Source organism: Sus scrofa, chromosome 7 (assembly GCF_000003025.6).
Source record: "Sus scrofa isolate TJ Tabasco breed Duroc chromosome 7, Sscrofa11.1, whole genome shotgun sequence".
NCBI classification, from domain to species: Eukaryota; Metazoa; Chordata; class Mammalia; order Artiodactyla; family Suidae; genus Sus; species Sus scrofa.
In genome coordinates, this window is record NC_010449.5 from 68,854,069 (window position 1) to 68,998,247 (window position 144,179).

The 144,179-nt window shown below is 36.2% G+C and overlaps 1 protein-coding gene and 1 pseudogene across 2 annotated transcripts; both read right to left on the bottom strand.

Annotated features, from left to right (window-relative positions):
- On the bottom strand, positions 342–63,002 carry G2E3 (G2/M-phase specific E3 ubiquitin protein ligase). 2 transcript variants are annotated; one of them, XM_013989056.2, is made up of 16 exons: positions 62,852–63,001; positions 52,325–52,431; positions 49,643–49,683; positions 44,379–44,476; positions 41,243–41,344; positions 36,418–36,542; positions 35,243–35,408; positions 24,174–24,280; positions 22,977–23,093; positions 20,119–20,243; positions 19,884–20,013; positions 18,687–18,994; positions 16,286–16,467; positions 11,535–11,707; positions 3,781–3,971; positions 346–2,882 (listed from the first exon to the last, which is right to left on the bottom strand). In XM_013989056.2, exons 3-16 carry the CDS (start codon positions 49,677–49,679, stop codon positions 2,626–2,628), a joined length of 2,118 nt encoding a protein of 705 aa, XP_013844510.1. In that variant the 5' UTR covers positions 49,680–49,683; positions 52,325–52,431; positions 62,852–63,001; the 3' UTR covers positions 346–2,625. The 2 variants fall into 2 exon arrangements, with proteins under 2 accessions (XP_001927828.4, XP_013844510.1); XM_001927793.6 differs by lacking the exon at positions 52,325–52,431 and having other exon boundaries at positions 342–2,882; positions 62,852–63,002.
- On the bottom strand, positions 5,989–9,637 carry LOC106507716 (annotated as a pseudogene).

Below are 144,179 nucleotides of genomic sequence, written 5' to 3' on the forward strand. Positions count from 1 at the left end.
GTCTTATTTATAATATGGAAATTAAATATTATAAAGTATAAAATCATGAGCTAGCTTATGTCTTAAAGAATCTTTACCTTAAATACTAAAATAGTAGAACAAGAATAGTAAGTACTTGTACTAAGCTCAAGAATAGAGAATTGTATAAAATGCCTTAAGATGAAGTTCACAAACCAAAAAATGTAAAACTGTTTAAAAACAATGAATATAAAACTAACCTAAGACCATTATCAATAGATGCCTAAGAGGTGAATTTATAGTTTTTCTTGATATTGAGGGCAAAAGAAATCAAGCCTGAAATATGACATTTAGATGATTGAAATATTTAAGAAATACATACACACATTTTAAAACTTTATAATTCCTTTTTTAAAATCAATGTCAGTAAGAACCGTGCATTGGCTATAACAATGAATAGAAAAAGAACAATTGTAATACCAACCATTTGACACAGCAATGCAGCAGAAAATAAATTAACCTACAGGTTTCTGATATATCTTGACTATAAAAATTAATCTAAAAATCACCCTTCTGGAACATCCTTAAAACCAGAAAATATTTTATAATATGAATATTTATACTTCATTTTAACATATGAATATCCTAAATTATTACTTATACCACCTATCCCTAAGTCTCTATTTACACATAGAAGAGGAAATGAAATACTGTTAATTGTAGCTAACCCAAGCACAATGGATCCCTAACAGCCCTCCCCACTCAAAAAGCATGTAAGTATTTAACAGCTTTAATGCTACTGCAGGAAAAATTAATTCAAAGTACAAATAACCAGAATATAGCTTTAATTAGGTTTTCTGGTTTGTACTGGTTTAAGGGCTTTTTAAACTTTAGAAAAACTAGGTAGGTTAAGAAATAAAATGTCCAATTTATCAACACATTTGGAATAAAAGCTATACAGTGAGGCTGAGGTTTATATTATATATTAAACCTCTTTTTTGATAACTGATGCTTTAATTACTTTTGATAATGTAACAGAATTCAACACGAGACAAAGAAATCTTTAATGTTTTAAAACCTTCAACTTAAAGTGTTACTTTAATTGCTGCGTCTGTTAATAAATGTAACAAAATTATAACAGGATTGTTTTAGCTTCCCTTTGGTATTAAGAGAAATATTACCAGTAATAAACCAATCCTGTCATTTGCCTTAAAAAAATACCAGTAATTTGGGAGTTCTCTGGTGGCTCAAGGGGTTAAGAATACAGTATTGCCACTGCTGTGGCATGAGTTTGATCACTGGCTTGCAGAACTTCCACATACTAGGATGTGGCAAAAAAAAAAAAAAAAAATCAGTAATTTGTGGATGTTTCTTGAGGATTAGAATATGATGGCTGATACCTGCACCTTATACAGCAAGAAAAATGTGTTTAAAACCAAGCAATTTACCTCTTATTTATTTTGGTGAAAAACCCATTTATAACATAACAGATTAGGGATATTAGACTTTTCCAATCTCTTCTTTTGCAAGAGTACAAATATGGAGAAATAAGTATGGCATTATGTATCTTCAAATTGTTATTACATAATTTCTTGTTACTTCTAGATGTTCTTTGACTTTTAGTAGCATTAGTAAGGTTAAAAAAGAAAGGAAACAAAGTGTTTATGGACCGCTACACAGGGACACAATAGTTAATTCTGCATGGTGAGATTACAATGGGTTTTTTCATTCCACTTCTTACATATTTCTACATTGTTTATATAACAACTAGATTTCAAAAGCAAAGATAACTATAATGCAATGGTGCCAGCTTACCTATCATACAACCATCTTGATAATAAATAACTGTCAAATAGCAAAGCCTACCAAATGGCAATCCAGAGATCATTCTATTCAAATACCTAAGTGATTGTGGATCAGACATAATGGGATAAAGAAACAACAACAAAATGCCATGATTTTAAAGCCAAGGCTTTAAAGACACTTACTTAGGAATTTTCAACTATATTCTAATCTACCTCACAAGTGTTTCAAAACTAAGGAAGGTCCATAGATTGTAGAATATTTGTGCAATTCTGCTTTTTATATAATACTTCCCATTAGGTATAATCAATTGCAGTGTGGATCTATTTTAATATAACTCAGTAATCTAAAAACATGTTTAACAACTAATTTAGTGCCATCCCAGAAAAGGATACATATAACATATACCCCAAAATATATGCCTTTGATTAACATAACAAGATTTATCATTTAGCTTTCCTTATTTAATGCTTTAAAATAAAATAAGTAGCAATTTGAAAATTGCATAAAATTAGAAAAGTCATTGTGGCATCCTATAGCCACAAGTTATCATCCTAATTTACAAAAACAGTGAGTCAGGTTTTTTTCTTATATATACCACGCTACTTGGAGAAAATCTGTACAGCCATTTTAAAAGTATTTATATTGAGGATTATGAAGCATGTATACTAAGAAAATAGAAAAATATTAACTTTGACTGGTACATCTTAACAAAAAATTTTTTTAGTTTAAGCGGCCAAAACATTCCTTTATATTCGTATGGTAATTTTTATTGGGCCAAGCTGGTTTAAAAGTGATGATGGACAGATCACTGAAACAAAGTGTCAATAGCAGCTTTTAAAGAAGCATCTTTGTTCAAAACATTTAATGTCCACTGAAGTGAGAATTTTCTTCCTTTTCTAATCTTAGAGTGTTTTTTATGGCAAAGTCCATATTTTCTTGAAATTCTTTGTATGTACTGGTGATTGGAAGAGCTAAACAGTTATTACACTTGTTTCCGACAGGAAAATCCATATGAAGGCACTCAATTGAAGGAGTAGGTTTAAATCCAGCAGGTGGAATGGAATTGCAACCAGTTGCAAAAATAAGAATATCTTCCATTGTTACTGTAGACTTACCATCTGAAAAGAACACCAAAAAAAAAAAAAAAAAAGAGAGAGAAAAAGAAAACAAAAATCCATGTTATATATTGCTACCATCACAGACATTTCCCCAACTAAACTAGAAATGTTAAAATGGCAGACTCCCACATTATGCATCTCCACAGAGTAGATGCATAAGAGACAAAATCACCAAGTACAATGACATAACAGGAAAACAGACTATTGAATACATGTAAATTTGAATTTCCAAGTAGGACTCATAGACATAATTTGGTTGACCCACTCATCGTATATCTGAATGCCTTCCTTAATATAAAATTATCATATAGTCCAGAGGTTCAGGGAGTTTTAAAACTCTATCTTTAGGGGATATGATACTACAATTTAAAGCCATTTCTAGATCATTACTATTTGATCAACTATTTCAACAAATGCAGAGAGGAAAAACTAAGTTGTATGAAACATCCAAACAACCTAGCTAAAATATTTTCAACTGAAAGTTAAAATTTTTGACTCCCTATTACAAGGAATGAATTTACATTGCTAACATTCAATGATTAATATTATCGTTCTCTGACCAATGGATGAGAAATTCAATTAACTTAAAATTTAAAAAGATGAAATAGATGACTAGCTTTGAGACTATGCTGTGGGAATCACCCATACTTAGTCTTCTAGGAGGAATGCTTTTCATCTCAAATTATCTAGAAGAAAACACGTGAAAAACAGTACTTTAACTTTTTTTCATCCTCACCACTTTCAAGTCAGTCATATAAACTTGTTTTGAAGAAAGTTTTATAAATAAGTACAAATAAGTAATAGATCAAAGTCTTACCATAAATACAAATCTCAAATAAGCTAATATCCCAAAACAAAATTTCTAACCCAGTTAAATAAAAATAAAAAATCCACATACCCTCAATAGCCTGTAAGTAACTGTTCCAAAACCCCAAAGCCTGTACATCAGATAATGTATGTACTGTAAATAGATCACTAAGAATTTTTGCAGAAAGACTCTCAGGTTTATGACAGAAGATGTTACAAAATGCTTCTGGATAAGTCTGAATTTTCTCCAAAACACCAAGAGTCTTCAGACCCTGTTTAAAACTTAAGAAAAATAATGAGTCAACATTCATACACATGTGTTTAGAATGAACATTTCCAGCAATTTACTACCACATAATTGGGTGTGAGGAAAAAGAAAAATATGGATACATTATACATATTTTCAAATCAGTAATAGAGAAATGTATTAATATTTTGCATGCCTACAATGCTTGGCTTTATAGAAGTTTCTGAATTAAGCTAATAATATTCTCTATTAAGAGGAATAAAGCAGACATCTACAATTTTACACTTCAAAACTAGTTAGTATAAAAATGAAGTTTTCAAGAGATTGCAAAGAAAAAGAATGATAAATTTTAGCCACATAAAAAATTTTAAATTTATGTATTGCTAAAAATAAATTAACAGACAAAACAAAGTGGGAAATATTTTTAATATACATGACAGAAAACTAAATTTCCTAACATACGAAAAACACAAATCACTTTTCTAAAACAATCCAACATGAAATACATAAAATATTAATGCACTGTTAACAAAATACTAGTAAGATAAGAATTTTTTTAAAATTCACATTTTCACTAATAAGCAGGGAATGGAATACCACTTTTGCTTACCAGACCAAGCCCTTAACTGCGGCTCTGGATTCCCTACACACCTCCTTTGGTACTCTGCTACACTGACTCATCTTCCTTCTATTACCTCTTCTTCAAGTACACAAAAATCTACTTCTCTTTCCCATTTTTGAATAAGGAAAAAAAATTCACTAAATCCCGTTTTCCTTTGAGACAACCTATGTGAAAGACCCTCCTACATTTGCTGTTTCCTTATTTTCCTATTCACTTTTCCTCCACTTCCTTCTACATCTCAGGAATAACTGCCCTAAGTTCATGAATGATGGCATATTTGAAATTTAAAGCCAATCAGGTATTTACTCTCTTCCTGGACAATACAAAGACCTCAAAACACCTGCAACTCTAGTAGCTTCCACTCTATCTTTGCTATGAAACATTCTTTTATCCCACCTTTTACCATAAATCCCCAAATCAAATTATGAATTTTTGCACAGTTTATTCTAATATTAACCGTTTTTTTAACCATTCCTCTCATCTACAAACTTCCCTGCTACAATCTTTTAGCTCTTGTATACAGTAGCTTTGCTACATTCTTTATAGAAGAATTCCTAAGGCTATTTTTAGTTAGACAATTATGTAGACTACTAATGATAATTTTAGTTCTTTCAACCCTTAGTAACATTAACTTATTCATTTAGTCTTGTTGCTTCGCTAGGACTTCCAGTATATTGTAGAAGGGAAGAGGGTGATTACATGTATCCCTCAGGCTTGTCATGGCCTTAAGATGAATGCCTAATCACACTTCACAACTAAGGATAATGTTTTGGACATTTAGAAGATAATCTTTATAAGGATGTTTCAAATTGTGAGCTTAAAATCATGTATAATATTTAAATGTTATCAACTGATTTTCTTGCATCTACATCTGTATGGTGACTGTTTTTTTTCCTTTAATTTATTAGTGGAGTGCACTAAAGCAAGATTTTTTTTTTTTTTTTTTTTTTTTTTTGTCTTTTTGTCTTTTGTTGTTGTTGTTGTTGTTGCTATTTCTTGGGCCGCTCCCGAGGCATATGGAGGTTCCCAGGCTAGGGGTTGAATCGGAGCTGTAGCCCCCGGCCTATACCAGAGGCACAGCAACGCAGGATCCGAGCCGCGTCTGCAACCTACACCACAGCTCACGGCAACACCGGATCGTTAACCCACTGAGCAAAGGCAGAGACCGAACCCGCAACCTCATGGTTCCTAGTCGGATTCGTTAACCACTGCACCATGACGGGAACTCCTTTTTTTCTTGCTTTTTTTTTAGGGCTGCGCCCGTGGCATGTGGAGGTTCTAGGCTAGGGGTCCAATAGGAGCTGTAGCTGCAGGCCTACGCCAGAGCCATAGCAATGACAGATCTGAGCCGTGTCTGCAACCTACACCACAGCTCAAGGCAACCCCTAACCCACAAGCCAGAGATTGAACCTGCAACCTCATGGTTCGTAGTCGGATTTGTTTCCACTTAGCCACGATGGGAACTCTTTTTTTAAATGTTTTTAAAGGTTTTTAAATGTTTTTAAAGGTTTTAAAGGTTTAAATGTTTTTTAAAGGTTTTTTTAAATGTTCTACTTGCCTTGTTTCCTTTTAAATACTCCTAAAAAATGGTAGTAAATTTTGAGGCCATGTTATTAGGCACAAACAGATTCAAAACTGTTTAATCTTCCTAGAGAATTTGTTCTTTTTAACACTATTAGGGTCATTTAAGGACAAAGCTTTTAAAAAAAATTATTAGAATTTTTTTTTTTTTTTGCTTTGAAGTCATTTATTTGCGATGCAATTTAATCCTGTCTTTTAATACAAGAATTTAAGCTATTTACATGTATTATAATTATCTATATGTTTAGATTATTTTTCTACCTTTGAACACGTTTTTCTTTGAACATTTTTTTCCTTGCTTCATTTTACTCCTCTTTTTCTGTTCACTGTATGATTAAATATATTTTCCTGATTTCTGTCCCCACTCCCATCAAACTGTTTTGGAAGTTAACATACCCTGTTCTTGTTATTTTAAAAATTTCCCTTAAAAGATACATACTTGGTTTAACACTCTAAAAGCTAATTAATGCTTTCCCACTACTACCTCAAGAATACAAGCCCCTTAAAACAATGAATGCAGTGATGTCCCTTCTTTTCTTATAGATTGACTAATCGCTAGTATTTTAACTATTTTTTACCAAAACTTGGTTTTTAAAGGTCAGTACTTGTTTTTATTTATTCAGATTTTTTTCACTTCTTTGCTGACTGGTGCTGCTTGTGTCTTATTTTTTCCTCTGGGTTCAATTTCTTTCTTCCTTATTTTATTAATCTCTTTAGAAAAGAAGTAAATCTGTCTCAAAATGTTTTTACTTCCCCCCTCAAAGTTATTATCTTGGCTATTTTCAATGTTGTTGTGACTGAAAAAGGTTTTCAGTATAATTGATGATATATATATTTTTAAATAATGCCTTTTTGCTCAGAATGCAGTTTCATCACAAAGTACACTAAACTTTAGCACGTTAAGCCCTGTGAACCTGAGAATTTCTCAGGCAGCATTTTCTATAATATTGTCCTGCCTCCATCCTTTCAAAGCTAAATACATGTGTGGGTTCTCTTACTCTGAAGTTCAGGACAACTTGTTTTCAAACCCTTTCTTTCTTTTATGAGAAAAATCCTCTTATTTCTCCTCTAGATCTTTAGTTTTCTTTCTTCCTTTTCTCTTTAAATGGCCATAATCAGAGCACATGGAAGTTCCAGACTAGGGACTGAGTCTAAGCTGCAGCTGTGTTAACGCCAGATCCTTTAACCCACTGTGCCTCTGCAGAGACCCATAGCCACTGCAGTTGGATTCTTAACCCAGTGCACCAGAGCAGGAACTCTTAGATCATTGGTTTTCACTTCAATTGCCTCGCATTTAACAAGCATCAAGTGTTCATTTCCATGATCATTTTTGTTTCTTTCCTTTTCCTTATTTTCCTGTGGGTTACTTGAATACTTTTTCTTCTTTGGACTCCATATTTATCTGTAGTGTTTCAAGTGTGTCTCTTTGTATAGATTTTTTTTTTCAAGTCAATAGAACTTTATCTTTAAAAATCACAAATAAATCTGAAGAATCATCTGGCATCTTGCTGTTTCTGTAGCCATACAACTCATATCTTCTTACTCATCAGCCTGCTTAACTGCTTCCTTTTCCAGAAACAGAGATAATGCCCAAAACTTTTCTGATATCCTTGTTCTTAACTGTTGTAGCTTACTGAAATCAAAGCAGCTGAATTTGATAATGCTGTTTCCTTCAAGAATCAATTCATCTTTCTGAGCTTCAGACACTAAGCAAGCAATGTTTGGCCTCATCTGCATCCTGCAAATGCATTTTTCACACCTCCCCCCCCCCCAACTTCTATTTCAATAAGAGACCCAGTCTCCTGAATAATGGCACTGATGGTGAAGTGAACATACACAGACCTCATCTTGTAATGGAAACCCAGTGTAATACCCTTGATCATGTTCTGTACATAACTACAGATAGTGCAATCAGCATCCAGTTTCTATTTGCCCACTACTTGTCAACGCTGAGCCTCTTCTTTTTATTTCCAAGAAAGCCAATTTCTACGTTGATGTGGTTGAAGTCCCTCTTCAGAGTGCCTCTGGGGGCCTTTCACAATAACTGTACATCCTCTTAGAGTGCTGTCAACTTTTTTTGGAATGTCATTCTGACAGTAAGGTGGCAAAGAGCCAAGATTTTATCAGTTCAAGAATAGAAACATTACTTCCGTTTAGGTCCCATTGCCTTTTGCTGTTTATAATTTCCTAAATATTTCTTTTATATACACTGTGAACCACATTAGAGAATATTAAATTTTCGCCTCAACCATCAAATAAATTTAGCAAACCCAAGAGGAGAAGGAAACGTGCTTTTTATTCTTTTCATTATTCTATCTTCCTTCCTGATTTTCCAAGATTCCATCTTTAATAATTTGCTGCTTCAAAAAATTCCCACAATCACTCTTAGGACAGGTCTGATGAGGACAAAAACTCTTAGCTTTCCTTCAAATAAGAATATCTAGACTTCTTCTGCTATGTCCTTGCTGAGATTCCTAGCTGGTCTGTTTTCACCCCACTACCTTTCAAATTTTGAAACTAAGATAGTTTCAAAATTTTTCTTAAGTTTGTTTTATATACAATCCAAAGTATTTAACTATACTTATCAGGAAAAACAGAGGGAGGAGTGTTGTTAGCACATTATCCAGAAGTGGATGTCTATGATCATTTTTCTTTTTTTTGTCTTTTTTTTTGCTATTTCTTAAGCCGCTCCCGCGGCATATGGAGATTCCCAGGCTAGGGGTCTAATTGGAGCCGTAGCCACCGGCCTACGCCAGAGCCACAGCAACGCGGGATCCGAGCCGCGTCTGCAACCTACACCACAGCTCACGGCAACGCCGGGTCCTTAACCCACTGAGCAAGGGCAGGGACCGAACCCGCAATCTCATGGTTCCTAGTCGGAGTCGTTAACCACTGCGCCACGACGGGAACTCCTATGATCATTTTTCAACTTAGAAGCACTATTTGATGCATTTCACATTTTACGTTTTGTGTGTTTTTTTTGATTGTTTTGTTTTCAATTTTTTTTTCTTTTTTAAATCACTATAAGAGCACTTCTTTGCCTCATTCAGTTTGTCCTATTATTTAAATCCTTGATTTGCTATTCCCAGTACTTGCTGTTTTGAATGGTTGTGTTGTTTTGTCTTTTACTGGGAACTCCTCTTCTGTACTAATGTTTCTTTAGCATTCGTATTAAGCTCTGGCCATAGACATTTCCCTAAATATTATGTATTTGCTTTTTTACCTCGCACTAAGTACTATATCCTATGACCAATACTTTGTTAATGTCTTTGCTTTAGATTAGGGTCCATTCAGGATGCCAAACCCACATTTGGGGCAAACTGAGGGTTCTGATTTCATATGACATCTAGGGTACTATGGCTTTCCATTTCCATGTTATTTCTGATATATATAGAACTCTTATGAGCTCAGAGTTGTTAAATATTGTTCTTTGCTCTCTGATTTATCTTTCACATAAAAGGAGGTATCAGTGCTCAGCTTTTCTCTTGCTCTCTTCATCTTCTTCTGTCTAACTCCTATTTAAAATTCATGTTTTATTTAAACACCACTTATATAGGGAAGCTTTTCCTGACATTTATACTACTCCTACCTATTAAAACAAAACAAAACTAAAAAATCAAAGTAAGTAAATACAAAAATTAACAAAGAGAATGAATTCGGATACAGCAATGAAAAAAAATACATCTGTAGATATATGAACTACTCGGGGAGTAGGAGAGAAGTACTATGTACATCTATGTCATTAAGAAATACATTTCAAATAAGTTTTAAAATAACTATCAGGGAGTTCCTATTGTGGTGCAGCGATAACAAATCCAACTAGGAACCATGAGGTTGTGGGTTTGATTCCTGGCCTCGCTCAGTGGGTTATAGATCTGGCGTTGCTGTGAGCTGTGGTGTAGGTTGCAGATGCGGCTCAGATCTGGTGTTGCTGTGACTGTGGTGTCGGCCAGCAGCTGTAGCTCCAATTCGAACCCTAGCCTGGGAACCTCCATGTGCCACAGATGCAGCCCTAAAAAGCAAAAATAATAATAATAATAATACAAAAAATAAAATAACTAAAAACTTATACATTTGGATTATTTTGTCTATTAATCATAATTATGAATGGTAATTCTAACTGTAAGAAAAGGTTGCTATCTGAGAGTCTTATAGTCAGAAGACATTTGGATACATTTTAAAGAGCTATGTAACAGTGTTATTTTAAATTGCAATATTCAGGGAACTATATCCTCCTAGTCACTTGCGATGGAACATAATGCGAGAAAAAGAATGTACACACACACACATATATATATACACGTATGTGTGTGTGTATATATATGACTGGGTCACTTTGCTGTACAGCAGAAATTGACAATGTTGTAAATCAAGTATAACAGAAAAAATAAAAATCTTACCGAAAAATTACAGTATTAAAAATACACTGGAAATTATATCCTTTATAATTGCTTAAGCTTATGATGTCATATTATATTTTAATTTGGAAGAGTGCTGAAGTTCTGTAGAGCGCTTTAAAAAAGAATGAAGACTATGTCTACTTACTATTATGGAGTGATCTCCAGAATATATAACATCATCAAGTAAAAAATGAGTAGAAAAAAGGGTGGATGGTATATTACTATTTATCTAATAAAAGAAATAAATACATACACATACTATTATATATATATATTTATCTGCAGCAGCTCAGGTTGCTGGAGAGGTGCAGGTTCAATCCCCAGACCAGCAGAGCAGGTTAAATAATCTGGTGTTGCTACAGCTGTGGTGTAGGTCATAACTGCAGCTCAGATTCAATTCCTGGCCCAGGAACTTCCACATGCCACAGGTGTGGTCATAAAAAGAATAAGTAATGGAAAAATAAACTATAAGCCATTAAAATGGTTACTTCATAAAGGGATAGAAGGTAGATGTGATAAGGATGAAAGCTATACTTATCTGAATACAATTTGTATAATAACACAGTGATCTGATTACACAGTTTGAGAACAAAGAGAAACAGAAACATAACTTTGTTTTTCAATAAAATTGTCATTGATGATAATGTTAGTACTGCTATTCTGTGACTACTATTTAAGAAATGTGGAATAAATCCAGGAATTATTTCATACTCTAATTCACCATTGTCTCTGAGAACCCGGATTTTCTAAAAAATTTTCTAAAAAATTTAAAAAAAAGTCTTTTAAAAAAAATTGAGATGATTACTTTTCCTACCTAAATAACACACTTTTAAGTAATTCTGTAGAGTATCGCCTGAATAGTATTTATGTTTAAGAGGTTAGTTTTAAAGCATTACTTTAAAACAGCATTTCAATGTTATCAAATATATCTCACATTATAAGATAACCACTTAAATGTGTAATTTGAGAGAACCTTTCACATTTAAACAACTTACCTTTCAAAAGGTGCTTGGACTCTCTTAATTACATGATAAACAAGTATGTCCTTTGCCAACATATATTTATCACTTATTGATGTTATAAGTCTTAGACAACCAATAAGTTCTAGGTAGTTATAACAATCATTTATTAAAGAATTTAAGTCAGCTACACTTGTTGCAGTATTTATCTGTAATGAAGAAGAAAACACACTGGGTTTACTCATTTACTTGTGAAAGATATTTACATTTTAAAGAGACCTTTCACTTTCTACTCAACTCCTGAATACACCAGGGTAAAGTAAAAGTATACTAAGAACTATTTTCCTAAAATAAATGCCTGACAATCCAGTTTAATAAAAATTACAATCAAAAGGACAGCTGAAACCTTAAAAAATGGATAGATTCAAACAGAGGATTTGAGGGAACAGCATAAACAAAGAAATATTTGACCATATATGTGCCAGACATTTTTATGTAGGTTAGCTCCTGAACAAAGTTACAGAAGATACAAATAGGAGGCAGACAATAGTCCATGTGAATGGAAAATCTATTTCTTATTTCGAAAAATCTCTTCCCCTAGGTATTTACATGATTCCATAATATCACATCACTACTGTGATCTTAGAAGCTTTTCTTGACTCCAAGCTCAAATAGTTGACCATAAGTTGTCTCATCTTCCCTAACCCACCACTCCAAGTTTTATCTGGGCACAAAGCCAAAGATTCCTCACAGCTAGATGTGGCCTTATGTGATTAAGAGCTGTCCAATGGGATACAAGTAAAAAATGTGTTAAATTTTCTTGCACTCTACTTCCACTTTCTTCCTTGAGAGCAAACTTCAGCTACGAAGACAATATCCTAAATGACTTTACAAGGAGAGGAAGGAATTCAATTCCCTAGATGACTTTGTCTATCACAATTGTACCTCTGAAACAGGAGCCATTTCTGTAAAGGCCAGATAGCATTTTACGCTTTGTGGGCCATATCACAACTTATTGCAACTACTCAACTCCACCAGTGTACCATAAAAGCAGTCATAGACACCTAACAAATGGGTGTGGTCATATTCCAATAAAACTTTAAAAAGGCAAGACTTGGCATATGGCTATAATTAGCCAAATCCTAACTAAAATTTAGATTTCAGAGAAAAATAACTATCTGCCTTTTTTGAGCCATTGTTTTTGGGGTTCCTTTCTTACAGAAGCTTAGCCTACGCTCTAACTTATTATGGCCAAGCATTATCTTGGAAGAGATATCCTGCTTCATATTCTGCACTACTATTTTTATAATACATTTTACTATATAACAGTATATTACACATTGTTCATCTTGTCTTTCCACTAATATGTAAATTTTCAAGGAGGCAGGGCTTTGTTTGGTTCATTACTCTATTTCAGCGATAGAACAAAAGGGGGTAGAAAGTATATTTGGACTAAATTAATGAGGAAATACTGGCTAGGAGTATAGAAACTCCTCTATAGATAAAGCCATGAAGAGGGAGTTCCCATTGTGGTTCAGCAGTAACGAACCTTACTAGTACCCATGAAGATGTGGGTTTGATCCCTGGACCCTCTCAGTGGGTTAAGGATCCACTGTTGCTGTGAGCTGTGGTGTAGGTCATAGACGCGTCTAGGATCCCACATTGCTGTAGCTGTGTAGCACAGGCTGGCAGCTCTAGCTCTGATAAGACCCCCAACCTAGAAACTTCCATACGCCATACCTGCAGCCTTAAAAAGCCATGAGGTGTGTTGGAAGTCTTACACAATGAGAATCCATTAGGATTCCTGAGGAAGAAAGCAATGTGGTCAAATCTGTACTCATGAAAGAATCATCCTGAATTAAGATTAAAATAATGTCTTAATAGTTTAAATTTAGAAATAATCTTAGTTTGGTATAGTAGCATACTATAAATAAGCAGGCCAGGCCACTCTCAGAGACAATGACTTGACATAAATTAATGAATGAAGTATAGAAGAGTAAAATGACCTTGTCTCTAACATAACTTGGAAATATGTCTCTTGAAAAGAAAAGGAAAATCAGGCGGGGGGGGGGGCAAAAATAGTTCTGTCAAATGTGTTGGGCTCAATTCTGTAGGAAGACCCAGATCTTATCTGGATATAAAACTCTATAGAGGCTCAAAAATATAGGTCTGTAAATCATCAGAAAGATTAAGGATCAGAAGATGCCTTCCAAATGGTATAGAGGAGGGAGTTCCCATTGTGGTTCAGCGGTAATGAACCTGACTAGCATCCATGAGGATCTGGGTTGGATCCCTCACCTTGCTCAGTGGGTTAAGGATCCAGCCTTGCCATGAGCTGTGGTGTAGGTTGCAGATGTGGCTCGGATCTTGTGTTGCTGTGGCTGTGGTGTAGGCCAGCAGCTGCAGCTCCAATTTGACCATAGCCTGTCTGGGAACTTCCATATGCCACATGTGTAGCCCTAAAAAAAACAGAAACAACCCCCCCCAAAGCCAAGACAAACAAAAAAATCAAATAGTATACAGAAGGACTGTTAAGACAACAGTGAAAAATACCTAAGTTTCAGGGACAGAAAGAAGTATTAAAAAAGACAGTAGCAGAGTTCCTGTCATGGCTCAGGAGAAACAAATTCGACTAGCATCCATGAGGATGTGGGTTCGATCCCTGACCCTGTTCAGTGGCTTAAGGATCAGGCGTTGCCATGAGCTGTGGTGTGGATCACAGACTCAGATCAGATCCCGCACTGCGGCGGCTGTAGTTCTGACTGGACCCCTAGCCTGGGCACTTTCATATGCCATGGGTGTGGCCCTAAAAAGCAAAAATAAATAAATAAAACAGAAGTAGTCAAAAGTAGAAGGGGACAGAATACTAAAGAAAACAGTAGGGGGGAATTCAAATACAGTAGTTACTGCAGAAGTCAGGGGAGGTGAGGAATTAGGAAAGAAAGGCCTTTCTTTGCACGTGGAGATTTAGATCCATGGGTATCAGTCATGAAGTAGCTAACTCAGAAGAGTGGTAACGCGAACAGGAGTCTGACCATAGGTTAAAAAATTAGTAGGAAAGAGGAAGTGGAGACAACAAAGTTGAAATACATTTTGGTAAAGAGGTAAAAAGAAAAAATAAATTGAAGAGCTAAAGGGTTAATTGAAAATATCATTTTAGGAGTTCTCTTGTGGTACACAGGGTTAAGAATCTAGCATTGTCACTTCAGTGGCTCAGGCTGCCACTGTGGCTTGGGTTCAATCCACAGCCCAGGAACTTCCACATGCCAAGGACACGGCTAAAAACAAACAAACAATGAAATATCATTTTAGAATGAGGAGTATTGGACAAAATAAATAGAATTATTAAAACAACACACTTCCATGTTTCTTTGTGGTTTTGGTTTTTGTCTATTTCTGGATTTTTTTTTTTTTTTTTTTTTGGCTGCACCTGCCTCACACAGAAATTTCCGCATCAGGGATCAAACCTGAGCCACAGCAGTTAACAATGCCAGATCTTTACCCCACTGAGCCACCAGGGAACTCCCCTTACTTTGCATTTTAGAAACTAGGGCTTAACAGAATTAACCAACATTTCCAAGGTCATATAGCTTATACCACTTACTGCAAACTAAAATGTAGCTTCTGAGCATTTATTTTTAACCATTAAACTATAATGCCTATTAACTGAGAAAATGGATAGAGTGGGCTTGAGTAGGTAGGAGGTTAAGGGAAGAAAATTTAGATGGATTTCATTATCTTAGTTTCTAAATCAGTAACATGATAAATCAGGGCAATGATACTTATAGGGTATTATGACAAATAAATTGAGTTAATACATGTAAAATGTATTTGTACATCTAACAGTCTTAATAAATGATAACTATTTTTAGTAAGGAACACTAGTCTCCCCAGTTGTTTCCATAAAGAGGAGATTCTGTCTAATCTTGCTCTCCACCTATCACTCATATCTCCCAGGAAGAGGAAGGATAAATTCTCTATTGGTAACCTCCTTCTCGATAGATTTATCTGCCTACAGGAAAGTGTACTTTCATCTTCTCTCTCATATGCAACAAGGAACTTGCCTTATATCGATTCTGGCAAGGCGAATACATCCGTTTCAGTCTGAGGAGTGTTAGCAAGCCATTTCGACCACAGATCTAAATCACATTATCCAACTGGTTTTACTAACATTAAACCTGGCACTTTGATCTCTAGCTGTCTGGCCTTTACATCTATTTTTGTTTTATTTTATTTTATATTTCTAAAAATAGAACAAGAACCTTTTACTCCTAGTAAGCACTTCCTGGGGCTTTGAGTTAAGTCATACATAATTTGAAAAATATCAGGAGTATTCTTAATCTCACTGACCATCTTTAACACCATCTCTACAGGGACCTTGATGCCAGGGGTTGCAGGTACACCATTCACAAAATCACTAGGAATAAAGGGTCAAATAACCTCAGATCTCTGGCACTAAGGCTGCATCTGAAATGGGTCCCAATTAAAATGTAACAGTATCAAAATCCACCAGCACCTGGTTGATTTTTCCAGCATACCCAAACTCTGAGAATGTTATAGGCCTCAAAATCAGCCTGGTGTAAAGTACTGAGCACTCCTGCTATCAAGAAAGTGGGAGTGACACCTGTAGTAAGTTTAAGTGGTTGTTAACCTGCTGATAAACAAAAACATTGACACCCCTTAACTACTTCACAAGAGTATTATTCTATTGCATATCAATCATTTATATTTAAATATACCTAGAAAGTAGGTATATTTACATCTGAACAAACAGGTATATTTCTTACCCTGATTATAATCTGTGCCACATCAAAGTCTGAAACATCATCTAAAATTGGCTGAGTATTTTCTGGTCCATAAACAAGACAGTTAAACAAGGTTTTAGAAAAGAAACCAGGGGAAGGACCACCATGAACCAAAGAAATGGCAAGCATTTTGCCAGCTTCATAGTAAAGATTCTCTTTCAGAGCTGTAAATACAGATAAAAACATATCAAATATACTTTTATTATTATATGATAACCATCATATATATGAATACATATATAACAGTTATAAAAATCTAAGCATTAGATAAATATTAAAATAACCTAATTAATAGAAACTATAATGTATGAAATACAGATTTCAACTGAAATGTACAATTTGACAAAATTTTTTTCTGAATACAAAGTAACAACCTACTACAGAAAAAAATGTAACTACAGAAAATCTTTTTATAAAATGACCTATAATCCAAGAGTTCCTATTGTGGGTCAGCAGAAATGAATCTGACTGGTATCCATGAGGATGCCGGTCAGATTCCTGGCCTCGCTCAGGGGTCTAAGGATCTGGTGTTGTCATAAGCTATGGTGTAGGTCACAGATGCTGCTTGGATCTCATGTTGTGTAAGTTGGCAGCTGAAGCTCCGATTTGACCCCTAGCCTGGGAAACTCCACATGCTGTGGGTGCAGCCCTAAAAAGAAAAAAAAATAAAATGAAATAAACATAAAACGACCTATAATCCTACCATCATAATAACCAGTGTACACACTATGGTGTATTTGTGTCTCGTGTCTATATAAATATAAATATAGTTTGACTTTTTTTGTCCCACTTACTGTATTACAAACTTTTAAAATATTATTTGAAATTATTCAAATCTACAGTTAATGAATGAATTAAGACTAATGTACCGATATGCTGAAATGTAAACCATGCCATTATTACTCTGGCTACCCTGGCTGTTAACATTTTCAACTATATGTGACACAATGTTACAATCAACATCTATTTATATGTTGTTATTTATATATACTTGATTATTAGGATAGATTCCTATATATGGTATTAGTAGTTTAAAGGATATGAACAATTTTAATGTTGTTGATACACAAAATGGCACAGATTTAGTCTCAACAGTATATGCTACCTTATCACATCATCACAGCTTTTAATTTTTTTTTCTTCTTGGCTGTGCCTGCATCATTTGGAAGTTCCTGGGCCAGGGATAGAACACCACAGCAGTGACCCAAGCCACAGCAGTGACAACACTGGGTCCCTAACCTGCTAAGCCACTGAGGAATTCCCAAATACTTTTTAATATGTCATGTAACATGTTTCAGTTACTTTGACAAGTCACAAAGATATATATTATTTTTTTTCTAAAAATTGTTCAAAGCAGTTTAATAAGTAACATTGCTAATACCTGAAATAGTATCTCCTCAATAACAATCTCATATGTTAACATATTAGTAGTCATATCTTACAGATGAAGAAACAGATCCAGAGAGGCTATGCAATTAATCTAAGGACATAAAGCTACTTTAGTAGATGTGTACAAACTGAATTCAGATTTTGTGACTTAAATTCATATACTATCCACTGCATCAAAACTGTCTTGAATTAACACACTGATTATCTGGAGGAGTTTTTTTTTTTTTTTTTTTTTTTTTAATGAGAGTATAAAATTGAATTGTGTTTACTGTAGATAGTACAAATGATCCTTTGCAGTTTTTCAATTATTTCAGTGATTCTTTAGGCAATGGTGGGGAAGTTCTAAAGAAAATATAGAAGGAAATCAGATGGAATGAAATGTCTTCCCACTTTCTCTCTAAAATTTCCTATTACAGCAGAAGTAGTATAAAAGCTGCTAAAAAAAGAATGCTAGAATTTAGAATTAACCAGTATTTTGAGATGTTTATTTTAATCATATTAATTCCCCACCATAAGTAAAGACATGAAAGTATCATATACGTAAATCTGTGGGAAAAAAAAAAATTCTTGAAAGCAAAACTACATTAAAAATCTGTTACATATGGACCAAAAAACTACATTATAAAAATCCTAGGTTGTGAAGAAACATGCCAACTGCAAATTCCAAATATATGAACATGAAGAGCTTAAAAAATTACCCATCTCATTTGGCCACTCTGTTCAAATGAATTAAAAATAAACGTACATTTTCAAGAAGTTATACTTAATTATGGAATCACATCGAGGAGGATACTGTTATGAAGAAATTAAGGACATTCATAAATAAAAAAAGGTTTCACTACAAAATTTAAATTTTAAAAATATCACTTCCCCTCTTTTTTGTGATTCTGTCATTATTTTATTAACCACAGGTATTAAGTATCAATTCTAACCTACTATCTCTTTCTTAATACATGGAACATTTAGTATGTACAATAATAAAAAAAATAATTACCTTGAGAATTTAGAGACAAGTTCTTTGACAAGGACCCTTCAAACAATGGTGAGTTCTCAAGTTGCTGCATTAAGAGACTTAGGAATTCTTGCTTTGATCCAGGCTGTTCTCTTCCAAAACGATCATTTTCATTAATATATACTACTTCAATTGTGTATGAAGGATTAAAGCTTTGATTTCTGAATCCGTCTAAGGCACTATTCCATATATTGGCTTTGTTGATAAATAATCTTTTAGGTTTTTTTTTAATTTGAAATCCTAGCTCTATTATTAGAGTCGAAATATCTCGTCTAAATTTGCTGCCTTGCCTATAAAACATGAATTTAAACACAGAGGTAAATACTCTGAAGTACTTTATGTGACCCAGAAGTTATACAGCCATTAAAAAAATAGGAAAAAAGATTAGAAGGAAGTTCTTCCTCAACTCCCACCCAAACATAGACAATGGCTGCCAATGGAACCCAAAACAGTTATTTGATAACCTTCATTCCAAATTCTTGAGTCCCTCTAACCCAATCTTCTATCAAATTCAAATCACCTAATGTCATAAATGATATATAAAAATGGTGATAGACGATTATTCAAAATTTGATCTGTTAGGTGGATTCAGGTATAAGGGTCAAAAGCTCAAACCTTCCTGGCCATACTTGCTTAACTGTATCTCATTGCACGTTCACCAGATCCTTTAAAAATAGAGCAAACGTAATCTCCACTTACTATATAAGAAAACTATAGTTGCATATTTTAAACAGAATTTAAATCTTTTAAAGAGTATTTTTTAGTCTATATTAGTAATTCTCAAAGTGTGGTCCCAGATATCAGCCACAGCACTAGCATCTAGAAACTTGTTAGAAATGCAAATTCTTGAGTCCCACAGCAGAAAACAGAATCAGAACCCCTGAGCATGAGGCTGAGCAATCAGTGTCTTAAGAAGACCTCCAGACATTTAAATGGACTAACTTAATTGTTCTGTGCCTCAGTTTCTCCATCTGTAACTGGAAATAACACACTCAAAATAATTTTGTTAGAGGCCATTTCCATGGATCATCTTCTTGTATGAAATTGAGGACTGCAGTTTGAAAAACACTCTTCCAAACTATTGTAAGATTAGCTAATACTATAAATCTATATAGCTACTAACTGTTGTAATTTTCTCAAAATAGACTTTTATATTTTTTAGTAATTCAAAATACACACCTCAGCAAATCTTTACGCTGTGCTCCAGGTGACTGTCTGGATAATTTCGGTGAGGACTCTTCCAACAAACAATCAGTTATTCCCACATTAGTGTTGGGTAATGCATGTTTTTTGGCTTTTTGGAAATCGCCTACAGATTTAAAACCCAATGTTAGCATAACAGAAATACAGGTAGAAACTTTTTAATAATATACATTTAAATAAAAGCATCTATTTAAAATTACAAAGTTATTACCTGAATTGTAGAGAATACCTCTACATTCCAAACACTCCCAATTTTGTTCCCATGACTGTAGCGAAGAACAGGCTAAATGTGTACCGCTAGAACCACAACACTGACAGCGCTTTATTTCCCATTTGCTGAGGACATAAAGAGAAGTAGGTATTTACATTTGATATTAAAACTTAGTTTAATCCCAACCATCAGCACTACCACAAGACAGCACTGTCTTACCTCACATATATATAACCAATCTTTTTACCAAAGTTAAATAATCTACTTTTCCCTAAAGTAGTATTTTCTCTATTTCATTATGTTTGTAACCTCCTCCTTTAAATATTCTGTCTTAAAATACCTAAACTAAATATCAACACGTATATGCACATATACCCAATTACTATAAGTATTACAAAGAATATGATTAAAAAGGAAAAATTTTTTTCTTTTATACTTGGAGATGACTATGCTCACAGAGAGACTGCCATGTCAGTATGTCTGCTGTGGAAGAAGCATTCAGTAAACACATTATCTTACCTAAAATACTATCTTTCCTGTTAATGGTGAGGAATTATTTCCTATAATAAGCTTGCTCAGACACCTCAGGTACTGTGCAGCTCAACAGGATCCAGACTTAATACCTGACCCACAATCATATTCTCTCTCATTTGCTCTCCTCAAATTCCCACTCCCAATGTTTCCCCACTGCATTGTGTGACATGTGCCCATCCACATTCACATTTTCTGTATGGGTGTGGGTTATAGTCTGCAGGTTCTGCTTTGGTTATGAGTACATGCTCTCTGTGTAGAAATGGATATACTCGCTGGGTGTTTGCATATGTGGGTGATAAGACAGATAGCTAAATAACTTCCCCTCTGGTAAGTAGGCAAACCTCCCTCTCTGTGGATATGGATATGTAGGTGTGTCCTCTCTGTGTCTCCCTCTCTTCCCCAGGTAGTTCTGCCAAACGATGATAAGGAAAAAGAAGAAAGATAACAGTTAACATTAGCGCTTATACACCAGGCCCAGTTCTCACTCATTATACATGAAGTTTAAACTTCACAACTTAATGAAGCTAGATAAATCACGACACCATGCTGCCTTTCAGCAAAATAGCCTTCCTATCACTAGAATGAGAGGAAGTGAGATTAAAAGAAATAATTCAGACAGCAGGTACCCCTGTCCCAGGAGAAAAGGTGAAGTAGCTGCCAGAAAGAAAATGCGGTTTAGTAGCAAATGATTAGGTGACTAGTCGTATAAAAAAAATATATTTATCAGTTAATCAAAATAGCCTAGAATGAATTTAGAAAATCCCAATATTAAAGAATGTATTGCTTCTTAGAATTCTAAAGTGCTTTACTATTTATAAAGCACACTTATATACATTATCTTCATCTATGCCTCAGCATAACTCTTGAGTAGGGTATTTTTAGGGTATTCGCAAATGAATAATCAGGGTCACCAGATCTGGTAACTTAGGCAAGAATACACATTACTTGACACGTTCAATGAGATCTCTGCCCTTAAAGAATCTTTAGTCTAATGGCAAAGACAAATTTAAATAATGTCAATTGTATTATAATAAGCATAATGAAGTGTAAACAACCCAGAATGGGGAATCAGGAATAATAAGAGCTTCTTAGGGGAAACTTTCCAAAACAGGCAAGCTGAGTCTTCAAAAAATAAGCAGTAGCTCACCTAGCCAAATCACTTTCCATAAGAAATCAGGCTCCCAATATTCTGCTATACACTTTAAGTTTTAAACTGTCATGTTAATTAAGACTACATAAGAGGGATAAAAATTTATCAAAAATTCCTATATAAATTTCAACAAAATTAGATGTTACTTTTCATTCTGCATCTTAAAAAAATGAAGATATTCTTGATTTCTAATATCCCACACAGTATAGCGTACCCAAAAATCACAAAATGATTAAGATTATTATAGCTAATGTCTACTTCTACTGATACTACAAAAAGGTAATCAATAAATAACAAATGCCGAACCCTTTTCATTGTGATCCAAAACAAACACTGATATATTAATTTGATTTCCTAACCTCTTAAAACACTGTCCTTCAATAGAAATATAATACAAACCATACATAAATTTAAACTTTGACATATAATCAATATAAAAAATTATTAACAAGACATCTTAAGGTCTTTTTCCTTACTGTTAGGGGTTGAATTATGTCAGCTCCAAAATTCATGTGTTGAAGGCCTAACACCCAGTACTTCACAATGTGACTGTACTTGGAGATAGGGCCTTTAAAGAGATAATTAAGATAAAATGAAGTCATATGAGTGGGCCCTAATCCAATATGACTGGTGCCCTAATAAGGAAAAGAGATTAAGACACAGATAGAGGGGCTGTCAAGCGAGGACACAGCTAGAAGGGAGTCATGTGCAAGCCAAGGAGTGGCTTCAATAGAAATTAAACCTACCGATACAATATTAGAGGCTAGAAGCCAAAGATAAAGGTAAGAAGACAAATTTCTGTTGTTTAAGCCACCCAGTTGTTGGTATTTTGTTATAGCAGTCCTAACAAACTAAAACACAAGATAAATCTTCAGTATATATTTTACACATACAACACCTCTCAATTGGGAATAGCCACATGTCAAGTGCTAGTAGCTGCCATATAGAACAGCAGAACTCTAGAAAACAGAGCCTCATGAAAATACACCACAAAAATAGGCCAACTGCAATAATTTCTCTGTAAACAGATGTAAATAAAAACTTAATAAACATACCTCAAGTTAAAACTTCAAATATCCTAAGAGCAAAATTACATTTCACTAACTAGAACATCTACTTTCTCAGCTAAAGGTTTAAAAAAAGACACTGTATACAACCGAACTTTCCCATATACCTATCAGGCACATTATAGTCTCTCCCTTCTTTGCAACGACATCTTCGGACATCACAATGCTCATAGTGCTGCAGAAGCTCTTGAAAAGCATTTTCCTCTAATTCCCAAGATGCATCTCTGTAAATGAAGCAAGATATAAAATACACTTTGTCCTAAAATGTCACATGATTGATAATGAATTTAAAAACCCTTCACAAAATCAGAAGAAGGATAATACTATTCTTTTTAGAAATAATCATTTATTTCAATATATAAATCCATCACTGTCATTTCATCTTACAGTTAATTATCTCACAGTGAGCTTCAAATGCTAAAAGAAAAATTAAGTAGAAATTTTTCAAAATTTACATTTTTCCAACATTTCACATTCAATTTTTAAAATTTAGTAATAATTCTGGAATTCTCACCTTTATGTATTAAGATTTTTTTTTTTTTTTTTTTTTTTTTTTTTGCTTTTGAGGGCTGTACCCACGACATATGGAGGGTCCTAGGCTAGGGGTTGAATCAGAACTACAGCTGCTGGCCTATGCCTCAGCCACAGCAATGTGGGATCTGAGCTGTGTTTGCAACCTACACCACAGCTCATGGCAACGCCGGATTCTTAACCCACTGAGCAAGGCCAGGGATCAAACCCACAACCTCATGGTTCCTAGTCAGATTCATTTCCGCTGAGCCATGATGGGAACTCTGTAAGTATTAAGAATATTCTTCAAATACAATTTAAACCACACCTTGATTCTCTTAATTTATACATACCATTTTGAAGCCTATTACACTTATGTATAATCAAGTAATATTATACACAAGTGAGGTGTACAATTAAGAGACTATATAAACAACTAATGAGATATTTTAAGTCACAGTACCTGGTCTTAAGAACTATGAATCTTGGGAAGAGGAGGAAAAGGTGGCAATGGCAGCTTTACATTTCCTTATTTGAAACAGCTGCTTGTCAGAATTCCCTGGAAGCTGAGTGGGTTAAGGATTTGGTGTTGTCACTGCTGCAGCAGCTCAGGATTACTGCTATGCTATGGGTATGATCCCTGGCCTGGAACTTCCACATACTGCAGACATGGCCAACAGAAATAAAAAGAATAGCTGCTCATCCATGAGTACTTACTTAGACATGATTAATTCCAGCATTATTAAATCCTACATTTAAAATGTCTTTTTGTCAATAGGCTAAATGTTACTCACTTTTCAGGAATATGAATTCCCATTCTCAACATCTCTTTCTGAAATATATCACTATTATTGCATATTGTGCACCTAAAGAAATACACTCCTGCATTTATTGCTTGAACCTATAGTGGGAAATAGAAAATCTATGGTTAATAATTTAATAGGTTATCCGGTTATGAATTATATAGCTAATAGAACATGCTATTTTTTACATATAATTATGAAAACATTTTTTATGTTAGTGGCTCTCAAAGCTTGATAAACTAAGTTATCCCACTGCTACACTTTGGACATATTTTTCCCAATGGGTAAAAAAATCAGGCTAATGAACTATTATTTATATCTATCGACCATATGTTTCTCAACCTTTTGAATCTAAGTCATTTCTGTCTGTCCCCAAATGTGTTATCCATTACTCTCTGTCAATAAACAGTAAAAATCTTGAGTTAGTTTGCCTAGGAAGGATGTTTAAATCAATATTACATATAAAGCACCCTTGGTTCTGTTTATAACTCAATGTTCAAGTTAGTTTTCTTCCTAAGAGGGGAGAAGCATAAAATCTATTCTCACTGCTTCAGCAAATACAAATACAGAAGCAGCAGGCAGAGGGTACCCAGGAGAGAAAAAGAATAGCCAATCTCTAATTTAAAAAACGTGTAGCACACAAACATACAATGACTATTTAATCCCTACTATATAGGTCCAAACACAATGCCAGTACCAAAAATTGAAACATTAAGTGACTTATATCCCATTTTAATGAATTCTTGGTGAGTAGGCATACAGTGTAAAAGTACTTTTTAAAAAGTAGATATATGGGAGGAGCGTCCAAGATGGTGGAGTAGTAGGACATAAGACTCACCTACTCTCAGAAATACATTGAAAATACAATCACATGTGGAACTATTGGCACAGAAAATTTGCAAAAAACTCACAAAAGATTATGCTAGAACAAGAAAAACATTACAAATAGGACAAAAGAAAGAAGAAACAACAAGAGAAAAAGAAGTAGAAGGAAAAGAGATGGGACCTGCTCTCCCAGGAGGGAACTGGAGAGAGGAGTAGCTCCTGCACCCTGGGAAGTTCCCCTGTCAGTGAAGAGATCAGTCAAAAACAGAGGAGGAACTCTAGACAAACCATGTGAAGCAGTTAAAAAGGAGACAGTCCTCCACAAATGGTCAGTGCTACTGGCAACAAGAAACCATAGGTGGGTGCCAGCAGGTGATGGGAACTAAAACTTTGGCCTTAAGAGATCAGACGTAAAGAGGGAGTTGGGGCTGATTATGTCGGAGGAAAAGACTGGGACTAGCTGTGTCTAAAGAACCTGGAAGGACTAGAGTATAGAGCAGTCACAATGGAGAGCATCTAAGCAGAAGCAACCCAGTCAGGCTTAGAAAGTAGACACCACTGTTTGCGGGTCTTAGAAGGAAGAAGCAGGATCCACCCCTACATCCTTGTTCCTGTGCCGTCTTTCTCAAGCTGCAGGACACTGTCTTCTTCAGCTTGGGGAACTACTTGGGGGCAGTGGCTGTCTAGCAGTGGCTGGGCAGCAGCCCTGCCCGTAGGGCTACAGGCGGAGTAACCACCTGGGGGAATAATACAAGTTCCTGCCAGTGGCCCCCACGATAGTGGAGCCCAACCTGCTCCAGAAGAACTGCCAGCAGCAGCACCTATCCCCTGAGAGATCAGGGCAAACACAGGTGCCTTGGCTCTGCCTAGAGAATCTGCAGAGGCTCATGCCAGTGGCACCCAATCGGCACCAGAAGAGCTGCTGGCAGCAGCGCCCATTCACTGTGAGAGTACTAATCTGTTTGAACAGGGAAAACACAGGCATCTTGGCTCTGCCCAGAGAATCTGCAGAGGCTCACACCAACGGCACCCAGCCAGGACCAGAAGAGCTGCCAGTGGCAGCGCCCATTCCTGTAGGAAGGCCACCAGTGCTCCCTCCCTGATAGGAGCTGTGGGTTGGCCAACTGGAGAAAAGCACAAGATGCAGGGCCCCTGCCAGTGGCCCTGCAAAGGCCCAAGTCAGTGGCACTTGTTCCAAACCAAGGGAGCTGAAGGAGTCCCATTAACCCACATTCTGATCTGCAGCAGCTACAGAGAGTATTCCTACCAGCAGGAAGGCAAGGGAAGGGACCACCAGAAACACATCCTGAAGCTACAGAGAGAGCCTTTTAGCAACAATTAGGGTGAAGCTCCCCTGCCCCTGGATCTTTAGAGAGAGAGATCCCTAGAGTGGCCAAGCAAGGAGAGTGCTGGCAGAAGAGCGGCACCTGCTCCTATACCTACAGGGAACAGTCCCTAGAGTCTTCCCAGGAAAGGGAGGGGTGGCAGGAGAAACTGCTGACATTGCAAGTTAAGAAAAATAGCTCTGGAAACTGCCTGCTAGCAGGAGGAGCTGCAAAAGACACTGCTGCCCCTACAGGCTACAAAAGCAATCCTATGAATAGAGAATCACTGTCACCTTCCTCACAGACCCTATCCCTAGCAGCCACCCAGCTACAGGAGAAGTGTGAGACCACTGCTGACAACACATGCTCTGGGTACACACGAACCACTACCATCCTGAGACCTCCAGGGCTGGACACCTGCTTTGACATCTACATACCAACTGCCAAGGGGATGATAAAAAGAACGGCAGACACTATAAGATGACAAAGCGGCAGTTTTCAGACAAAGGAACAAGACAAAAGCACACCAAAACCACTAAATGATAAGGACACAGGCAATTTACCTGAAATGAATTCCGAGTGATGATAGTAAAGATGAACCAAGATCTTGGAAAAAGAATGGAGACACCTATGGAGAACTTAAAAAAAAAAGTTTAACAAAGAGCTAGAGAATTTAAAGAGCAAGATGCATAGCACAATAGCTGAGATGAAAAATAATCTAGAAGGAACCAAAAGCAAGTTAAAGGAGGCAGAAGAATGAATAAGGGAGGTGGAATACAGAGTGGTGGAACACTGCTACAGAAGAGAATAAAGAAAAAATGAAATAAACTGAGGAGAGTCTAAGAGAGTTCTGGGATAACATTAAATGTACCAACATTCACATCATAGAGGTTCCAGAGGGAGAGAGAGAGCGGCACAGAATATATCTGAAGAGATTATAACCAAAAATTTCCCAAATATGGGGAAAGGAAATACTCACTCAAGTGGAAGAAGCACAGAGAATTCCACAGAAAATAAATCCAAGAAGAAACAGCAAGACACATGCTAATCAAACTGACAAAAATTAAGTTCAAAGAAAAAAATATTAAAAGGCACAAGGGAAAAGCAACAAAATCACATATAGGGAAATCTCCATAACGATAACAGCTGATCTTTCAGCAGAAACTCTACAACCCAGAAGGGAGTAGTGAAATATACTTGAGGTAATGAAGAGGAGGAACCTAGAACCAAGAATACTCTACCCAGCAAAGCTCTAATTCAGATTCGATGGACAGACCAAAAGCTTTACAGACAAGCAAAAGATAAGAGAATTCAGCACCTCCAAACCACATCAACTACTAAAGGAATGTCTCCCAGAAGAAAAGGAAAAGCCACAATTAGAAACAATATTACAGGAGTTCCCGTCGTGGCGCAGTGGTTAACGAATCCGACTAGGAACCATGAGGTTGCGGGTTCGGTCCCTGCCCTTGCTCAGTGGGTTAACGATCCGGCGTTGCCGTGAGCTGTGGTGTAGGTTGCAGACGCGGCTCGGATCCCGCGTTGCTGTGGCTCTGGCGTAGGCCGGTGGCTACAGCTCCGATTCAGCCCCTAGCCTGGGAACCTCCATATGCCGCAGGAGCGGCCCAAGAAATAGCAACAACAACAACAACAAAAGACAAAAAGACCAAAAAAAAAAAAAAAAAAAAAAAAAGAAACAATATTACAAATGACAAAGCTCACTGGTAAAGGCAAAGATAATATAAAAGCAGGAAATCACCCAATGACAAATATATCTAAACTAGCAAGCATAAGGAGAGGACAAATGCAGAACACTGAAAACGCATTTGAAATTAAGAGACCAGTAAGCAGAAACAATTCTGCACACATATAGATGGATATATCAAAATATAATAAGAACCACAAATAAAATAACCATAATGGTCGCACACATAAAAAAGAAAATGCAAGCCAGACATAACAATCAAGATGGTCAGCAAATCACAAGAGAAGACAACAAAAAGAGGAAGGGAAGAAAAAAGACCCAAAATAGCAATCCAAAAAAAAATTAAGTAAATGACAGCAAGGAATACTTATCCATAATTACACTGAAGATAAATGGATTAAGTACTCCAACAAAAAGACAAAGCCTGGCTAAATGGATTAAAAAACAAGACCCATATATATGCTGTCTATAGCAGTCTCACTTCAGATATAAGGACATATACAAACTTAAAGTGGGAATGGAAGAAAATATCACATGCAAATGGAAATTACAGAAAAGCAGGGGTAGCAATACTTATACCAGACAAAACAGATTATAAAAGAAAGGTCACAAAAGACAATGAAGGACATTACACAATGATTAAAGGATCAATACAAGAAGAAATAACAACTGTATATGAAGAAATAACAGTTGTATATGCACCAACACAAGAGCAGCTCAACATATAAGGCAACTACTAACAGACATAATAGGGAAAATTATCAGCAGTACAATAATAGTGGGGGACCTTAACACCCCACTTACAGCAATGGATAAATTATCCAGACAGAAAGTCAAAAGGAAACAGAGGCCTTGAATGATACACTAGACCAAACAGAGTTAACTGATATCTATAGAACTTTTCACCCCAAAGGCAGCAGAATATACTTCTCAAGTGCACACGGAACATTCTCCAGTATAAATCATGTCTTGGGCCATATACAGATTAAGCCTTGGTAATTTTTTTTTTTTTTTTTTGTCTTTTTGCTATTTCTTGGGCCGCTCCCGCGGCATATGGAGGTTCCCAGGCTAGGGGTCTAATCGAAGTTGTAGCCACCAGCCTACGCCAGAGCCACAGCAACGCGGGATCCGAGCCGCGTCTGCAACCTACACCACAGCTCACGGCAATGCTGGATCATTAACCCACTGAGCAAGGGCAGGGACCAAACCCGCAACCTCATGGTTCCTAGTCGGATTCGTTAACCACTGCGCCATGACGGGAACTCCAAGCCTTGGTAAATTTTAAAACATTGAAATTACTTCAAGCATTTTCTCTGATCACAATGCTATGACACTAGAAATCAACTACATGAAAAAAAACAGCAAAAAACCCACAAACTCCTGGAAGCTAAACAATATGCTACTAAACAACCAATGGATCACTGAAGAAATCAAAGAGAAAATTAAAAGATACATAGAGACAAATGACAGTGAAGATACAACCCAAAACCTATGGGACAGAGCAAAAACAGTTCTGAGAGGGAAGTTTATAGCAACAGAATCTCATCTCAGGAAAGAAGAAAAAAAAAAAAAATGAAATAAATAACCAAGCCTTACACCTTAAACATCTAGTGAAGGAAGAAGAGACAAAGCCCAAAATTAGTAGAAAGAAAGAAATTATAAAAGATTAGAGCAGAAATCAATAACATAGAGACAAAACAATTGAGAAGATCAATGAAACCAAAAGTTGGTTCTCTGAAAAGATCAATGAAATGGATAAACCTTTAGCCAGACTCATCAAGAAAAAAAGGGTTCAAATCAATAAAATTAGAAATGAAAAAGGAGAAGTTACACCTGACATTGAAAAAAACACAAAGGATCATGAGAGACCACTATGAGCAACTGTATGCCAATCAAATGGACAACCTAGAAGAAATGGACAGATGCTTACAACCTAACCAAGACTGAACCAGAAGAAATACAAAATATGAATAGACCAATCACAAGTACTGAAATTGAAAATATGATTAAAAAACTTCCAAAATACAAAAGTCTAGGACCTGAAGGCTTCTCAGCTGAGTTCCACCAATCATTCAGAGAAGAGGTAACACCTCTTCTGAAACTTTTCCAAAAAACTGCAGAGGAATGAACACTCCCAAACTCACTATGAAGCCACCATTATCCTGACACCAAAACCAGACAAAGATACCACAAAAAATTACAGGCCAATATCACTGATGAAAATAGATGCAAAAATCCTCAAACAAAATATTAGCAAATGGCATACAAATATACATTAAAAAGATCATACACCATTATCAAGTAGGATTAATCCCAGGGATGCAAGGATTCTTCAAAATCCACAAAGTTATCAATATGATACATCACATCAACAAACTGAAAAATAAAAACCATATTGTCAATGGATGCAGAAAAAGTGTTTGACAAAGCTCAACAGCTATTCCCAGTAAAAACTCTCCAGAGAGTGAGTATAGAGGGGAACTACCTCAATATAATAACTGCTGTTTATGACAAACCCACAGCTCACATCATTCTCAACAGTGAAAAACTGAAAGCATTTCCACTAAAATTAGGAACAAGACAAAGTTGTCCTCTTTCACCAATGTTATTCAACATAGTTTTGGAAGTCCTAGCTATGGCAATCAGAGAAGAAAAAGAAATAAAAGGAATCCAAATTGGAAAAGAAGAAGTAAAACTATCACTGCTGTGGATGACATGATACTATACCTAGAAAATCCTAAAGACACTATCAGAAAACTATTATAGCTCACCAATGAATTTGGTAAAGTCGTAGGATACAAAATTAATACACAGAAACCAACTGCATTTCTATATTCTAACAATGAAAGATCAGAAAGAGAAATTAGGGAAACCATCCCATTTACCACTGCATCAAAAATAACATAATACCTAGGAATAAACCTACCTAAAGAGACAAAAGACCTATACTCTGAAAACTGTAAGACACTGATGAAAGAAATCAAAGACACAAACAGATGGAAAAATACAACATGTTCCTGGATTGGAAGAATCAATATAGTCAAAATGATAACACCACCTAAGGCAATCTACAGATTCAATGCAATCCCTGCCAAACTATGATTGACATTCTTTACAGAACTAGAAAAAAATATTTTAAAATTTGTATGGAAACACAAAAGACCTCAAATAGCCAAAGAAATAGTGAAAAGAAGAAACAGAACTGGAGGAATCAGGCTTCCTGAATTCAGACCCTACTACAAAGCTACAGTTGTCAGAACAGTATGGTACTGGCACAAAAACAGAAATATAGATTAGTGGAACAGGATACAAAGCCCAGAAATAAACCCAAGCACCTATGGTCAACTAATCTAAGACAAAGGAGGCAAGAACACACAGTGGAAGAAAGATATCTCTTCAATAAATGGTGCTGGGAAAACTGGACAACAGCATGTAAGAGAATGAAATTTGAACATTTTCTAACACCATATACAAAAACAAACTCAAAATGGATTAAAGACCTAAAAGTATGGCCAGATACTATAAAACTCCTAGAGGAAAACATAGGCAGAACACTCTTTAACATAAGAGTTAAGAGTTAACATAAGAGCAACATCTCGTTTGACCCATCTCCTAGAACAAAGACAATAAAGACACAAATAAACCAATGGGACCTAATTTAACTCAAAAGCTTCTGCACAGCAAAGGAAACCATTTAAAAAAAAACAAAGAAAACCCACAGAAGAGAGAAAATGTTTGCAAATGACTCAACCAACAAAGGTTCAATCTCCAAAATATACAAAAATTCACATCACTAAACAGCAAAAAAAAAAAAAAAAAAAAAAAAACAAAACCCAATCAAAAAATGGGCAGACAATGTAAATAGACATTTCTCCAAAGAAGACATACAGATGGCCACTAGGCACATGAAAAAATGCTCAACATCACTAATCATTAGAGAAAAATAAACCAAAACCACAAGATTCCACCTTACACTTAATAGAGTGGCCATCATTAACAAATCAAAAAACAACAAATGCTGGAGAAGATGTGAAGAAAAGGGAATCCTCCTTCACTGTTAGTGGGAATGTAAATTGGTACAACTACCACGGAAAACAGTATGGAGGTACCTCAGAAAACTAAATACAGAACTACCATATGACCCAGCAATCCCACTCCTAGGCATCTATCTGGACAAAACTTTCACTGAAAAAGATACATGCACCCCTGTGTTCAGAGCATTACTTTTTATTCTGCGTATGTGGAGAATTCTTATGCAGGATGAATTTCCCCATCATTGCTATTGTCTTGTTGGTATCTTTCATATGTCCTATGCTGTTTTTTTTTTTCCTACATACTAGACATTTCCTTATATCATATCCTATACTTAATAAGATCTTGGTATCTGTGTACAGTTGTTCAAAGATCCTTTAGGTTCAGAGATTTCAGTACCTTGTTGCTGCTTTCCGCTCACCTGTTGTGTGTGCCACCTACTAGTTGTTTGAACCTGGATTCCTCTTTATTCAGATCTTTCTTCACCGTCCACAAATCATTCCCTAAGTCATCATGTCTACTTAATATTTTTTGTTTATCCCTTTTTGTTGCTGCCCTCTGCCTTATATCCTATGTAATTTCACTTCAGACACTTTTTTTTTTTTAAATCACGGCAATGCCGGAATTTCAATCAAAAGTAGTTTTCTTTTGGTGTTCACTAAAAGTCCTATGAATACTAGGTCAAAGTCTGAGAAACTTTCTCTGTTTATTAATGCATAATGAGGCAAATCTTATTTGTCTTGAAAAATAACATAGTGCTACAAAGTTTACAATGTGATACATTTGGCAGCAATTACATTTATTCAAATACAAGCCCTTAATTAAGATAAATTACTTTTTAAAGATTCTCATATAATGTGAACTTCTTCCTCAATAGGTAAAGATAGCACTTCATGATCTTTATGAACTGCACTCTCCAGATCCTTTTACAAACACTTGTTTGTGAAAATTAACAGAATTTCTAATAGTTACCCAAGAAATTAGGCTCTATCCTGCCCCTTTTAACTAAATATTCCTAAAAATAACAATATAAGGCTCATATAAAAAAATAGAAAGTATTCAATAAAGCTTTAGTAATTTTTGACTACTATACTACTCTTAAGATTTTATTGAATTATGAGACTTTTTAATAAAACCTTTTTATTTAATTAAATAATTTAATTTTGCTTTTGCAGGGCTGCAGTCATGGCATATGGAAGTTTCTAGGCTAGGGGTTGAATCAGAGCTACAGCTATTAGCCAACACCACAGCTATAGCAATGTAGGATCTGAACTCCATTTGAGACCTATACAGCAGCTCATAGCAACGCTAGATCCCTAACCCACTGAGCGAGGCCAGGTTATCAAACCCACGTCCTCATGGCTACTAGTCAGGTTCATTACCACTGAGCCAAAACAGGAACTGCGAAATATGAAAGACTTTATATCTCTTAATTTAAAAACTTTTGTAGATAATTTGTAATCACTAGCATTTCATTTTATTAAACAATAATAAAACCCAAGCTTTAAATAACAGCATAAATTTAAGTTAATCCTTTCATATTTGGCATTCTATTAACTATAACTGTCTATCAATTGGCACTTTCACACATTATATAATACTACATACTGGATGTTATTAATAACTGGGATCTTCTTAAATTTTAAATTATCTTCTGCATCAAAGATACAGTAAATTGGTTAATGCTGTGTTTTATGATAGTTCATTTACTTAAAAACTTGCCATCAGTTTTCACATACAATGTGGCTCTCAAGGGACTTTTTTTTTTGGCTGTGCCCATAACATTCAAGTTCCCAGGCCAAGGATCAAACCCATGCCACAGCAGCAAGCCCAGCCACAGTAGTAACAACACCAGATCCTTAACCCACTCAGCTACCAGGGAACTCCCTCAAATAACTAATATTAATTTCAGTAATCCATCCACTGACAAAAAGTTAGGAAAAAGTATTTAGCATATTTTTAAAAAGAGGCTCTTAAAAAAAAATAAAATTCGGAGTTCCCGTTGTGGCGCAGTGGTTAACGAATCCAACTAGGAACCGTGAGGTTGTGGGTTCAGCCCCTGCCCTTGCTCAGTGGGTTAACGATCTGGCATTGCCGTGAGCTGTGGTGTAGGTTGCAGACGCAGCTCGGATCCCGCGTTGCTGTGGCTCTGGCATAGGCCGGTGGCTACAGCTCCAATTAGAATTAGTATGGTGAATTTTGCATGCAAAATTTGATTCAATAAAGCTGCTTTAAAAAGTTATAAAGAGTAAAAGCTAAATAACACATGCCAATTTTTTCTGAATCAAAATTCAAATCAGGAGTTCCTGTTGTTGTTCAGTGGGTTAAGAACCCAACATAGGGGAGTTCTTGTTGTAGCTCAATGGTAATGAACCCAACTAGTGCCCATGGGATTGTGGGTTTTGATCAATGGCCTCGATCAGTGGGTTAAGGATCCACTGTTGCCATGACCTGTGGTGTAAGTTAAGAACAGACCTCAGAAGTTCCTGTCGTGGTGCAGTGGTTAACGAATTAGACTAGGAACCATGAGGTTGCGGGTTCGGTCCCTGGCCGTCTTGCTCAGTGGGTTAATGATCCAGTGTTGCCGTGAGCTGTGGTGTAGGTTGCAGACGCGGCTCGGATCCTGCGTTGCTGTGACTCTGGGGTAGGCTGGTGGCTACAGCTCCGATTAGACCCCTAGCCTGGGAACCTCCATATGCCGCAGGAGCGGCCCAAGAAATAGCAAAAAAAAAGACAAAAAAAAAAAAAAGAACAGAGCTCAGATCTCCTGTTGCTGTGGCTGTGGTGTACGCCGGCAGCTGCAGCTCTGGTTTGAGACCCCTAGCCCAGAACTTCCATATGCCACAGGTAAGGCCCTGAAAAGCAAAAGAAAGAAAAGAAAAGAAAAAAAAAAAAGAACCCAACATAGTGTCCCTGAGGATGGTAGGTTCAATCCCTGGCCTAGTTGAGTGGGTTAAGGATTCAGTGTTGCCACAAGCTGTGGTGTAGGCTGCAGATATGGCTTGTATCCAGCATTGCTGGACGTAGGCCAGCAGTTGCAGCTCCAATTCGACCCCTAGGCTGGGAACTTCCATGTGCCACAGGTGCAGCCAGAAAAAGGAAAAAGAAAAAAAGAAAATTCAAATTAGCAAGCCCTACAAACTTTGTGTAAGAAAAAAGCTTACAAAACATCTTACCTGTAAACAGTCTCTATGAAACCAAGCATTCTTACAACAAGGACTTCGTAATATGCTATAAGTTGGAATAGGATCAATAAACTCTAAGCAAATGGTACATGGTAAGGAGTCTCCATAATTATTAGATGTAATCATTTGAACAGGTCGATGGTTCCAACAAAATGACCTAAAAAGATAAATTATTTAAAAACATCTAATAAATTATAAAGCACAATACAATTAATATTTATAAGAGAAAATCCATTCATCTGTCTCTTTCATAATTAACCTACAATAGACCAGAATAATGATACCATAAAGTCTCATAATCATAACCAAGGAGAGGTGGATTTTGAAGATGAATCTTTTGGTGTTGAGACTTACCTCACAGAATTTCAGTAACTAATATTATGCTGAGAATCCTATGTAATACTTTAAGCAACAGAGTAGACCATTTTATTCAACCTTGCACAAAAATCAAAGGAAGAAACTTAAAAATAATGTTTTAAACATATGACAAATAAAAAGCAAATAATAACTTATTTCTAACCAACTAAGTTTATGTCCATTTGATTTTCCTAAACTGCAGTTTTCATATATGATAACAATCCATTAAAAACGTCAAGAGCACAGACACTAAAATAAATAGAACACTCATGATACCAAAACCCAATACCCATAAAATCTTGATGTTTAGACTCAAAAAGCAAATATTTTTAGTGGCATCCCAGGGCATAATACTTATTTTTTCGACTCCATCAAATTCACATGCTTTCAATTTATTCAATGAGAAACATATATGGCCCTATGAAAGAAAAATGGACTATTAAATCTAAAGAGTAACATAAAGTCTAGAATTATGTAAGGTGGAAATCTTCACTGAATATGTATAAATTAACAGTTCCATCTTATATTCTAGAGCTGAAAGCTAGAGGTGAATGTTAATCATCAAGCCCACTACAGATAGTGCAATTCTCAAGACTTTGCAGATAGAAATAATCATAAAGGAAGTGTGGAGAAATTATTCTAATATACACATACACACACACATATATATAGTGTATACATATCTTCAATGTATAAACTCAGTGCAGCTTTGAAAAGAAATTTCACAAAGGAATTATATAATTTGGAGGTTCATATCCATTTTCTTCTTTAACATTTATCTTTCACATTCAACAGTTTAATTTACTCACGCAAAATTGCCAGTGAACTGGAAAATACATTCTCTCTGAAGTCCACATGGGAAATGATAACTTCGTTTACATCGGGGTGCAACACATCCAATTGAAGCACCAGTTTTCTTGCAAATACAACATTTCTAGAAGAAAATACAAAAACAGGGGTTATAACATAAAATTTGAGTACTATATATTACAAAATCAAGGGATAAATGACTATTCCTTATTCATCAAGGTGGGGAGTCTGAAAACTATTTTTGTTATACAAGAGCTATTGATGATGGTATGTTAAAGAAATTTCTCGAAAAAAAATTTTTCTACCCAGAAACAATCTAAAGAGACTAAAGATTCACTCCTATAAAAACTTCTAATAAATGAAATATCTCTAACCTAACATGTGGATGAGGCAAAAAAGCTTTACCTCTTTCCTCCCTGCTGAAATACTTTAAACTGAAGGATTTATAAACATAACGGTTATACATGAAAGTCTCATTCAAATCTCAATAGAATATTTAGGAAATATTTACTAAGGAGAACAGCAAAACAATACTAAAAACCAATCCATAAAAAACTGGCTAGGATCACTCTACCCTAATCAAATGAAAAGGTATTAGATACCCACAATAGGTTAAGCAGAGATCTCCTAAAAGATATGTTCGAGTCCGAATTCCTATTACCTTTGAATGTGATCTTATTTGAAAATAGGGTCTTTGTAGATCTAAGTAAAAGCTCTCAAGATGAATTCATCTTGAATTTAAGGTGGTCATTAAATTAAAAGACTGGAGTCCTTATAGGTAAAAAGGAGGAGATTTAAGACACACACAGGGGAAGGCCACCTGAAGACCGGAACAGAGATAGTAGTTGCACTGCCACAAACCAAATGCCATCGGAAATTCTAAGAGAGACATGAAAGAGATTGTCCCTTAAAGTTTCCGGGAGGAATCAGTCCTTCTGAAGCTTGACTTAGAACTTCTCATCTCCAGAATTGTTAAGAGAATATACTTCTGTTTTAAGCAACCCAGTCTGTAGTAGTCTATTACAGCAATTTAGGAAACAAATACAATAATACTGCCACTAACTTAAATGCAACAGTAGTATATAAACAGGAAGACTAGTACATGAATCAATCATTACTAAAATACAGAACAGTACCTAAAGTACCCTGGAACCCCTGAGATGACCATTATAATGGCCAATGATTAAGAGATTATACAGTCTTACTGCTGACCTACTGAGCACCACCAGGTTTGTTGGATACGTTGCCATCCTGAAGCTCTCCCAGTAAACTGACATATGGAATTCTAGCTTAAGGTCGCAAATAGAGACATCTCTTCAGGATCTTAAAAGTTTACAATATACTCAGAGAGGATACAAACGTTTTAAGAAAATTTTCAAAACTGCAAGGGGACTTTTAGAAGTCATCTTTCATGACAAGTTCACTACCATCAAGAGATTAAGAAATTCTAATACTAATTCTCTCACATGGCCCTCAAGTAAATGCCTCTGCTAACCTTCTCCACACAGTCTCTCCTTGTTGCCTTACAGCCTCTATTTTACCATTAACTCCTTGGCATCTTTAACATCTTTAAAAATAACTGCCTCCATTTCTTTGCCTCAATTAAAATAAAGGTTTCCTTATAAAATTCTTGAATGAATCTGCTTATTTTCCCATCCTCCTTAATTTCCAGACTTTGCAAGGGGTGGGAGTGGAATATGGATAGAGGCAGGAAGGGGACAAACAGAACACTATTTCAATTCTGCATTGCGCACTGTAGGCCACTACTCTACTCTATCTTCATACTTTAAAAGATCTGGTCTTTTGGGCCTAATGACATCTACTCTCCATCACCTACTAACTTCCTGGTCAGTCTGCCAGCTGTAAACACTGACACCTTTCTCTGTATCTTAATTCTTGCTGTCATTTGAAATGACTTATGTATTGATGAGGCAACCTTTCTTTTGACTTTCTAAACTAAAATATGTCAATGTACTTCACCTCCACTCCAGTGTAATGAAGAATCTTCTCATTACCAAAAACTGTTCCACCATGGAAATCATCAATTCCATTATCACCTTCTCTGGACATATCCCCTGTTCTTCCAATCTTCTCATTCTTTAACTCTCATTTATTTCCTTTTATTTTCATTTTTTTAAATTATAGTTGATTTACAATGTTGTGCCAATTTCTGCTGTACAGCAAAGTGACCCAGTCATACATACATATACATTCCCTTTCTTATCTTTCATCATGGTCTATCCTCCAAGAGACTGGATATAGTTCCCTGTGCTATACAATAGGATCTCACTGCTTATCCTTTCTAAATGTAATAGTTTGCACATCTATCAACCCTAAACTCCCAATCCATCTCAATCCCTCTGCACTTCCCTTGGGAACCACAAGTCTGTTCTCTATGTCTGTGAGTCTGTTTCTGTTTTGTAGATAAGTTCATTGTGCCATGTTTTAGATTCACATATAAGTGCTATCATATACTACTTGTCTTTCTACCTCACTTAGTATGAAAATCTCTAGTTCTATCCATGTTGCTGCAAATGGCATATTTCGTTCTTTTTTATGGCTAGGTAGTATTCCACTGTGTATATGTACCACATCTTCTTAATCCATTTATCTGTTGTTGGACATTTAGGTTGTTTCCATGTCTTGGCCATTGTGAATAGTGCTGCAATGATCATAGGGGTGCATGTATCTTTTTGAATTATAGTTTTGTCCAGATATATGTCCGGGAATGGGATTGCTGGATCATGTGGTAGTTTCTATACTTAGTTTGTTGAGGAAACTCCATACTGGTTTCTAAAGCAGTTGTACCAATTTATATTCCCACCAACAGTGTAGGAGAGTTCCCTTTTCTCCACACCCTCTTCAGCATTTATTATTTGTAGACTTATTTAATGCTGGCCATTCTAACCAGTATGAGATGAAACCTAACTGTAGTTTTGATTTGCATTTCTCTAATAATTAGTAATGCTGAGTATCTTTTCATGTGCCTACTGGCCATTTATGTGTCTTCTTTGGAGAAATGTCTATTTAGGTCGTCTTCCTATTTTTCAATTGTTTGGTGTTTTTTTCGTTTTTTTTGGAATCGTATGAGTAGTTTGTATAGTTTGAAGATTTAAGCCCTTGTTGGCTACATCATTTACAACTATTTTCTCCCATTCCATAGACTGTTTTTTTTTGTTTTTTTTTTATGGTTTCCCTTAAGGTACAAAAGCTTAGAAGTTTGATTACAAGCTTTTATTTTTCAATTTTTGTTTTTATTTCTATTGCCTTGGGAAACTGACCTAAGAAAACATTTGTACAGTTTATGTTAGAGAATGTTTTACCTATGTTCTCTTCTAGGAGTTTTATGGTGTCTTGTCTCATGGTGAAGTCTTTAAGCCATTTTAAGTTTATTTTTGAGCATGGTGTGAGAAATGTGTTCAAGTTTCATTGATTTACATGCAGCTATCCAGTTTTGCCAGCATACTTGCTGAAGAGACTGTCTTTTTCCCATTTTATATTCTTGCTTCTTATGTTGAAGATTAATTGACCGTGTCTCGGTTTATTTCTGGGTGCCCTATTCTGTTCTGTTTGAACTATTTGCAGTTTTTTAGAAATAGCGTTAGTGTTTACACAGCAGATATTTCTTGAAATCTGTCCTTTACAGAGCAGACATTTATTTCTGCAGCCCAAACTTTGAATTCTTTGGGGTGTCTTAAGCTGCATTTTTATTATTTTTTGTTGTTAAACTGAGTGTTGACTCTCTAGATGTGGGTGTTCAGAAATTGAAGACTTTCTATCGAAGGTGTTCCATTGATCTGTATGTCTGTTTTTGTACCAGTACCACCTCAATGCCTTGATTACTGCAGATCTGTAATATTGTCTGAAGTATGGGAGGGTTATGATTTGTGCTTTGTTTTTATTCCTCAGGATTGCTTTGGCAATTCTGGGTCTTTTATGGTTCCATACAAATTTTTGGATTGTTTGTTCTAATACTGTGAAAAATATCATAGGTAATTTGATAGGGATCTCATTAAATCTGTAGATTTCTTTGGGTAGTATGGCCATTTTAACAATATTAATTCTTCCAATCCAGGAGCATGGGATATCTTCCATTTTTTTTTGAATCCTCTTTAATTTCCTTGATTAATGTTTTATAGTTCTCAGCACATATCTTTCATTTCCTTGGTCAGGTTTATTCTTAGGTATTTAATTTTTGGGGGAGTGCAATTTACTCTCATTTCTACTCAGACTGCATGGAGACCCACAGTCTGTTCCCTGTATGTAATATAACAGCTACCATACAGAAGATCCATTAATTATAACTGGATGAATAACAAGTTAAGTTTAGAACACTAATCTTGGAGAACAGGAAGAAACACTGAACATAAACATACTATGTCACAGAAGAGCCACAAGAGATGCAGAGATCATAAATTACTGGTCTGTACAACTGCGTAATTTCCATTTCAATCTACCATTTCAACCCAACAACTGAGGTGTAAGAATGAAAAGTGAATAGTTGGGTTGACCTGGAACTAAAGGTTTGAAGAATAGCAAAGTGGAAATATGGTCATAATTCTGATGGTAAGAGTGGGTGAAATGATGATTAGGTTGGAAGATAAGGAAATCAGTACTGTCACATATCTCACCCAAGGTCAGTTTAACTCTTTGATTTGCAAATATGTAAAACGTTCTTCTAAAAGTTACTGTATGTGACAAAAACAAGCAATGAAACATAAAATCAATGTCATAAATTCAAGCAGAGAAATTGATGGAAAAGACTTTCTTAGTATTTTACAATATTTATGGAATATAGTGTAATACATAAAATAATTTACTTACCAATTTAGAAGCTCTAGTTACTTCTTTCTTGATGTCTTCTATTAGAAAACCATAAACTCCTTCCTCTTCTTTACCTCTCTGCCAAATTCCACTTGACATTAACTATGAACATATTATCAATTAGAAAATAAACTCTAAGAAACTAGATTGGAATAAATATACACACACGCACACACTCACACAAACCCACACACACAATATTCCAATTAAAAAGTGGACATAAAACAACTCAAATTTCAAGTATCTCTTACCTATAATAGCTTATTTTTTCATGGTCAAAGTAAGAGGCTACTCATATTCTTCGATTTGGAAGACAATGTGTATTAACAGTTCATAAAACCAAACTGGTTTCTATGAGTATTCCAGAAAATAACAGAAAAAGGAAGAATAAAAACACTTATAATCAAACTTTAGGAGGAAAAGTTTTTAATAGGAAGAAAAAAACAGTAAATACTGAAAGATGTAAATAAATAATATGGAGATAATTTAGATTATCAGTGATATTACAGGCAGACTTTAAATCTGGAGTTCCCATCATGGTTCAGCAGAAATGAATCTGACTGATATCCATGAAGATGCAGGTTCGATCCGTGGCCTTGCTCAGTGGGTTAAGGATCTGGCAAATTGCCATGAGCTGTGGTGTAGGTCATAGATGCGGCTCGGATCTGAAGTTGTTGTGGTATAGGTCAGCAGCTACACCTCCGATGCAGCCCCTAGCCTGGGAAACTCCATATGCTGCAGGGGTGGCCCTAAAAAGCAAAAAACAAAACAAAAAAAACCTACCTAGATTCTGAATCATAAAAGGTATATTTATAGGGAAATCTACTGATTTATAGGAACACGAATAAAGCAAAAGCATGAAACTAAATAAAAAACCTAGCCTCTGGAGTCCCCACTGTGGGGCAACAAGATGAGCAGCCGCTTCGGAGCACTGGGACACAGGTTCGATCCCCAGCCTGGCACAGTGGGTTAAGGATCCTATGTTGCTGCAGCTGTGCAGCTGGGGCTTAGGTCATGACTGTGGCTCGGATCTGATCCTTGGCCCAGGAACTCTCTAAGCCATTGAGCAGCACAAAAAGAAAAACAAATTCAGGTTCTACATGTCCAACTTTCTGGAACCCTAAGCAAGTAATTTAATGTTTCTAACATTAAACACAAAAATAAAACACTACTAGATTGTCTCCAAGTCTCTTTCAGCTCTAATATTCCATTACCATTTATAACATCACTATACTCGTCACAATGAAATAGAATCTTTTAAGTGTTGAGCCTAGGAACAATATGTTTTGAGATTATTATACTCACTAATAAAATAAGGCAGATTATAAGGAAGATTTTGATATATCCATCTTAAATATATTAAATAATTTAAAATACTTCAAGATTGTTATTAGAGATTTATCTTATTTAAAAAAAATTTTTTTTAGGGCCGATCCATGGAATATGAAAGTTCCCAGGCGAGGGGTCGAATCAGAGCTGGAGCTGCCAGCTTACACCAGAGCCATAGCAACACCAGATCTGAGTGTCTGCAACCTACACTGCAGTTCACGGCAACATTGGATCCTTACTTAACCCAATGAGCATGGCCAGGGATCGAACCCAAATCCTCACAGATACTAGTTGGGTTTGTTTCCACTGAGCCACAATGGGAACTCCTAGAGATTTATTTTAATCAGTATAATATAGTCTATAAAAAAATAAAAAATGATATATATTAACTAAGAATTATGGAAAAATAACTCACTGATTAATAGCTCTCCTAACTCTACTGCAGAGAAAGTAAACTCCTAAGAAAAATGAAAAGGCTTTCTTTTGTGATGCAAACTATAAGATTCCAACTTACAAATAAATTTGGAATGCAACTTCATGTTCCCTTAAGTCCTGGTCCTAGACCAGTCTACAAATCTTAAAGGTCCACCAAGAATTTACATTAGATGATTTCTCAAGAAAGCATCTAAAAGAGTTTTAACATGGATGCTGTAGAGGGTATAAAAATATATCCACATATTTGTTGATACTCATTCCTTAAAGAGGTAGAACATAATTCCCTTCCCCTTAAGTGTAGACTAGATTTAATGACTCACTTTGAACAAACAGAATAAAGTAGAAGTGACAGTAGTTATGTGACTGTGAAAACGACGGTTCCAACTCAGTATACATCTATCTGCCTCTTTCTCTTTTAGCACTTGCTTCAGAAGCAGCTAGTTGTTACGCAATGAGCAGCCCTACAGAGACACTCAGGAAGTAAGGAACTGAGGCGTCCTGCCAACAAGGAGAAACTGAGGCCAAAAGCCATGTGAGTGAACCAATGGAGGTGGATATTCCAGCCCAACATGCCTTTAGATGACCTAACCATGGGTGACACATTGATTTCATCCTCATGAAAGACCCCGAGCTAGAATCACCCAGCTCAGCCAATACCAGATCCCTGTCCCTCTGAAACCATATGAGATAATGAACGTGGTTTAAGCTGCTAAATTTCAGGATAATTAATTAAGCAGCAATATATAACTAATACAAGTGCCAAAAAATATCACATGTACTCACGCAACCTTGGCATGCTAAGGCAGTGGTGATACCACTAATAGCTTAAGGCAGATTCAGTAAGGTGAGAAGTTGGTGGAAGGAATGAGGAATAAATGAGACTAATTCTCAATATGATATTTTTTTCTTTCTTCTGAGTGACCTATACATTAATCTATTTCCTTTTCCATAAATATTTATTATCTTTAGTCAGAACTTTTCTTTCCAGGTTCTCTGTGAAATAAAACATTTTTCTTTTACTTCCTGAACTGTCAAATGAATCTTTTCTGAGTTATCACTAGCAACCATGTAAACAACAAAGTGGTAAAATGAACAACTCCCTGAGAAACCTAACCATTTTCTCCTTTTCCTACTTAGGCCCTAAAGAGTTAGATAAAAACAAGCAGATAATGATGACAGGTATTTCTACATATCAAATAATTTTAGAATCTCAGAATTGGATAAGTGAAAAACCTTATTTGTACATACAAGCAAAATGAGACCCAGAAAAGTTAAATGACTATACCATTTCTCAGAAACTAGCCATCAGTATTGAATTCATTTCTTTAGAAAAATATCACATTTCTAGGATTTAATTAAAAACTGTACTCACCAAACAATAGTAATGCACGGTGAGATTCCATTTCTCATTAGTTTTCTTTTCTCCATATTTAACAGGACAGTCATCATTTTTTCGACAGAAAACACAAGCTAACAGTGAAAAAAGTAAAGGTATGAAAAATATTTTAAAAAAAAAACCCATGGAATTGGAGGAATGTGTTCAATTCTTTCTAGGAAAGTAAATCACATTATATTACTATCAGTAAATTAAAATTTCTAATACTTCTAAAACAAAATTGTGACTTTACATCTTTTAATTCATCTTTTTTTTTTGGACTGCCTGTGCAGCATGTGGAAGTTCCCAGGCCAAGGATCAAACCCATGCCACAGCAGTGAACCAAGCCACTGCAGTGACAATGTCGGATCCTTAATCCGCTGCAACACAAGAGAACTCCTTTTCATCAATCTCTTCCTTCCTTCCTTTCTGTGGCACACCTGTGGCATATGGAAGTTCCCAGGCGAGGAGGTGAATCAGAGCTGCAGCTGGAGGCCTATGCCACAATCACAGCAACACCAGATCAGAGCTGTATCTGCACCTACACCACCACAGCTCACAGCAACACTGGATCTTTTTTTTTTTTTTTTTTTGCTTTTTAGGGCCACACCCACGGCATATGGAGATTCCCAGGCTACAGGGTCAAAACGCAGCTGTAACTTCTGCCCTTCACCACAGCCACAGCAATATCAGATCCGAGCCGCCATCTGTGACCTACACCACAGCTCACGCTAACGCCAGATCCTTAACCCACTGAGCAAGGCCAGGGATCAAACCCACAATCTCATCGTTACCAGTCAGATTCGTCTCCACTAAGCCACGACGGGAACTCCTGGTTCTTTAACCCAGTGAGGACAGGGATCAAACCTGAATCATCAAAGAGACAATGTCTGGTCCTTAACCTGCTGAGCCACAATAGGAAATCCCTTTTTACTGATCTTTCATGATTCATCCCAGTGTATAGTTAAAATGGCAACTTGTAGGGTGACATAATTGAAAATAATAAATTTGGAAACTAAAACTCCATTTCTCCACTAAAGCAAATTATTAAGCCACCAAAACCATCAGAACCAACTTTTCAGAAACTCTTAAATCTTATTTAAAAACTTAAAACAATCAGAAGAATGCTTAATAAAGAAACAAGCTGCCAAATTTTGATGTGGCATTTTAACTTACCTGCCTACCACTCCCCACCCTCTAGCTAGGCAATGGCCTTTGGCCCACATTCAATGTGTGTTGCTTTCTTAGTCCCGTGTTCCTAGTGCAGCTTGTCTAGGAGTAGATAATATGCACCTTGTTGCCAAAGAAATATGATTGTGTATTTTTACCTGTGTGGTGGCTCCCTGAGGGATGGGATTAGACACCTGCCCTTGTTTCACCTGCCTCAGAACTTTCTCTGGGCTGGAGTCTGATTGTTAAAAGCACTTAAGACAAATATATTAGAGGCAGCAGCTTGGAGCAAAGGATAACAGACATAGTAAGCAGGTGACAGAACAAAAAGGTTAGGAAAGAAGAGGCTGGGAAAGGGGAACAGATGGGAAAAATAAGAGTTTTAAAAAGCCCGACAGGAGTTCCTGTCGTGGCTCAGTGGTTAGTGAATCTGACTAGTATCCAGGAAGACAAGGGTTCGATCCCTGGCCTTGCTCAGTGGGCTAAGGATCCGGCATTGCCATGAGCTATGATGGAGGTAACAGATGTGGCTTGGATCCTGCACTGCTGTGGCTATAGTGTAGGCTGGCAGATGTAGCTCTGATTCAACTTCTAGCCTGGGAACTTCCATGCGCCATCAATGCAGCCCTAAAAAGCAAGAAGATTAAAGCAGAGATATGCATAGAGAATAGGAAAACAATACAGAATAGATAAAAGCAAAATTTCTTCTTTGAAAAGGTAAACAAAACTGACAAACCATTAGCCAGAGAAGACTCAAAACTTACAACAAAGTTACAGAGATCAAAACAGTGTGGTACTGGCATAAGGATAGACAAATAAATCAGTGGAAAGAATCCAAAAATAAAACTCATATAGTCCTGGTCAGTTAATTCTGAACAAGGATGCTAAGATCATTCAATGAGGAAAGAATAATCTCTAACAAATGGGGCTGAGACAAGTGGGTAGCCACATGTAAGATAATAGAACCAAATCCCTATCTTATACCCTACACAAAAATTAGCTCAAAACAGATCAAAGACTTAACAGAAGTCTATATACAACTCTTAGAAGAACACATGGGGTAAATCTTCATAACCTTGGTTTGGCTATGGTTTTTTAGATATCACATGACACTTAAAGCAAAATTAATAAAAGAAAAAAATAAACTGAACTTCATTAAAGTTTAAAATTGTTGTGCACTAAAGGACACTATCAAAGTGAAAAGATAATCTACAAAATGAGCAAATATATTTAGAAATCATATACCTTTTAAGGATCTAAATGTCCAGAATGTATTAAGTCTTAAAACTCAACAATAAAACAACTCAATTTTAAAAAGGGACAAAGGACCTGAACAGACATTTCTGCAAAGATATATGAATAGCTGATAAGCATGCTAAAAATGTGTAGTATTATTAGTCATTAGGGAAATACAAATCCCATGGTGAAGATACTACTTCATACCCACTAAGATGACTATCATCAAAATGTCAGATAATAACAAATGTGGGCAAGGATCTGGTGAAATTAAAACCCTCACACACTGCTGGTTGAAATGTAAAATAGTACAGCCATTCTGGAAAACAGTCAGCAGTTCCTCAAAAAGTTAAACACAGTTACCATATGATACAACACTTTTCACTCCTGGTATATATACCAAAGAAACAGAAACAGATGTTCAAACAAATACTTATACACTAATGCTCAAAGCAGCACTGTTCATAATATCCAAAAAGAGAAAACAAATGTCCAACATTTGATGGATGATTGGATAAATAAAATGTATATCCTTACAATGGAATATCATTCGGCTACAAAAAGGAATGAAATATTAAGGTCCAACATGCTACAAACACAGATGAGCCGAGAAACTTTATGCTAATCAAAGAGTCCAATTACAAAAGGTCACATATTATATGATTCCATTTATATAAGAGATTATATTATCTGAAGTAATCCAGAGATAGACAAAAAGCACACTGGTGATTTCCAGAGGCTGAGGACAGGGGAAATGAGAAATGACTATGTAATGGATACAGAGTTTCTTTCGGGGATAATGAAAATGTTTTGAAACCTGATAGTGGTAATGGCTGCACAACACTGTGAATGTACTGCCACCAAATTGTAAACTTCAAAACTGTTAAAATGATGAATTTTATGTTATATGTATTTTACCACAATAATAATAAAATTTTAAAAAGGTGAACTGTAGAGTCAGAGAGATCAGAGTTAAGACTCAGTTCCACACTCTTGCTGTGTAACCTTGGACAGGTCACATAAACATTTTATGGATCTGGTTCCTCATCTTAAAAACTTATTTATAACAGTAACAACAGTACCTACCTCAAACTCTGCCTTAATAAGGATTCAGTGGGATAGCATATAGCAATATATTAAATGGTATGACACTTAGAACTGAATGTTAGTTCTATAATTACCCTGTCTGGCAAATCTTTACTTATATAGCAAATCCTTTACTTCTACAGCAAATCCTTTATTTATACAGCAAATCTTTACTTGTTATAGCAAATATTATAATGCAAATCTTTTACTTGTATAGCAAATCTCTAATAACATACTAATAAAAACAGAAAATCACTAGCTAAAAAGACCCTGGGCATCTTAAGAGGGCAGATCAATACAAGATGGAATGAACTTGAATCTCTAAATGACTGCATGGAGCAGAAACTCTCTGTTCAATCTCCTCTAACCAATCCACACTGGACTGTAACATGAGCAAGTGATAAACTCTTATTGTGTTAAACCGTTAAGAGTTCAGAGTTTACCTATTACAGTAGCTAGTCTTATTTACCTTAACTAATACATGTAATAAACACTGGACATTATGGAGTTCCTATAGTGGCTCAGTGGTTAACAAACTCAACTAATATCCATAGGGATATGGGTTCAACCCCTGGCCTCACTCAGTGGATCAAGGATCTGGCATTGCCACGAGCTATGCTGTAGGTCCCAGACATGGCTCGGGTCCTGCACTGCTGTGGCTGTGGTGTGGGTCAGCAGCTGCAGCTCCAGTTTGACCCCTACCTAGCCTGGGAACCTCCATATGCTGTGGGTGCAGCTCTAAAAAGACAAACAAACGAACAAAGGACATTATGTGCTGAAGGCTTACTTTGTTAAGAGGCAACTCACAGAACAGATTTCAGGACTGGAAAGAAACAGCATGAGCTAATACAATACTTAGTATTGTGAAATATACCCCTACATTTGCCCTCCCTCACTCCAGTTTAATAAGCAGTAACTGAAAACCCCTTTCCCCAATCTTTTAAAAGGTTTCAGTTTCCCTCCCTTCCCCAAAGTAAATGACCACATTAATTTTAGCAAATTCACATTTGTTTGCTGGACATCTCACATTAGCAGCTCCCACCATAACTTCTTCATCCCCAATGACTACACCTTCAGCTGTAAATGTGAATGTAGCTATCAATAAGAAGAGGAATACAAGGAATTAGCTGAGACCACAAAAGAGGAGTCCTTAGCATGAATGCTGTATGGAGCTGCATCTACTATGTGTTGTGGACCTGTGCTTTCCATCTGATTCCCTCCTCCCTTTGCCCAGTATAGAGACCCTGGACACAGAAAGGACTAGGTTTCAGCATGCATGCATTTTTCTAAGTAGGTTACTTTTGTACTTCTTATTTGTACTTGTTTTTAAAATTGTACTGTTTAAAATTCAGTAAAATTGTTCTGATTTCTTTATATTGATTTATTTATTTTATTTTTTTGTCTTTTTAGGGCCACACCTACAGCACATGGAGGTTCCCATGCTAGGGGTTGAATCAGTACTCAAAAAGGTGAAAAAATGTATTTACTAAAATAAATAATACTGTTTTATTCAGATACAAACTATTCCTGATAAATACACATAGAATACAAATACAATCTGGCAAATTATCCTCTTCTAGCTGATTTTTGTTGAAATGTATACACCCAACATTATACTTTAGTACATGGAAACATGAACTAAGCATGGATCAGGAAACTCCTATTGTTTGAGAAGCAGTCTAAAATGATTTATTGTAATAAAAAAGCAAGAATAAAATATCTTAATGTTTTTAATTATATTTGAAAATATTTTAAATATGATTACTTACCGAGGTTCTGTGAGCCCCCAGGTTTATTTTCATTCATTTTACTAGGAAAAATAAGAATATAGCCATCTTAATTTTAAAATTCTCAAATTATCCATTTTAATTAAATTTAGTCAACACATGATTAAAAACAAGTTGTATAATCATTTTTTACTCTAGTACTTAATTTCCTCGCCTTTCCACTTCTAAGACCAGTAGTTTTCAACAAGTGTGGGAGAACCTGGTGAGACTAAGGTGACTACTGGCATTTAGCGGAAAGTAGGAAAGGAGCCAGGACCTTCAAGACATATTAGGAACAGACCTAGACTTTCAAATTTCTAGCAGTTTCACAAATCTATTGCAGAAAATCCCATTAGCACATAACAGCACCTTACCTAAACAAATATTTTAATTTGCGAACGATGTTTAGCAGTATCCCAACACAGATTTATATTTGATTTCTAATCTCTCCAACTTATAATTCCTTACCCTCTCTCCTCTGTAGGTGAGCTACAGCTATTGCTTACTTTTTTGATAAGTATTTGATTTATTGTAATTCAGAATAATGACTGAGGTCCACAGTATAGGTAACTTGCAAGGTTCTAGACTAATTTATAAAGAAATCACAATTTTATTTTGTCTTTTGTCTTTTTAGGGTCATACGGAGGTTCCCAGGCTAGGGGCTGAATCAGAGCTGTAGCCGCTGGCCCACACCACAGCCACAACACCACCACATCCAAGCCACATCTGCGACTTACACTACAGCTCACAACAACGCCAGACCCCTTAACCCAATGATTGAGGCCAGGGATTGAACCTGTGTCCTCACTGATGCTAGTCAGATTTGCTTCTGCTAAGCCACTATGGGAATTCCAGAAATCGCAATTTATATATGGCTACTTCTTGTCTTCTGCTTTTCCTTCCCACTACAAGGACCCAAGGCATTTCTTAGTTGGACAGTACAATTAAGTTCAGTCTAAATCTTTATTTTATTTTTAATAAATACTGTACTTAATATGTTTTATTTTGCCTTTTTTTTTTTTTTTTTTTTTCTGCACCTAGGACATGTGGAAGTTCCTGGGGCCAGGGATCAAACCTACACCACAGCAGTGATCAAGCCAGATCCTCAACCATTAGGCCACCAGGGAACTTCTGTCTAGATCTTTATAATATATGTACAGACAACTATGCTACATCAAGAAAGGTACCTGAGGTTTCTTAACTACCAGCCTTAGAACTCTGTACTAAACAAGTGCTTCCTCATCTTTAGAAATAAACAGAAAAGAATAAAAGTGAACATCAATCTCCATGTCACAAAAAAAGGAGCGGAGGAATATGCAGAGGACCATGCTGAAAAGCCTCCAAATATCACTGGCTACCAGATGACCATAGGAGAACTCTCTATTGCTATCAAAACATACACAGGAAAGATTTTTCCTATTTGTACCAATCTGACATACTTTATATTTCAAATTGTACTAATATACAGTACTCCAGAGACTAACGGAACAAAAATAAAGATCCCAGAAAGAGATCCACACTTTTCTAGTCATTTGATTTTCAATGAAGGTACCAAAGCAATTCAATTAGAAAAAGAAGTCTTTAAAAACAAAAACCAAAGAACAACCAAAGAAGAAATCAAAGTTTCCAAAAGAGGTACAGAGCTACAGATCAGAGCTTTCTGAATATAATATTCCTCCTCTTAATTTTGTAGTTTGCAAGGAAACACCACCCTAGGCCCACTTCATAGTTCAGACCTGATGTCGAATCATTTACACACAGTCTTGGCTTTGTTTTGACACTATCAAAATACTAGTTCATTTAAATTTCACCTCAATGCCATTTTTTCAGAAATGTTATAAGAACTCTATTTTACGCTTTACCTGTGAGACGCCCTGTGGTTTTCCTGGTAAGCAATCTTTCTCATTGCAATGACCTAACTTTATCACACTAAGGTTTATCCCTGGTGGTTTTAGGGTGACTGAGCTAAAACAGGTGAAAAAATGATGAGCCAAATGTCATGAACATAATTGGTGAATCTAAAGAAAGGGTATGTGAGTTCCTTTTTTATTCTTATAACTCTTCTCTAAGCTTAAAATTCCTGCTGTGGCACAGTGGGTTAAAAATCAGCATTGTCTCTGAGGTGGTGCAGGTTCAATCCCAACCCAGTGCAATGGGTTAAGGACCTGGCATTGCCACAGTTGTGAGGCCATGGCTGTGGCTCAGATTTGATCCCTGGCCTGGGAACTTCTATATGCTACAGGTGAGGCCAGAAAAAAACTGTATTAAAATTAAAATTGCTCCCAAATGGAATAATGTTCTAAAGATATTACAAAACTCATACTTTACACCAGTTTACATAAACTTTCTTCCTAACCCACAGCATTTGAAAGAGAACTTTTGTTTCTAAATCTTGACTGGTGTTTGATTTCAAACAACCATCTTGTTTCTTCAGAAAACAAAAACTGATATATTTTTAGTTGGATTTTATCATTTTTTTTCCTAGTAAATGAATTTTAAGACTTCCTAAGTAGAAAAAGGAAAACAAGTCTAAATCTCAACAACAGCCTAAGTCTTAACAACAATCTTGGTCTTAGAAATAATACTAAGAGCATTCTCCCTTTTCTTGAGAAATCATTAACAATTTAATGAAGAGCTCCAGGAAGCCAATGTCAAGAGGTATTCTGAGTCTCCAGCACTGCTTACCTCAGCTGGCTCAGTCAGTGGTACCCACAGTTGACACTCCTCCCTTCAAAAGATGGAGTCTGATTTCCTTCTATTGTAGTTGTGCTTAGTAACTTCCACCAAAAAGCCTGGCAGAAATGACATGTGTTAACTAGGTCATAAAATGCATTATGACTTTCTCCTTGCTCTCTGTCACGGATCATCTGCACTGGAGGAAGCTGGTTGTCATAAGGACTTTCAAGATGCTCCTTGGAGAGATCCACTTGGCAAAGAACTGAGGCATTTACCCACAGTGAGCCATTTTAGAAATAAATCATCTGACCCCAGTCAGGCCATCAAATGACTGCAGCCTGGCTGAGAGCAACTTTAAGGGAGACCCTAAGCCAGAACCACCCAGCTTAGGTGTTTCTGAATTTCTCAACTACAAATACTGTCAGATAATAAATATTTGTTGTTTTAGGGCACAAGTTTGGGGGTGATTAATTACACAGAAATAGACAACTAATACAATAAAGTAAGCCAAATTCCCCACTCGTTCTACTTGGGTGGCTGTTCTAATAGTTTTTTGAAGGGATCCTTAGGAATGTTCCCATATATAACATCAAGTCTTCTGCAGTTTCACTTCCTCCTTTCTAATATGGGTGCCTTTTACTTCTTTTTCTTGCTTGACTATTCTGGCTAGGACTACACTGAATCGGAGTGTTGAGAGAGAGTACCCTTGTCTTGTTCCTGATCTGAAGTCTTCAACCTTTCACCACTGAATATGATGCTAGCTATGGGCTTTGTCGTGCATGGCCTTTATAATGCTGAGATACATTGCCTCTATGCCCAATGTGTTGAGAATTTTTATCATGAAAGGATGTTGAATCTTCTTACATGCTTTTCCTGTACCTTTTAAGATAACTAATTTTTATTTCTATTAGGGCAATGTGTTATATTTATTGATTTGCATATATTGATCCATTCTTGCATGCAGGAAAGAATCCTACTTGATCGTGGTGATCCTTTTTATGTGCTATTGAATTTAGTTTGCTAATATTTTGTGAGAATTTTTTTTTTCTTTTTTCTTTTTAAAGCTGCACCTGTGGCATATGGAAGTTCCTGGGCTAAAGGTCAAACTGGAACTGCAGCTGCTAGCCTATATGCTACAGCCACAGCAAAGTGGGATCCAGATTGCATCTGTGACCGACACCACAAGGATGGATCCTTAACCCACTGAGTGATGGCAGTGATCAAACCTACATCCTCATGGACACTATGTTGGATTTTCAGCCACAATGGGAACTCCTGAGAATTTGCGTATCTATACTCATCAGGGATATTGGTCTATAGTTCTCGTTTCTTATAATGTTCTTATCTAGCTTTGGTATTAGGGTAAAACTGGCCTCAAAAACACAAGCTTGGGAGTTAAACACAGACTTTAGAAAAGAAGTACAACATGGCCAACAAGCAAATGAAGGAAAGAATACTGAAAAGTTCACCAAAAATGTAGATATTAAACAAAACAATTTGAAGCAAGCAAAGAGTGAAGAAGAAACCACAAGGGAAATTAGAAAATACTTAGAGATGAAAAAAAATGAAAACATAACATACTAACACCTGTGGTAGACAGCAAGTGATCAGAGGCAAATTTATAGCTATAACATGCAGACATTAAAAAAGATTCCAGGGGAGTTTCCATCGTGGCACAGTGGTTAACGAATACGACTAGGAACCATGAGGTTGCCGGTTTGATCCCTGGCCTTGCTCAGTGGGTTAAGGATCCAGCGTTGCTGTGAGCTGTGGTATAGGTCACAGACACGGCTCAGATCCCACGTTGCTGTGGCTCTGGTGTAGGCCAGCGGCTACAGCTCCGATTAGACCACTAGCCTGGGAACCTCCATATGCCACGAGAGCAGCCCAAGAAATGGCAAAAAGACAAAAAAATTAAAAAAAATAAAATAAAAAAGATTCCAGGAATTCCTGCTATGGTGTAAGTAGACTAAGAATCCAACTGCTATGGCTTGAGTCACTGTGGAGGTGTGGGGTCAATCCCTGGCCCAGCACACTGGGTTAAATGATCTGGCATTGTTGCAGCTGTGGTACAGGTCACAGCTGCAGTTCAGATTCAATCCCTGTCCTGGGAATTTTCATATGCCAAGGGTGTGGCCATTAAAAAAAAAAAATGACCACAAAACAATAATTTAACTTTGTAATTGAAGGAACTAGGAAAAGCACAAAGCGAAACCAAACCTAGTAGAAGAAAGGAATTCAGAAAATTGGAACGGAGTTAAATGTAAAGAACAGGAAAACAAGAGAGAATAAAATCAAAAGTTGATTCTTTAGCTAGACTAGCCACCTAAGCAAATCCGATGCTCTTTCATGATAAAAACACTCGTGGATCTAGAAATAGGAGGAAATTTCCTCAGCATGATAAAGAGCACCTAGGAAAATTCCACAGGTAGCATCAAACTCAATGGCAAAAAATTGAAAACTTTACCTACATAAGATTCAGAGCAAAGCAATAATGCCCACTCTTATCACATCTATTCAACATTGTACTAGAAGTTCTAGCCAGAGTAAGGCAAGAAAAGAAATAAAGCCATCAAAATTGAAAGCAAGAAGTACCTCTATTTGCAGAAGACACGATCTTACAGGTAGAAAATCTTAATAAATTCATAAAACACTGTTGGATCTAATAAATTCAGCAAAGTGGCAGGATGCATGTCAAACAAAAAAATCAGCTAAATTTCTATACAATAGCAAAGAACAATCTATAAAGGAAATTAAGAAATCTATTACATTTGTAATACCATCAAAAAGAATGAATTTAGGAATAGACGTAACAAAGAGGCACAAGATTTGTACACTGAAAACCACAAGGTATAACAAAAAGAAAATAAAGAACCCAAAGAAATGGAAAGAACTCTGTTCATGATTGAAATACTAATATTGTTTAGATGGCAATTCTCCCCAAAGCAATTTACGGATTCCATGCCATCCCTATCAAAATCCAATGGTTGTTTTTACAGACATGGAAAATCTGATTCTAAAACTCACACAAATTACAAGGGACTTTGAATTGACAAAACAATGTGAAAAAGAAAAAGGTAAGTAATTCTTACTTTCCAACTTGAAAACTTACTACCAAACTAAAGTGATACCGGCATAAGGATAAACATAGAAACAGGAAAGGAGCAGAGTCAAGAAATAAACTCATACATCTATGATTAGCTTTCAACAAGGTTATCAAGGAGTTCCTGTTGTGGCTCAGTGGTTAACGTATCCGACTAGGGACCATGAGGTTGCAGGTTCCATCCCTGGCCTTGCTCAGTGGGTTAAGGATCTGGCGTTGCCATGAGCTGTGGTGTAGGTTGCAGACGCAGCTCGGATCCCATGTTGCTGTGGCTCTGGCAAAGGCTGGCGGCTACAGCTCCAATTCGACCCCTAGCCTGGGAACCTCCATATGCCGTGGGAGCGGCCCAAGAAATAGCAAAAAGACAAAAAAAAAAAAAAAAAAAAAAAAAAAAGAACCATCTACGGAACTGTACATTGCAGGTAATCAATATGTATACAGGAAAGAAAGCAAAAATGGCACTATTAGAAGGAGTCAGGTGAAAGAACGCAAAATTCTTTAAGGCATTTCATTAGGTGAGACATTCTTGCTTCACCTGATAAAATGAACTGGACTGAAACTGAGTAACAATGATAAATGGCATGGTAAAAAGGTAGCAAGACAAGATACAAAACATTCCAGATCTGAGTTTCAACTCTGACATTAATTAGGGAGCATTTTAACATTTTTTGGAGATAAGAGAAAGGTATCTTAGTAACTTCACTGATTAACTGAAGAACATTTCACAAAATATGTTCTGTAGAATGCTATTTCTCAGATTGGTTATAATAAATAATCCCTAAAAGTGTTCCAAAGTCAAAGAGTTTGAGAAATACTATTTAAATAAGTTTTTAAAATGAACACATTACACTGCATTATGAACCTCCAAGAGGAGCATACAGTAAATTTACTTCTAGCCTTATTTGACCAAGGAAGAAACCTTGGTTTCTTTTTTTTTTTTGTCTTTTGTCCTTTTAGGGCTGTACCCACAGCAAATGGAAGTTCCCAGGCTAGGGGTCGAATTGGAGCTACAGCTGCCGGCCTATGCCACAGCCACAGCAATGCCAGATCTGAGCCGCGTCTGTGACCTACACCACAGCTCATGGCAACGCCAGATCCTTAACCCACTGAGCAAGGCCAGGGATGGAACCTGCAACCTCATGGTCCCTAGTCGGATACGTTAACCACTGAGCCACAACAGGAACTCCTTGATAACCTTGTTGAAAGTTAATCATAGATGTATGAGTTTATTTCTTGACTCTGCTCCTTTCCTGTTTCTATGTTTATCCTTATGCCGGTATCACTTTAGTTTGGTAGTAAGTTTTCAAGTTGGAAAGTAAGAATTACTTACCTTTTTCTTTTTCACATTGTTTTGTCAATTCAAAGTCCCTTGTAATTTGTGTGAGTTTTAGAATCAGATTTTCCACGTCTGTGACCTACACCACAGCTCACAGCAACACCACATCCTCCTTAATCCCACGGCTTGGATCCCACGTTGCTGTGGCTGTGGCGTGGGCCAGCGCTACAGCTCCAATTAGACCCCTAGCCTGGGAACCTCCATATCTCATGGGTTAAGCCCTAGAAAGGATAAAACAAAACAAAACAAAAAACAAGGTTATCAAAAACTGTTCAATGGTGAAAGAACAGTCTCCTTGACAAATGGTGCTGGGACAACCGGGTAGCCAACTACAAAGGAATGAAGTTGATCTCTACCTTACACTATTTTTAAAAATTAGCTCAAAATGGATTCAAGACTTAGTATGTAAGACCAAAACTATAAAATCTTAGAAAAAAATTAAGATTATGTAAACCTTCATTCATGTCCTTGGATTTGGCAATGGTTTCTTATACATGACACCAAAGTCGAAGGCAGGCAGGAAGGAAGGTGGGGGGGAAGGGAGAAGAAGAAGAGAAAGGAAGAAAGAAAGAGAAAGAAACAAAGAAAAAAAAAATAGATTGGACTACAATCTAGAGCGTGAAACCACATCCCCCAAATGGAAAAAAATATTTGGAATTCATACACCTGATAAGGATTTAACATCCAGAATATATAAGAAACTCTTACGACTTAACAAAAGGACAAATAGCCTGACTTAAAAACAGGGAAAGATCTGAATAGATATTTCTCAAAGAAAAATTTAAATGATCAACAAGCACGTAAAAAAACACTCAACAGCATTACTTATTAGAGACAAGCAAATGAAAACTACATAGATACCACTTAATGCCCACTAAAGTGACCATAATAAAAAAAATAAAAAATAAAAAGGAAAACAAGTAATGGCAAGGATATGGGGAAACTGGAACCCTCTTACATTTCTAACGGGATTGTTAAATGGTACAGCTACTGTGGACCAACAGTTTGGCAGTTGCTTAATACATCACAGAACTACCATATCACCCAGCAATCACACTAGGAATAGACATCTCCTGCTTTTCAAAAGTTCCGTTTACGCCACTTCACTTTTACAAAAGACCTACATGAATACCTGTTTGAAAGCCAATCTGAAAAGGCTACACACTGTATAATTCCAATTATATTGTATTCTGGAAAAGGCAAAACTACACAGACAGTAAAAAGATCAGTGATTACGAAGAGCAGAAGAGGAATGAATAGGTAGAACACAAAAGGACTTTTAGTACAGTGAAAATACTGTGTATAATACCATAATAATATATACAAGTCCAAACCCATAGAATGTACAACACCAAGAGTGAATTATAATTTTTTTTTTTTATCTTTTTAGGATATATGGAAGTTTCCAGGCTAGAGGTCAAACTGGAGCTCTAGCCGCCAGCCTAAGCCACAGTGACAGCAACGCCAGATCCCAGCTACAGGGCAATGCCGGATCCTTAAACCACTAAGCAAGGCAAGTGATCGAACGTGCATCCTCATGGATACTAGTCAGATTCATTTCCACTGTGCCACAACAGGAACTCCGAATTATAATTTAAACTATATATTTGAGTGATTAACATGTGTCAATGTAAATTCATCATTATAACAAATGTACCACTCTAGTGGTGCGGGGAAGGTGGGAGAAGATGATAATGGACGAGGCTATGTTGTGGAGGTGGGGGTACAAGGGATATCCTATTATCTGCTCTAAAAATATATAAAGTCTTGTTTAAAAAGAAAAAGCAGTAGTTATAAGTTTATATTGACTTTATAACTAATTCTCTAAAAAAAGGTTTTCCCTCCTTCCCTCTAAATACATCCGCTCCCTGTTCATGTTTCTTCATCATTGCATTGTCATCTCAGCACATAGAGACATTTCCAGCTTGGTTCCCAATAGTCTCTTGTATTCCAACTCCAAAATTCAAGAAGAAATAATGTGAATGGTTAGTCAGCATCAGATCTTCAGCTCTGACTCAAATATGTGGTACAACTTTGTCTGGAGAAGGTTTGTGTAATGAGAGCATATTAGGATCATACACTCCTTAGCCCAGGCCCTTACCCCACTGGTCCTTAGAATGATGATGCCTACAACGGTGACAGGTTGTAGGCAAGGAAGTCAGGTAAGTCTTAACTGATCAAACTCAAAAGGAAAGGCATAAAAAACTATTGATTACATCTTCAAACATTCCACAGCCTGTTCAAGTAGTCACACCAGAATTACACTCATGGGGAGTTCCCTTCATGGACGAGAGGGTTACAAGCCTGATGAGTATCCATGAGGACGCAGGTCTGATCCCTGGCCTCACTCAGAGGGTTAAGGATCCCATGTTGCTGTGAGCTGTGGTGCAGGTTGCAGATGCAGCTTGGATCCCACCCTGCTGTGGCTGTGGTGCAGGCCAACAGCTGCAGCTTGAATTCAATCCCTAGCCTGGGAATTTCCATATGCCACAAACGTGGCCCTAAAAAAAAACCACACACACGCACAAAAAAAGAATTACCCATATGACCCCTGACTTTCTAAAACTATGGCAGGAATTAATGGATACTACTTCAGTTTCCTAACTGTAGAAGTATTCTCATGGTCTAGATAAACCTGTTGTGTGACCATACATCTTATATGATCTGAGTAATGGGCAAAAATTGACATCAAACTTCTCTGTTACAGTAAGAGTAGTGAGCAAAAATATGGTGATAAATAAGATGCTTATATAATCTCAAATTATCTCCCACAAGGTATTCATTAATTGCAAAGCAAAACAAAAGAAAAAAAGAACTTTACTGTAGAGACACTTGGCAGACAACACCATACTCAAGTGATCAAATGAACTATTGACGAAATAGAACAAATGTAAGTCATGCCCACCCCATACAATGCATAAAGGACACAACATCACTGCTCTAGTATTCCTGCTCCTCCCACATTCCTGCTCCTCCCACCCCCAAGCACTGCCTGAATATAGTCCTGAGCAAATACAAGACAAACCCAAATTGAGACACATTGTATACAATAACTGGCCTGTACTCTTCAAAACTGTCAAGACCATTAAAAACAAACCCAAAAAAAGGCAAGAAAACACTTCCAAAGTACAACATGTGAACCAGACTGTTTTTCTTTAATTACAAAGTGCATTTTACCACAAAGTATATTTCTGGAAACAAAAAAAGTAGGGCAAGGCTGGCCTGGGGAAGGAGAAGGCAAGTATGATAAAACTGTAACACCTGGAGAAAATGACTGAAGGATATATGGGAAATTGTTAGCATTGTTTTTGTACCTTTTCTGTAAGTTTGAATTTATTTCAAAATAAAAAGTTTAAAAAAAAAAGGAAAGGCAAACTTTTCTGTTTTTAATTTCCCAATATTTTGTTAATTTAAAATTGAATCCATGTAGAAGTGTAAATCTTTTGGTGCCTCAGTTTCTTCACCTTAATATAAGGTAATAGTAATAAAATGTCTGCAAAGATTAAAGGAGAAATATGTATAAAGCATTTGTGAGTTCTGTGAATACTAGCAATAGTGCTCTTGATTATTTTCCCATGTGAAGGTCTTCTGATCCTACAATTTCAATACATATTTTTCCATGTTTGTGAAATTTGCAAACTATATTGATATCACTAAACTCTCTCTAAGCTACACAGAATTATATTCCATCATCTTAATTTTTAACATTTTCAGTGTATTAAAATTTGTTAAAATAACAATTTTAATAAATTTTAAATAAATTTAAATGTAAATAAAATTTAAAGTATTAAAACTGTTAAAATAACAAGCACTCGAACATACACTTTCAGAGTAAGGATACTTACTCCTCTCCATCTAGAATTGCAGATAAAAAGACAAAGAAGACAAGAGCTCTTAGTTTAGTGCCATTTGTTAACAACTGAAAAGCACTGAGGAAGCAGCACTCTGCTTGAGGAAGTCTGGAAAGGTTTCTGAAACCCACTGGGTAAAATTTTAAGAGGAAATACAAAAGGTCAATGGCTAGGTACACATAAATACAACAGAGAATAGATTTGGAGAATTATAGCAGTACGACACAACATCAGTAAAAGAATGCTGGAATACCATGAAGATGATTACTGAAAACAGTTTGGAACCAGATTGAGAAGAGCTTTGTGGAGAAAAAAGAAAAAGCTAAGAAATTTGAATTATATATGGTAGACAAAGGAAAGTCATCAGAGATTTTTATGGGGCAACACTTGGAAGAAGAAACTGCAGACAGAAGCAGAAGGCAATACAATCAGTATAAGGTATAAACTTTCTAATTAAATCTAATTTCTGACCCCAGTAAGAACATTTTAATTGTTGTTTGAGAACAAATTAGTGAACCCCCTTGGATTCAGTTTTCTTATCTGAAAATACCAGTACATATCACAGTGTCACTTGTGCAGATTAATGAAATAATGTATATAATACAGTTTGTACAATGCTTAATAACATAACAAGAGATACATGTTTCATCTACTAAGTGTCACACAGTATTCTAAGATTTTTAAATGTTTGATTCTCACAGCAATCCTACAAGATAGGCACTGTTATTATCCCCGCTATACTTAAGGGAATCACAGCACTAAAAGAAAGGTTAAAAAATGCTTGCTTAGGGTCACACAGCTACCAAGTGGTGAAGATGGAATTCAAACACAAGCAATACGAATCAGCACCTAACAAACCTTTCAAGGTAATAAGTACACAATAAAAATTGTAACTCACTGATTTAGGTAGAGCAAAAATGCAGGTAAGGAAAAGGAACAGATTAAAATGTAGACGCTAGTACTTTCAAATTATCATTTGCTTGTAGTTTACATGAAATAAGCAGAACAGCTATCTGCAAACCTCAGGAAAGTATAGGTAATGTCTTTGGTGCACTCTTAAACAAAATGTTTAAATTTCAACAATCATAAACAGTGAATATTGAAATCTATTTTTCCTGGCTAATAATGAAAAAGTTCATAGCAGATATGAGAGAGCAGGATTCTTACGTCCTACTTTTTAAGAGAAAGTTATACATTTATATGATAGGTTACCCTGCTGTTAATAATTTTAAACATAAAATATCTTATACTATAAAGCAACACAAAACTTCTGACAGTTCAGTTTTCAATAAGGCAAGATATAAAATTTCTATACATTTAAATGCTCACTACAGATATAGGGTAAACATTAAACTTTTTCAGAAGGCGCAACTTTGTTAGGAGGTTAGATAGAATTTGGTAATTGAGGTAGTTATCAAAAAAAATAAATAAAACAAAAACACTAAAAAACCAAAACAAAGAAAACCCGATGCTGGAAACAATAGTACTTTCGAAATGAATCCACAATAACCCAGTTGCCCAATGAATGAATGAGGTGAAAAGGCAGGTCTTATCCCTATTGTCAGCAAACTAAGATCCTTGTGAATCACCGCTGTTACTATAACCAATTTAAATGAGCAAGAGTCTCGGATTTTGCGGTACATGAAAAATGTCAACGGTGAAAGAAAAATATCCGAGTTTTGAATACAAAGGATACTCAGATTTCAGTTTAAATCCCCACCAGGCATTTCAAAGACTGTCAATTTCCTGCGGTCCAGAGTAATAAAGACTACTCTCAAGTATCCCTCTGGGGAGGAACTCGGAGCCACGAAGAGCATCCCTTCATTCTAAACCTGCCTCAACCTCCCATCTTTAATAAAGGAAGATTCTTTTGCTTAAGGTAACAGTTTCTCAATAACTGCTCTTGAAGCTTCAGCATTCTAGTCGAACTGAAGGAAATACTTAACTGCGATTACCACAGAGTCAGAGATTTAAAAAGGTTTAATCTCAGGGGCGGTCGGGCCTCGGTATCCCCAACAGTTAGAGTTGGCCTGTGCGCGCCACCACCGGGAGCGGGGGCCCAGAAGAGGGTCCCCGCGCCCTGACTTCCAAAACTTCCTACCTCCGGCCCCACCACCCGACACCCACCCCGTAAAGGCACTCCGAGGCCCCCACTAACTGTCCTGTCTCCCGACGCCCTGTTCCAGCCGACAGTTCGGTTTCTCTCCCTTGAATACTCCGTTTCTTCCCGTTACCCATCCACTCACCGAGGCGCGCTGGGCAGAAGTTCCAGAGCGGCCGTGTCACCTTTCTCTTCTCGCGCTGCGCCACAGGCCATCCGAGAACACCCCATCCAACGGCCCGCACAATTCAAATTCGTCCACTTCCGCCCGCAACCCGGAAGGAGAGTTCAGCCACGCCCCCCAAAAGGCGGGGCCCGCGGCGACCCGGAGGTTGGGGTGGGTCCTGGTGTGGCCACGCTCTTATTCCGCGCGGTTTCTTCTTGGTTCTGTAGTAGTCGCTACAGTCTTTTTTTTTTTTTTTTTTTTTTTTTGTCGCTTTCCCTACATAGGTCACAGAGAAGTGCGGGCGGGTATGGTGTTTGTGTCGGGTGGATCAGGAGAGGCTCCTCTTCTGAAATGAATTGAGACGTGCTGAATTTTCATCCTTTCAAGGCGAGGAAAAAATAAAAGCGCTAACCGAGCCAGGACGTTTTTATCCCTCCTCTCGCGTAACACCAGCTACAGCCAGAAGGAAAAAAAAAACCTTCTACGTACTTAGTCCAAGGTTTTCCTGGGTCTCCTCAGACCTTTCACTGCACAGTAGGGACTTTTAACCTGATTCCCTCCCTGTTTGAGGAAGGCAAAAAGCCAAGTGCACCAGTCACCTTTATTCTAACAACAATTAAAAATGAGTGGTGGGAAAAGTTCCTGATCCCAAATAATGTTTTTATAATTATTTTTATTTTTTCCATTATAACTGGTATACAATGTCCTGTCAATTTTCTACCGTCCAGCAAGGTGACTCAGTTACACGTGCATGTATACATTCTTTTTTCTCACATTATCATGCTCCATCATAAGTGACTAGATAATAGTTTCCAGTGCCATACAGCAGGATCTCATTGCTTATCCATTCCAAAGGCAATAGTTTGCATCTATTAACCCCAAATTCCCAGTCCATCCCACTCCCTCGCCCTCCCCCTTGGCAACCACAAGTCTCTTCTCCATTTGCATGATTTTCTTTTCTGCAGAAAGTTTCATTTGTGCCATATATTAGATTCCAGATATAAGTGGTATCATATGGTACCAAATAATACTTTTGAGGATAAGTGTTAGCAACGTTCCCCCCCACCTCATAGACCATTTTATAAGATCGCTATGTAGCTGTCCTGTCAGATTCTTGGGACAAGTGTTGGACCACATATAATATGTCCTTGATCCAAAAAGTCTCAAGAAAGAAAAGGAAGAACTGAACTTGTTCTTAGGGGGGAAAAAAAGAAGGAAACTAAACATCTCTGAACTTGGTTGTTGCTACCAGATCATCTTCACATTACTAATAGCATTGCTTTACCTAAACTGATCAGTTCAAACTGAACCAAGTTGTGACAGAACACCTTCAGCCTTCATCAAAATTGTGATTTGAAAGATTTACTAATTTCTAGAAATTTATTTTATAGATAATCTGACATAAGAGAGTGTAAAACTATTAAGTGATGTACTGTTTTAACAGTGGGAAATAGGAAATAACCTAAGTATCTACCAATAAGGAAGTGATTTAAAAAGTTATGATACTTTAGTATCTGATACACTGACACCTATTAGGCACTAAGAACAGTGATGTACATCAGCAGGTACTCAAATGAAATAAAGAAAAATATCTTCTTCAGAACTATATACAGCATCCTTTTAAAGTATGTATGGCATACAAAGTTTCTGTATGGATACATACATAAACTGTAAAAAGTTAACCTGTGGAATTCACATTGGTGAATGGGAATGGGAAGAAACTTTTTAACCTTTTGCTTTACAACCAGTTGAATTTTTAAAATAATAAGCATGTTTAGAGTTCCCTTGTGGGGCAATGTGTTAAGGATCCAGCACTGTCACTGCAGTGGCTTGGGTTGCTTCTGTGGTGAGTATTTAATCCCTGGCCAGGAAACTTCCACTTGCCCTGGGTGCAGCCCAAAACAAACGAAAAAGCATATTTTACTTGTGTAATTGCAATTGTTTTTAAAAGAAAATTGTTATAAATTGAGTGTATTCTAGATATGGGCTCAGGTTTAATAAATGTATAATGTTTGAACAGTCTGTGTCCATTCATTCACTCTCCAATCCATTTAGCAGTTATATAGTAATGATCTGACCACACATTTTGTCACTCATAATATGCTGTATTTTTAATGTTTGATGTTTCTAATATTGCCCCATTAAATAGACTGCTCCTTAAAGTTCCTTGAAGGTAGAAATGTTGTCATATATTATGTCTTTCATAATTCTTGGCACAATCCCACCATTATGTTTCATCCTTCATAGGAATTAAATTTCTCAAATTAATCTGCAAGCAAAAGTTAAAGTTACCCAAGTTGCCCTTGAAAAACTCCCAAAACAATCATAAATTGTATTTACTTTTATATATAAAACCTTTATTTATATAAAATATATATGACTATATATTCAAGTTGTTCGTTCGCTGTTGATGTTTTAATGTTTGTCCTCCGAGGGCTTTTTTAGTCAGTCCTTCTTTAGGCTCCTTAATGAATTCTTCAATTTTTTCCACCAAAATGTTGACAAAGTTATCATCACCTAGCAGCCCTACCATCAATCAGTCCAATGAGATTAATTTTTCAGCAGTGGAGAGCCCTTTAAAGTCACTGATGTATTTTTCTCATAGGATAGTCAGGCTTCATGTATAAATTGCCTACAGCTAGTGCTTATTGAATCTACTATCAAGTTATTTCCATATTTTTTTTAATTTGCTTTTTAAGGCTACACCCATGGCATATGGAAGTTCCCAGGCTAGGGATGGAATTGGAGCTGTAGCTGCTGGCCTATATCACAGCCACAGCAACTCGGGATCTGAGCTGCATCTGCTACCTACACTACAGCTCTGGACAGGCCAGATCCTTAATCCACTGAGCGAGGCCAGGGATCAAACCCAAGTACTCATGGATCCTGATTGGGTTTGTTACCACGGAGCCATGACTAGAACTCCTATTTAACTCCTATTTGCATATTTAAATTGTTATTCCTCCCCGCCCCCTCAGTGAGAATAGGTGAATTTGAATACAATTGGTATTCAAATAATGCTATAGCATTTCATGAACAAAGAAGATCTGCAATAAATACTCACTCACCGACTATATTAAAAAGCCTGAGTAGATCCGGATTTAAGAACTTTATTTAAAGAAAATCTTCATTATAGGACATATTAAAATCTAACAAATCCAGCCATTAGGTTGGATATTCTGATAGCTTAATAATTTTTTAACTGACTGAAATATATTGATGCAAATATTCCACTTAATAAAACCTGCAAAAACAGAAAAAAAAGGACAAAGACTTTTATTTTGTTTCTGATAACCCCTCAGTAACCTGAACTACACGAGAACTGAATTCATAGAAAATTTGAATCATAGCTATTTTAACTTTCTCTAGTCTCTGCCTTCCTCCTCCTATTCACCCCTTAGGCAGAAGAAAATGAAACAAAAACACTCTTGGAACAATGGTCATTGGTTCACACACAAGAGCCAATACAAAATGCTTTGGCAGAACGGCTCCTAGATCCTACTTGAAAAGTCCTTATCACAAACAACGTGAGTTACGATAACAATAAAATGCCTAAAAATAAATTTTAAAGGCAAGTATGGGACCTGATATTATAAAAATTATAATTGGAGAACATAAGTAATTTGAATACTTGTAAATGGAAAATGAATATTTAAGAATCGTTAAGACATTTTTAAAAAGATTGGCAAAGGCTGAGAATAGATAATTTGCATTACTAGATAGAAAAACCTAGCTACAAAACTACTATGATCAAAGAATGATAGTGAAAAAATTTTGAAATATAGAGAAAATCCAGAAAAATTCAGTTATGCATTAAATATTGATTTAAAGGTGGCATTTCAGGTTAGTGGGAAAAGAATGTTTTCATTCATAAATCAACAGCAAATGTCAATAACTGGCCATGTGTATGGAACATACAGGCTACCATGGGATTCAGTTCCCCAAATTCAATTTCACCAACTTCTAACAAACATTTGAAACCGTGAAATAGAAGTAATTATCTTTTGGCCAACTAACTATATCTTAACTATTCCTATTCTCTCCACAATCTTGTCACTGCTTCCATATTCACCTCAGACTTTTTTTGCACTCCCTCCTTTAATGATTTTTTTTTACCCTCTCTAGTCTCATTCATTTTGCCTATTCCTTAAGCTTTCTTCTATAATTTTGAGCAATATTTGAATACTTTGAAATGTATTTAATATCTATAATTATGGCATTAATGCTTCAGAGGTTTCATCCCATGCTTACAAAACAAAGTAGTCCAATTAATTGATCACCCCTTGTGTATAATCATAATGAGAAAAATGTACAAACTGAAAACTGACCACTATTAGTGTATGGCTCCATGGTCAAGATGTATTTGTGAAGCATCTACTATGCAACAAGCAGTGCTAATAAATAAACTCTAAATGGGGAGGTCCCCTCATGGCTCAGTGGTTAACGAATATGACTAGGAACCATGAGGTTGCAGGTTCGATCCCTGGCCTGGCTCAGTTGGTTAAGGATCCAGTGTTGCCACGAGCTGTGGTGTAGGTCGCAGATGTGGCCTGGATCCTGTGTTGCTGTGGCTATGGCATAGGCCAGCAGCTGTAGCTCCAATTTGACCCCTAGCCTGGGAACCTAAGCCATAGGTGCGGCCCCAAAAAGACCAAAAAAAAAAAAAAAAAAGATTTAAGAAAACTAGGTTGTTGTTTGCTGCCAAACAAAATTCTTTTTCTTAATGTTTCAGTCACATGAATGTTTTGATCTAAATTTTTAATCTTACTCTGGTTCAGTGACTTTTAAGTCAAACATACCACCTCCTGGTTGTTCTGATAATAAGTATATTTATTAACAGCAGTTATTTGGAATGATACCATTCTTGCTGGATAACTGCATGATTTTTAACAAGAAGGGCTCAAAGATTGCTTGTAGCTAATACGAAACACAGTGTTTCAATATAAGTCTACAGTATAATGTTTATATTATCTTTCCTCCTCTCCAGGTTGGTGTTTCAAATAAATGATTTCCTGGATTTCTTTTCTTAATTGCTGTCCTTTGGCCTGAAGTGTTTTCATGGAAATCAGAGCCTCTTTCCAGTTAAGAGTAACTCTGAGTGCAAGCGTTCACATTGGTAATGCCTCTCAGAATAAATCAAGTCATGAACAATATGTTTGAACTGAATCTTAAAAAGTTCTTGGATACAATTGCTGGCAATCAAAACTGTTTTCAGTTTATTTTGTGGACTTTGATTTTTTTTAATCCCTCCCAGAATACTCCAGGAAAATGACTTCTCAAGTTGATAAAGCAATTCAGTTGTAATGACACTGATTCTTACCTGCATGTCTTGAGGAGGTGGAAGAAAACAAAATTCTCACAAAGGTCCAGGGCACAGAATTACCATTTAGGAGCAGACACTTGCTTAAAGCTTTATGGCTGTTCTTCAGAGAAAATTTTTCAAGGGTACCAAGTAGTACAACGTTAAGAGCCTGGACTTTAGATGCAGACAGGCTAGGATTTAAATATTAGCACTATTAGGAGTTCTTTTGTGGTGCAGTGGGTTATGGATCCAGCATGTCATTGCAGTGGGTTGGGTCACTTCTGTGGCATAGATTCAATACATAGGGGGAAACTTCCACATGCCATGGGTGCAGGCAAAATATATATGTTAGCACTATTACCTACAAGCTAAGTATGAAGACGTCAATCCTCTGAGCACCACTAATGGTTTAAAAAAATGTAAATTGTAATAACTACCTCACAGGTTTATCGTGAACTTTAAATGAGAGGATGTTTTTAATGGTAATTGTGTCTTAGCCAAACCTACAGTCAACATCCCTTTCTTCTCCTCTTGGTGGCATGTGGCATTCCTTGTCCAGTCATTCTCAGCTAGTGGGCACTTTAGAGTCACCCAGGACTCTCCTCCAGAGTGGATCTTAGCCTCTCGTTCCTTTCTTCTTTCCTTCAGTGCCTACAATAAATTCGTCAGTGACTCAGTCTCTACCTTCCACCCTAGCAGCTAAGTTGAAAAAGTTAACCAGGTTAATATACAGAGCTAATAATAGATTAGCTTTAACAAGCTATATGTGCAGCTCAAATAGATATTGTGAATTTGGGGGAGTAGAGGTTATGTTTGCTATCTAACTCTTCTTTTTTTCACTAATTTCAGTTTGAAACTCTGGAATCTCAGAAGTAGCTTATTTTCATTGTACAGTAATAGATATTAAATTTCAATATGTGGACAGTGATTATAAATGGCAATCAAATTTCCTGTAAATGAATTAACTAATGAAAGGAAATTGGAAAAGAGAACTAAAATTCATTCAATATTTTTTGTATTCCAAACACTGTGCTAAAACTATCCAAAAGCTGATTTAGATTTACTTAAACCTGCCTAATATAATAGGTGATAAAACTGGGATTTAATTTGATTAATTTGCCCAAAGCCATAGTAAGCAGAATTGATGTTTTAACTCAAGCTCATCTGCATATAAAGCCTGTTTTTATTCATCACAATATTTTAATTCACACACCCCATGAGAAATATGAGGAGCTGTAAGAAACTTATCATTAATCTAAAACAATAATCTAATAGCACAGTTTGGGTTTTATGGAAAAATCTATAAAATTGTAGAATGTTGATTTGGTAAAGAACCTTAAATATAATCTACTTTTTAATTAATTACTTAATTTTTTCTTGAGGTTGATTTACAATGTTATATTAGTTTCAGGTATACAACATAGTGATTCAAAATTTTTATGGATTATACTCTATACATTACTATAAAATATTGGCTCTATTCCATGTGCCGTAAAATATACACTTCAGCTTGTTTATTTTATACATGGTATATATGGCTCTTAATCCTCTTTCCTTTCCTCAGTGGTAACCACTAGTTTGTTCTCTATATCTGTGAGTTTGTTTCTGTTTTTTTATAGTCATGTGTTTGTTTTATTGTCTAAATCCTAAGTGATAACTTAGAGTATTTGTTTTTCTTTGGCTGACTATTTTATTAAGCACAGTATCATCCAGATTCATCCATGATGTTGCAAATGACAAAACTTCATTCTTTTTAATAGCTGAGTAATATTCCATTATCTATATATAGTATATTATATACATATAATATAAAATAACATAATATGGAGTTCCTGTTGTGGCTCAGTGGTAACAAACCCAACTAGTATCCATGAAGATTCAGGTTCCATCCCTGGCCTTGCTCATTGGGTTAAAGATCTGGCATTGCTGTGGCTGTGGCTGTGGCTGGCAGCTGCAGTTCCAATTCAACTCCTAGTCTGGGAATCTTCATATGCCATGGGTGTGACCCTAAAAAGAAAAAAAACAAAAACAAAAAAACATAATGTTATCTATGTGAGACTTCAAGGACTCTTCAATGAGAGAACTCAAAGCCTCTAGCCAAGAATCACCAGACCCTTATCATCACCTCACCTGTCTCATTGTAATGCCACATCCCCACCTTCGAGCAACTTGGACTACTCCTCCCGCCCCCTTTTCTAGGTCCTTATAGGGACCTTGTATGTCCTCAACCAACCAGAAACCAACCAGGGTATCATAAGATCCCTCCTTCCCCAACCAATCAGCTGGTCAGCAGGTATATCATAAAACCTCTCCTCTCCCTATTTTTATAAAAACAGACATGACCATGTGTTCAATGTTGGCTCTCTCTGGTCATCAGGAAGTTGTTCTGCTGTGGTAGCAGTGTCTCTTACCTCAATAAACTCTTCTTTCTTTTCACCCCTCTGTGTCTGGAAAATTCTTTTTCTGACCTGTGTGCATGGACCATGACTATCTATGCATATATAGATACATATATATCTATTTATATACCACACCTTCTTTATCCATTCATCTGTTGATAGACACTTAGATTGCTTCTATATCCTACTATTGTAAATAACTCCTCTATGAACATTGGTGTGTATGTATCTTTTCAAATTAATGTTTTCATTTTTGCCAGATATATACCCGGGAATGGAATTGTAGGGTTTTTTTTTTTCTTTTTTTCTTTTTAAGGCCACACTTATGGCCCATGGAAGTTCTCAGGCTAGGGGTTGAATCAGAGCTGCTGCTGCTGGCCTACACCACAGCAACAGCCACACCAGATCCAAGCTGCATCTGTGACCTACACTGAAGCTGTACAGTAGGACCTCATTGCTTATCCACTCCAAATGCAATAGTCTATGTCTTTTGATTGGAATAGTTAGTCCATTTACAATTAATTGTTGATAGGTATGAACTTACTGCAATTTTAAAATTGTTTTGCAGTTCTTTTTGTTCCTTTATTCTTTTTTTCTCTTCCCTTGTGAATTTCTTTTGGGATACAGAAATATGTAATTTTATTTTTTTCATTTTTTAAAGTTGTTTGAAGTATAGTTGATTTACAATGTTGTGATAATTTCTGCAGTATAAAAAGTGATTCAGTTAAACATGTACACATATGCATTCTCTTTTAGATTATTTCCCTATATAGATTATCACAGAATACTGGGTAGGGTTTTCTGGGGCTACACAGCAGGTCCCCATTGGCCAATAATTCCATATATCTCAGTATGCAAATGCCAATCCCAAACCCTCAGTCTACTCCCTCCATTCCACTTTGGTAACATAAGTTTGTTTTCAAAGTGTGAGTCTGTTTCTGTTCTGCAAATAAGTTCATTTGTATCTTTTTTTAGATTCCATATATAAATGATATCATATGATGTTTGTCTTTCTCCCCTTGTGATTTGATGACCATCTTTAGTATTTTGTTTGGAATTCTTTCTCCTTTTTGTATTTGTATCTACTGTAGATGTTTTGTTTATGGGTACCATGAGGTTTATATATAGCAATCTATGTATAGATAGACGCTTTATTAATATTAGTACAGAGAAGATTTCAGTACTAGGTTAGAGTTTGAATTATATCAGCAATTCTTAAAATGTGGTCCACGAGGTCAAACCATTTACATAATAATACTAAGATTGCTTTTTTTCATGTGAATTCTTTCATAAGTGTACAGTGGAGTTTTCTGGAGGATACATGAGGTGTAATATTGTGACAGATTGAATACAGTAACTGCTATGAGGATCTAATTGTTTTAATTAATTCCTATATTAATGCATAAATATAAAATAATGTTATGCTTCTCACTAAATTATTTTTGTTTTGGAAAACAAAAATATTTACATTAACATGTAATGGGTTTATTATTATGATTAAATGAATTCAATACCCATTTAAAAATTTCTTGGATTTAATTTTTGATATGGTAAATACCATTAGATGTAAACCTCATGAACAAAAATTTTGTGTGCCCTAATTTTTAAAAGCATTAAGAAATTCAGAAAGTTTGAGAGCTACAGAGTTAGACAATATCTAAAGCATATTTTCTAGGCTTCTGATTTTGGGGGCCAACAAACATGCAGAAAAAGGTACAGCAAGTCTTTCCTAAATTTTGAGGGCCAACACTATTTTTCCAAGTGTTATTAGTTTCCTAGGGCTTCAGTTCACAAAGTACCATACACTGAGTGGCTTAGACAAGAGAAATTTAGTCTTGTCATCCTGGTAACTAGAAGTCTGAGATCAAGGTGTTAGCAGAGTTTGTTTCTTCTGAGGGGTGTGAGGAAGAATCTGTTCTATGACTCTATCCCTTTTTCTGGTGACTTGCTGGAAATCTTTGGTATTCCTTGGTTTGTGGAAGCATCTCTGCCTTCATCTTCAAATGGCATTCTCCCTTGTGCTTGTTTGTGCCCCAATTTCCCCTTTTTATAAGGACACTTGGTATATTGAATTTGGCCCCACTCAATGATCTCATTTTAATTTGATTACCTCTGTAAAGATTCTAGTTCCAAATGAAATCACATTCTGAGGTATGATGAGTTAGAATTCCAACACGTTTTTTGGGGGCGTACAATTCAACCTATAATACCAAGTAAGAACATTAAAAAGAAAATAAACTTTTTCCATCATTATCAGGAGCACATATTTTCCATAAAATACAGGGTATTTTACTACCAAAATATTGAAAAGAATTGATTAAGAAGACCATACTTTGTTATATTTATCTCTCAAGCAAAATTCAATAAGATGAAATCATATCATATAAGAGAATTAGGTTCTAAATTAAGCACAAAAAGATAAGATTAAACATAGTAAATGTTACTCTAAAAAATTTCCATTAATTCCAATGTACAGTAATATGAGTGTATAAATGACTAAGGTACATGTAATGAACTCCCTATTTGTTGGGTCTATTCTACACATCTACGCTAGTTCAGTGATGAACAAGCAAGGCAAGGCCTCTATTCTCACAGGGCATACATAATAGTGAAAAAGAAAGACTATAATCAAGCTTTTTAAAGGCTCATTCAAAATATTGCCAAACAGCTTGTTTTTAGGAGAAAAATTGAATTTACTCTTACCATGGTAAGGGAGAGCACAACCTTACTTGAGTCTTCATTCTATCTTCACATGGATAGAGCAAGAAGTTTTAGAGTTTGTGTTAAAGGAGGTTGTTCAATGAAAGTAAGAAGACTTGGTTACGATATGATAAGGATCATAATGTAACTACTTAATGTTAGTGGATAAAGCAAGGTGATGATTTTGAAGCAAGAGTTTCAAAGAGTTTCAAAATTTGGTGGGTTAACGGTTATTTGATATTATCTATTGAAAATTTAAAGAGTTTGATCTCATTTAGATGGATTTTTCTGGCAAGTTTCTGAAATAAAAATAAAGTCATTTGCAACATTTATCTTCTGGGCAAGAGATTTCCTGAAATTGTAAAATCAGGTTGAAGAAGATAGTGGAAAATTAAGTTATATTAGTGAAGACACATTAATGTAGATAATAAGCTGGATGCATGTAGATGGTTCCTCTTTTCATTATTTCCTAATGATCAGCTTTGATCATTTTCTGTCAAAGCTGAAGGAGACACTGTTCACATTTGGGGACATATTAATCCATACCTTCCACTCTATTTGAGGCATCATGCTTACAAATCAGGTTTCTATTGTGGTTTTGGTTTTTCAATCTCCATAAATATCTAAGTCCTCTGTTGTTTTTGTAACATTTTAGTATGATTATTTATTGAATCATTTGATGACACACTGGCTATGCAGCATCACTTAACACACTGGATACAAAACATGTGAACTCTACATCACAGATAAATGCGTGATCAGTGATCGAGGTCTACTTTTCACCAAAAATCAAAGGTGCCACAATTAAACCAAGACAATAGATTTCAACCCCAATGTGAAGATACTACAGATTTGCTTCCTTGATCATTTTAGTAATATAGAGCATGTAAGCACAACATTCTTCCCTTAAAACAGCACGCATTTCCCCTTGAGAGGCTGATATCCCATGTGTCTCTACTATAAAGCATGCCTGTCCAATTTTATGAATCTCTAGTTCAATAGCCCAGATGGCACTGTCTAACACTTATGCTATTCTCCAGCTCATAGCATGTAAAATCCTCCCAATTTTCTGGGCCTATTATAAGCATGTATTCAAGAGAATTGAGGAGAAAAGAAAGCAGTTTATAATTCCTCTTGAGTAGATAGGGTTTGGATCTCAAATTAAGCTCTAGTTTTTCTGCTCATTTAATTATGTTATCTAAAGGTTTATTTTTCTAAGAGGAGATATCAATGTCTAAAATGAACCCCAAGATGTCTGGCGTTATTTTACCAAGGTAAAATCTTTGCCCACTTTTTAGGTAAAAGCCAGTGAACTTTTGTACCACAAACTCTATACCAGTCATTGCGGGCCACTTGATGATCTGTTTTCTGCTAAAATAGCCACAGGAGTTGTCAAATAGTATGGTGACATTTTGGCATCACTCAGTGGTCTAGTGTTAGGCAATGCTAGTGGTAATACTGAGATGCTGAGATAGATCTAAAGCAAAAGGGCTGTAATGTCTTATTATTTGTAAAATCTGTACCTGTGAAACTGACTTAAAATATACACTATCTGCTCCCTAGTGCTCTTTGAAGCTCTTTTTCTGTAAATAATTGATTACAAAAGCTGACTTCTATGAAAGTACCCCACTTACTGTTTTCAGCAAAGATACAAAACTCCATTCCTATCAAAGGGATGATATGATGGGGAATTTTAAATTTATGTCTGTTTGGTCTATTATGCTATTTAGCATGTAAATAATGACTGAGTCCAGTTGCCCAGGAAACCAACTGATTCATTACAATAAACTCATGTCAAGGAAAGCCAAGCATTTCCTTGTATGCAATGTATACAAACCCAAGAGTCAGGAATACGATATGCTTTAGTCAATTCACAAGTAAATTGCAGCCAGGTGTTAGATTCACACCAAGCGACTAAAAACACAAAAACTAATATCAAGAAGAAAGGCTTTAAAGAAAAATAAAAGGCATTTAGATAGGAAAGAAAGAAGTAAAACTTTACTTACAGATGACATGATTGTCTTTGTAAAATTCTGAAGGTATCTACAACTAGAGCTAATACACAAATTAACAAGATCTTTGCGTATAAGAGCAGTGCACAAAAATGAGTTGTATTTTTATATGCCAGAAATGAATAATTAGAAATAGAAATTTATAAAATTACCTAGGTTAGGCAATAATTTCTTATATTCAACACCAAAACACAAGCAATAAAAGAAAAAATTGATAAAATGAACTTCATCATTGCTAAAGACACTTGCACTTCAAATAACACCACAAGAAAGGTAAAAGACAAACCCACAAACTAGAAGAAAATATTTATCAATCTTATAATTTAATAAGGAACCTATATCCACCATATATTAAAAACTTACAACTCAACAATAAGAAGACAAATAACCCAAGTAAAAAATAGACAAAAGATCTGAATGAACAGTTCTCCAAAGAAGATCCACAAATGGTCAATAGGCATGTGAAAGAATGATCAATATCATTAGGCAGTAGGGAAATACTGATTAAAACCACACAAGATACCACAGGAAATACAGGCACTAGAATAGTGATAATCAGGAGTTCCTGTTGTGGTGCAGTGGAAATAAATCCAACTAGGAACCATGAGGTTGCCAGTTTGATCCCTGGCCTCGCTCAGTGGTTTAAGGATCTGCCATGAGCTGTGGTGTAGGTTGCAGACGTGGCTCAGATCTGGCGTTACTGTGACTGTGGCAGAGGCAGGCAGCTGTAGCTCCCATTTGATCCCTAGCCTGGGAACCTCCTTATGCTGTGGGTGCGGCCCTAAAAAGTCAAAAAGACAAAAAAATTTAAAAAAAAAACAAAACCCTATACAAGACACTACAGGAAATATAGGCAAACAGCAAATAATAAGTGTTGGCAAAGATGCAGAGAAATCAGAACCCTCATACATTGCTGGTGGGAATGTGAAATGATGCAGCCTTTTGGGAAAAGAGTTTGGCAGTTCCCTGTGGTGTTAAACACAGAGTTACCGACAATTCTACTCCTAGGAACTTCCATAAGATAAATGAGATTATATGATCATATAAAAACTTGTATGCAAATAATCATGGCAATATTATTCATAATAGCTAAAAAGTAAAAACAATCCAAATGTTCAATTGGTGAATGGATAAACAAAATTTAGTATACCCACGCAAAGATTTCTATTTAGCAATTAAAAGGAATGAAGCATTAGAGTTCTCTTGTGGTGTACCTGGTTAAGGATCTGGCATTGTCACTGCAGTGGCTTGGGTACTGCTATGATACAGGTTCCATCCCTGGCCCGGGGAATCTCCATAAGTTGAATGTGGCCAAAAAAACAAACAAACAAAGGGAATGAAGCGCATATATATGCTACAACATGGATGAAGCTCAAAAACATTATCTTTAATGAAGGAAAGAAGATACAAAAATGGAGTTCCCACTGTGGCACAATGGGATCACCAGCATCTTTGCAGTGCCAGGACTCAGGTTCCATCCCTGGCCTGGCACAGTGGGTTAAATGATCTGGCATTGCCACAGTTGACATAGGTTGCAACTGTGGCTGGGATCTGATTCCTGGTGCAGGAACTCCATATACCACAAAGATCATATACTATATGAATTCATTTACATGAAATGTCCAGAATGGGCCAATCTATATAAATGGAAAGTGATTAGTGGTTGACTAAGGATGTCAGCAAAAGATGAGGATTGACTGCTGATGGGCACAAGGTTTCTATCTGGAGTGATCAAAACAACCTATAATTAGATTGTAGTGATTTTTGTGCAAGTCTATAAATACAAATGCCACTGCATTATAGATCTAGTATTGGTGAAATTTATGGTATGTAAGGCATATCTCAATGCAGTCACTTTACAAATATTGTTTATAACTTCTATCTTTTTGGATAAGAGTTTCCTGAAAAAATAAACCATGTCAATAAAGATGGAAGAATAAAGTTTTTTTTTCAGTGAAGACAGCAGAAAAGTAGTCATGTTTATGTAGACAGTAACTTATGGGTGTATATTGTTTCGATTTTTAAAACCAATAAAAATCTCAAACACACCAGATAGTTAAAACAGCAGTGCAAGAGTTAAAATATAGTATGTGACAAAAAATGAATAAGTAGCTAGTTTGGAATAAGCACTCACAGAAGACTTTGATGAAAAGGTGATATGAAACTGGAGCTATAAATGATAGAGAGGAGCCAGTCTTGTGAATTTGGTGGTGGGGTGGGTGGAGGAACGGGAAGAGTATTCCAGCAAAGGAAATAGCCAGTGCTAGTGGAGGGCTCTTTGTTAGTCAATATGTCTTCAAAACTCTAAGTTAACTCTTCAATATCCACCCATCTCTCCAGACAGGAGAGCAATGCATCTCTACGTTGTCAGTGCTCAGTACACTCTTGAATTAATGTCTTTGTTTCTTTTTATTTTAACTCTAAAAAAAAAAATCTTTATTGAGCTGTAATTCACATACTGTTAAATTTACTCATGTTAGGTAAACAATATAATGATAGAATGTTTACATATTTGCTCAAAAATCACCACAATCCAAATTTTAGGACATTCTGATTACTTCAAAAAGAAAAGTTGCAATAATGTGACTCCTCTTTTTACTCTCTGACTTCTATTTCTTTCCCCTACTCTCATTTAATCACAGGTTGGTGAAAATTTTCTCTCTTCTGCATTGGCCCACTGACCAGTAGCTAGGCACCACTAATTTACAGCATCTACCAACACTAAGATTTTATGATTCTCTGACCTATTCATTCCTCCCTTCTGTTTTTCTTTCTTTCTTGAACTTCTAACTTGTTCTCTGGTTGGTGGTGTTATCTTTATTATCTTGAGGGGGGGGAATTAAAACTGTTACAGCAGTAACCAATGGAAGTTTTATTATTTTTAAGACTTTAGCTAAGTCCCTTAAGAATAAAATATTAAGGAGTTCCCGTCATGGGTCAGCAGAAACAAATCTGACCAGCATCCATGAGGACACAGGTTCAACTCAGTGGGTTAAGGATCTGGAGTTGCCATGAGCTATGTTGTAGGTCACAGATGCGACTTTGATCTGGGCATTGCTGTGGCTGAGGCATAAGGTTCTGAAAGGATAGAAGTACATAATTACTGCCAAAACAAAAGATAAGAGACTAAAGTAGATACGGATATACTTGATACCCTCCAAAGCCCCTTGCCACCTCCTCAAGACAACTATTTCTGCCCTGAGACTTTGTTGAGGATTGAATTTAATGCGTTTGTATGAACACTTTCCTCTTATTAATGAAACACCAGCAAGCTCCTTACTCTGTTGGAAGATAAGGTCCTTTATCTTACTCTACTGGAAGATAAGGTCCACGTGTGATGGTTTAGAAGGGGAAGCCCTAGTAGAATCAGAGGAAGTCAGGATAGTTGGGAAACCTCCCTGATTCTAATTCATTTAGTAAATATTTATACCAGGCATTCCAGACTCTGACTGTGTTATGACTTTGACAGTGAAATTTTAGGAGAACAATATAAATAATTATAATTTGGTAGGTTTTCAATAAATATTCATGAAATTTATTGTTTATAACATTCTGGAATAAAAGTTTCACTGTTTCCATCTATTCAAGTAAATTAATGTCAGTAGCCCTTGTCAATGTTTTTACACTAAAAGTAAGCTATGTAAAAACTATTAAACATTCTACTAAGTAAATTCCATACTTCCTCATTTCCCTTTAATAAACAGTAAAATCAGCAGGAGGGAAGTCATTGCCAGCATTTATTCAGGTTCCCTCCTGCTCTCCTTCTCTTGCCTCCAATCAACCCTTGCTAACTCTTGCTAGCATTTTGTTTATAGAAAGAGGATGTAAATAAAAATTTTCACTGTAGAAGAAATAATAGACATTCTAATAAAGATTCTGATTAGAAGCCAAATACTACACATGGTGTTTTTCAAGGCTCCTAATTTTAAACAAACATTTTAAAATTATTAGTAATGTATTAGTAGTCTGATTTTTCTAGACTACTAATACATTAGTACATTTAGTCAAATATATGCCAGAAAAAATTCTTTATTTTTCCCCTACTGTACTATGTGTATTCATTTTTTTCAACACACTGTTATTAACCAGCCACACTCAGATGAAAATGAGAGGGATATAAAGATGCATAGCCTAGAGAGAATACCAGACTCCTCTTCTCTTCCTTATCTTCAATTCTTACTCCACTTAAGTTTTTCCTGAGCTTTAGTTTCACTGAGATGTTTCTCTCTCCACCATGTGACAGGTGAGGTAAGAACTGTGGACAATGTGCCTTGGAATTACTGCTGGAGGAGTTCCCGTCGTGGCTCAGTGATTAAAAATCTGACTAGGAACCATGAAGTTGTAGGTTCGATCCCTGACCTTGCTCAGGGGGTTAAGGATCCGGTGTTGCCGTGAGCTGTGGTGTAGGTTGCAGACGCGGCTCGGATCCCCTGTTTCTGTGGCTCTGGTGAAGGCCGGCAGCTACAGCTCCTATAAGACCCCTAGCCTGGGAACCTCCATATGCCTAAGAAATGGCAAAAAGACAAAAAAAAAAAAAAAAAAAAAAAAAAGAATCCCTGCTGTAGAGACAGAAGAAGAGGGTATTTATTCTCAAACTCTGTCCTCCCATTTATCAAGGGTTCTTTTAGGTGCTCTAGAATGGCTGAGAGGGCTCCCAAAGGCATTCCATGTTATTCCATGGAATTCCAGAAGAAAAGTCTGGCAGAAAGTAAGAAAGCCTTGCTGTAGCCCAGATAAGGTGCTACCAGGCTACACATTCCTACAGTTTGTTGCATTAACAGTTCTGGAACCAAAAAGTGAGCCAAGAGGATATCAAGATGAGACATAAAAGATGTCCAAAGCTGTCTAAAAGTTCTGGACCCAATTCCAATGTGTGTGTATATGGTGGTGGTGGTGGTGGTTTCCCATACCACCAAGCAACTCAGACCCTGCTGGGTGTCCTTCAAATCAACTCAATTCTGACACTATCTATGTGGAGAGAGCATCAGGTTCCACAGGCTAATGGCTCAGTTCCATGAGACTGTCCCCTCCACCAACTTCAGACCCCAGTTACAAGCCCATGTTATCACTTGTGCTTCTGACCAACTGGCTATTAATCAGAGATTCCTATGGCTCACAGACACCTGTTCACTCACTAACTTATTAGTTTATTATATAAGGTTATAACTCAAGAACAGCCAGATCAAAGAGATGCATAGGGCGAGGTATAGGGAAAGGACTCAGCACTTCCATGCCTCTCCAGGCACCACTCTCTAGGCGCCTGTATGTGTTCACCTCCTGGCAGGCTTTCCAAACCTCAATGTTTGGGGGTTTTTACGGAGGCTTTATTTCATAGCTTTCAATCTATTCAACCTCCAGCTTCTCTTCCCTACCCTCTAATTACATGATTGGATGTCCTGGCAACCAGTCCTCATCCTTAGGTTGAGGTTCAAAAGTCACTTCATTAAGATAACAAAAGATAGGAGTTCCCATCGTGGCGCAGTGGTTAACAAATCCGACTAGGAACCATAAGGTTGCAGGTTTGATCTCTGGCCTTGCTCAGTGGGTTAAGGATCTGGCATTGCTGTGAGCTGTGGTGTAGGTCACAGAGGCAGCTCGGATCCCACGTTGCTGTGGCTCCGGTGTAGGCCAGCAGCTACAGCTTGGATTTGACCCCTAGCCTGGGAACCTCCATATGCCGTAGGTGTGGCCCCAGAAAAAAGGCAAAAAGACCAAAAAAAAAAAAAAAAAAAAGATATATTTTAGCTCTCATCACTTAGAAAACTCCAAGGATTTTAGGAACTCTGTGCAAGAAATAGGACAAAGAATATGGATTTCTTTTTATAAATCACAATATCACACAACTGCTTCTAGCCTAGGCAAAAGAAGACATCAGTGGGTCATGACCACCTCATCTGAAGACTTTTGAGTTTGGAGCAAAAGCCTCATGGAAGCAAAGAGTGTAGGTTTGTCTGGTATCATCCTTTCAGCATATTCATCCCTGGGGAGTCTGGCAAAGAACTGTAGCTGTGACACAAAGGGAGTATGGTGTTTGGGGGCATGGACTCTTGTCATTTCTCAGTCTCATTCAACCTAACAGATGTGACTGAAATAGGCCATGGCCCCTGACCTCACACAGCACAAGTGTTTCTGTCATATTGTCAAATGAAGTGTTTTATGATTGAGGAATAACTGTTAAAGAAAATATATTATAATCTCCTTGAAAAATATGCTCCATACCACAAACATTTTTAAATGTGTAAAATTATTTTTTTGGTATGACTGAAAAGAAAATTTCAAAGACAATTTTTTTTTTTTTTGTCTTTTTAGGTCTGTACCCACAGCATATGGAGGTTCCCAGGCTAGGGGTTGAATCTGAGCTACAGCTACGTCATAGCTACAGCAAAGCCAGATCCTTAACCCACTGAGCGAGGCCAGGGATGGAACCTTAACCTACTGAGCGAGGCCAGGGATGGAACCTGTGTCCTCATGGGTGTTATTCAGATTCCTTTCTGCTGAGCCACAATGGGAACTACAAAGATAAAAAATTAATTATTGAAATTCCCACTGTGGTGCATTGGGTTAAGGATTCTACTGCAGCAGCTCAGGTCACTGCAGAGACACAAGTGGGTAAAGGATCTGGTGTTGCTGCAGCTGCCACACAGGTTGCAGCTTTGGCTGGGATTCAATCCCCAGCCCTGGAACATCCATATACTACAGGTGTTTATACAAAAAAACAAATTTTTTTTGTCTTTTTTTTTTAAGGCCACACCTGCAGCATATGGAGGTTCCCAGGCTAGGGCTCTAATTGGAGCTGTTGCTGCCGGCCTATGCCACAGCCATACCAGATCCGAACCTCATCTGCGACTGACACCACAGCTCACGGCAATGCTGGATCTTTAACCCACTGAGGAAGGCCAGGGATTGAACCCACAACCTCATGGTTCCTAGTTAGATTCGTTTCTGCTGTGCCACAAGGGGAACTCCCTAAAAAACAACTTACTATTAGTGTTCATGATTTTCTGTTGATGGGCTGGCAATACAACAAAAAAAAATCATATATCTTATAATAAATAAAAATAGTAAAGATTTATGTATGTGTCTATATAAACATTATATTTGTATAAATATATACATTTATATAATAAAAATATTTTATATCTATTGTTCTAGAGTATTTTTTCAAACACATTTTAATTGCTTTTAATTACTTAATTTCAGAAATTCCATCTTCACTCACTTTAAAATCCTTTAAAAGAATGTTTCTTTCAATGACATCCAAGCATTATATGACAATTATGTTTCAATAAAGCTGGAAAAAATTTTTTAAAATATACAAGCTATTATTTGTCCTATTAGATCCATTTTATCAGTTTTATTGAGGTAAAATTACATACAATAAACTGTACATATTATGTATACACTTGTGAAACCATCACTACATTCAAGATATTAACATACAGAGTTAGTGAACCCAACTAGCATCCATGAGGATGCAGGTTTGATCCCTGGCCTCGCTCAGTGGGTGTAGGGACCTGAAGTTGACGTGAGCTGTGCTGTAGGTCGCAGATGCGGCTTAGATCCCCTTGTGCAGTGGCTCTGGCGTAGGCTGGCGGCTACATTTCCGACTGGATCCCTAGCCTGAGAACCTCTATGTGCCTCGGGTGTAGCCCTAAAATAGAAAAAAAAAAAAAAAGATATTAACATAGTATGAACATATCCACTGTGCCCCAAATTTTCCTTTTATACCCTTTTGTAATCCCTCGCCTCTGTTCCTCCCTGTTCTACTGCCCTACCCTGTCGTAAAGCACCAATGATTTGCTTCCTGTCACTATAGATTTATTTATATTTTCCAGAGTTTTATAAGAATAGAGTTAAAGAGTATGTATTCTTTTTGTATAGTTTTTCACTCAGCATAATTATTTGGAGATGCATCCATGTGTTTGTTTTGTTTTGCTTTTGCATATTCCTCTGTATGGATATACCATTTATACTACTGATAGGCATTTATATTTTTCCAGTTTTTGGTTATTACAAATAAAGCTGCTATAACATTTACATGCAAGTCACAAGTTTGGATATAAGATTTCAACTCTCTAGGATAAATACCTAGGATATTGTAGGTGTATGCTTAACTTTTTAAGTTTTCCAAAACAGTTTATACTTTTTAACATTCTATCAGCAATGCATGACAGTTCCTATTTTCCTATATTCTTGTCAACACTTGGTATGATAAGGCTTTTAGATATTACCTATTTTAATAGGTGTGTAGAAATGAAAGTTGTAGTTATTCCAGTTAAAAATTTTTCATCATTCTAATAGATGTGTAGTGACATCTCATTGTGGTTTTAAATTTCACTTCCGATAACAAATGATGTTGAGCATCTTTCCATGTATGTACTTCCTTTGATTAAGTATATGTTCAAGGAGTTCCCGCCTTGGTGCAGTGGGTTAAGGATCCAGTATTATCTCTCCGGTGGCTCAGGTTTGATCCCAAGCCTGGTGCAGGGTGTTGAGGATCTGGCATTGCTGCAGCTGGGTCACAGCTGGGGCTCGGATTTGATCTCTGGCTTGGAAAATTCCATATGCCACAGGTGTGGTTGAAAAAGAAAAAAAAATTTATGTTCAAATCTCTCATCCATTTTGGTTTATTTTTTTATTGCTGAGTCTTGAAAGTTCTTTATATATTCTGAACTTAAGATATTTATCAAATGTATAATTTTAAAATATTTTCTCCCAGGCTATGGCTTGCTTTTTAATTCTTTTAGCAGTATCTTTTGAAAAGCAGAATTGAAAATTTTGATATGTCCACTTCATCAGTTTTTTTTGTATGTGTCCTTTTGGTGTTATATCAAAGTAATCTTTGTCTAACCCAAGGCCATTAACATTTTCTCTATATTTTCTTCTAGAAATGTTATAATTTTAAGTTTCACATTTTTTTCTATAATCCATTTTTAGCTAGTTTTTACATATGATGAGAAGTATGGACTGAATTTCATTTTTTTTTCCATGTGGATATCCAATTGTTCCATTTATTTATTTATTTATTTTTTTCTTTTTAGGGCCACACCTGTGTCATATGGAAGCTGCCATGCTAGGGGTTGAATTGGAGCTAGAGCCGCTGGCTATGGCCACAGCCACTGCCACAGCAAACCAGATTCGAGCCACTTCTGCGACCTACACTGCAGTTCACTGCAATGCCAGATCCTTTAATCCACTGAGCGAGGCCAGGGATTAAACCTGCAACCTCATGGATACTATTCAGATACTTAACCCAGATTCTTAATCCCCTGTTTGTTGCAAAGACGATCCTTTCTTCACAGAATTGCCTTTGCTCCTTCATCAAAAATCAGTGTTCAATACATATATGGAGAGTTCCTGTTGTGGCTCAGTGGGAACGAATCCAACTAGTATCCATGAGTAGGTGGGTTCTATCCCTGGCCTCGCTCAGTGGGTTAACAATATGGCATTGCCATGAGTTATGGTATAGGTTGCAGTTGTGGCTTGGATCCCACGTTGCTTGGCTGTGGCATAGGCCGGCAGCTACAGCTCCAACTCAACCCCTAGCCTGGGAACCTCCATATGCCACAGGTGGGGCCATAGCAGGCAAAAAAGAAACAAAGTTACATATACGGTATGGTTCTATTTCTGGACTCTGTATTCTGTTCCACTGGTCTATTTATCTATCTTGATGTCAGTACCATACTCTCATGATAACTGCAGGTTTATAACAACTCTTAAAATCAGATAATTTTTATCCTCCAATTTTTTTTTTTTTTCTTTTTTAGGGCCGCACCCACAGTATATAGAAGATCCAAGGCTAGGGGTTGAATCAGAGCTGCAGCTGCCGGCCTATGCCACAGCCACAGCAATGCGGGATCTGAGCCACGTCTGCAATCTACACTACAGCTCATGGCAATGACAGGTCCTTAACCCACTGAGAGAAGCCAGGGATCAAACCTACATTCTTATGTGTACTAGTTGGGTTTGTTACTGCTGAGCCACAACGAGAATTCCCAGATTTTGTTCTTTATTCTAACAAAGTTGTTTTGGCTATTCTTTTTTTTTTTTTTTTTTTTTTTTTTTTTGTCTTTTGTACGGCTGCACCCACGGCACATGGAGGTTCCAAGGCTAGGGGTCAAATTGGAGCTGTAGCCACTGGTCTATGCCACAGCCACATCTACAGCAACACCAGATCCAAGCCGTATCTACAGCTCTCCACAACACCAGATCCAAGCCGTATACCACAGCTCTCCGCAACACCGGATCCTCAGCCAACTGAGTGAGGCCAGGGATCAAACCTGAAACCTCATGGTTCCTAGTTGGATTCCTTTTCATTGCGCCACCATGGGTACTCCTATTTTGGCTATTCTTGCTTGATCTTTTCATTTCCATATGAATTTTAGGATAAGTTTGCCTATAGCTACAAAAAAGCCTGTTGGAATTTTGGTTGAGATTACATTGATCTGTAGATCGAATTCGGAAGAGTAGGCACATTAACAATACTGAATCTTCTGACTCTGAATGCAGAACACAGTATATAACTTTACATATTTGGTTTTTAGTTACTATATCTCAGAATGTTTTACAGTTTTCAGTGTACAAGTTTTACACCTTTTTTTAGATTTTCCTCTTAGTGTTTAATATTTTTTGGTACTATAAATGGTGTTGTATTCATTTTAATTTCTAATCGTTATTCCTAGTGTCTAGAGATAGAAATATTTTTTGTGGATCAATTTTGTATCCTGAAAAAAATCATTCAGTCTTTCACCATTTAAACGTGTGATATTTTTCATTTATATTAAATATATGTAATTCATAGTCAGTGTTTCCTTTTAAAATCACTTTACAAGTCCCTGTGTTTTTGTAAACAGAAATATAAGTCCTATGACTAACATTATTAACTAATGACCTGGGGACAATCAGAATGAATATAAATAGAATCTTGACTGAACAAAATACAATAATTCATGGTTTTAAACCATTTGTCTTGGATTTCTTCTTCAAAAGTATTCATTCACACATACAATGAGCAATGATTGTTAAGGGCCAGATATTCCAAGTCCTCAGGACTGAGTAGTAAACAAAGTCCTCATGAATCTCACATTCTACTGTGAGGAGACAAAAAATAAACAAGTAAATAAATACATAGGTAATATGTCAGAAGATGGTAGGTGCAGTGAATAAAAACATAACTGTAAATTAATAGAGATGAGGGGGTTTTATTTTGTTTTTCTTTTTAAAAAATCGTTTTATTTTTCTTTCACATTTTGGCTGCACCTGCAGCATGCAGAAGTTCCCAGGCTAGGGATGGAAGCTGCACCATAGCAATAACCCATGTCACAGCAGTAACAATTCCAGATCATTAATTGCTTGGCCACTAGGGAACTCCAAGAGAACTTTATTTTATTTATTTATTAAAGTATAGCTGATTTACAATGTTGTGCCAATTTCTGCTGTAGAGCAAAGTGACACTATATTCGGTGATATCACAGATTAAAATAAAATTCCCTCAGAGTTTCCACTCTTGTGCAGTGGGTTAATCATCCAGCTTGTCTCTGTGGCAGTGCCAGTTCAATCCTCAGTCTGGTACATTCTTTTTTTCTTTCCTTTTAAGGGCCCTACCTGTGGCATATGGAAGTTCACAGGCAAGAGGTCAAATTAGAGCTGCAGCTGCTGGCCAACACCACAGCTACACCAATGCAAGATCTGAGCCACATCTTTGACCTATGCTGCAGCTTGCAGCATTGCCATATCCTTAACCCACCGAGTGAGACTAGGGATTGAACTCCAGTCCTCACAAATACTATGTCAGGTTCTTAACCATCTAAGCAACAATGGGAACTCCACCAATGATATTCTTCACAGAATAGAACAAAATATTTTAAACTTTATATGGAAACACCAAAGACCCCAAATAGCCAAAGCAATATTGAAAAAGAAACAGAACTAGAGGAATCAGCATTTTTGACTTCAGACTATACTACAAAGCTAAAGTCATCAAAACAGTATAGTACTGGCACAAAAAGAAACATAGATCAATGGAATATATATATTATACATTATATATATAATCCCAGAAATAAACCCAAGGACCTATAGTTAACTAATCTATGACAAAGGAGGCAAGTACATGCAATAGAGGAAAGACAGTCTCTTCAATAAGTGGTACTGGGAAAACTGGGCAGCTATATGTAAAAGAATGAAATTAGAACATAGCGTCTGGGAGGATGTGGGTTTGACCCCTGGCCTCGCTCAGTGGGCTAAGGATCTGGTAGTGCCACAAGCTGCAGTGTAGGTCACAGATGTGGCTCAGATCTCACATTGCTGTGGCTGTGGCATAGGCCAGCAGCCGCAGCTCCAATTCAGCCTCTGGCCTGGGAATTTCCATATGTTTGAGGTACAGCCTTAAAAAGAAAATCTAAATAGACCTTTCTCCAAAGAAGACAGACAGGTGGTCAAAAACGCACAAAAAGATGCTTAACATCACTATTTATTAGAGAAATGCAAGTCAAAACTACAATGAAATATCACCTCACTCCACTAAGAAAGGCCATCATCAAAAAGTCTACAAACAATAAATGCTGGAGAGGATGTGGAGAAAAGGCAACCTTCCTACACTGTTGGTGGGAACATAAATTGGTGCAACCACTACGGAGGTCCCTTAAAAAACTAAATATAGAACTGCTATATGATCCAACAATCCCATTTCTGGGCATCTATTCAGAGAAAACCATAATTCAAAGAGATATGTGCACTCCAACGTTCATAGCAGCACAATATACAATAGCCAAGACATGGAAGCAACCTAAATATCCATCAACAGAGGAAAGGATAAAGAACATATGGCATGTATATACACAATGGAATATTATTCAGGCATAAAAAAGAGGCATAACCTGAAGATTATCATACTGAGTGAAGTAAGTCAGACAGAGAAAGACAAACACAGGATATCAGTTATATGTGGAATCTAATAGAAAATGTTACAAAAGGACCTATTTATAAAACAGAAACAAACACAGATTTCAAAAACAATTTATGATTACTATCTTATTGTTATAGAAACCGTTGCATGGAGGAAAGAATTAGGAGGGTGGGAATAACATATACACACTACTGTATAAAATAGTTAATTAATGAGAACCTACTGTATAGGACAGGAAAATCTACTAAACAGCTTGTGGTCACCTATATGGGAAAAAAGAATGGATATATTTATATGTGTGATTTATTCCGGTGTACACCTGAAGCTAATACAATTATAATCCAATCAAATTAAATTAAAGATAAGACAAAAATAAAATAAAATTAGTACTTGAAATTGAAAAAAATAAACAGAGATATGAATAAAGTAAGGAAAATAAACAGACATATGAATAAAATGAGGGAATGAAACCCTGAGACAGAAACGTGCTTGGTGTGTTGTAGGGATAGGAAGGGTGTCATCTGGCTGAAACAGAGCAAATGAGACAGAGTTGGAGGAGATTAAGTAGCTGGAGGGTCAGATTATGTTGACCTTTGGCTATACTAATGATTTTAATTTTATATTGTGTGAGATGGAAAGCTACTGAAGGTTTTGGGGGCAGGAAAGTATATTATTTGACCAATGTTTTAAACATATAACTTTGGATTCCGTGCTGAGAATAGAGCACATGGGGGTCAAGAGAAGAAGCAGGGAGACTTATTACAAAGATAAATAACATAATGTAGAAAAGCTTTAGATCAATTCTATGTATCTTGTGCTCTGCTGATAATATAATTCAAGCATAAATTTAAGGAGTAACTGAACCCATGCTACTTTGGAGATTTCTGGGTGTGCAGCTCTGCCAAATGGCCTTTGAGTCTATTTGGCAGCCTGTCTGAGGAGCTTCTCTTAGCTTTTGGGTTGCAGTTTATTTCATTGTTATTCCAGTTCTCTACTGCTACCTAATAAATATCTCTCAAACTTAGTGGCTTAAAATAATGACATTTGTTTTACTCACAGATCTGTCATTTTGGCAGGGCTCATCAGTTCACACCTCCTTCATTTGGCATCAGCTGAGAGGGCTAGAATCATTTGAAGGCTGTGTCACTCACATCTGGCATTTGATGCTGTCTGTCAGCAAGGGTCTTCGCTACAGCTGTGGTCAGAACACTTACATGTGATCTTTCCATGGAGCTCCTTGGCGTCCTAACAGCATGGTGGCTTAACTCTGAGATCCAGTGTCCCAGTGGTGGCTGGTTTCCAAGAATGAGCCAAGTGGAAGAATATCATCATTTCTAACCACCTCTAGAGTCAGGCAGCCTCCCTTCTGCTGCCTTCTATTCATTAGAAGCAAGTTTGTAAGGTTGGCCCATATTCAAGAGGCAGGGAATTATTTACCACTTTTTGATGGGAAGAATGTCAAATCACACTCTGACGCAAATTTAGTTGGCAGACTGGATGGCCTTAGTAATATCTTTTATGCCTTCATCAAATGAAGGAAAACCACACAAATAGATTCTGAGGTCTTCAATAGAAGGGCCCATGTCTCAGTCATGTATTCTTAGGGCCTAGCACTGTGCCTGCAATATAGTTGACAATAAACATTAGGTAGTTGAATATTCTACACTAATAAGTGTTGTATTAAGTTATACACAAATATTTAAAGGGACACAGAGGAGGGAGAAACATACCATAAGGGAGTTCATGAAAGGCTTCACAGAGGTTGTGGGCATTTAAATTAGGTCCTGAATGATTGAGAATGTGAAGTAAGAAGCACCAGAAATATCACGTGCAAAGATATAGAAGCATGAAAGACCATGCTTGATTAAGAAATGGTAAGTTGATGACTCTGTGGCTAAAATATATCCTTGACAAAGAGTAGGCACTCAAGAAATATTTGCTGAGTAAATGAATGAGGGAAGAGTGTTGGATGGTTAACCTAGAAAAATGAGGTTTATGTTGGGTTGTGAATCTTTATGCCACATAAAGAAAAGAAGTATGTCCTATATCCTACATGCATTAGAGAGCTATATGATTTTTAAATTAAATTAATTTTTTTTTTTGGCTGCACCCACAGCATGTGAAGTTTCCAAGACAGGGGTTGAACCAGTGCCCAAGATGCTGCAGTGACAAAGCCAGATCCTTAACCCGCTTTGCCACAAGAGAACCCCTATATGATGTTTTTATACAGGAAAATGCTATAATTAGAGGTGTGTTTAAGGAAGAAAACTCATGACAACAACAAGGGATTGAGATGGGGAGAGACTGAATCCTGGTAGGCCAGACTAGCTTAGAAGCTACTGCAAAAGTAAACTGAGCCAGTAAAGAGGAAGCGAGAACAGACAAAAAAGACAGTTTTCTTTTCTTTTCTTTTCTTTTTTTTTTTTTTTTTTGTCTTTCTATCTTTTCTAGCACTGCACCCACAACATGTGGAGTTTCCCAGGCTAGGGGTCTAATCAGAGCTGTAGCCTCCAGCCTATGCCAGAGCCATAGCAACACCAGATTTGAGCCGTGTCTGCGACCTACACCACACCTCAAGGCAAAGCCAGATCCTTAACCCGCTGAGTGAGGCCAGGGGTCGAACCTGCAACCTATGGTTCCTAGTTGGATTCATTCCCACTGTGCCATGACAAGAACTCCAAAAAAGATAGTTTTGATGGCAGAATTAGTAATATTTGGTAGTCTGATTAAATTACGGGGAATGAAAGTAAAGGAGAGAAGGATATTTCTATGTTTTTTAGCTGAGTGACTAGATGATGATTACAATGGTTATGCCATCAAATGAGATAGAACATACAGGGGTCAGGATACATTTTGCATGTTTTGTTTCATGTGGCTGTGTGATATAATCTCTTCAGTTCTGTGTATTATATACTAGGTCCTTGAGTGAGACATTGAAGGGAAAATGAGTTTATATTTAGAACCATGTACAGCCCAAGTTCTCCCAGCCCATAATGAAATAATATTCAAACAAGAGACTTAAAATTGGATCTCATCTAACTAGCTGCAAATCTAGCCTCACATTTTTCTTCTTGGTTCAATGATATTTCTGAGCTGTTTCATGTGTCCTAACATGAAATGGTAATCACCCATTTTCACCCTATAGCATTTTCTCAGTATTCCCTTGCATCTACCCATATCACAGACTGTCCTCCTGGTTAAGCACTGACTCTTTATGGTCTACTGTCTCTGTTTCATTTCTTGATTTTTCACATCCTCTATGGGGATCTCACTGGGCTCCCATGACAATGCTGAGATGACAATTCCAGATTTCTAAAGGTGGCATAACTATTGCTCCATTCTAATTCAAGAGTCATCATCATGATGCAATAAGAAAAATACTCTCTCCACAGCACTTGTGAGGTGGACATGAAAGTACATCCCTGAGACCTCCCTTTAAGAGAATCTGTTGTTGGGTGCTTAGTTGACTGACAGCCTCCATTTGCTGCATCTTTGGATCCACTGTGGCATTTATGATGAGGTCATGCTCCTCAGGGGCTGCTTTTGGTCAACAACTGAGCATGGCAGAGGTACCAGAGCTGAGCTATTTATGCCCAACATGGGAATCCTCTAATGGCAACTGTTGCTCAGGGATGCTCGATTGGCTTGGTCAACTCACAATGACACTATAATCTGAAATCTTCTTGCATTGTGTTATGAAGGCTCTCCTCATTTACAGCTGTTCTCATCACCACAGGTGTTTTTGTTTTCCCCAATAAATTTTGTATTTATCTAAATCTATTTGGGCATTTGATTTTTGGAAGACCTGAACTGATAAAAGTGATACTGAGCGTGGGGTTATAGAGCAGGAATTCCTGCTATCTATGTGCTCTTTCCCTTAGTATCCAAGGGGAGATTCTTTTTTGGCTGCTGCACAGCATATGGAATTCCCGGGCAGGGATCAGATTTGAGCCACAGTTGTGATCTAAGCTGCAGCTGTGGCAATGCCGATCCTTAACCCACTGTGCCGGGTTGGGGATCAAACCTGCATTCCAGGGCTTCCAAGATGCTGCCAATCCTGTTGTACCACAGCAAGAATTCCCAAGATGAGATTTTTTTTAAAAAGTGTTTCTAGGTTATAGTTCTCATAGACATTTAGATGTAAACCCACATCTTTTGGAAGAAACAGCTTAAATTCGGTCCTGTATTTCATACATAAAGTTCAATAACATGAATTTGCAGTTTAAAAAATCACAAAACAGGAGTTCCTGTGTGGTTTAGCAGGTTAAGGATCTGGCATTGTACTGCACTGGCCCAGGTCACTGCTGTGGTATGGGTTTCATCCTTGGCCCAGGAACATCCACATAGGGTGTGGCCAAATTTTTTTTTTTAATCACAAAATATATGAAACATATGCTTTTCAAAAATGAAAGTCATGGAGTTCCTGTTGTGGCTCAGTGGAAATGTATCTTGCTATCATCCATAAGGACACAGGTTCGATCCCTAGCCTCACTCAGTGGGTTGAGGATCTGGCGTTGCTGTGACCTGTGATGTAGGTCGTAGACACGGCTTGGATCTGGCATTGCTGTGGCGTAAGCCAGCAGCTACAGCTCCAATTGGACCCCTAGCCTGGGAACCTCCATATGACGTGAGTGTGACCCTAAAATAAAAAAGACAAAAAAAAGAGTGAAAATCATACCCTTAAATTGGAAAAAGTGGAGGCAATTGTTCTATACAAAGATTCACCACAATCAATGGTTTGACAATATATATGATGGAAGAGAAGCAAGAATTACAGATAATTTTATCAGAACATAGAGTAAAATTTCCTGGACATTTTAGTTCATAACAATTGGACACAAAAAGATCTTTGTAGTCCAATTTTGTCAAAAGAAGTTGCATGGGATGATAATGAGAAGCAATAAATAATTAGTAAATTCTTCAATGCCTAGAAGAGTTTGGAAAATATGCCCTCTAAGAGTACTTGCACTCTCCCAATGGTATTTTTTAAATCACTTAATAAAACTTCTCTTAAAAATTCTTTTATATTTGCAGAAGTTTTGACACTGATGTCTAGAAAAATCTAATAGCCTTGAGATTGGTATAACTAATTAATAAGATGCTCTTTACAAACAAAATAAATTCAGAAGAATTCATGCCACAATTATAATATTGAGATAAACATTTGCATCAAAGCAATCTGATTTCAGATGTTGTATCAAATAACAAGCTGAACACTTCACACTGTATTTATAGATCTTCCAAGAGACTAAATTATGCATAATTTATTGTAACTTTGAGCTTGCCACTCATTATGTAGTGTTAGCAGCAAACACTGTAGGACAAATATAAGTATCAAAATAAATTATGGAAGGTGGGAGACCGTGCTTTTAAAACTAAGAACTTCATCAGCTCTTTTGTATTTTCTATAAAGCAAGAATGAAAGCACTGTCCATTAAATTACCAAATAATGGTAAATAAAAATACCCTCATGATAAATTCCTTGTGGAGTTTCTCACCACAAAGATATGTGTTTCTCCTCCAGGCTGACTTGACAAATACTTTGGTAAGGTTGAAAGTGTGACGCTTTTCTTGTGTTTTCTCTCTCTCTTTTCTGCTGTGTTGTTGTTTTTTTTTTTTTAAGGGCCTCACCTGCAGCATATGGAGGAATTGGAGCCATGGCTGCTGGCCTGTGCCACAGCCACAGCAACGCTGGATCTGTGACCTACACCACAGCTCACAGCAATACTGGATCCTTAACACACTGAGCAACGTCAGAGATCAAACCTGCGTCCTCATGGATGCCAGTCAGATTCATTAACCGCTGAGCTATAATGGGAACGTCTCTCTCTTTTTTTTAAATCTACCTTTTTACTCCAGATAACTTCTGTTATAGACTTTAGGTGAAAACAGCAATTCAGGTCTAGGTTGCATTATGAGCACATGGATATCATTAGACCTCTTAAGCTGCACTCGCAGGTCCAGTTCAGAAACTGCTGAGTGATTCTTTTCAGCCGGGGCAAATGTTGGGTAAATGCACTCTTTCTGCTAGGAAGATGGAAGGACTTGCCTTGTGGAATTTCCGAGGAGAAGGCAGGGGCGGCAGTCTCTTGGCTGCTCTAGACCATCAACATTGTGGGATCTCACTGGGAATGAAGAAACACAGCAGGAAGTGTGGGAGATTAGGACTGTGTGAACTGTGTGATATAAATGTGGTGTTCTTGCTCATAAGAGGGCAGAGAAGCTGTTTCCCAGAGGGAGACCACTGTTAACTTTGACTCAGGTGCCAGGAATGCAGGGACCTGTGAGGTAGAAGGAGAAAATTTGAGGCTTTAGATATAGATGGCTGGTGGAAAATGGGACTTCAGCAAAGACCTTATGAGTGGAGATACCCCAAATGGAATTTCTAAAATTTGAAAGAAAACAGGAGTGTCTCAAGTGCTCTCTGAAAAGGCAGTGTGGGAATGTGCGTAAGTGATGGATTTTCCATTTGCTCCCCCTTCCTCTCAGGATATGGAATTCTAGGGTCACAGTTAATCCCCTCACAGGCTCTTTTTTCGAAGTGAAATTTAAGTTCACAGATGGGACACATGAAAGAACTGTTATGGATTGACCAACATCCCAGGGAAGCAGAAACCAAGTTTTCTTTCTTCTCTTCTGTTTGTTATAGTTTACAGCTGGTAAGGAATCATATGGGTCTGGATTTTAATATTTCCTGATTTGCTTGCACTCGTTTTGTTTGGGAAATGCTGTTTAAAAGTAATTGATACTTACATTGTAAATCGCTGAAGCAGTGGTCACATTTATTGTGTAATTTAACTGTGTTTTGTAATTTTTTGTGAGTATGAGGCTTGCAATCATATTTTTTATGCACCACACTGCCCCACCGGTATTTAGGAAAAGTGAGCGCATGAAATATTTTGGAGTTAGAGAAACTCAATTTTGTAGGTGCTAAAGGAGCTACATTAATTCCAGTAGAAGACTGGAGGGAATGTATTTTTAACATTGCAGCAAGAGAACTTTTGGTCAAACAAGTTTGAGAAAAACTGTTTTGAGCAGATTTATCCATTCTTTCTTTTCCTGTGGGATTTTTCAGTTTTTAATCTGTTAATGTGAGTTTTTACACACCAAGAGGAAAATATACAGTGCAATAATTTCATGATATTTTGGACACAGGATATTTTTTGCTTCTTGTTTTTGTTTGTTTGGCTGTGTCCATGGCATGCAGAAGTTCCCGGGCCAAGGACTGAACCCATGCTACAGGAATGATCTGAGCCACAGCAGTCACAATGTTGGATCCTTAACCTGCTGAGCCGCCAGGAATTCTTGGTCATAGGATATTTTAATACGACATACTAATTAACATCTTTTAAACAGAGAAACACCAAGCTATGAAAAGGGACTTGGCCACTGGTTCTTGCTTAATTCACAGTCTGGGGCTTTGAACAAAAGTTTCATAGTAATAAAGAAAGTATATTTACTTGGCTTTGGGCTCTGTGCCTAAATCCTTTGGGCATTTTGCGGGGGGGCTAGAGAAGTTTGGATGGAGGGAAGGGAAGGGAAAGGAAAGGTATTGTTATGGAAGGACGAGATATAGGCATTCAGAAACCTTGCATCCTGGCCAAATATTTTTTCAGTTCCACCTTTGACATATCTTACAGAATCAGAGAGAGCTAGGTTGAAATAAAAGATGTATAGTTATCAACAAGTGACTATGAGAATGTTACTCCTCCTTTGATCTTGTTTCCTCATTTATAAAACTGGAGGACTATACCTAACTCATTAGATCATCAGAAGAATTACCAATAACCTACCTGGCACATAATAAGCACTGAGTAAGTATTCACTGAACAAATGTACTTAATTTAGTGCCTGCTATATAATCCTCAACAAAGGGAAATTTTATGATTACTACTATCGTTATGAGGTCTGAATCCCAAATATAAATGCACTCAAAATGGACATTAGTGTTTAGGAAGATATACTTACTAAACCTAAATTTTAGACATGCTTATGGATATTTTTGAAGGGATCACTTATACAAGTTAAAATTATCACAGAGCTAATTCTAGACTTATAATGTCCCATAAGGAAGTGTTACATGCCCAGAGAGGACAGGAACAAAGTACCATGTAACCAGGGCAGCAGCAGATATCTCAGTATTGCTTGGGGAATGTATGGACTCAAACATGATTCTCTGCCCACATCAAACTATCCTATACCCCAATGCTGAAGGATCTTCCTAGAGCTCAATCTGTCAGTTTGCTGTTCAAAATCTTTAATATTTGCTTATTAACTGATTATATAATTCCTACCATCTCTTTAAAGACCATTTCAGTTCAATGTATTCTATCATTCCATGATGAAAAGCATTTTCATTCAATGGTGACCACAAAAAGCCTCATCTTCCTCAGAGTTCTTGTAGTATACACCTTTAACACTTATTTGATAATTAGTATGTGCTCCTTTTACTGCCCCTCCCCTTTTATACATATATGTCAGGTCTCCCTGACTAGATTATAAACAGTGGTTATGTTTTAGTCATTTTGGCTCAAAGGTGAAATATTGCAGATGGTACTGCCACATTTCTTCAGATTCTCGTATAGTCTTTCAGAAAACTATCAAAATTTAGCTTAATTTTCCACACGCACACAAGTATCTGACATAATCATAAGTATAAAAACAAAATGACATTTTCATAAAGTTAAATTGTGAATTTGGGAGAAATTACAATCAGTTACCACTAGATGGAGAAAGTGAATTTCTCAGTCTCAGTGAATTTGAAGTTTTTCATTTGAAGAATTACAAATGCTTGATTAGGTTATCAATGCCGACTTATCAGATTATAAATATCTTTATGAGGACTAGCCTTCTTAATAAGTCTATAAAAAGTATTTTCTACCTTTCTTTTTCAAACCCCCACCCCCAACAAAGGCAAAAGACAAACAGATATAACTAGTGAAATGAGTTTGCCTAAGTAAGTGATTTAAAATATACCTTTAAACTCCGGGAGAAATTGCATATAATTTCATTACACATTAGCATAATTACCGTGTTTTTATAATATAAAATAAATGTTCTGATGTTTCTAGACCTCTGTAGACTTCATTGTCTTTCAGGGTAACATGCTGCTTGACTATATTTATTGCTATTGTAGCATGTTGATGATATGACTGCATTTTAGATATCAATCTTGACAACTTTAGCTTCAATTGACTTTTGTTTTAAAAAGCCTTTGTGTTCCTTCAAGAGGGTAAACTTGCAACTTAGAAAAAAATGAAATCTACATAACTATGAAAATCATTTTCCACTAAGGGCAAAATTGATAACATTGCAGTTAGTTAGAAAGTGAAACCCTCCAGCTTTCTTTCTTTTTTTTCTTTCTTTCTTTCTATCTTTCCTTTTTTGGGGGGGTAAATGTTGTTACTTTTATATAACTCTAGCAGAAATGTTAGAATTATCATAAATGAGCTTTTGTGCATGCTGCTATTTCATCTTCTGTAAAAAATTTCAATCATATTCTTAATGTTTCTGTTTCCAAGCCAACTGTTTAATGCACAAGGCTTTATTTCAGACTGCAGCTCAGACTATTCATTTATGCTAAGAGTAGAGCTTGAACAATACTGTAAATTAAAGAAAATGTAATTCTGGGATTTGTCTTATAATTTACCATTTTCAAAAAGCACTCTCTGGAGAAATTAATAGCTTAAATATTACTGAAATAATGAGGATCAAGTTTGAGGAAAATAAAGCTTGAAAGTCTATTACTGAAAATGATGGAAATAGACATTTTGTATTGCTATCTGAGCAAATATAATACCATACCATTTATCTCTAATTATCCCTATGAAAAAGAACAAGAAGCACTGAAAAAACAAAGAGTAAGGATTTAAATGGATCTGTTATTCTCCTGCTTTCCCTTACCTACTATTTCTGTTATGATAAATATTAACAAAAATCAGCAAATAGAACTAGAGGATAAAAACAGAAGGCAGAATGATATAGTCTTTAGGTCAAAAAAAAAAAAGTTCTACGTAGCACATCAAAAAATCTTGGGCCTGTTATTTTGGGAAAATATCCTCGCATATAATCCAAATGTTCATTTTCAAATCCATTCATGTTCAATGAAGTGTGTGATTTTTCTATTCAAGTAAAAGAAAGCCAGATTGAGAATTTATCTAAATTCAGCTAATTACATTTGGTCAAGCATTGTCCTTGGCACAATTATTTTCGAGATCTGAATTTTTGTACTTTTAATCAGCTATGGCTGCAGGGGCCATTGGCTTCAAAAATAGAAATTATAATTACCTCAGGATACAGTGCTACCTCTAGACCTTTATATTTTGTGTTGCTTTTTCCTGTCCAAATAAATAGTTGGGTTTATGCAACAATGTGTCCTAAAGAGGTAAAACAGGGACAAACAACATGGAACAGTTCAGTGAGTTAATTTGAATCTTAGTACAGCTCTGTAAAGTTTAGAACTTCATTTCTGAATATTAGGTGGCTTTTGACAGCCATTGGCATTGTATCTCATGTGGCATAGTCATCATTTGGGCTGGGTAGTTTCACCACTATCCAATTAATTTTTAAATTATACCAAAGGAATTGACACATTGTCTTGATGCATTTATATCTGTGATCTTGGAGCTCTGATGCCTCACTTATCACCACCCTCTCCCACTTGTGAGAAAAACTTCTCTCCTATGTAAAGAGAGGGATATGAAACAGAAAAGAAGCAGGCAGAACTTTCACACCTCCTCTTGTCAGTTTGGATGACTCACTAAGCTTGGTAGGCTGTATGCCTTGTGTCAATACAATTACATAATCATTACCTGTAAGTTAAATCACTTCACACACCCACTGGCAAAAATATAACAGTAAAGTTAGTCTCATGGTTTTTCCTCTTCAAAGTATATAGTTGAGAAACTAAACTACATTCAAACTAATATAACTTCAAACATTACCTTTCTCCCTATAAAAACTTTTTCTCCTCTTATCCTGCACTATACTGAATTAAAAAAAAAATTGTTTGAAGAGATCTTAATACAAAGAGTAAAGAGATAAAATGAATTTCTAAGCTATTCAGCAGATACAGTCAGAAAAAAAAAAAAAAGAAAAGAAAAAAAAGAAACCAGTAGCATTTTCACATTGCCTAGCAGGCAGTGGGTGCTCAAAAAGCACTCACTGAAATAATGTCAAACATACACATTTCTTTCAAAATGACTTGAAAAATGCCAAGATTTTCAAGAATAAAAATTTGCTTAGAGGATTATTTTTCTATAATAAATGGAAGCATTGGTAAAATTTCCATGAATTAAAGGAAATGAGGATTACTTTCTGATTTTATTTTATTTTACTTTCTGATTTTATAATTAGTTAGATTTGAAAATTAATGTGCCTAAATTCTGGGCATTTAAAGGATTTAGTGATAGGAGAGGAAGTCATGTAACCTCCAAGGGCATGGGTTTGAATCCAACACAGGTTGTCAAAGAAAGTTGATACCATTTGACAACTGCTTTGTGAAATGAGCTGGTCTCAGTCCAGTGGACAGATGTCCATATCACAAAATGCTCTAATTGGCACTATTATCAGAGAAGCCAAAAATTGAATGGGCCTGGAATCTGAACCCTTTTCTCACTCTCTAGAGAGGCAGACAGAGGTTCACTCATAAAGAAAGCTTAGAATTGCTGGTGGCAATCATGTATATGTTTTATGGATAAACAGAAGACTTTGTATTTCAAAGCTGTAAGTCTAATTTTTCAATACACTTAGGTACTTTGAATAAGCCTTTCCCAAGTTGATGCAAGTGTTCTTTACTTTTTTGCTGCAAATTAATGATAATGATCTTGCATGTTATTAAGGAAAAAGCAGAGATGGAGAGTATTTAAAACAGTAGAAACAGATTTTATTCAGGAACTATTGCAATATGGGGAAAGAGACCTCCATATAGAACTGGGCTCAATTCTAGACACAGTGTGGTGAAGTAGGGTTTTATAGCCATGGAGCTGGGTAGGGGTCAGTAGATGGAAAATTACTGAGAAGAAACAACAAAGGTAAAGGAGAATTTTGGCTTGACTGACTAGATAGTATTCTTCCTGAAGACAGGACAGGGTGATCAGATATCACCTGGGCAAAGATGGGGGAATAAAGGAATTTGATCAGATATTGAGTGTGGAGATTTCTATGAAACTGACTACACAGGGTTTTTAATAAAATTGGGTGATATAAAGACAGAAAGTCCAAATGTTGAGACCTACTTAAGAAAATAGTTCAGGGATGCTGACTAAGGTTTGGTCAAGGAGAGAGTTTTTGTCAATCTACTGATGCATTTCTCATATAAAATGTGTATTGTTGGATTGAATGAGTATCACTAGTCAGCTAAAAATATCACACATGCCACAAAAACTGGCAAGTAAAATTCAATAAATGCTTGAACTTGAGATATTTTGCCTGTGGCTCAAAATATGCTCAATCTGCTATAGCTTTTCTGGGTACCACATTGAAGAAGATATTCCCAAGGCCTGGGAAATCAGATGGACTGAATTACTAGCTATATCCTTTTACAATTAATGACATAGCAACAGGCTTGAGCAGGGTCTTTATAATGAATAATAACAAATGATTGCCTACTGATATAATTTTAGCAGCTATGGAAATGCCTACTGTCTCCATATGCCTGAAATTCTCGGCCTGAAGGGTCATTCTTTTAGCTTTGGTTTTGATTTCTTTGAGAGACATCATTTTCCAAACCATGTTCCAAAGAGCACTGCTTTAGATTTACCACTAAAAAAAATCCCCACAAACACATACACATACTCCCGTGTGTGTGTGTGTGTGTGTGTGTGTGTAACATTTCACAGTCCTATAAATTTAGGAAATACTATTAAATAATGTTAAATAGGTTTACTTATGCAAAATGCACAGAGTTTTTAACATACAAATATGTCTTTTGACTCCTGGAGAGAGTATGAAGCATTTCATATATCATTACTAAAACTAGTGTTCCAGGGAAAACAGACTGAGAAATGCTCTTCTCTGTCATTTAGACTTTGGGGTACACTAATTGACAACTGTTGCTTGTCAACAGGATTTTCAAAGGACAGGAGGAAAATAGGCAAAGCTTGTTATCTGGAATTACTGGAAACTGTTTTTCTACAATTTTGCTGACATCAAAACCACTAAAAAAGTAAAATATTCCTCAGAATGAAAAGACTTTGCTTTTTTGAGAAGCTTAGTGTATTCTCAGTAGTGTGTTGCTCCTGGTAAACTTTATTTTCAATAAATCATCAGGATAGTACAATTCTTTGCTATCAATTTCCTCTGAAATATTCATTAGATGAGTAAGCACTGTTCAAAGTCCTTCAGTGCCCTTTCTGTTTAAGGCTTGTAGTGTTTCCCCTCTGCTTGGGATTGTCGTGGAAGGCTTCTACCAGTAATAACACAGGTAGTGGAGGAGAAATACGCTGGAAATGTATTGATGAAAACTAATCTGTGGAAAATTCTTCCAATCATCATATGTGGAAAATTGTACGATTTGGTTCTTAGGACTCCAATCAAAATGCAGTTTTTCTTTTGTCAGGAATATTTGATAATGGAGCAGAGGCAGTTGCAAATGTACCACTCATTATGTTGTTTATTAGTAGGAGTTGTGTGAGATAGGACTTATTCCACGTTTTCTTTGTAGGCCACAAACTTGTAGCAATGCTACTATTCTTTCTATAGAGAATACTGAAAAATCATTGCGATATGAAGAAAGATCCAAAGAATATGAAGCCACAAGATGTAGGCAAAATTATCACAGAAGTGAGTCAGGTAGTTAATTCATACTAAATATATTCTGTTTCTGACATTTGAGATATTTATATTATTTGTAAGGTTTAAAAGTTTTTCAATCTGTTTTGATTGCTCTTGTTAAGAATAAATATTTACTTTCATACCTAACTTTGTACCATTTACTTTTAGGCACCAGAAAACCTGGCTCTATTCCTTATACACTACATATAAAATGAATTAAAGTAGTATTCTATTGTATATTCCCATTATATTGATCTAGCCTGCTTTAGGTTAAAAAACTAGAAAATAATTCTCTATGTCTTTATTTCTCTCCAATTTAAAAGGAACATTTGGTTGTTGAAAGTTAACTTTTAAAAAAAGTTGTGATTGTTCCTCACAAAGTCATGTGTTTGACAGGATAAAGGAGAGCTAAAAATAGGACTAGAAATAAGGAAGATGATGGGAAGATGAAAAGAGAGATAATGAAATTTGGAAAGCAGAAGAAAGATAAGGGAAGAGAGAAATATGAAACTAAAGGAATTAGCAGAGAACAGAAAAAAAGGCAAGAAAATGAGGATGGATAAACTACCAACTGGCTTTATAAATAGTCACTGATGACAACTCACTTCCATAAATTACAATCACTATAAGTAGCAAACTGTATGACATAAATTACAGAAATATTTTTTGGGGAGCTATCTCCTAAAAGGCAAAGGAAATAAAAGCAAAAATAAATGGGACCTAATTAAACTTAAAAGCTTTGAATAGCAAAGGAACAGAAATAGAAAATCAACGAAATGAAAAGATAATGTACTGAATGGGAGAAAACATTTGCAAATGCTATGACCAACAAGGGATTAATATTCAAACTATATAAGGAGCTCATTCAACTCAATATAAAAAAAAATCTGATTTAAAGATCAGCAGATGACCTGAATCGACAAAGAAGCATACAAATGGCCAATGGGCAAATGAAAAGATGCACAACACTGCTAATCATCAGAGAAATGCAAATCAAAACTACAAAGAGATATCACCTCTCTCCTGTGAGATTGGCTATTACCAAAAAGACCACAAATAACAAGTATTAGCAAGGATGTGGAGAAAAGGGAACATTTATACACAATTGATAGGACTGTAAATTGATGCAGGTCCTGTTGAAAAGAGTATAGAGGTTCCTGAAAAAACTAAAAATAGAACCATCATATGACCCAGCAATTCCAATCCTGGGTTATTTATCTGACAAAAACAGAAACACTAATTTGAAAAGATATATGCACTCTAATGTTCAGAGCAGCATTATTTATGATAGCCAAGATATGGAAGCAATCTAAGTGTCCATCAACAGATGAATGAAGATGGTGTAGTCTGTCTATCTATCTATCTATCTATCTATCTATCTATCTATCTATCTATCTATCATCTATAGATAGATATGGATATACAATGGAATACCTCTTAGCCATAAAAAATAATGAAATTTTGCATTTGCAACAACATGGATGAACCTGGAGGGTATTATGCTTAGTGAAATAAGTCAGACAGAGAAAGACAAATACTCTGTTATCACTTATGTTTTGAATGTAAAAAATAAATGAATGAATACAACGAAATGGAAAGAGACTCACAGATATAGAAAATAAACTGGTGCTTATTAGGAGAAGAGGGAAGGTGGAAGAGGTAAGGTAGAGGGGAGAGATTAAGAAGTGCAAACTACTATGTGTAAAATAAGTAAGCAATGAAAATACATTGCACAGTGCAAGGAATATAGCCAATATTTTATAATAACTTTAAATGGAGTACAACCTATAAAATTTTTGAATCATTATGTTGTACACCTGAAACTAATATAATATTGTAAATGAACTATACCTTAATAAAAATTTAAAAAGTCAAAAGTTATATTGCTAAAACTTGGTTAATTAAAAGACTCAATTTGGCTTGATAACATAAAATGAGTGGTTTTTTTTTTACATTCTAATAAACCTTTACCAGGTTTTTTTTACAGATAGAGCTGAGTGCACAGAATAATGTTATGACTTGAGAGACCTCACATTTCTTATGTGGTGATCAAATTAAATCCTCTGAATCTAGATAACTAACAGATGTAATGAATATACCTATGAAAGCACATAAAGTACATCACACAGTAAATAGCCATGCAAAAATATAAATTATATAATATTAACTGAAAAAAAAGAATATAAGAATACATATTCGACTTTGGCTTTTAGAAATAGCAGAGTGGAATTCTTGTCATGGCTCAGCAGTTAGCAAACCTGACTAGCATGCATGAAGATGCAGGTTCAATCTCTGACCTTGCTCAGAGTTAAGGAACTGGCTTTGCCATGAGCTGAGGTATATGTTGCAGAGGTGGCTCGGATCCTGAGTTGCTGTGGCAGTGGTGTAGGCTGGTGGCTATAGCTCCAATTGGACCCCTAGCCTGGGAACCTCCATATGCCACAGGTGCGGCCCTAAAAGGACAAAACAAACAAAGAAAACCCAAAAAAACCCCACCACCAAATAAACATTATTGAACTGAAGACCTAACTAATATGAAAAATTCACTGGATAAGACTGAAAGCAAAAAAAAAAAAAAAAAAAGAGTAAGTAAACTTGAGGATAGAGTGATAGAAGTTATTAATTTAAAGGGCAAGGGAAAATAAAACATTAAAGGAAAATGAATAGAGTCTCAGAGCAATTAGGACAATATCAAAAGGTCCAATATATCTAAATGTCTTTAATTGAAGTTCCAGAAGGTGAGGATTGAAAATGAAGCAGAATAAAACAAAAGCAAAAACAAAAAAACACTTTGAAGACATAATGGTTGAAAATTACACAATCTTTTTTTTTTTTTTTTTTTTTTTTTTTGCTTTTTGGGCTGTACCTGTCACATATGGGATTTCCCAGGCTAGGGGCTGAATCAGAGTTGCAGCTTCTGGCCTACACCACAGCCACAGCAACACTGGATCCTTGACCCACTGAGTGAGGCCAGGGATCAAACCTGCATCCTCATGGATACTAGTTGGGTTTGTTACTGCTGAGCCACAATGGGAACTCTTGAAACTTACATGGTTAAAAAAAAAAAAAAAGCAAAAATGCATGAACTTGATGAACTTGCAGATTCAAGAAGCACGAACCCCATAAAGAATGATTACAAAGAAAACCACACCAAGGCACAACATAGTCAAAACTAAAGAATTCCAAAGATGAAAAGAAATTCTTGAAAATACCAGAGAAAAACAATATATTATATTCAGGGAAACAATAAGCATTTTTAAATAATGATAAGCATTCTTATTTTACTGCCTTGTGACATGTAACAACTAAGGTCAGTTGACAATGGACAACATCTTAAAATCACTGAAAGAAGAAAAAATATGCTCAACCAAGAATTCTAAACTAGACAAACAAAGGTGATCATAGTGTATGATCCTTTCAATTATAGTTGGATTTGGTTTGCTAATATTTTGTTAAGGATTTTTTCATCTATGTTCATCAGTGATATTGGCCTGTAATTTTCTTTTTTTGTGGTATCTTGTCTGGCTTGGGTATCAGAGTGATGGTGGCCTCAGAGAATGAATTTGGGAATATCCATTCATCTGCAATATTTGTTAAGAGTTTCAGAAGAATAGGTGTTATGTCTTCTCTGAATGTTTGATAGAATTTGCCTGTGAAGCCATCAGGTCCTAGACTCTTGTTTTTTGGAAGTTTTAAAATCACATTTTCAATTTTAGTGATTAGTGTAGTCATATTTTCTATTTCTTCTTGGTTCAGAGATCGTACCTTTACAAGAATCTGTCCATTTCTTCTAGGTTGTCCATTTTATTGGCATATAGTTGCTTATAGTAGTCTTATGATCATTTTTATTTATGTGGTGTCAGTTGCAAATTCTTTTTCATTTCTAATTTTATTGATTTGGGCCCACTCCCTTTTTTTTTCTTGATGAGTCTAGCTAAAGGTTTATCAATTTTGTTGATCTTTTCAAATAACCAATATTTGCTTTCATTGATCTTCTCTATTGTTTTCTTTTTTTCGTCTTTTTGCCATTTCTGGGGCTGCTCCCGTGGCACATGGAGGTTCCCAGGCTAGGGGTAGAATCGGAGCTGTAGCCGCCGGCCTATGCCACAGCAACAGCAACAGCAACGTGGGATCCTAGCCGCGTCTGCAACCTACACCACAGCTCACGGCAATGCCGGATCGTTAACCCACTGAGCAAGGGCAGGGACCGAACCCGCAACCTCATGATTCCTAGTCGGATTCGTTAACCACTGTGCCACAACAGAAACTCCCTTCTCTATTGTTTTCTTTGTCTCTATTTCATTTATTTCTGCTCTGATCTTTATGATTTCTTTCCTTCTACTAATTTTGGGCTTTGTTGGTTCTAAACTCCTAGAGGAAAACATAAGAAGAATGCTCAATATAAATAGCAGCTTTATCTTATTTGATCCACCTCCTAGAATAATGACAATACAAACAAAAATAAACAATGGGACTAAATAAATTCAAAAGCTTTTGCACCATAAAAAAAGAAAAGACAAGCCATAGAATGGAAGAAAATCTTTGCAAATGATACAACTGACAAGGGCTTTGTCTCCAAAATAAACAAACAACTCATACAACTCAAAAAAAAAAATAAAATAAAATAAAATAAAAAATAAGAAAATGGGCAGAAGAGGTAAATAGAAATTTCTCCAAAGAAGACATACAGATGGCCAGTGGGCACATGAAAAGATGTTCAACACCACTAATTATTAGAGAAATGCAAATCAAAAACTATAACGAGGTACCACTTCACACTGGTGGAAGGGCCATCATTAACAAGTTTACAAATAACAAATTCTGGAGAGGGTGTGGAGAAAAGGAAATCCTCCTTCACTGTTGGTGGGAATGTAAATTGTTACAACCACTATGAAAAACAGTATCAGGAGTTCCCTGTCATGGCGCAGCAGAAACGAATCTGACTAGGAACCATGAGGTTGCGGGTTCAATCCCTGGCCTCGCTCAGTGGGTTAAGGATCTGGCATTGATTGCCCTGAGCTGTGGTGTAGGTCATAGACGTGGCTCAGATCTGGCATTGCTGTGGCTGTGGCATAGGCCGGCAGCTGTAGCTCCAATTAGACCCCTAGCCTGGGAACTTCCATTTGCTGTGGGTACAGCCCTAAAAGGACAAAAGACAAAAAAAAAAAAAAAAAAAAAAAAAAAAAAAAAAGAAAAAAAACAAAGACAAAAAAAAAAAAGAAAACAGTATTAAAGATTTCTCAGAAAACTAAATATAGAACTACTATATGATCCAGCAATCCCACTCCTGGGCACATATCCAGAGAAAATTATAATTCAAAAAGATACATGCACCTCTGTGTTCATTGCAGCACTATTCACAATAGCCAAGACATGAAACAACCCAAATGTCCATCAACAGATGCATGTATTAAGAAGATATGGCGCATATATAATAGAATACTACATATCCATAACCATTTGTAGCAACTTGGATGCAACTAGAGATTCTCATATTAAGTAAAGTAAGTCAGAAAGAAAAAGACAAACGCCATATGATATTACTTACATGTGGAACCTAAAATATGGCACAAATGAACCTATCTACAGAACAGGAAAAGACTCACAAACATAGAGAATAGATTTGTGGTTGCCAAGAGGGAGAGGGGAGGGAGCGGAATGGATGGGGAGCTTGGGGTTTGTAGATGCAAACTGTTACATTTCGAATGCATAAGCAATGAGGTTCTGCTGTATAGCACAGGGAACTATATCCAATCTCTTGGGATAGAACATGATGGAAGGTAGTATGAGAAAAAGAAGGTAGAAATATGCACAGCTGGGTTACTATTCTGTACAGAAGAAATTGCCACAACACTGGAAATAAACTATACTTTAATTTAAAAAAGAAGGTGAAATAAAGACTTTTGAAGATATACAAAAACTGAGAGAATTTGCTACCACATGATTGCACTATAGGAAACACTTGAAGTTCTTTAGGTGGAAAGGAAATGACACAACTGTAACTTGTAGGTATAGGAACAGATGAAGAGTATTAGAAATGATAAATATTTGAGTATATGGAAAAGGTTATATGTATTTTCTTTTTAAAACAGACATTTTTAAAGGCAAAAATCATATATTGCTTTCTGTATTATATTTTATAAGAATTATAGTACAAAATATAGAGGGTAAATAGAACTATATTGTTGCACAATTCCCATATTTTACATAAAATAGTATAATATTGATCCTAAATAGAATGTGATAAGTTAAAGATGCATATTCCTAGACCAACTACTAGAAATAAAAGAGGTATAGCCTGAAAACAAATAGCAGAATGGTAGATCTAAGTCCAAACATCTGAATAATTAAATGAAATATGGCTGGCTTTAGATCTAGCATTAAATAACATTACTGCATTAAATAGGCCAATTAAAAAGCTTAGATTGTCAACCTGATTAAAGCAAGATCCTATTATATGCTGTCTATAAGAAATATGATTTTAAAAAAAGACCATAATAAATTGCAAAGAAAGGAGAGAAAAAAAATACATACCAGGCAAACAACAAGCATAAAACACATGTTGGGTAAAAATATTGATAGAAATAATATCTGGTGATGGAGTTCCCGTCGTGGCTCAGTGGTTAACGAATCAGACTAGGAACCATGAGGTTGTGGGTTCAATCCCTGGACGTCTTGCTCAGTGGGTTAAGGATCTGGTGTTGCCATGAGCTGTGGTGTAGGTTGCAGATGCGGCTCGGATCCTGCATTGCTGTGGCGTAGGCTGGTGGCTACAGCTCCGATTCTACCCCTAGCCTGGAAACCTCCATATGCCACGGGAGCAGCCCAAGAAATGGCAAAAAAGACCAAAAAAAAAAAAAAATAAATTGGGGGGAAATACCATACAGCAATGAAAATGAAAATTACTATGTGCAACAATACAGATGTCCCTTACAAAAAATACTGAGTGAAAGCCTGTCTCACAAAAAAATTATGTTTTTTTGTCAGCATGGTGATTACCTTTCGGGAGTAGAGCAGGGGTAGGGCAGGATGAGGGCAAAAGGGGATGTTTGAACTGCAGAATAAAATTCTAACTTCTTGATTTGGATGCTGTTGATATGGAAGCTTACTTTGTTATAATTCATGGAACTGGACACTTATGATTTATGTACTCTATGCATGCTGTATTTCAATAATAATGTTTATTTATTGAAATGGGTAAGGATTAAAGTATGTAAATCTATAAAGATACTATACAATTATTGAATCATTTCACTAGTAAAAACTTATCAGTCCAAAGAAAGAGTATATTTTAAGGCAAATATATAAAAAGCAGTGTTCAACTATAAAATAAAGTTTTAAAAAAAATCTTCATAGGTTGAAGCTATAGATACTGAAACTCAATTATGGATTACACTAGAATCATTTGTAAATATTTCTAAAGTTCATTAAAAAAATAAAGATAGGGAGTGCCTGTTGTGGTGCAGTGGAAACGAATCTGACTAGTAACCATGAGGTTGTAGGTTTGATCCCTAGCCTTGCTTAGTGGATTAAGGATTTGGCATTCTGTGAGCTGAGGTGTAGGTCACAGATGCGGCTTGGATCCTATGGTACTGTGGCTGTGGCGTAGGCTGGCAGCTGTGGCTCGGATTAGACCCCTAGCCTGGGAACCTCCGTATGCTGTGGGTGAGGCCCTAAAAGACAATAAAGAAAGAGAGAAAAAAAGAAAGAAAGACAGTACCATAAATAAGGTCAATTTTGTGTATCTTGAATTTGTAATAATGTTTTTATTATCATCCATGCTCTTTAAGATCATATTTCTTCTACATTCTTTTATAAAATACTTATAAATTTGTACCACGTTGCAGACAATATGCATAATAGGAAACATTACATTTTTCTGTGCTTAATGCCTTTGTGATATTGTGACTGAGAACTGTGAACTCCCACTTATAGGGTCAAGTTTTTAGTGTCAGCTATAGAGATCCACAATTATTTGGATATTTGAGATGGGAAAAATCTTTGGATAATCTTTATCTAATTAACTTGGCTTAGCTCCTTTTTTTTGAGTTGAAGAAATTTGGCTTTTAAAATTTTATGTTTATATTCATATTTTTCCTTTTTTCGTGGAGGGGGGGGCGGGGGCTCAGGCCACAGTACCGGTATGCAAAAGTTCCCAGGCCAGGGCTCAAACCTGTGCCACAGCAGTAACAGCACCGGATCCCTAACCTGTTAGGCCGAGCTGGTTATTTTTTAAACCTTCTCCTCAATATACAAGGTTATTCGATGTCTGGTTTAATGGTATCCTGCCAAAGCACATGACTTCGTCTCCTCTTTCATCTCCAGTCCCCTTGAGCAAACTGCAGAAATACAGTTAGGAACAGAGTTCTAATTTCTGAATTTATTCTCTTCCAGCTTTAGCTATCAAAGAATTTACTGCTAATCCTCTACTATTTCTTAGCCAAATTTATTGACTTTTCCTTTTGAGTTCCAAGTTCTTCTCTTTCTGATGTTTCCATTAAACTGGAGTGATTCCAGTTTAAAAATACATTGAAATTTCTATGATTTCCAGAAAGGTATACTGAAATAAACCCAGATATTCTAGAATTCCACATAAGGGCTACTTGTGGTAGGCACTAGTACCATATATCATATTAAGAATGACGATCTCTTTAGACTTGTGGTGGCCAAGGGGGAGGGGGAGGGAGTGAGATGGATGGGGAGCTTGGGGTTAAGATGCAGACTATTGCCTTTGGAATGGATTAGCAATGAGATCCTGCTGTGTAGCACTGGAAACTATATCTAGTCACTTATGATGGAGCCTGATAATGTGAGAAAAAAGAATGTATACCTGTATGTGTAACTGGGTCACCTTGCTGTACAGTAGAAAATTGACAGAACATTATAAACTAGCTATGATGGAAAAAAAAATCATTATATATGTATATATAAAAAAAAGAATGACTATTTCTGGAGTTCCTATTGTGGTTCAGCAGTAATGAACCCAACTAGTATTCATGAGGATGTGGGTTAGATCTCTGGTCTTACTCGGTTAAGGATCCAGCATTGCCATACACTGTGGTTTAGGTTACAGATGTGGTTCAGATCATCCCATATTGCTATGGCTGTGGTCTAGGCCAGGCAGCTACTGATTCAACTCATAGCCTGGGAATTTCTATCTGCCACGAGTAAAGCCCTAAAAAAGCAAAAAAAAAAAAAAAAAAAAAAAAAAAGAATGACTATCTTTGACTTTTAGGATACTAGGATTATTTTTTTCCACTTCTGTTTACTATTAATCATTTCCAACTTTGCATACTAATTATCTTTATAATCAGGCAAAAGAAAATCTTTAAAACATAGCCAGCAACTAGCTGTGATGTGCTGGAACTGCTCTTGCTGGATCAGAGGTGCAGATTATGTGCATATCTTCTTGACTTCCAGTTCAGTGGTCTCATGTTGGTAGTTTGAAATCAGGCTTGGTGGGAGCATTTACACCATGAAAATTGGCAACATTAAAAATTAGGACTTTGGAGTTCCCCGGTAGCTCAGCAGGCTAAGTACCTGGGTGTTGTCACTGCTGTGACTCAGGTCATTGCTGTGGTGAGGGTTCAATCCCTCACCCAGGAACTTCCACATGCTGTGGGTGTGACCAAAGGAAAAAAAAATCAGAACTTTATTTCTAGACAGTCTACTTAACAGTACACCATAGGCAACCAGCCTCTTCATATGAGTTGAAGGAGTAGTCAGTTGGCTCCATAAACAACAAATAAAGTCCACAGAAACTCAAGAGTTGGGACAGAGTTGCCTTTATTCATCACTCATTTCAGTAAAACTCAGTCACAAGTGACCTTGGTGAATGGCTCCCTGGAAAATGCTGGCTGAATGGTTAGCAAATTCTGGGATAAGAACAGCATTTGTAACTGTCAATTCATTGGCCTACTATGAACAAAGCCATAAAAAAAAAAGACCTAAGAATTGACCTAAGAATTATTTTGTTTCTTACCTAAGAACCTTACTAACTTTATAGAGTGTTAAATCAGGAAATGTAAGTTTACATTCTAGCTGTATTTGCAGTTTGGGTTATACATCAGTGTTGTGAGTCACTAGAATATGTGACAAAATTAATCAGCTCAAGTCTCCTTTGTTGATTTTTCAGATAATAGAATGCTGGGTTTTGGGGTTTTGGTTTTATTTTTCTTGAAGGAAAAAGGTAAATTCCATGGTGTTTTCATTGTTTTCTTTGGGCTTCTGTGCCTGTAAAAACTTTTTTTGGTGGACGCATTTTTGTAAGAATTATATTCACTTAAAAATAGTGAGAGAAATGATATTTTCTTCTCAATTAGAGTTACTGGGTCTTACAATAGTGCTTTTCTCACCATGGTAGTGCCAGGAAAAGAGACTACTGCTGAGGATGCATTATTACTATTCATAGGAATATTCAAAGACATGAAAATAGAAATGTTGATACTCAGCTTTAATGCACTAATCAAAGTGATTGGAAGTTGCTTAAGTGGACCAATTTTAATTCTAAATGCAGAGGACTTCTAACTCAATACCAAGCAAGAAATGGGCTAGAACCTAAGGAATAGAATGTTGTGCTTGGAAGTGATTTTACTTGGAATTTAATTTGGTTAGATTAAACAGACATTTCTGAGGGTTTTTTGTTGTTGTTGTTGCTGTTGTTTTTTGTAGTGACCACTGTTTTGAAATTAGAGACACACAGTACTGATGCTCAAGGAGGTCAGACTAGTTGAAGGTGCTGTCATGTAAACAAAAAAGCCACATTGTTGGAGTTCTACCCAAATCCCAACAATGCTAAATTAATGATATTTTATAGTGTGCTTATTTGCCTAATCTCTTAGAACTCTGAAAATCAATTTGCCTAGTTGTCTACATTATCAAATAATAATTACTACCCTTGAAATTATTTTTATATGCCCACATAATCAGTCAGTTCAAGAAAAACAATCTAGTTTACTGTACAAAAAGAAATATTACTGAAATTGGATTTTTGCAAAATTAATAAAAAACCAATAAATTGATTTATTTTAATAATATGTTTTTTAGTGTTTGATAGGGTATTTGCATAACTGCCTTTCTGATTCTGTATTGGTTGTCTGACATAACGAATAGAGTGAACATTTAGGAGCCTGAAAATACTGCGATTGTGGTAGAGAAGAAAGTAAAATAGACACATCATCCTGTGCAAGTAAAGACAAAAATGAGTGGCTTGTGGACATGATTAGTTCAACCAATCTGAAACTGTCTAGACAGGAGAAGTCACGGCTAGAATTTGCGTCCAGATTTTTTTAGCTTAGAGAAGTTATGACTATATTTATAGTGCCTTTGTCAAAGTTGTTTTCATTAGCTAGGGGTTATTATATTCAAAAATTTTTTCCTGAATATATAAGGGTTTTATGATATACACAGTAATTAGCATCACCTTAAGTCTGCTAAGTAAGCAAGAGAGTAAATAAATCATTTAAAAAAGGGAACTGAGACATGAAGGGAGAAATACTTTTCATAAGAAAGCAAAGCATAATCTAAAAAAGTAAATTGTGGACTTCTCTTGTGGCATAACGGGTTAAGGATCTGGCATTGTCACTGCAGCGGCTTGGGTTGCTCCTGTGGCTCAGGTTTGATCCTTAACCCTAGAACTTCCATATGCCTCAGGAGCAGTCTAAAATTAAAAAAAATTTTTTTTAAAAAGGAAAATTGTGATCTGTCTTGGTTAGAAATTTCAATGGCCTGCATGCTGTATCAGATTCTCTGATTTCAAAGATCTTTCCCTTCTGATGATCTTCTGATCTTTATAGATGCCACCCTGGACTGCTAATTTAGAAAGAAAGTAAGGTTCTATGCAATAAACCAGTTGTGGTCCTGTTGAAAAATGAGACGTGGATAAACCAAATCAACAGACTCTCAAATCTCATTTTAGATATTACTTTTATCTTCCACCCTGGCATCTTTAAGTAATGTGGGCAGAGGAAATCACACCCTGAAAGTTTCAGATTTTCTCTTCCAGTTCTTCCTGATCTATTCTTGATTGTACGAATAAGCAACAAAATGAACAAAACCTGTGTTCTACAGATGTCAAGAACCAGAACAATCAACAAACCTGTCAGTCTTACCCTAATAATTAGAGAATTGTCTTCAACAATTGAGAAAATAAACAGAAAATCCTAAGTCTACAGCAGCATATTTCCCCCTGTGGTAGAACACCAGCAACAACTAGGTCTAAAGTGCACCACAAGAAAGTATTATTGATACAACACCCAGGAGGGTTTTGAAGGTAGTGTCTCTGTAGCATTTCACACTGAAGAAGGTATCAGTTTCAACATCTATTTCAGAAAATCTTTTGGTGGCTTATTGTGTGGGTGTGCTATGGATATAAAGATATAAATTAAGTTCTTTCTCAGTTCAATTAATTAGTTTTATAGGGAGAACTCAGAGTTATTTAAAAGAAAGGTTTTTTTGGTGTTTAGAGCAGGTGATATTTATTAACAAATAGACTGTGTGCATAAAGAATATGTTTGTATGCATGCAAAGTGGTATTTTATTGAAGAATGCAAGGTAGGTTGTCATGGAGATTAAAAGCCTTGAAGTGCTATTCACTGGTGCTAGTTATGGTTGCTGGGCACTAGGATATTAGGTTCTGGCACCCTGAATCTTTCATTGTTGTAAAAATAATTATGCTTTTATCTTCACTGTAAGGGCTATTCAAGTAGGATAAATAAATACAGACACATGAATAAATCTAACTTAAAGGTAAATATAGCAACCCTATAACCCATCCCAGTGTAAAATTATGTAGTTGTAGTTACTATACCATCAAAAGGCTAAATTTTCATTGCAGGGTCATTGATGCTGTTTATAAGATGAAATTACAAAATGCACACAATCTACACTTATATTAAAAAGCAAAAGAAGAATGAAAGCTATTGACCATTAGTATGGTCACTGGTAAATATAAAGCTTTCCTTTAGAAGCAGAGGAAACAAATGAAAAGTCTGTAATATGTTTTGCTGGCATTTTCTTGAAATACTGTATTTATATGAAATTTCCAAGCTCACTTTGAGCACTATGTTGCACACAAAGTGATTTTTCTGGTGTTCTTTTCTCTTCAACGATTAGATAAAATGGCCTTGACAAGTTTACCTCAGTGAGAAACTATGTATTTTTTTGAATAAAGAGAACACTTAGGCCTGGCAGAATCAGTATGGACATTTTCTTAACCAATAAATCAATTGAGAGAGTAGCAATATAGCAAACCATACAACATATACACTACAACATTGAAATTTGCAGCAGTGAGTAATGTGATTTTCCAAACTGCCTTAAGTAATGATTAACTAGGATTATATATATTTATATTTAAACTGACACTACAGAATTCTTTTAAGTCTTGACAGATATGAGGAATATTTAAATGTAGTAATTGCAGTTGCTAAACCTCCTGGGATTAACCTGCTGGAGAGATAGTGACATCTTAGGCAAAGAAAAATGATTTATACTATGGGGGAAATACTGAAAATGAAGTAATTCCATGTGTATTTTATATAACTCTTTGGAAAGAAGTTTACTGTAACTAATGAGTTGGTAATATTCTGTAATAATCCACCATATGAACAATTACATAATTTGTATAAATGTAGGCATATAATTTAGTTTTTCAACATTGATTTTTAGATTTCACAATATAGCACAGTTCACAAAAGTAAAACAGAGTGAAAAGTAGATCAGCGCTGTATTAAAGTTAATGGTAGGAACCTTGGATTTTTGTATAAAGGTAGGCTCTATATTACTTTACCTCCCATTCATGGGGAATGATGTAACACAGTACTTCTCAGTTCATTTTAGAAAATATTTACAAGTGCCTGTATGTTTCAAGCACATATTTCAGTGAATTTAATTGACGTTAAGGATCAGAATCATTAATAAAGGGAGATAATGTTGATATGCTTTCACCAAATTAAATAATTTAAAAATAAGGTCACAGTGTTACCGTCCTGTCTGTAAATAGCAGATGTATTAATTATAAAGACTGTCTATTGTCCGTAGTGTTTAGAACTTCTGGGGAAACTCTTTGAGTTATATCCATATAACATAAGCAAATTGCAACTTGAACTTCAGAACCAATTTTAATGACCTTGACAAGATATAAATCTTTTTGCGTAAGAATGGAGGGAGAAGATCTCAGCAGATATCTACTTGGCTAGATACTTTCAAAGTCTAGCCTCTCTAGGTTTCTGCATATCAGATTGTATCTCAAAGCTTTAAAGTAATTTCAAAATTGGCAAGTTTACATCTGTAATATAACTGAGATAGTGGGATAATCTGTTTCATATTAAGGAAGACCAAGGTGTGTGTGTATATATATATACACACACACACATATATATATATATTTAGTGGAAGTGTATTTTACAGCTGTGTAACAGAGAGAGAATCTACTGGATAGAGAACCACAACTTTTAATTACAACTGTGCTATAAGCCAACTGGATGACGTAAAATAATTTGTTGGAGTTCCCGTCATGGCTCAGTGGTTAACGAATCCGACTAGGAAGCATGAGGTCGTGGGTTCGGTCCCTGCGCTTGCTCAGTGAGTTAACAATCCGGCATTGCAGTGAGCTGTGGTGTAGGTTGCAGACGCGGCTCGGATCCTGCCTAGCTGTGGCTCTGGCATAGGCTGGTGGCTACAGCTCCGGTTGGATCCCTAGCCTGGGAACCTCCATATGCCGTGGGAGCGACCCTAGAAAAGGCAAAAAGACAAAAAATAAAATAATTTGTTGATTGCTTTAGTGGAACAATGCTGGGCCACCATGCAACAGAAATTTCTCTAGCATGGTTGCTGTGATTGCCATTGGAGAAAAGGGATATTTTTCTATTCAACAACTTGAGGTCTGGCTTTCCTGATTACTCTGTCCCCAGAGGACCTACACTCTAGGAAGTCTAGGGAGTCTTTCCTAAGAATAGAGCAGTACTGTCTTCATGGAACTTATAGCTGAGTGGGGGAAGATCAGCAGTGAACAAGTTACTACAAATGTGAGAAGATATACAAAAGTTAAGTCCTGGATGCACTGATAGTGTATATCTGCTCTACTGAGCTGTACATAGAGTATCAGACACCATTAAAATGACTCCAAAATGGATTTATTCTAACCTTAGACTCTTTTCAGAATTACAGACCTGTATTCCCAATTACTTGCTTACAGTTTCAATTTAGATGAATCTGGCTTCTCTAACTCAACATATTTAAGTCCAAATTCATCATCTCCCTATCCAAACAACCCCTCTTTTGTTAACTTTCCTGCTTATTTGAGTGGCCTTGTCCTTTTCCTAGGTACTTATATCTGAGTTATTAGCTATAAAATCCATCTTTCATTCCTTCTTTTGTTTTTCACATCCATTCTGTTGACACATTATCAAAGATTCTATTTTGATTATGTCTCTCCTGTTCGATGATTTTTTCCCATTCCTATACTCACCAGGCACTGGTTCCAAGTAAATTCAAAATCATCATCAATTTGTTAAACAAATTGCTTATTCACCAAATATTTGAGAGCCTATTATAGACTATGCTCTCTGCCGGGAATACAGTAACAAGCAAAACATCCATTGTCCTGCTTTCATGGAGTTTACAGAGTCATAGATGAGGTAGATATTAATAAATAATCTTAGAGTATACACATTATCTATCAAATATAAACGCTACGAAGGGAAAGCATAGGATATACTTTTGTGGGGCAAGTCTTCTCTGAGACCCAAGAGATGAGTAGCATTTAGCCAGTGGGAAGGAAAGCATTCTGAGTAGAGGGAAGAAGTCTTGCCAAGTTTCCATTTCTAGAGAGAGTGTGGGGTCTTTGAAGCTGGAAAAGAAGGCAGAAATCAGATTGTTCAGGGTGTATCCACTTTTATAAGAAATTTAGATTTTATTCCAAGTGAGATGGGGAGTCACTGAAGTATTTTCAGTAAGAGAGCAGAGACAGAGATGTATTTGAGACACGCGTAGAAAGTAGAATGAACAGAATTTTTTGTAAGATTGTACGTGAGAAGTAGAGGGGGGCTAAATTTCTGACAAGGGTAATTGGTAGATGGAAGTATCACTTGGTGAGAGAGGGAACACAGGTTTGGAAGGCAAGATGATGAGTGCTGTTTTGGACATGTTAAGTTTGAGGAAATAGGGCTATCTAAGTTACTCTTTAGCAGGTAATAGAATATATACAGACATGTATCTGTTGTCAAGGAGAGGACTCATTTAACAAGCATCAAAACAGAATAACTACACAACAAGGCAGATTATAGTTAAGGCCACATTAAATTGAAGCCTCATGGAGAAAAGCTCATTGAGAAAGTGACATTTGAAAGGGCCTTGAAAGAGTGACAGGTTTTTGACAAATCCTCCTTGAATGTCCACATTTAAGAATAGTGCACTGTAATGTTGATAGAATGTTCTAAATTTTGAAGTTGGTGTTTACTAACTGGAGTAAGAGAGTAAGGCATGTATTGACCTTTCCCTTGAGGGGTCCTCAAGTGATAGTTTCTATAGATTTTTTAAGAAATTTTTCTATAGGTCAGTTTTTTTCTAATTTCCTGCCTTGGAGGCTATAAAATTAGCTGCCAATATTCTGGAAGTTAAATGAGGGAGGGAGTTATAGGTGTTTACCATTTCGTGAGTGGACTTTAAGTTAAATTCTGTTTTAATTACCCCACCTCTGCCCTTAGCAGTATCTGATGACAGAAGACTTGAGCTCTTTAGGTTTAACTTCTCCAGTGAGTGATTTCTGCCAGGATAGGAAAGAGGAGTTTGCCTTGCTCCTTGCTGAAGGGATCTGGGAATCTCATTGCTATTTAGTCTTAAACAAATTCTCTAGTCCTTAGCCTTATACTGTAGTATTTGCAAAGCTCGAAGTGCTTCTAATTCCCAAGCCTATCAGAAGTTCTGAGGGAGAGTTAGAACCAACTTGCTGTATATGAGCTTCTTCCTCTAGGCTTAAGTTGAGACTTTCTTTGGCCTGCTACATAAGTATCAGCATCCATCATCTACTTTCTTTTCAGCTTCCAAACTTGTCTACTTCTATGATCTTTGTCTTTGCATGCAATGTTTTCAATATTTGTACCCCTTCCCCTCAATGTATGTGTTGAAATCTTAATGCTCAATGTGATGGTATTAGAAGGCAGAAACTTTGGGAGGTGCTTAGGTCATTAGAATAGAGCCCTCATGAACAGGATTAGTGCTGTTATAAGAGAGACCTCATAGAGCTCTCTTGCCCCTTCAGTCATTCAATGACATTCAGTTAGGAAGACAGCTCTCACTTGACCATGCTGGCAACCTATTCTTAGACTTTCATCTCTAGAACTGAGAAATAAATTTCTGTTGTTTAGAAGCTATCTAGTGTAGTATTTGTTATAGTATCCCAAACAGACTATGATTGTCACTCATGAGGGAATTGGAATAAACTTGAGTTAATCTGTCATGTGTAAGAGTAATGCAATCTCTAAAACATGCTTCACTATAATGATAGTAATTACTGGAAGATAATAGCTTAATAAAGTATATACTCTAATTTCCTCCTATAGTAATAACATAATTTTTGTTGTAAAGAACTACTCCATAAAATCAGTGTTTTGAGCTTCAATTATTTTATAGTTGTTTTTGTGTCATTAATGCCTTATAAACTTTCAGGCATCCTTTTTCTCTCTTAAATCCATTTGCACTAAATTAATGAAAGCATATTTACATAAAACAATTTTTAGAGAATGGGCTTACTTTGGTTTTTAAAAAAAAGCTAAAGCTTTTAGAAATAGAAGGTACAAGGACCCAAACACCTGCATTTAATTAACGCTAAAGTTGTACAGTCAACTAACAAAAAAATAATGAAACTGGGAATTTAGGCTGGTACCATAGACTTAGGTATAACAACGCTGTGCTTGGGAATGGGACTTGGAGTAATGGCATCAGGCAATGTAGGTGATGGGAATCTAAGAATGACTTCTCAAGCTCCCGAGTTAATGGCAGCCTTGAGAAAATAACTGAAGGGGTGTAGCCAAGATGACAGAGTAGGAAGACCCTGAGCTCACTTCCCACAGGCACACAAAAATTACAAATATTTATAGATCAACTAAATGATGAGAAAGATGGGAATCTAGAAGAAGAGTTTTTCTACAACTAACGATATAAAGAAGGAACCACAAAGAGAATGGATAGGAAGGGTAGAAATATGGTGTAATTAAGATTCATACCCCTGGGTAGGTGATCCACAAACAGGAGGATAATTACAATTGCAGATGCTCTCTCCAAAAAATGAGAAGTACAAACTTCACATTGGACTCCCCAGCCCAGGGGTCCTTCCCTGGGAGGATGATTCCCCCCACAACACTTGGCTTTGAAGACTAGGGGAGCTTACCTTCAGGAGAGCCAGAGGGCTGTGGGAAATAGAGGCTGCACTCTTAAGATGCACACATATAATTTCACATACACCAGGACTCAGGGCGAAAGTAGTAATTTGAAAGGAGCCTGGGTCAGACCCACTTGTTTGTCACAGAGAGCTGCCCAAAGAGGCAGGAGGCATTTGCAAATCACTCTGGGGACATAGGTACTGGCAACAGCCATTTTGGGGAGCTTGTTCTATCATGAGGACACTGGTGCTGGCAAGTGCTGTTTTGGAATCCTGCCTCTAGCTTAGTAGTGAGAGGACCTAGCCCCATTTACCAGCCTGTTGCATCAATACTGGGATGCCTCATGCCAATCCAAACAAAAAATTGGGTGGGGACACAGTCTCTTCCTTCCTACCTCCCCAAAGCAGGCTGGCTGGCTTAATACCATCTGATTCTACAGCTACCCTGGGACACAATTTTGTCTACTAGAGGGCCTAGGACCACCCCACACACATAGTGTTCAGTCACTAGCCCCAGGGTCCCTAGGGCATTGTAGCTAGAGATAGCAGGACCCAGCTCCATCCCCAGTGGGCAGGCACCAGCCACAGCACCCCCTGCACCCACTAGGGCACAGACACCAGCCCAAGACACCATGGACCCCTCAGCCAGCCACCCTAGGATCCAGCCTTACTCATCAGTGGGCTAACATTAGCTTTGGGACATCCTGAATCCCACAGCCACCCATGTCAGGAACCAGCTCTGCCCACCAGCAAGCTGACATAAATCAAGGATCCCTGTCCCCACAACCACCCACCCTAGAATATGACTCCACCTGCTACTGGACCAGCATTAGCCCTGGGACCTCCCCAGGCTCTATAGACAGCACTTGTGACCCAGTCCCACTCAGCAGAGGCCATCAACTGCTGCACAAGGCAGGGGCTGGCAAATAACCAGATTGGGGGCCAGTCATACATACCAGAACACCAACGGTAGTCAGCCTAGTAACAATAGAAGGACCCATGCAGCTTGCAAAGGGGGCATCCCTAGAGAGCATACAGCTTTGGTGACTAGAGGATAATGTGCTGCAGGGACACATAGGATGTCTCCTACAAAAAGCTACTTCTTCAAGGTTGGGAAATGTAACCCACTTACCAAATACATAGAAATAAAAATGGTTATGAGAAATGTGTTCCAAATGAAAGAACAACATTAAACCTCAGAATAAGAAGAAAGTGGAGTGGAGATGAGCAGTCTATCCAATAAAGAGTTCACAGTCATGATCATGAAGATGTTCAAAAAACTTTGGGGAATATTAGATGAACAAAGTGAGAAGTTAGAAGATTTTAACAAAGAGTGAAAATACATGCAACCCTATGTTCATAGCAACAATATTCACAATAGCTAAGACGTGGAAACAACTTAATGTCCATCTACAGAGGAATGGGTAAAGAAGATGTGGTACATATACACAATGGAATATGACTCAGGCATAAAAAAAAATGAAGTAATGCCAGTTGCAGCAACATGGAGGCAAATAGAGATAATCATGCTAAGTGAAGTCAGAAGAAAGAGGGACAAATACTATATGATGTTCTTATATGTGGAATATAAAATATGAAACAAATGAACCTATCTATGAAACAGAAACAGACTCACAGACATAAAGAATAGACTTGTAGTTGCTAAGAGGGAGGGGTGGGGGAGGGATGGAGTGGGAAGTTGGGGTTAGCAGATGTCAGCTATTATATAGAAGGAATCAACAGTAGATTATATGATACAAGGGAATGGATCAACAAATTGGAAGGCTGAGTAATGGAAATCACTTTAGCTGAACAGAAGAACAAAATAAGAATTAAAAAATGAGAACATTTTAAGAGACTTCAGGGACAACATCAAGTGCAATAACATTTGCATTATAGGGGTCCCAGAAGGAGAAGAGAGAGAGAAAGGGACAGAGAACTTATCTGAAGACATGATAGCTAAAAGCTTTCCTAACTTGAGAAAGAAAACAGACATCTAGGTCCAAGAAGCACAGAGAGTCTCAAACAGGAACAACACAAAGAGGACCACACTGAGACACATTGTAATTAAAATGGTGAAAAAATAGAGATTATTAAAAGCAGCAAGGGAAAAGCAACAAGTTATGTATAGGGGAATTCCTATAGCTACTTTTTCATCAGAAGCTCTGCATTTCAGAAGGGAGTGGTATGATATGTTTAGAGTCATAACAGGGAAAAAACTAAAACCAAGAATATATTATCCAGCAATGTTTTAATTCAGATTTGATGGAGAGAGAAAAAAACTTTACAGATAAGCAAAAGCAAAGAGTTGAGTGCCATCAAACCAGCTTTACGGGATATCTAAAGCTTCTCCAGGTAAAAAATGAGAAGCTAGAAACATGAAAATTATGAAGGAAAAAAACTTATTGAAAAAGGCAAATACACAACAAAGGTAGTAGGTCATCATGTATAAAGCTGGTAGTAAGGTTAAAAGACAAAAGCAGTAAAATCTATATCCACAATAAGTAGTTAAGAGCCACACAAAACAAAAAAAATGTAAAATATGATGTAAGAAACAGTAAATATGGGAGGGTAATAAACATGCAGAGTTGTTAAACTTTGAACTTAAGAGATCAGAAACCCAAAATAATCATGAAAAAAAATGTGTGTGTGTGTATGTGTGTAGATTTTTGGTTTGTGGTTACCATGAAGTTTATATATTGCAATCAGTTTGTTTAACAAACCAAGTGAAAAATCTATAATAGATACACATACAGCCAAAGAAAGGAATCCAAATATAATACTAAAGATAGTCATCAAATCACAAAGGATGAGAACAAAAGAAATGAACAAAAAAGAATGATGAAAACAATTAATGAAATGGCAATAAGGAGACAACTATCAATAAATATTATAATTTTAAATGGACTAAATGATCTAATCAAAAGACACAGAGTGGCTCAATGGATACAAAAACAAGACCCATATACATGCTGCCTACAAGAGATTCACTTCAGATCTAAAGACATACACAGACTGAAAAGTAAGGGAATAGACAAAGGTGTTCCATGCAAATGGAAACAAAAAGAAAGCCAGAGCAACAATACTTAGACACAATAGACTTTAAAACAAAGCCTGTAAGAAGAGACAAAAAAGATACTACATAATGATCAAGTGATCAATCTAAGAAGATACCACAATTGTAATTACATATGTACCCAAAAGAGGAACACCTAAATACATAAGCAAATATTAATACATATGAAGGAAGAAATTAAGAACAATGAAATAATAGGAGTGACCATTAATATCCCACTTACATCAATGGACAGATCATCCAGAGAGAAAAAGGAAACATACCCATAATGACATATTAGAATAGATGGACTTTATATATACATATATAGAACATTCCAACTAAAAGCAACAGAATACACATTCTTTGTGAGTGCACAGAAAACATTCTCCAGGATAGACCCCATCTAGGCCACAAAGCAAGTATTAGTACATTTAAGAAAACTGAAATCATATTGAGCATGTTTTCTGACCATAATGCTATGAGATTAGAAATCAACTGCAAGGATAAAGCTACAAAACCACAAACATGTGGAGGCTAAACAATGTGCTACTAAACAACCAAGGGATCAGTGAATAAATCATAGAAACAAAAATATACCTGTAGACAAATGAAAATGAAAACAATAATCCAAAACTTATGAGGTGCAGCAAAAACAGTTCTAAGAGGGATATTTACAGTAATACGATCTGAGAAAATAAGAAAAGTATCAAATAAACAACCTAAATTTACATCTAAAGGACCTAGAAAAAGAAGAAGAAGAAGAACAACAAAAACCCATGGTTAGTAGAAGGAAAGAAATCATATGGTCAGAACAGAAATAAATGAAATAGAGATAAAAATCAATGAAAACTGAGAGCTTGTTCAAAAGATAAACAAAATTGATAAAGCTTTACCATATATATATATGTATATATATATATATATATAGAGAGAGAGAGAGAATAAATAAAATCAGAAATGAGAAAGGAGACATTACAACCACCACCACAGAAATACAAAGGATTATAAGTAATTACTACAAAAAACTATATACCAATAAAATGGACAACTTAAAAGAAATGGAAAAATTTCTATAAATGTACAATTTCTATAAATGTACAATCTCCAAAAACTAAATCAGGAAGAAACATAAACAATTGCCATTAATGAGATAGATTCAGTAATACAGTAATTCAGTAATAAAAAACCTTCGACAAACAAAAGTTCAGGACCAGATAGCATCAGGGGTGAATTATACCAAACATTTCAAGAAGAGTTAACACCTATCCTTCTCAAAATATTCTCCCCAAATTGAACTAACTTTTACAAGTTCTGCATCATCACCCTGGCATTGAAACCAGATAAAGATATCACAAAAAAAAAAAAAAAAAGAAAATTACAGGCCAATATCACTGATGAACATAGATGCAAAAGTCCTAACAAAATATTAGTAAACTAAATCTAACAATACATTAAAAGGATTATACACCATGACCAAGTGGGATTTATCCCAGGGATACAAGGATGGTTCAATATCCACAAACCAATCAATGTGATACTTAACATTAACAGACTAAAGAATAAAAATCATATAATCATCACAGTAGATGCAGAAAAAGCTTTTTGAAAAAATTAAACATCCATTTATGATAAAACACTCACCAAAGTGGGTATAGAGGGAACATACCTTAGCATAATAAAAGCCGTATATGAGAAGATCATAGCTAACATCATACTCAATGGTGAAAAGGTGAAAGCTTTTCCTCTAAGATAAGGAATAAGACTTTTATTTAACATAGTATTGGAAATCCTATTCACTACTGACAGAGAAAAGAAATAAAAGGAATACATATTGGAGAGAAAGAAGCAAAATTATCACTGCAAATGACATGATACTGTAATAGAAAATTCTTAATTAGGAAGGGGTTAAAACACTTGAAAAGTAGGGCAACCACAAAACAAAAACAAACAATAGATTGACAAAAACAGAAAAGAAGATGATACAAGTATAAAATAAAAGTAAATTACCCAACCACAAAAAGAAAAAGAAAAGAACAAAGGAGAAACATAGAATCAACTGGAAAACAAAGTTTAAAATGGCAAAAAGTACATGTTTTTCAATAATTACCTTAAATATCAATGGACAGAATGCTCCAGTGAAAAGAACAGAATGGCAGACTGGATTAAAAAAAAAAAATAAGAGCCTACAGTATGCTGCCTGCAAGAAGCCCACTTTGGGCAAAGGACACTTATAAATTCAAAGTGAGGGGATGGGAAAAAATATTTCATGCAAATGGAAATGACAAGAAAGCAGGAGTTGAACTACTGATATCAGACAAAATAGACTTTAAAACAAAGCCCATAAAGAAAGATAAAGATGGACACTATTTAATGATAAAAGGATCAATTCAAGAGAAGGGTATTACAATTGTCAATATATATGCATCTAGTATAGAAGCACCCAAATACATACAACAAATACTAACAGATATAAAAGGAGAAATTGGTGGGAATACAATAATAGTAGACTTTAACACCCCACTCATATAAATGGATAGATCCTCTAGACGGAATATCAACAAAGCAACAGAGATTTAAATGACACAATAGAAAACTTAGACTTAATTAATATTTTCAGGACACTACATCCAAAAACCCCAGAATATATATTCTTTTCAAGTACATACATTGGATTGACCACATACTGGGACACAAAACTAACCTCAACAAATTGAAGAGTATCCACTTCAAATTACTTCAAGTATCTTCTCTGACCACAATGGCAATGAAACTAGAAATCAACTGCAAGAAAAAAAATGAGAAAAAAACTGACTGCATGGAGACTAAACAAGATGCTACTAAAATACCAATGGATCAACAAGGAAATCAAAAAGGAAAGTAAAAAATATCTTGAGACAAATGACAATGAAAACACAACCATTCAAAATCTATGGGATGCCACAAAAGCAATTCCTAGAGGGAAGTTCATAGTGATACACTCTTCCTCAGAAAAGAAGAGAAATCTCAAATCAACATCTTAACATACCACCTAAAAAATTAGAAAAAAGAAGAGCAAACCTAAAGTCAGTGGAAGGAAGGAAATCAGAAAGATCAGAGAGGAAATCAATAAAATAGAGGTGAAAGAAAGAAAGAAAGAAAGAAAGAAAGAAAGAAAGAGAGAGAGAGAGAGAGAAAGAGAGAGAGAGAGAGAGAAAGAAAGAAAGAAAGAAAGAAAGAAAGAAAGAAAGAAAGAAAGAAAGAAAGAAAGAAAGAAAGAAAGAAAGAAAGAAAGAAAATAAATAAAACCAAGAGCTGGCTATTTGAAAGGGTAAACAAAATTGACAAACTTCTGGCTAGGCTCAGGACTCACAAGAAGAAGAGAAAGAGAGAGAGAGAACCCCCCCAAAAGAAAACCAAAAAAAAAAAAAAAGTAATGAAAAAGGAGAAATCTTAATAGATATTGCAAAAATACAAAAAAAAAAAAGAGAGAATACTATGAACAATTATATACCAACAGATTTGAAAACCTAGACGAAATGGACAACTTTCTAGAGACATGCAGCCCATCAAAACTGAATCAAGAGGAAACAGATCATTTGAACAGACCAATCCCTAGAAATGAAATTGAATATATAATAAAAAAAGAAAAACACTTCCTACCAACAAAAGTCCAGGACCAGATGGTTTCACAGGCAAATTCTACCAAACATACAAAGAAGAACTTATACTCATCCTTCTTAAACTTTTCCAAAAGATTGAAGAAGAGGAAGCACTCCCAAAGACATTCTATGAAGCCACCAATACCTTAATACCAAAACCAGACTAAGATACTACCAAAAAAGAAAATAATAGGCCAATAAATTTGATGAATATAGATGCAAGAACTCTCAACAAAATTTTAGCAAAACAAATCCAAAAACACATAAAAAAGATCTTTCACCACAACCAAGTGGGATTAATTCCAAATTCAAAAGGATGGTTCAACATACACAAATCAATCAATGTCATACACCACATTAATAAAAGTCAAAAATCACATCCTCATCTCAATAGATGCAGAAAAAGCATTTAATGAAATCCAACATCCATTCAAGATAAAAACTCTTACCAAAGTGGGTATAAAAGGAACATATCTCAACATCATGAAAGATACTTATAACAAACTCACAGTCAATATATACTCAATGTTAAGTTGAAAGCCTTCTTACTAAAATCTGGAACAAGACAAGGATGCCCACTCTCATGACATTTATTCAGCATAGTATTGGAAGTCCTAGCCATAGCAATCAGACAAATAAAAGGTATCCAAATTGGAAGAGAAGACATAAAATTGTCATTCTATGCAGATGACATTATACTATATGTAGAAAACCCTAAGGACTCCACACAAAAACTACTCAAACTGATCAATGAATTCAGCAAAGTAGCAGGATATAAGATTAACATTCAGAAATAAGTTGCATTTCTGTATACTAAAAATTAAATATTAGAAAAGGAATATAAAAACCCAATACCTTTTAAAATCACACCCCCCAAAGTTAAATACCTAGGAATTAAAGGTGGTGAAAGACTTATACACTAAGAACTATAAAACACTAATCAAGGAAATTAAAGAGGATTCAAGGAAGTGGAAAGATATCCCATGATCCTGGTTTAGAAGAATTAATATTGTTAAAATGGCCATACTACCCAAAGCAATCTACAAATTTAATGTGATCCCTATCAAATTATCCATGATGGGAGTTCCCGTTGTGGCTCGGTGGTGAATGAATCTGACTAGGAACAATGAGGTTGCAGGTTCGATCCCTGGCCTTGATCAGTGGGTTAAAGATCTGGTATTGCTGTGAGTTGTGGTGTAGCTTGCAGACACGGCTCGGATCTGGCATTGCTGTGGCTACGGCATAGGCCGGCAGAAACAGCTCTGATTAGACCCCTAGCTTGGGAACCTCCCTACATCACGGGTGCGGCCCCAGAAAAGCCAAAAAAAAAAAAAAAATTACCCATGACATTTTTCACAGAACTAGAAAAAATAATCCAAACATTTATATTGCCAAAGCAATCCTGAGACAATTGAAATAAAAAGAAAAATAAACCAATGGAATCTGATCAAACTTACAAGCCTTTGGACAGCAAAGGAAACCATAAAAAACAAAAACAAAAACCCAACAACAAAAGGACAACCTACAGAATGGGAGAAAATAGTTGCAAATAATGCAACTGACAAGAGCTTAATCTCCAAAATATGCAAAAAACTCAACAGCAAAAAACACAACCCAATCAAAAAATTGGCAGAAAAACTAAACAGACATTTCTGTTTCTGGATGGACAGCAGGCACATGAAAGATGCTCAACATCACTAATTATTAGAGAAATGAAATCAAAACTACAATTAGGTACCACCTCAATAATGAATGGCCATCATTAATAAGTCTACAAATAACAAATGCTGGAGAGAGTATGGAGAAAAGGGTACCCTCCAACACTATTGCTGGGAATGCAAATTGGTACAACCACTATGGAAAACAATATGGAGATTCCTTAGAAACTAAATATAGAACTACCATATGATCCAGCAAACCCACTTCTGGGCATATATTGGGACAAAACTTTCATTCAAAAAGATACATGCATGCCTATGTTCAATGCAGCACTATTCACAATAGCTAAGACACGGAAGCAATCTAAATGTCCATTGACAGATGCCTGGATTAAGAAGATATGGTACATGTATACAATGGAACACTACTTAGCCATAAAAAAAAGAATGAAATAATGACATTAGCAACATCATGTATGGATCTAGAGATTATCATATGGAGTGAAGTAAGTCAAGACAGAGAAAGACAAGTATCATAGGGTATCACTTATACATGGAATCTAAAATATGACACAAATGAACCTATTTACAGAACAGAAATAGACTCAGACATAGGGAACTGACTTGTGGTTGCCATGGGGTAGTGAGGAAGAAGTAGGATAGACTGGGAGTTTGGGGTTGGTAGATGTAAACTATTAATTTAGAATGGATAAGCAATGAGATCTCATTGTATACCATAGGGAACTATATCCAGTCTCTTGGGATAGACCATGATGGAAGATAATTAGAGAAAAGGAACGTATCTATGTGTATGACTGGGTCATTATGCTGTACAGCAGCAATTGTCACACTGTAAATCAATTATACTTTAGTAAAAAAATTTTTTTTAAAGACCACAAATAAATAGTGTTGACAAGGATGTGGAGAAAAGTAGACCACATTACACTGCTGGAGCAAATATATTTTGGTGCAGCCACTAATGAAAATAATATGAAGGTTACTCAAAACAACTACAATTAGAACTATCATATGCCCATCAATTCCAGTTTTCAATGTATATACAAGAAAACAAAAACATTAATTTGAATAGATGTATGCCCCCACAATGTTTATAGTAGCATTACTTATAACAGCCCAGATACGGAAGCAACATAAGTGTTCATCAATAGATGAAGAGACAAAGATGTGTTACACCTATACAATGGAATATTTCTCAGCCATAAAAAAGAATTAAATTTTGCTATTTGCAGCAACATATTGGAAACTAAAGGATATTATGCTTTGCAAAATAAGTCAGAAGAAGACAAATCCTCTATTTTCTATTATATGTATAAGCTTAAAAATAAAGCAAACAAATGGATATAACAGAAAAAAATCCTAAGGACACCATCAAAAAACTACGAGAGCTTATCAATGAATTGTGTAAAATTGCAGGATACAAAATGAGCATACAGAAGCCTTTTGCATTTCTTTTTTTTTTTTTTTTTTTTTTTTTTTTTGTCTTTTTGTCTTTTTTGTCTTTTGTTGTTGTTGTTGCTATTTCTTGGGCCGCTCCCACGGCATATGGAGATTCCCAGGCTAGGGGTTGAATCGGAGCTGTAGCCACCGGCCTACGCCAGAGCCACAGCAACGCCGGATCCGAGCCGCGTCTGCAACCTACACCACAGCTCAGGGCAACGCCGGATTATCAACCCACCGAGCAAGGGCAGGGACCGAACCCACAACCTCATGGTTCCTAGTCGGATTCGTTAACCACTGCGCCACGACGGGAACTCCTGCATTTCTATACACTAAAATAAAACTATCAGAAAGAGATATTAAGAAAACAATCCCATTTACAATCACATCAAAAAGAATTAAATTCCTAGGTGTAAATTTAACTAAGGAGGTAAAAGACCTATACTCAGAGGACACATGAAAAAAACTGAAGGCAACACAAATAGATGGAAAGATATATTGTGTTCATGGATTCAAAGAATTAATATTGTTAATGGATGGACCTAGAGGGCACTATGATAAGTAAGTGAGATGGTGAAAGACAAATACAGTATGATTTCACTTATACATGTAATCTAAAAAAAATACAAATGAATAAACATAACCAATCAGAAACAGAGTTATAGATACAGAGAAAAAACAGATGATATCCAGAGGGAAGGGGTTAGGAGAAGGAAAGATATAGGTAAGGGAGATTAAGAGGTACCAACTTTCTTTTGCAAAATACATGAATCACAGGTATGAAATGTATACTGGGGGAATACAGTCAATTACTATGTAATATCTTTATATGGTGACAAAATCATAACCAGACTTATTCTGGTGATGTTTTGAAATGTGTAGAAATATCAAATCAGTATGTTGTGTAACAGGAGCTAACAGTGTTTTAGGTCAATTATACTTCAAAAACAAATAAACTCATAGAAAAAGAGATGAGATTTGCGATTAACAAAAGCAGAGGGTGGGGGAAGGGGAAAATTAATGAAGGCAATAACAAAATACAAACTCTCAATTTAAGATAAGTAAGGACTAGGGATGCAATGTACAGCATGATAAAATATAATTAACATTACTGCGCGGTATCTATGAAAGTTCTCATCACAAGCGAAACACTTTTTCTACTTCTTTATGAGATAATGGATATTCACTAAACTTTTGATAATCACTTCATGATGTACTTAAGTCAAATCTTGATGCTGTACACCTTAAACTTACACAATGTTGTATGTCAAATATATCTCAATAAAACTGGAAGAAGAAAAAAAGAAAATAATTGAAGATCCTGTTTCTTCTTTTCCTCTCCCATTTAATTGAATGCTTTATTCAAAGTGCGGATCAGATTTCTTCATATCTTTATAACTAAACTTTACGAAAAATAGAAAAAGCTGACTTTCATAAAATTTTCCTTATTTCTGTTAGTTTGTAGTCTAAAATCTAACAAGTAAAGATAGTTTCATTTATTCCTCCATTAATTTATTCATGTATTTATTCATTGAAGAAATAGCACAATTTTTTTTTTGAGGTTCAATTGATTCGCAATGTTGTCTTAGTTTCTGGTGTATAGCAAAGTGATTTCAGTTAATATATATATAATATTCTTATATATATTCCTTTTCATTATGGTTTATTACAGGATATTGGATGTAACCATGCTATACAGTAGGACTGTTTTTATTTTATATATAGTAGTGTATATCTTTTAATCCTGAAGTTCTAATTTATCTCTCCCCCACCCTTTTTACCCTTTGTTAACCATAAGTTTGTTTTCTGCATCTGGGAGTCTGTTTCTGTTTTTTAAATACATTCATCTGTATCATATTTTAGGCTCCACATGCAAACGATATCATGTGGTAATTGTCTTTTTCTGGATGAACTTCACTTAGTATGATAATCTCTAGGTCCATTCATATTGCTGCAAATAGCATTATTTCATTCTTTTTTTATGGCTGAGTAACACTCCACTATATGTGTGTATATACTATATATATATTATAAAATTATAAAAATATATATATATTTGTGCAATGTATTTGAGGAACAGAACAGAAGATCTAAGGCCAGTGTAGGCAGGGCTTGAAGAGAACCATGATTAGGTGGAAAAGTAAAAAGAATCAGATTGTAGAATAATGGGAAGCTTATAATATTGGGAGTGAGAATGAAGAAGTAATATAAAAGGAAACTTTTCCTCAAATAGCAATACTTGCATGAGAGATATTAAAACTGTTCTGTCAACAGCTGTTCTGACTGGGTGAAGCTGATAAAAGACTATGAATTTGAGTGACCTCCCCTAGGATATTAGAGCCTTCCTTGATCTAACTGAAGATTCTTTTCTGATTGATAAACAATGGATATTGCTTAGCCTTTCTAAATGTAATAGTTTGCAAGTTCCTACTGTATAGCACAGGGAACTATACATAATCTTCTAGGATAGACTATGATGGAAAAGAGTATAAAAAAGAATGTATAGGAAGTTTCCACTGTGCCTCAGTGGGTTAAGAATCTGACTGCAGAAGGCTTCGATCTCCAACCAGTGCAGTGGGTTAAAGGATCTGTTGTTGCTGCAGCTGTGGCATAGGTCTTCCTGGGAACCTCCATATGCCGTGGGTATGGCCATAAAAAAAAAAGAATGTGTGTGTGTGTGTGTGTGTGTGTGTGTGTGTGTGTATTATATAAGAATGTTATATATGAGTCACTTTGCTGTATAACAGAAATTGGTACAACATGTAAATCAACTATGCTTTAATTTAAAGAAATAAATAAAGAAGACAAACAATGAATGTAAGTCATTTCTTTTCATCAACTATCTGAAGACCTGTAGTTTCATTCAATCCAGTGCTAGTTTTCAATGCTTAATTAGTATGAATACCATTAGTTCTATCTGGTGCTTCTGATTCCACCCCACCCCACAGTGGATTTCTTTACTTAGAGGTCTTCCCTTGCCTGGAAAGGAAATAACTTAGTCTTTAAGTCCTTAGTCTAAATGCTTATTTTAGACACAATTTTTGACAGCAAGATTAGGGGAAATCGATCATATCAAATTTGAATCGGAAAAAAATCCCCTCTGGTTGCAATTTGGAAAGTGGGTTGAGCCATGAATCAGTGGATTTCAGGAGGCAATTCAGATTACCGAAGTAGTCCAGGCCAGAGATGGTAACAGACTGCTCTAGAACGGTGGCAGTGGAGAGAGACAGAAATGGAGGATTTGAGATATATCCCAGAGGCAAACCTTTAGGACTTGAGGATGGATTGGATAGGCGGGGGAAGGGAGGAGTCACAGGTGACCTCTAACCTTGAAGGGATGTGATGTCATCGCTAACATGGAGAACCCTGAGAGAGTCCCAGGTGAAGGGTGGAAAGAGATTAGAAAGTTGTCTTTCTTTTATTTTATTTTTCAAATCACCATCCAAATTATTTGTATGGAAATCAGAAGCTTTTTAAAGAAACTTTCCTGAATAGAATTAGGTTTTTATTTGTATCCTATTTTAAAGTCATCAGATGTACAGTTTTTCCTACCTACCACTCTTGATTTATTTGTTACATTCCTTGGGCAATCCTATTGGCATTTTCCACTGATAACAATTACAGTCATTTCAAATCACGTTTTAAAGGAAATTATGTATAAAGGTGTTGTGCGGTTTTGCTATGGGTCATTTATGCAGAGTGGAGCACGTACTGTGTTCAATTCAAAAAATAAAACAAAAAAGCAAAGTCTTCCTTACATTGATGCATTGCAATGTGTGAATATTGGTTTAGATGAATGTAATCTTAGAAATCAAATATGAGCATGGGGAAACATTACCTATTGCTCACTTAGCATTGATTTGTAGTGGCAGCAGATTTAGATAAAATCTGTGATCAACTAAATGGTCTCTTTTCATCTCCAAGAGAGAAGAAACCCTAATTCTTACCTAAAAATAAAGTTTTCTTTTCTTATAAAAGCAATGTGTTTTCAATAAAAAAAATATAGAAAACATATTTTGATTCTGGGGCCTTTTTTCAGATGTCAGCAAAGCTATTCTTTCTTTTCCTTCCTCTCTTCTCCCTTCCTACCTTTTGTAGACTGAAAAAAAAAAAAAAAAAAAAAGGCACAACCTAAAAGTTCAAAATTATGTTTTATTCAGCAAACTTACTGAAGACTTATGCCCATGACATAGCCTCTCAGATACAGCTGAGGGACTGTTCCAAAGAGGTAAGGGAGGAACCAGGATGTACAGCAGTTTTTGCAAACAAACTCCGAGTAGTGGAACATCAAAAGATTAATGCTAATAAAAGAAATACACCCTACCGTATAGCACAGGGAACTATATCCAGTCTCTTGGGATAGACCATGATGGACAATAATATGAGAAAAAGAATGTATATATATGTATGACTGGGTCACCATGCTGTACAGTAGAAATTAAATCAACTATAATAATAAAAAAAGAAAAAGAAAACTAGACACCTCAAGTTAACAAATTAAGTACTTTTTTATGTATGGGAAGATATAAGAGTTTGGGCTTATTGAAATCATTCCTTTGATATGCATCTCAATTATCTAGGGCCAGTATCCTGTTTTTTTTCCATCCTGAGTTCCCCTCAGGGTGCACCTTATGGGCTGGCTACAGTGGCTGATGGCTTTATAGCCACAACATCCTTTGTTTACTGAAATGGCAGGCTGGCATTCTTTGTCCTTCCTCCCTTCCTAGATATACAAGGAATGGGAAGCAAAAAGAATCTCTTGATCCTATCTGTGACCCACAATTCTAGTTACTTTAATAATTTACTTCCAACTAAATTATCCGTAACACTGTACTGAGCAGGGCCTTCTGTGGCTCCTGGGCACAAAGCCTTTTTGTGTCCCCCATTTCTTGTTTTTAGGAAATTGGCCTCATTCAGCCTCCATAGCCTTCCCTGAGTTTCTTTCTTTTTTTAAAAGATTTTTATTTTTTCTATTATAGTTGATTTATCATACTCTGACAGTTACTGCTGTGCAGCAAAGTGAACCAGTCATATATGTATATATTATTTTCTCACATTATCCTCCATCATGTTTCATCACAAGTGACTAGATAGAATTCCCTGTGCTACACAGCAGTATCTCATTTCTTATCCACTCCAAATGCAATAGTTTGCACCTAGTTATCCCAAACTTTCAGTCCATCCCACTCCTTCCCCTCCCCCTGGCAACTTCAAGTCTGTTCTCCAAGTTCATGCATTTGTTTCTTTTCTGTAAATAGGTTCATTTGTACCATATATTAGATTCCAGATATGTGATATATGGTATTTGTCTTTCTCTTTCTGACTTACTTCACTTAGTATGAGTCTCTAATTCCATCCATGTTGCTGCAGATGGCATTATTTTGTTCTTGTTCATGGCTGAATGGTATTCCATTGTGTATATGTACCACATCTTCTTAATCCACTCATCTACCAATGGACATTTAGGTTGTTTCCATGTCTTGGTGATTGTGAACAGTGCTGCAATGGAACACAGGGAGGGATATATATATCTTTTTCAATAAAAGTTTTGTCCAGATATATGCCCAGGAGTGGGATTGCTGGATCATATGGTAGTTCTTTATGTAGTTTTTTGAGGTACCTCCTTACTGTTTTCCACAGTGGTTGTACCCATTTACATTCTCAGCAACAGTGAAGGAGGGTACCCTTTTCTCTACAACCTCTCCAGCATTTGTTATTTGTTGACTTATTAATGATGGCCATTCTGACTGGTGTGAAGTGGCACCTCACTGTATTTTGATTTGCATTTCTCTAATAATTAGTGATGTTGAGCATTTTTTTCATGAGCCTGTTGGCCACCTGTACATCTTCTTTGGAGAAATGTCTATTCAGAAATGAATACTTTAAAGTTGAACAGCTTAGAGTCTTTCCTTGTCCTTCTCCCTGGCTTAATTGTACCTTAAACACAATCTCCCATAAGATAAAGATTAGACAACCTAAGTACAAACTGCCTGTGGTTTAAAGATTATTAGCACGTGATGTTTTTCAGGAACTTTCCTAGTTTGTTCTAATCTCTGATCAATATGCCCTTTTCACAAGTATTGTTATTCTAGGCAATAACCCAGAAGACCACCATAAAGATCATGGCAAGATCTCCCGACATCAGCTTTGATGACTAAGATTCCCTGTAAGAAAGAAGAATGCATCTTTGCCTTCAACCTTAGTTCTTATATGAAATCCTGTTTTTCTTCTTTTTACTATAAATCTCCCCACAATTCTTCCCATCAGAGGTCACAGTCTTTAAGGCATTAGCCTGCTGTGGCCTCCTTTGCCTGGCAAAGCAATAAAAGCTATCTTTTTCTCCTTCACCCAAAATTCTATCTCTGAGTTTCTATTTGGCGCTGGTGGACATAGGCCAAGTTTCTGGAACAACATCACAGTATGCCTAGATAAAAAGTAAAATAACATGCTTAAGTCTGTATTCTCCCAAATGTAGAATTGATCTTTAAGGAGCTAATGTTAGTCATATTTCTGGCAAACTTCTAATATTCACTTTTAAGTCACTGGTGGAGCTCTTTTTAAAGAATAACTTCTTAGTCTTGTTTTATATTATTTATAATCTTATCATTTTAAGTCTATTTATTTTATATTCTTGTTATGTCTGTTCCAATATTTCCACTTTGTTGACTTTTATTATACTGGTTGATCTCCTTACAGGTCTAGATATTCTGTACTTTGAGCTGAAGGAGGGCAGAATATGACACACCAAAATAAGCCTCTTTGGCATAAGAATTATTTTGAGTTGATTATTTTGAGAAACTGCAGATGCAGGATAATCTGTAAAAACCAAGTAAGATTAATCTTTTGTAAGGGAACTTTACATTAGAAAGGGGGCATGAATCAGGAAGAGATCAGAGATCACCTTTCATTTGAGAGATTCCTCTGCAAGGCAGGGCAAAGTTTGTTTATCAAACATTTCTTTTTTTCATCTTTCTGTGAATTGCCTTTCTCCCCTTTGAAACCCTGGACCCCTAACCCTTTGCTTAGCTCAGTACAGTGTGTAATGATTGATTACCTGGCTGACTTTTGGAGTCTCATATCTTTGTGGGGATCCTGTACATAATTAAATTGTTTTTCTACTATTAATCTGACTGTTGTGTTTCTTTATGATTGGTTTTCACCAGCAACCTGATAAAAGACTATGAACACTGAGAATCACTCCTCTCCCCCAAGACTAAACCTGACTGAAGACCTTTTCCTAATAAAGAACAGGGCTTATATTAATCAACAGTATTGAAGGTGTACAGAATATGCCATCCCAAAATATGCTTCTTTGGTAAAAGAACTATTTTGAGCTGGTTATTTTTAAGGAACAGCAGTCATAGGAAAAGTTCTGAAACACAGTAGAAGTTGCCCTTTTGTGAGGGAAATTTACATTTGTAAGGAAATCTCTATTTGTAAGAGTGTCTTCCTACCAGGAAGAGGGGAATGACTACATCTCTAGAAACTCTTAGCAATGGAGAAGGCAGAAACTTAAATCTGCATATCAACCAAGCCCTTGTTTACTGTGGTTTGCTTGGTGACTTCCCATTACTGGCCTCTTTTCATCTTTTGTCTTTAGCTGAAGAAGATATTTAAGTGGTGGCTTGGGCCATTTCAAAGGTACTCAGTTTTCCTGGATGCCTCTCATGTACACATGGATGTATATATGCTACTGAACTTCTGTTTGTTTTTCTCTATTAATCTGTCTTTTATTGTGGAGGATATCTCCCAAGAAATGAAAAGGGTAGAGGGAAAATTGCTTTTCCTCTCCTATAGTTCACAAAGATTCTTTTCAAGCTTTAATTATCTTAACCACCATTAACTGTCCTTCTCCCCCTCTTAGCATTTAAAACCCCCTGACTTCTCTTCCTCCCTAGAGTACTCAGTGAATTTCTTCTATAATACATGCTCTTTTACCTAGCTGAGTTTGTTTGAAACTTAATTCTCACCTTTCCTTTCAGGGCTTCCTTGCCATTCTCTGCTCCAGGATCTAATCACTGTTCCCCACTCTGTTCACAACTGCCTTCAGTCTATCCTAAGATATCTCATGGTTTCCTCTTCTTCCTTATTTTTACTAGCTTTCCTATCTTTCTTGCTTCTTTAGTTTTTTCAGGGTTGACTGGTAACTACCTTACTTCTTGAGAGGAATTGGAAGCTCTTGTTGTAAATATCAAAGAAATATTTCTACCTTACTTTTCAAGAAAACTTTTGTTAATAAGCATCTTCTAAAGAAAATTGGGCTCCAGAAAAAGAAATGTGTATTTTTGTGTATATCTACTTTAGGTCCTTGAAGCACTATTGCTATGCATTTGTTAAGCATTAGCTTTAGTGCTAGTTCACTGTGGCTGTTTATGTATTCATCCATTTACTTTCCTGTAATAAATACATGAGCTGACTCATGAGTGAGGAGCCTTTACATTACATTTAAAAATAATTTTGCTCAGCATCTAAAATTACTACTTTTAGAATATAATATTCATATCACTTGGGGGACACTTGGCAAACATTTTGAATTAATTCTACTGGGTACTCTTTTTTTTTTAAATGAGAAATTTAAAATTCTAACTTTAAACTGAATTATATCTATCTTGTTATGCATGAACATTAGAAATCTAATGCTTAGGCTTGGCTCAGGGTCTTCTCCTGCTGTGTCATCATATGTTTTGCTAAAATGTACTACTAAGCTTTAAGGTACTAAAACATTGGTTCAAAATACAACTAAAATGGCCTATTAATAAAACACAGTGAGTTTATTGTAGGAAGAGTGATCACTACCTTGACAGAGTCTTTGTAGTGTCTTGAAAGGTGGAGAAAAACAGTGAGGTGCTGTCCCCAGTCACACTTTTAATAAATGGTAGGCATGGAAGTCAAACCTCCACCTGGCTGACTCTCAGCCACCACCACTGACCATTTTATTACACGGTAAATTTTGTCCTAGACACGGTGGGTAATATCATGCAAAATTTTTGAAGGTTCAAATCGAGAATGTTTGGTGCCACCAAGAGATCTTCCTGAGCATTATACCTGTATTCTTCAATGGACTCATCTTAATTTTGCTCATGCGGCTGAAGTAGAGTCCAATCTATTTTTATATGAAGTGTTTTTGAGAGTCTCCAATAAATCTTCTCCAGTATCTATAGATTTTCTAAACTAATTGGGTTATGTATGAAGTTCAGAGTCCTTGAGTTACCCTCAGGGTCTCCTTATTCTACCTTTTTTTTTTTTTTTTTTTTTTTTTGGTATCTGAGGTTTTCACAAATGCATGAGCCACTGTATTAAAAATTCCTTTGTCAATCTCTCTCCATCTTGACTAGGCTTTGGTGAGTCTCTGACAATGACGCTCCATTTAAAATAGTACCAGAATATATAATCAACCATGAAGGGTTTTCCTGTTCTGAGGGAGGTTTTGTTTTAAGAGGTAATCATGATTTGGATATTACTGGCTGACCAGAAAGGGAGAGAAGAAGGTCAGAATGAGTGATAGGGAAAGAATGATAGGCAGGAACGTAGCACATAGGAAGATCAGTAGGATTAAAGTCATTACTTCAAATTGAGATTTGGGATGTTTTAAAGAGATCTAGTTTTAATTTTTTTCTGTTTTCTTTTGCCTTGGCCAAAGAATCTCTTAGTAAAGCAATTCTCACATCTAAATTCTTTTGGAATGCCTCCTTATATTAACAAAAAACATGCTTTGGCATTTTGGTATTCTGTTCCCTTTTGGTTCTATAAGGCCTTTCAAATGGATGATTTTATTCATACCTAAAGGTCACCAAAGTGACTACTGTAAATTCTGTATTGGTGAAATTATATTCCTTAGAAACATAAGTAGAAGAATTTGAGATGTTACATAAACAAATGTGAGAAGGAGGGTCCAGCCTGGAGTAGGTGAGAATATAGATTAAGATGGATACTAATCCATGGGATTCTGAGAACAGTTAAAATTGCTACTCACATAGCTTGTGAATTAGATCCCCACCCTAATGGCCATGACATTTTTAGCTATGAGATAATAGAAAACATGTATTGGTCTCTGCCTCCAGTACCTGGCATAGAACTCCAGAATTCCTCCTCATTTCCTAAATAATAAAAACATTAGGATTAGCTCTTGTTCTAATATTGGTCTTTGACTTCTGTTCCTGACACTGAGGTACTAAAACTCTTATAATCTCCTGGATGATAGAAGTGTCTTTTGTTCTAATGAGGTGACTCTGAGTATGCTCTTGCTTGGCTCCTGGATGAGGTATAGTCACTGTAAAGACCAAGTCATGAATAGAAGCTTGGAATTTTCAGCCCTGCATCCTATTCTCTTGAGAAGGGATACGGGCTGAAAATGGATTAATGGTAAATCACACCTGTGTGATGAAGCCTCCATAAATCACAAAAGTACGGGGTTTTGAGAGCTTCCAGGTTGGTAAACACATCCACAATGCGAGGATGATGTGACTGAGCTTCATAGAAACAGAAGCTCTTGTACTTGGACCCTCTCAGAACTTTCCCTATGTATTTCTTCATCCAGCTATTCATATGTATCCTTTATCAAATCCCATAACAAATTGATAAACATAAGAAAATTTTACCTGAGTTCTGTGAGCCACTCTAGCAAATTAATCAAACACAAGGCATGGGGTGGCAGGGGGGTGGTGGTGGGGTTTGTCTTCAGAACCTCCAATCTATAGCTGATGGGTCAGAAGCACAGGTGATAACCTGGGCTTGTAACTGGTGTCTGAAGTACGTGTGTGTGTGTGTGTGTGTGTGTGTGTGTGTGTGTGTGTGTTTGTGATGAGGTTAGGGGAGGGGCAGTCTTATGGGACTGAGCCCTTAACCTGTGGGATCTAACACTATCCAGGTAGGCAGTGTCAGAATTGAGTTAAACTGGGAGTTCCCATCGTGGCTCAGTGGCTAACGAATTTGACTAGGAACCATGAGGTTGTGAGTTCAATCCCTGGCCTCACTCAGTGGGTTAAGGATCTGGTGTTTCCTTGAGCTGTGGTGTAGGTTACAGATGTGGCTCGGATCTAGTGTTGCTGTGGCTCTGGCATAGGCTGGTAACTACAGCTCCAATTAGACCCCTAGCCTGGGAACCTTCATATGCTAGGGGTGTGGTCCTAGAAAAGACAAAAAGACAAAAAAAAATTGAGTTAAACTGTATTGAACAGTTGGTGTCACAAAGAATTGCTTGGTGTGGGGAAAAACCTTCATATATTTGTTGACCAGAAGTGTCAGAAGTGAAGTGTTCTGTGTAAGCAGTAAAGGAAACACACAGGAAAGAAATACACAGTAGAGAAGAATAGATTTTTCCCTACACAGGAATTTGGAAAAAGCTGATTTTTTCCTTTCCACCAACTGAAAACTCAACCATATATGGCTCCTCAAGGATGGAAAGCTTTAGAGAGGAAATTTCTCCCAAAACCAGAATCTCAGGAACAACTCAAGACTGAGGAAAGTTTCCATGATGTTTTGATAACTGACTGAAGGCAAAGTTTGTTCAAAAAACACCAACCCGAGAAGAAATCTCTTGAAATTCTCCACTCCCAGGGTAGTTCAATGAATGGTCTTATCTTAAACCTATGCCCTTCCACTACTCTGTGAGGTTTCTCTCATAGATGCACAATGTAAAAATGATACAGACAACGATAAACAGTAATTACTGTTAGTAATTAGGTTTCCATTAAAGATAAATATTTTGCAAATTTGTCAGACAATCAGATTCCTAAAAAGAGTTTCACATTCTAAGGAGTCAAAATAAACTCATCATTTGGGGAAAATTAAAAGAAAAAAAGGAGACTGAAGTTTAAACCCAATGTGATTTACCTCAACCCTGTCATCATAGATACTTCTGACGAAGAGGCCCAAAGGGGAATTGAGGAGTAGTCTGTTTCCTTGTGGAGGGTTAAGCTACTGTGATGAGCAATCTTTGTTGTATCTTGATGAAACTTCCAATATTGTTGAATACTGGCTGCCTGAAATACCATCAAAAGAGTCTGTTGATAAAGACTGGTTTGTGATTTACCACAGTATGGGAGATCACTACCTTGACATCATCTTAGGAGATGTCAAGATCATCTCTGAAGGGGAGAATGACAATGGCATAATTATAGAAGTTTTATGGATGTGATTTAAATTAGATTTTTAATGCTGATTAAAAATAGGAAAAAAATCATGATATAATAGTTTCAAATTAGTAAATACAGCAAGGTAGGGATTTTGAAGAGTCTTGAGAAAGGAGTATTTATTTTAGTGATAGTAAGTTGAGCAGTCTAGTGGTCAGATAAATGGAATTTTGGTAAGTTCCTAAAACCACTACAGTTATTGCAATTTTCATCTTCTTGTGCAAAAACTTTCTACAATAGTGAATTTATGTTAATGTATAGTTAAATAGTAACATTATATTGCAGACAGTAAGTTGTAAAGATGGTTTCATTTGTCAAGACTTGTCCCCCACCATACACACATGCACATTTTTTTCCTGTTGAAACTTTTGGAAATTTAGGTTCAGGAGCCATATGAAATGTTGCTTTAGTTTGCAAAGTTCTTTCTGTTTGCAGTGACACTTTTTTGCTTAGTTGACTTAGAATTTGCTTTATTCTGTTGTCAGTTGGGATTTATTTTGTAAAATGAAATTAAAATGCCAACAGAGAATTTAAAGTGCATAATGGCCTATAAAAATGAGAACATTTAGCCACAATCAACATAACTTTTTCCATTTTAAATCATGGTCAAAATTGGAAAGGAAATTTAAAAGTATGATTTCTTTTTTTCTCCCAGCAGGCATTATTAAATATAGAAAGCTTAAAATTTCAGAAACAGTCTATGTTAACATGATTTAAATAAAATATTCTGTTAAGATCATTTAAAAAATAGAAATCTGGGGTAATCTTGGTGCTATATTTTCATTATACACTTTAAAAAAATGTACTTTTGCCAAATTCAAAATCAGTTGAAAAATTGCAGAGCATACTTATTTTTTGCTTCCAGATGATTTGTTGAAAGTAACATCTTTTGATTTTAAAAGCAATGAAATTCTTATTATAACATTTTAGAAATTTAGCAAATACAAATAATTAAGTAAAAAAAAAAAAAGATACTTTCTAGAGAAAGCCACTGTATTAGTCTTCTATGCTGCATAATAAATCACCACAAACAGCAGTTTAAAACAACACACACTTATTATCTCACAGTTTCTGTAGGTGAGAAATCCTGGCACAACATAGCTGGGTTTCTTGCTTCAGGGTCTCACCAGGCTGTAGTCAAAGCACTGGCTGGGTTGTGTTCACATCTGAAAGCTCACCTAGGGGAAAAAATCTGGTTCCAGCTTCCTGCAGGTTGTTAGCAGAATTCACTTCTTTGCTGTTGTATGACTGAGGGCCCTCACTTCTTATTGACCAGTGGCTAGAGGTTCCCTTCAAGCCCCAGAGACTGCTTGAATAAAGCCTGCCACAGTTCCTTGAAACATGACAGCTTGAATTTTCAAAGCCAGCAGAATAATCTTATTTTTTCCAGTCTGCTAAAATGTGACATAACCATGAGAGTGACATCGCATCCATAACCTTTGCATATTCTACTGGTTAGAAGCAAGTCATCAGTTCTGCCTGCCCTTAAGATAGAGCATTTTGCAAGGGCATCATTCATTGAGGTCAATTTATGGTGTCTACCACAGCCACTTTATTTTGGGGGGGATATATCCTTCTGTGCTTTTTCTATCATTCCATATATATAGTACATTACAAATGCAGTATAAATTGATTTTTTTCCATTTTGTTAATATTCTTTAAATCCTGTTTTTATTTACTATATGTATATACAGTATGCATATGTATTATAATTTATAGTTTCATAATGTATAATATAGTAATTATAATAAAATAAGTTATAATAAATATATATAATAACTTATAGTACTAAAATTTATAATGGAACACATTACCTCAAGTCCAAATGCCCAATTAGAGGAGAATGTTTACATAATTTTTTATTTTAAATCTCTTCTTATTGTATATTGATT

What these genes read in the sequence shown, in the direction of transcription:
- G2E3 (XM_001927793.6), bottom strand. Translation starts at nt 62,937, where the DNA reads ATGGGGTGTTCTCGGATGGCCTGTGGCGCAGCGCGAGAAGAGAAAGGT. An exon ending in TGGCACAGATTATAATCAGG is followed by an intron (nt 11,708 to 16,285) that starts GTAAGAAATATA and finishes TCTTCATTACAG; the next exon opens with ATAAATACTGCAACAAGTGT. An exon ending in TTACTTACAGGCTATTGAGG is followed by an intron (nt 2,883 to 3,780) that starts GTATGTGGATTT and finishes TGTTCTTTTCAG; the next exon opens with ATGGTAAGTCTACAGTAACA.